Genomic DNA, 144,179 nt, shown 5'->3' with positions numbered 1-144,179 from the left:
GAAGACCATGGCTGCACAGCTTCGGAGCTGGTCTATGGCACAACGCTGCGGGTAACCGGTGAATTTTTGGCACCAGCTACTGCTACCATGCCCGATCCTGACAGCTATGTTCAGCAGCTCCGCTTCCTGTTTGCGCGCTTGCGTCCTTGCCCTAGTAGAGTTGCACCCTCTAGTAATGTTTTTGTCAGCAAAGACATGCCCACAGCTAGCCACATTCTCGCACGGCGTGAAGGCATCCGCCCATCTCTTACTCCTGCCTATGATGGCCCGGACAAAAAGAACTGCTACCATCGACCTCAACGGACGGGAAGAAGACGTGGCGTGGCGGTAGACAGGGTCAAACCAGCATACCTAGCGATCGCGTCATCATTATCCGCTTTCAACGACTTTACAACCGCTGAAACAACGGATCTACCCGATCGACCGGCATCAAAGGCTGTTTCTTGGGCACCGCAGCACCGCAGCACCGCAGCTGTTGTTGTTGTTGTTGTTGTTGCTTCAAAACATAGCTCACTCTTCTTCTAAAAAAGAAAGGGGGGGGGGGGGGGGGGCCCTTTAGCAGCCATCGTCATATTCCTCGGCTGCCTTTTATACATGGCACGCTACGGCGGGTGTGTATCGTGCTTCGTGTGGCGAGATTAGCAAAAATATGAAATGACATGAAATGAAAAAAACATGGAGATGGAGATTTCTCGTGATCGACAGGCGTGTTCTCCGAGATCGTACCGGCGTGCTATGGTTTCAGACTGCAGCATGCAGGGGCCTATAGCGCCAGCCTGAGACAGCACTGGCCCTACCACTGTTTATAATCACTCGACGAATTGCCGTTTATTGTCGACCGCATAAACGTCTCTTGTAAAGCACTATAGTCTAGCGGATATAACTGAAAAGCGGTATTCTTACTCTGGTTAACTTGCACTAGTATTGAAAGTTGGGCGAGGTCGTGTCATTTCATTCTGGGAAATGATCCAACTGATGGAACGTGAAAAAGGAAAGACATCTGTAAACAGAATTTTTGTGGAAGAAATAACGCGTTTTTTGTTGCACCCACATGTCTTGACGAGATTATGACGGTGCGGATTCTTTCCCTAGGACAATTCATCCCCAAAGAAAGCCGAGTTCCAGGCCGGAGGATGCGTGTGCCCATTCGGATAATCGGTGGGCACCCGGCGGCAGAATGATTTCGAACCCACGTTCTCCCGCAGCGGACGCGGACACTGAACGACGAGGCCACGGCTTACACTACAACGAACTTGAGCTACACTATCCTATCCTATCTCATCCTATCATATCCTATCCTATCCTATCCTATCCTATCCTATCCTATCCTATCCTATCCTATCCTATCCTATCCTATCCTATCCTATCCTATCCTACACTACCCTACACTATCCTACACTATCCTACACTATCCTATCCTATCCCTTTATTCTGAACGATACTAATTCCATTACGCTAGACCCAAACAGAAATGGCGTGTTACTCAAGAAGTCGAAAAGGTGCTAGCTACCTGCCCCCTCAGGGCTCAAATTCAATTTGACCAAGAGACCGTTACAGTATTGCAGTACTAGTATCTATACGAGTTTTTTCTTTTCCCGCAACAATTCAACGTTGTTCTTTTCCGATGTTTTCCTTTTGTTATTGTTAACGTGCCTCGGATGTCAGTGATGGTTATTGAGAAAGGCTAAGATTGCATTTACACGCGGATATCCTTTTTTTTTTCTGCATTTACAAATTTACAACGCACACTTTTCTTTCACGTTGAGTGAGCGAGTCCTTGACGAAATCGGCAAAGTAAAAGTGCTAAAATAACAGCGGGAAATAAACGCAGCTTCTTTTAGGAGACAAGTGTCCGCAAGACGTGAATTAAGCAAATGAAAAGTCCCAAGCTCTTATGTTCCCTGAAAAGAAATAATATTTTTCTGTGCTTTCTTTACCACCAGCATTTTCTTTCCTCTGAAACACCCGGCTTCTAATTCAATATTGCGTGCGTCAAGTGGGCGAGCAATATTGCTTGGCAGAGAAACTTCATCACTGGCTTCACGAGAGAGCACAGTAAAGAAAGAGCGAAATGTAAGTGCAGAAAGCGGCCGAGTTTGCCCCCTAAAATGATGCAGACAAACACGTTACTTTTTGATGATCTTGATGACCAGACAGCCCATTAATGTAACGCGAGCTGTAATTGCGTCAAGCGGAAGGTGACTGGCGCAGGCAGGCTATCGAAGCCTTGCGATGTCAAAGATTCGCTGGTCTTGCACCGCCTGCTCTTTATTTCTCGATAAACGAGAGAGGCTAATGGAGAGCTCAAGTGACCACTCTAACATCACTGCAACGCAATTATGATGTACACTGCTTTAATGAGCCCCATATAATTATGTATATAATTTTCCCGAATGATATAAAAGCTACAGCAGATAATTTTCAGCATCGATCGTTGTTTGACAAATTTAAATAATCGTTTTCAGGATCGTTTAAACGAATATTGCTGCAGTGCTCGATAGGATAAAACGAAGTAAATTTGGAGTTTCGTGGGTTATACTTTTGCCTGCTTCCGCGTCTTTTATTTTAGCTCGCGACCAAATGCTAAACGCACGTGGCAAGTTGGACACAATTCATGCTGCATTTTCGCGTTCAGCCTGGCACTGCGGAAGAGTTCAGAATGCTGAATGTCAAGCTTCGGTTAGGCTGTGAACGCCACTTAGAGTTTAGACAGCAGAAGCGTGTTGAAAGCTGACCATTTATGGCTGCCACTCGAGTTGAGGAGCACGCAATGGGATAGAAAGAGAGAGAGAAAAAAAGCTTTATTTCTAAGCGGCCCATGGCCTGACGCTAAGCTGTTGGATAGCGGCTAGGCCTCCTGTCGTAGTGCTGAATATAGTCGTCTGGACCCGTAACGTGTTTTCTGTGGGCCACAGGTGGTGGCCCACCTTTAGCTTACACGAACAATTATTATGTTGGTGTTTCTTTGTACTTCGCTTTAGCGAGCCCATGTTTTGACTTTATCCCTATACTCCATCTCGCAAGTACCTTGCCGCACTGCGGAAGGCACGAGGCGTACACTGGCAATATCCTTGCGCAGTGGAATATAGTTCCGGGCGTAACGCCATGGCCGATTATTGGCTGCACTTTTTCCTCGCTACATGACACGGTACAGCGATACGTGACATGTTGGGACCTCTGCGCACGCACGTCGTATACCGTGAATTACTGCGGCAGTTACTGCCGGTAACCGTGACAGCCACCCTAACCGTGATCACCTAGCAACATGGCAGTGCTCATACAGCGCCGACCACCAGCTTCGATCTTAATTCGCGCTTGTTACTGGCTCTGAGCCCTATCAGCAAGAAACAGGGGGCAAGTTCTGTCATCGCTAAGTCTAATCTCAAGCTGAAATCAAAGCATTAAGTATGTTTTGTCGTAAGAGAGGCTGTTTCTTATGATGCTAGGTCTAGAGACACGGCGCTGAGCCGTAAAACCTGGTTTGATTTGTTTCTATAGTTAGCAGATGGCGGCGCAGCATTAGCACGATGCCGAGCGCTATAAAAGCGTGATGTGAATGAATGAATGAATGAATGAATGAATGAATGAATGAATGAATGAATGAATGAATCACTGCGTCATTTATTTACTACCCCTCTCTAGCATGGTACGTGATGACGGTAGCGAGCAAACGCCAAGTAGAGGCGAAGGAGACACTGTGCCGCAGGTGAACATGTGTAAGGGCATCGCCGTTACTATTTGCTAAGATGGCCAGAAGTTCTAATGAGCTCCAAGTGAAGAGGAGCCTCGCTGTCACATCCATGAAAGAGAGAGAGAGAAGTCATAAGGGAAAGGCAGGGAGGTTAACCAGGCTGAGCCCAGTATACGCTACCCTGCACCGTGGAAGGAGGAAAAGGGACTGAAAGCGGAGACGGAAGAAAGAAGTTCACAGTTTGCACTGTTACACACACAAGCGTTCATCGCTGAGTCACTCACAGGCGGTCATACAGGCTGGTTCATTTCAAGAAACTCAGCCCCTGTGTGGCCTCGCACTTAACAGATTCACGGCGCTACAGACCCAAAATCTTCTCCTCTGTGAAGGGCCTCTCGTCTAAGTGCCCCAACGCTGTCCGAAGGGCACCCCTCTCATCTTCGTATGTGGGAGAGTCACACGGGGGATGCTTGGTCACTTCTTCGACACCACGTGTGCTGCAATTGGGACTGTCCTGCATTCCAATTAGGAAAAAGTAGGCGTTTGCGAAAGGAACTCCTACTCGCAAGCGGCATTGTACCATTTCCTCCCGTTTTTTATAAACCAGGTAGAAGTTGCAATCTCAAATGCAGGTCTATATAGGCGCTGGTTGGTGAACTCCAGCATTTCCATGTAAACACAGCTAATGGCTACGGCGACAAAACATTCTTTGCGTCAATCCACCAACCATGGAGCACGTAGCCACGGTATGACAAGCAGACGCTGAGCAGACTACGTGGTACGTAGTCTGGAGAAACATCTGGAGAAGCGTTCTGCCTTCGTAACGGATAAGAATTCGTGTAGCTTCCAGAGTGCTTCAAGAAACTACTGAGATAGAGCATAGTTTTCGAATATGCCGCGGTAATTCACTTCTATGTCCTCTAAACGGCGGCAAGTAATACAAGTCACTGTACCTTTTGACAATAGAAATCTGGAGTCGTTTTTTAGGCGGGTGGCAAAGAAAAATCGTCTGTCCCTTTTAGATCTGCCTCTCTCCGCTCGCGCGCACGTTTTGGACATCACACGTTCGCGCAGTGAAACACGGCAATGAAGACACAAAGGCTTCTGTTTTGTTCTTTTTATTTCTTCTTTCTTTTTGTGCACCACAGTTATGGTTTCCATCAACACTTCCCGTTTAGCGATAAGAGCTCACGCGTGCTACCTCTCCTGCCATATGCTTTACCATTTCCGTAGAATTTCAATATTATGCTACAGCCTTTGTAGAGTGAAGCACTGGGTGCATGCATATTAGGGGTGGTCCATTAGCGAAATACTACGTATAAGCGTCGCTCTAGGTTTCATGTCGTGTGCGATACATCTTGATTCCAGTAATTCTTCAGTAGAGCACAAATATAGGAAGGCAGAATTCTTTCTTCCGCAATTAAGAAACGAATCAGCTACAACTAAAGGGCAGGAAGGACAAGGAAGTTAAACATTGCATGTGACGGCTGCAACCTATTTATGGTGTGGTGGAGTAACACACACGCACACGCACACGCACACACACACACACACACACACGCACACATAATGAATATGACAAGAAACAACTATACACGGGGGCATGTCCCGGCGCTACGCAGTCAAACGCGCGCGCGCGCGCGCGCGCGCACACACACACACACACACACACACACACACACACACACACACACACACACACACACACACACACACACACACACACACACACACACACACACACACACACACACACACACACACACACACACACACACACACACACACACACACACACACACACACACACACACACACACACACACACACACACACACACACACACACACACACACACACACACACACACACACACACACACACACACACACACACACACACACACACACACACACACACACACACACACACACACACACACACACACACACACACACACACACACACACACACACACACACACACACACACACACACACACACACACACACACACACACACACACACACACACACACACACACACACACACACACACACACACACACACACACACACACACACACACACACACACACACACACACACACACACACACACACACACACACACACACACACACACACACACACACACACACACACACACACACACACACACACACACACACACACACACACACACACACACACACACACACACACACACACACACACACACACACACACACACACACACACACACACACACACACACACACACACACACACACACACACACACACACACACACACACACACACACACACACACACACACACACACACACACACACACACACACACACACACACACACACACACACACACACACACACACACACACACACACACACACACACACACACACACACACACACACACACACACACACACACACACACACACACACACACACACACACACACACACACACACACACACACACACACACACACACACACACACACACACACACACACACACACACACACACACATAATGAATATGACAAGAAACAACTATACATGGGGGCATGTCCCGGCGCTACGCAGTCAAACATATACTGATGAATTGAATTTCTCAGTCTTGGATCTCTCTTTAAATCTGGTAAGTGCATCCCAGCGATTCCAAAGGCCTGGATGCGAGTAATGCGAGTCCAAATGAATTAAAGCGGTTAAAATTTTTCGCCTGCCTCTGCAGCACAGTACACGGCGTTTTCATGCAAATTTAGTCTCATTCTGATAAGTCCTTTCCAGTTCAGGTGTCGAGGGTTGCGAATGCATCTAATGATGCGCTCTCGACTCCACCTTAACTGAACGACCTTTAACTGCTGTAGTACACGGAAAACGTCGCAAAGTGAGAGCATGGTATACGCCGCAAGGGCGCGAGGGCGCACACGTGCGGGCGAAAATTCATTAGTCGCAGGCCTCAGACGCAGTGCAGATATATCACCACAGGCATCAAAGCTTCCACCGCTCGAGCTTATCAGTACTCACGTTGCCATCCACGCTCCCGCGGCTAAATGCTGGACTCTTCGAGAAGAGGCTTATCCTTCCGGCTCTGCATTCGTCGTTGCTGGCAATTTCGGCCGCACTTCAAAGCCTGCCGCCACGCGCGGAACTCCACCGGACGAATAAAAGTTGCGCCATATAGAAACTTCAACGCATCTCTACACGCTTGGAACGCGAGCCACTCAGTTCGCGCTTTCAGTATACTCTCTCTCTCTCTCTTCACACGGCGAATTTGTTACTGAGGTTCTCGCTAAGCAAGGGCGGCACCTCACTTGCCTCGAGCCATTTCGAGCCTGGCTTAAACATTTCGACTGCACTTGAGCATTTCGCCGTTTATCCATGGAGATTCTTCGCGCCAACGGTAAACAGGCCATACTCCCGAACCGGTGCGGTGCGGTAATTAGTGGAGCAGTGAGCTCCTCGCAAACGACAACGCTTGTTCGAGCGTCCTTGCACACGTTCCCTGCCGGCACTCGACGACGAGGAGTGTAACACACGCGCGAATGAACCAACGAGCCAGTTCTTCTTTTACTTGCGAGAAGTCCTGCAATATTTAAGACATATGGAGTGTAAAGGCCATCGTGCAGTAAGGACCCACACACCATGTGATGCGGACGATGACAACGAAGCGGGAGGGTAGGGCAGGGGGCGGAGAGGTTTTAATGCTGAATTGTACACAATATAACGAGATGTCTGACGAGGAGAATGATGCCGTTCCACTCTATCGGTTTTGTCTGCGGAAGATCTTGATACACTGCAAAGATGAGCTGTAGGTCGATGTATGCTATCTGTTTGTTTCTTTGTATGTGGCGCTCTCCTAATGAAGTTAGGCTCAGCAGTTCGAAAGAGAGACTGGCTCCTTTCGCTCCCTTGTATTGCGTGAATTTGGGTTGTTAGACACGCGCCGACATGTATTCCTTGATGTGGAGAGCTATGGATGACTCTCCTTGGTGCTAAAGCAGCTCAACATGGTAGTATAAGCTACGTCAGAACTCCCTCCACCCCCCCCCCCCCCCCCCGGCCCTCCTCCTACTCCCAACAGTCACCCATTCTGTTTAAACTGCTTACTCTCATTTTGTTCGTTACGGACAAATAAGGGCATAAACCGTGAGGAACGTCTTTCACTAGCATTCTCTACAGACGAAAAAAATAGCAGCAGCGGCTTATGCAATAACAGATCTGTTGCTACCCGCGACTTTATTACTCTTCTTTTGGTGTGCATTCGGTTACTCTATAGACAGCTGGTGTTATCTGTTTCATATGCGTTATATAACCTGTACAGGCGCAGCGGTGGCGTAGAGGTAGAACACCCGCCTCGCGTGCAAGAGGTCCGTGGTTCGAATCCCGGTGCCGCGCAATTTTCCACCGGATTAAAAAAAAAAAAAAAAAAAAAAAATCCGCGTGTTGATAAAATTGCATAAACAGGCCTGGAGTGTGGCCTGATGCCGGTGACCAGAACCGGTAACACACTCCCTCACCAGAGCAGGATTGGCCACCCTGGTGCAGTACTTGGCCACAACCTCCTATATGAACACAACAATCAAACCCCGGCCCTCAGTCCCCAGCAGCTGCGAAGCAACTGACCACGGCGGCGGTCAGACCTGCGACGCTGCAGAGGGTGCTAAGAATCCCTGGCTCCGGACAGGCCGCCATTGGAATATGAACCTGGCAACGTTTAACGCAAGAACATTATCTAGTGAGGCGAGTCTAGCAGTGCTATTGGAAGAATTAGAGGGCAGTAAATGGGATATAATAGGGCTCAGTGAAGTTAGGAGGCCAAAAGAAGCATATACAGTGTTAAGGAGCGGGCACGTCCTGTGCTACCGGGGCTTAGCGGAGAGGCGAGAACTAGGAGTCGGATTCCTGATTAATAAGAATATAGCTGGTAACATACAGGAATTCTATAGCATTAACGAGAGGGTGGCATGTCTTGTTGTGAAACTTAATAAGAGGTACAAAATGAAGGTTGTACAGGTCTACGCCCCTACATCCAGTCATGATGACCAGGAAGTCGAAAGCTTCTACGAAGACGTGGAATCGGCGATGGGTAGAGTGAAAACAAAATACACTATACTGATGGGCGATTTCAATGCCAAGGTAGGCAAGAAGCATGCTGGAGACAAGGCAGTGGGGGAATATGGCATAGGCACTAGGAATAGCAGGGGGGAGGTATTAGTAGAGTTTGCAGAACAGAATAATATGAGGATAATGAATACCTTCTTCCGCAAGCGGAATAACCGAAAGTGGACATGGAGGAGCCCGAACGGCGAGACTAGAAATGAAATAGATTTCATACTCTGCGCTAACCCTGGCATCATACAAGATGTGGACGTGCTCGGTAAGGTGCGCTGCAGTGACCACAGGATGGTAAGAACTCGAATTAGCCTAGACCTGAGGAGGGAACGGAGGAAACTGGTACATAAGAAGCCGATCAATGAGTTAGCGCTAAGAGGGAAAATAGAGGAATTCCAGATCAAGCTACAGAACAGGTATTCGGCTTTAAGTCACGAAGAGGACCTTAGTGTTGAAGCAATGAACGACAATCTTGTGGGCATCATTAAGGAGTGTGCAATAGAAGTCGGTGGTAACTCCGTTAGACAGGATACCAGTAAGCTATCGCAGGAGACGAAAGATCTGATCAAGAAACGCCAATGTATGAAAGCCTCTAACCCTACAGCTAGAATAGAACTGGCAGAACTTTCGAAGTTAATCAACAAGCGTAAGACAGCTGACATAAGGAAGTATAACATGGATAGAATTGAACAAGCTCTCAGGAACGGAGGAAGCCTAAAAGCAGTCAAGAAGAAACTAGGAATTGGCAAGAATCAGATGTATGCGCTAAGAGACAAAGCCGGCAATATCATTACTAATATGGATGAGATAGTTCAAGTGGCTGAGGAGTTCTATAGAGATTTATACAGTACGAGTGGCACCCACGATGATAATGGAAGAGAGAATAATCTAGAGGAATTCGATATCCCAGAAGTAACGCCGGAAGAAGTAAAGAAAGCCTTGGGAGCTATACAAAGGGGGAAGGCAGCTGGGGAGGATCAGGTAACAGCAGATTTGCTAAAGGATGGTGGGCAGATTGTTCTAGAGAAACTGGCCACCCTGTATACGCGATGCCTCATAACCTCGAGCGTACCGGAATCTTGGAAGAACGCTAACATAATCCTAATCCATAAGAAAGGCGACGCCAAAGACTTGAAAAATTATAGACCGATCAGCTTACTGTCCGTTGCCTACAAAGTATTTACTAAGGTAATTGCAAATAGAATCCGGAACACCTTAGACTTCCGTCAACCAAAGGACCAGGCAGGATTCCGTAAAGGCTACTCAACAATAGATCATATTCACACTATCAATCAGGTGATAGAGAAATGTGCGGAATATAACCAACCATTATATATAGCTTTCATTGATTACGAGAAAGCGTTTGATTCAGTCGAAACCTCAGCAGTCATGGAGGCATTGCGGAATCAGGGTGTAGACGAGCCGTATGTAAAAATACTGAAAGATATCTATAGCGGCTCCACAGCCACTGTACTCCTCCATAAAGAAAGCAACAAAATCCCAATAAAGAAAGGCGTCAGGCAGGGAGATACGATCTCTCCAATGCTATTCACAGCGTGTTTACAGGAGGTATTCAGAGAGCTGGATTGGGAAGAATTGGGGATAAGAGTAAATGGAGAATACCTTAGTAACTTGCGCTTCGCTGATGATATTGCCTTGCTTAGTAACTCAGGGGACCAACTGCAATGCATGCTCACTGATCTGGAGAGGCAGAGCAGAAGGGTGGGACTAAAAATGAATCTGCAGAAAACTAAAGTAATGTTTAACAGTCTCGGAAGGGAACAGCAGTTTACGATAGGTAGCGAGGCACTGGAAGTGGTAAGGGAATACATCTACTTAGGACAGGTAGTGACTGCTGATCCAGATCATGAGAGTGAAATAATCAGAAGAATAAGAATGGGCTGGGGTGCGTTTGGCAGGCATTCGCAGATCATGAACAGCAGGTTGCCATTATCCCTCAAGAGAAAAGTGTATAACAGCTGTGTCTTACCAGTACTCACGTACGGGGCAGAAACCTGGAGGCTTACGAAAAGGGTTCTACTTAAATTGAGGACGACGCAACGAGCTATGGAAAGAAGAATGATAGGTGTAACGTTAAGGGATAAGAAAAGAGCAGATTGGGTGAGGGAACAAACGCGCGTTAATGACATCTTAGTTGAAATCAAGAAAAAGAAATGGGCATGGGCAGGACATGTAATGAGGAGGGAAGATAACCGATGGTCATTAAGGGTTACGGACTGGATTCCGAGGGAAGGGAAGCGTAGCAGGGGGCGACAGAAAGTTAGGTGGGCAGATGAGATTAGGAAGTTTGGAGGGTCAACATGGCCACAATTAGTACATGACCGGGGTAGTTGGAGAAGTATGGGAGAGGCCTTTGCCCTGCAGTGGGCGTAATCAGGCTGATGATGATGATGATGATGATATAACCTGTCCGACTTTATGTACACAAGCTTCATGTTAACCTCGTCTAGAATATCGGCCACCCGAATTTCTAATGCCTAACTGTCTGTAATCCATAACTGTCCGGTCTCATAAAGTTAAACCTAGCGATTTTCGTTACATCGCTCGCTTTGCGAGTCATACAGAGTAATGAGGTTGGGAAAATAGCAGGCGTAGGATAAAAGTCTACTGAAGCAACAGAACTATAATTTTATATCGCTGAAAGAAGCGTCTGTTCTGCTGTGAACTAATGTGCTGTGAACTGATGACGATGGTAATGTTGTGGTGATTGTGGTTGTGGTCTGATGATGGTGGTGCTCGCTGTACGTAGCAATATATATAGTGTCGCAGCCCATGCTATGCATGCCGTGATGGCTTAGCTCAGCGCAAAGCGTCTAGCACACTTCCACCAGCGCATTGTGCTAGTAGAAGCTTCCAGGGTGAAGGGAGAAAAGAAGACGAAGTGTCTTTCTGGCAGAACGCCGGCTCTTCCAGCTCTACTCATTTTGTGAATTTCTTAGACTTTGCTAGTGGACTGCTATTTCCTCCTTAACTGCGATGGAGATGGAGCCTCACGCGCGTCCGCCGGGCTCGGCAGTGCCCCCGGCGGCAGCCTCCAGGAAGCGCAACGGCACCGAGAGCGACACTGACAGCGACGACACCATGCAGTACTATGTCAGCAGTGAAGATTCTTGCGACGACACCTTCGAGCTGGTGCGGAGTCGCAAAGCAAAGCGAAGATTTCTCAGCGCATCATCGAATTCGAGTGAGTCCACCGTGAGATCTTCGCGGGATACCGAGGAGCTCACCATCCTGTTCTCGCCAGTTCTCGCCAGTGACAACCTGAGACGCCTCAACAGGCAAGCCGTGTCTTCTCATCTAGAGGCGCTGGCTCCAAACGAAATCAAAGACATCAGGGTGAACACCCGTAAGAACGTGCTAGCTATTGACGTAGAACACGCGGCTGCGTTGGATTCCTTGCGCAAGGTCACGGAACTTGGCGGGATGAAAGTCCGCCCTTATATTCCGCTCGGCAAACAAGTCCGTACTGGCGTAATTTACGATGTTGACGAGACCATCGTCGACTCCGATCTGTCAATCTTAATCAAGCCAGCTACGGAAAGCACCATCATCACAAACGCGTTTCGTCTCGGCACGTCACGGTGTGTGAAGATCATATTTAAGGGCGAATCCCTCCCATCGCACGTAAAAGTGGGCCACTTCCGACACGCAGTTCGCCCCTTTATACCAAAACCGCTGCAGTGCTGGAATTGCAAGAAGCTTGGACATGTGAGTAGTGTGTGCAATAACACTACCGTCTGTTCTCGCTGCACTGGGCCCCACACCACAAACACGTGCAAGGCCAGTGTGCTGAAGTGCACAAACTGCAGCGGCCCTCACGATGCATCTTCGAAGGAATGCCCTTTGATTCGAAAGGAAATGCAAATATTGAAGAAAATGGTTAGAGACCACTCGTCTCACCGAGAAGCAGCAGCATCTATTAAGCGACGACGATCACGTCGCCGACGTCGATCAAGAGCCTCCAAAGCCTCTGCAGAACGCCACACACGTATATTACCACCCACTCTTCCACCCAGGTCAAACGCAGTCAGCTCAAAGGACAAGGGTGCACCGAACAGCACGGCTGCTGACGCGTGGCCTGCACTCCCGAAGCTACATGCCCCTACTGAGCGTAATGATACTTCTACAGTAGAGGACACTTCGTCTGTTCCTGATAAATTGGCGGACCAAGATCAACAAATTGTTGTTATGATCAGCTCTCTGGTGCGTGCTATTCGTGTTCTACTGGACAAGCTACAGACACCAACAGCTCGAAGTGCATTGCAAGTGCTGGATGCCATCAGTCCGGTTCTGGCGAGCCTTCAGAAGTCCAGTGCTTGAGAACTTCTACAGCAGAACCACGGCTCATCGACAACAACAAAGATCGTTCCGGGATGATGTGAGAAGTGCCTCCATATTCCAATGGAATGCGAGAGGCCTGAGGTCTCGTATTTCGGATTTCCGACAGTTCGTATTTGCAAACCATTTTCCTATACTGGTAATCTGTGAACCGAACTTATCAGCCTGCATAAGACTATCGGGATATGAACCTTTTCTTTCAAACACGTGTGTCCGTAGTAGTAAGGTTCTGGTTTACATTCGCAAGGACCTTACGTATTTTTCCCAACACGTAGCGCCACACGACGGTAACCAATACGTCTGTGTTACTGTGAAAAAGAAGAAGCTGTCTTTTACTCTTATTGGCGTCTACCTTTCCCCAACAAGTCAGTTTGATAGAAAAAGACTGGAAGATATTATGGCTGATACTCCCGGTCCTTGGATAATAACAGGGGACTTCAACGCTCACCACCATATATGGGGAAGCTCCAGGATAAATTCGAGGGGCAGGTCACTAGTATCCTTTGCATCAGGCCACAACCTGTGTCTTCTAAATGACGGAAGCCCGACATTTCTGCGAGGAACTACATACAGTAGCTGCCTTGACTTGACTTTGGTGTCACGTTGCCTGACTTTGAGCGTGCAGTGGTTCACTGATGTTGAAACCCATGGAAGTGATCACATACCGACCTATGTGAGAATCGATGGACTAGACGCCGCATTACCGGTTGTCTCTCGCCAAATCGACTGGTCAGTCTTTCAAGATCGCGTAGAAGACACATGCAAGACACATATTGCACGCAGATTAGAAGACATAATTGCTGACGCTATGCAAGATTGTACACGCCGCTTCACACATCCATCAAAGCGTACAGAGAATGACATTGAATTGGAAAGGCTTCGTGCACTACGTCGCCGAGCTGAAAGGAGGTACAGGCGCACGAAGTCAATTCTTGACCTCAGAGAAGCTCGGCGCATGCAAAAGAAGATCAAACGCCGAATGGATAAGCTAGCGGGTCGAAGATGGAAATGTTTTTGCGACTCACTAGACCCCCGCAAGCCATTGTCCTGTGTGTGGCGTACCCTACGGGGTTTTTGCTCAAGTCCCCAGCAACGACACCCATTCAACGCCCTTGCTCTCTATCAAAACCGCCGCGAGATAGACGTCGCAGAGGAATTTTGTGCGAACGTCGCTGGCGGCACAGTTTCAGTCCCTGACATGGCTCTAGGCAACATCCCCGGCCCACGAGATGCAAGTATGGACGCTCCATTCTCTATGGAAGAGTTAGAAGCTGCTATGGCGCTATGTAGGTGTTCGTCTTCACCAGGACCCGATGGCATAACATATACTGCTTTGCGCCACCTAGGCAGAGAAGCACGAAGAGAACTCCTCAGCCTTTTTAATACTTCATGGCAAGATGGTGTCGTCCCACAGGAATGGAAACGCAGCCGCCTGGTACCGCTTCTAAAAGCAGGAAAGTCACCGCTCGAATTGGCATCCTATCGGCCTATAGCTCTTGCCAGCTGCGTCGGGAAGCTTATGGAACGTATGATCCTCATGCGTCTCGAATGGTACCTTGAACATCATAAAATTTACCCTGACTCTATGGCGGGATTTCGACGCGGTCGTTCATCGATTGACAGTGTCATCGATCTAGTATCATCTGTGGAACAACAAAAATCTCGGAAGCGATTATCAGTAGCGCTCTTTCTTGACGTGAAAGGCGCTTACGACAACGTTTGCCATCAAACCATTCTAGACGCACTTCTGACAATTGAACTAGGAGGGCGAGTCTATCGATGGGTCAGTAACTACTTGACACAAAGGTCCTTGTTCGTACGAACGGAAGATGGTCCGACTACCGACCACTACACATGCCGAGGCGTTCCCCAAGGCGGTGTTCTAAGCCCTATTCTTTTCAACCTCGCGCTTCTTGGGCTGGCCGAATCCCTACCGGAAACAGTGAGTGTTTCAATCTACGCCGACGACATCTGCATCTGGACATCAGCGGTCACTCGCCTGCAGGTTCGCGCACGGCTACAGAAAGCAGCAACACAGGCATCAGACTACCTTCACACACAAGGCCTTACCATCTCAACAGAAAAATGTGCATTAGTCGCTTTTACGCGAAAAACGATGACTCCTTATCCAGTATGCATCAATGGTCAGCCTATCTCCTACAAGAGAAATCACCGGTTTTTGGGTGTCATTGTAGACCGGGACCTCACTTGGAGCCCTCATGTTGCCCACTTAAAGAAGAAGCTCACATCTATTGTTCACGTCTTCAAGTTCATCGCCGGCAAAACATGGGGATCGTCAGTGGGCTCCATGCTACAGTTATATCGAGCACTGTTCATCGGATTCCTACGCTATAGCTCCCCCGTGCTTGCTAAAACATGCAAGTCAAATCTTCGAGAACTTCAGAGCGTGCAGGCACAGGCACTACGTGTTTGCCTAGGCCTTCCGCGCAGCGCCTCGACAGCTGGAACCATTATAATCGCTCAAGACCATCCGATCACAACTTACATTAGCACCGAAACGCTTAGAGCCCATGTTCGTCATGTTTCACGGATGCAGTCAAGCTTTCTTGCGTGCCTGCCAGAACGACGACCACAGGCGTCCTTCTCCAACAAGGTCAACATCCATCGTGCCTCCTTACCATCGGGTTTCACACCCTCTGCACGTTCAACCTCAGCTTTGTAGTGTTTAAAACAATCTCAAGTGCGTCTTACGATTCCAGGGATAAGAAAGAAGACCGACCTGCCTACCTTGGCCTTGAAGCAAGCAGCTCTGGATTGTTTGCACACTTTCTACTTTGATCGAGTACATATATATACGGATGGCTCTTCCACTCAGACCAGCTCCACCAGCGCAGTGGTTATACCATCCCATTCACTAAGCATCCAATACAAGATTTCGCACTTGACAACATCGACTAGTGCGGAGCTTGTTGCCCTCCGAGGTGCCATTGATTATATTAATAACCAACCGGCTAATAGGTGGGCTATATTCTGCGATTCGAAGGCGGCCTTACAATGTCTTCTGGCATCTCTTCGTCGCGGGTCATGTGAACAACTCGTGTCGGAGATACGAGAAATGCACCATCACATGATCGCGAAAGGACACGACGTCGTGTTTCAGTGGCTGCCTGGTCATTGCGGTATCTCCGGCAACGACCTCGCTGACGAAGCTGCTAGAAAAGCTCACGAGGGAGCAACCCTTGTTTCAATACCTTTATCGCGGACCGACGCAGCCCAACACTTAGGCAAGCTAGCGCACTCTTTGACATTGGAGAAGTGGCGCACACCTGAATTCACTCACCATCGCTTGCATTCCCTCGATCCCTATATGCAACTGCGGCTGTTACCAGGTCTTCCGCGAAATGAGGAAACAGTGCTGTGCCGCTTACGTTTGGGCGTCGCATTCACAAATGCTTATGCATTTCTGATTGGAATGGCTGATAGCGCCGAGTGCAATGCCTGCGGTGTCGAGGAAACCATCGAACACCTACTGTGCTACTGCCCATCTTATGAAAATGAAAGGCAAGACCTCTGCACAGCTCTCCATCAGCTAGATGGAAAGCCGTTCACCTTGAACAAGATCTTGGGATCATGGCCTCGCATATCACAGCTACAAAAGGCCACAAAAGCGCTGCTGCGATATTTGAAAGCGACCGGATTGAGTCAGCGTCTGTGATCCAGACTGAGTGACCGACTGATATCTCCAGTGGACTTTCTCTTTTCCTTTTTTTTTTTAAATCTTTCCGTCCCCCTTTCCCTTTCCCCAGTGTAGGGTAGCCAACCGGGCTCAGTCCTGGTTAACCTCCCTACCTTTCATTTATCATTTTCTCTCTCTCTCTCCAGGGTGAAGGGACACGGGGCACGCAGAAAGGAAATAATGGACTCACCTCCGGGCTTTTCTGCAGCAAAGATATTTTACCGCCCCCTGTTTTAGCAAGACTTAGTACGCGTATCATCCTAGCCTGATCGGCACTACCCATTCCAACACACATTGCAGCGACCAGGGCTACTTGGTGGTGGTCATCGACCTTACTATAGCGAAGGCGTTATCATAACAACAATCTCTCTCATACAACGCTCACGCATCTCGCAAAACAAGGGGCCCATCGATGAATCGGCAGCCGCCGGTGCTTCACGTTTCCGACGCTCCCGGGAGCCGTTACTCCGGAATCGGAAGAACAGACCATTCTTCCAACCTGGCCGCGAGGCAATGCGGTCCTATTGATCTATCCAGCCGCCAGTGAATGAAAAACAGTGCCGACTTGTTTGCTCGAGGCGAATATCAGCCGGCAAACGGAAGATACAGACGAGGCAAGCGGGAACAAACACAAACGAAGGAAGCAAGTAAACAAAGCAAACAAACTGCAGATACTGCAAAGGCGCGCCAGAGGAGCAGCAGCGTGGACGCCGCCGGAATGATTCCATAGAAGAATATTGATCCGGCGGAGGAAACGGGCGCAAGGTCAGGTAAGCGTGAGATAAACAGCAGTGTGCTTTGTCCGATACCGCCTGCCACTGTGAGAAGGCGCACTACCACATAAGATAAGGCAACGTAGTATTATAAAGCTTGCCTTCGGGAAAAGTGTATACACAGCTGTTGTAAGCAACTATGTGGATTCAAGAACATTTCGAGATCAGCACCTGTGATTATACATACACCCTGAAGAAGCTGGTTTCAGATAAAAAGAAGAAAAAATCAATTCACTGTGCTTGATGACGCTTACCTGCCGCTGGATGGGAAACTAAAATACGCACTCGGGAAAGCTTCCCCGCGCGTCTTTTTGTTAGCAACTCTGCAATTGAGAACAGTGAAAAACAAGTACTAGTAGGCGGGATTGTGTTTTTAAAGAAGGCGGTGGCGTGAATGTTAATACCGACACTGATGCTCGCTATCTATTGGTGCGTAAGCAAACAGGAAATAAACGAACAAAGCAATTGAAGGAGGAAATTACTATGTGAACAGGACGGGGATTCTTTAACGTAAAACTATTACAATCTGTTATTATTCTAAACTCCTGACGTCATATTTACGCAACCGCCGACGCGAGCATCGGGCGGTGACCCGCAGTGTTATTTGATCCAACCAATTATACGCTTTGCTCGTTTGCAGAAGGTCATTTTTGGTTGCGTTCAAAACTAATAGCGTTGCCAGCTTGACATGTTTTTCTCATCGAATTGACTGACGAGAGACCAGGAGCACGCAACAGTGGCGAATCTTTCGGTAGGGCTGAGCTATAGAGCACTGAGAGGAGGTAACCGGATTAGGAGGGTGTTGCCGGCGTCTGCGATTGGTCCGCTTCCCTTCTCACAGCTTTCGGTGAATGGTCGAAAAGTCTCGGCGGCGGGCAATGGAAGGCTAAAAATGCCGCTAAAACAAATCCTCAGGGAAGAAGAGATGGCAGAGCAATGTCGCAAACGTGCCGAAATGGCTTGACAACATTATACTGGAACGCAAAAATGTTTAATATAGGCAAATCATTTCGTCGACACCGCCGGCAGCTCCGAGTATTCAGTGTCCGAATGATTGGTTGGCAGACATCTTACATTCTTTTCGGAACGGGGCAGTCTCTGGCTATTCCACCCCCCCCCCCCCCCCCCCCCCGCCCAGCCCCCTAAACAATCTATTTTATTCGGCATACTAATGCATCTCCAATGCGAACAGGTCATGACATGCGTGAGCTAACGCAGTTTTTTTGCCGTCGCATGACGGACAGTCGAAATGGGTGCAGCCCGAAATCTTTTGACCAATAGCGGTGGGCTAATGGCAAAAAAAAGAGAGAAAAATGTCGAATCGGAAACACTTATTTGTCTTTTGTTCGGTCTAATCATGCATAATCAGTGGGTATACGTTGTATCAGACAAGGAGCTTTCGCGGTTTTCGTGAATTCGCGTGACAGACAGGCGAGATGTGGTTGGCCTGAAAAAATTTTGGTCAGTCGTGGAGGGTTGATTGCTGAAATGGAATAGAAACGGTTTGGCATAGCTATAGGTTATAGCGCCCCATGTCTGGCGTTGCCTTGTTCCATCTTTTGTTGCTGTGTCGTGCCCATGTATTTCTGATATACTACATTTCTTCTAATGTTCGTCAAACGACCCCTTTTGTCTACAGGCTGATGATTGAAGGAAGTCAAGTAGACCACTAACGACGCTTACGCGTTACAAGCTGCACAAGCCCTTAGGTGCTTTATGAAAATCCTAGAAGCGCCCTCGTCGTACCGTGCAAAAAAAAAAAAAAAAAAACGAGAAAGAAAGAAAAAGGAAAATCCGTGCCGCTGGTGCTATATTACCTAGCGCTTTAGTAAATATATCGTAATTTTGCTTTTGTCTTTGCGTACGCCACACCGTTCACTTGATTGATTGACTGATGATTACTTGGGACGCACGTACATACACACACGCACCACACACGCACACACATACACGCACACGCACGCACACGAACACGAACAATGACAAGCTAAGCGCGGCAAAGTTCGCAAGAACGTCAATGCGGACGTGACAAATCCGCGAAAAGAGGAGCCCACAAAGCTGGAAGCGGTACTGCTTCGCGACAGCTCATTCCTTCCTACACAGCACCTCCAAGAAAATTTTCAATATGGCTATGTTAGATGGAAGCAAAATCAACTGGGGAGCGCCCGTGCAGCGTTGAACAGGAGCCGGTGTTCAAGTAAGCACTTACGAAGCCAGCGCCGCTACTTCCTTTCCTGACAGCAAGTGGAAAGCATCCGTGACTTATTCGTGTTCGCTCCTACGCCCTGGATTCATAAGCTGGTTTCACTAAGGGGGCGCTGGTGCAAACACTGGGAAGGCGTAATATATGGACAGGCTATAGAGCAACCCTCTCCACTCAGCGTAGCAGCGTTCTTCTTCTTCTTCTTCTTCTTATTTTTTTTTCAGAAGAACGAGCAAGTGAGAGTGAGAGATAGAGAGACAATCACAGTGAAACCCGATGGCTGAGATCCTCTTACACGAAAGGCCGAGAAGGTCGCGTATATCGCTTAAACGGGCGCCGAAATGCAGGCTCAGGTCAATATGACGCAACTTCTTTTATCTCCGGGTCCTGGTTTTTCTGCACTACCGTGCGGCTGCTCACTCGCGCCATTACCTGTCGTCTCGCTACGCAACTCAGGCGCGCCTGTTCGTTTAATTATACAAGTATTGGCTTCGACTGCGAAATCATGTGGGCGTTATATATTACGCTGGAAAGGCATTTCCTCGACGGCAGTGTCCCCTGTAAGACTTCGGTTGTGGGCTGCGTCAAATTTGACGGTCGCGTACGATGCGAGGTGTAACGTTGCACGTGAATGATGCGACAATTTAGGGGACGTGCAAGTCCTGGCCTCGGGAAGGCAGAAGAAATAAAAAATAGGGCCGAAAAACAAAAAGAAACCGCTTTCACGTAGACAGAATAATTTTCTCTGTGACCGGTTTGTCCCAGAGTCGACCCATATGGTGGTGGAAAGATGCGGCAGAAAAGTAAAAGAAAAAAAAAGTCCCATTAGCGATAATGTCGCTTCGCTAGGTCGCGGCTCCGGCAGTAAACATTAAACCATACACCGTCACAGCATGGCAGCTGTATTTTTTTTTATGAATTTAAAGCTTTCGTTTACGGACTCTTCAGTGGTCTCTCGGAAGTTGCCGCAAAAGTGGATGCCATTTAGATCAAACGACCTGGAAACATCCATTAAACTTTAGGACAACGCTGAACAAGCCTCGCTCGAATGTACACAGGCTGCGCGTTGCGAAAACGAGTGGCGTATAAAACGCCTCACTGGCGAACGATGCCGAGCATCCACCGTGTTCTCGCAATATACTGGGTCATTTGAGCCGCGGTTATTGCATGCTCGTGGATATTGAAGCAGGAGAGAGAAGACAGGAAAGGAAGGGAGGTCGACCAGATGCAAGCCCCGGTTTGCTGCCGGACGTTCGACGTTCATGCAAATTTATACGTTGGAAACTAACAAGAAAAAGTGAGGCTGCAAAACAGGACATGTGGGTTTGAAGTAGCTTTCATGCAAGCTCTCTCGTAGCAGCACCTGTTTCGCACACTAGCGAGTATTTCGTCCTTTTTAATGAAATTTAATACGCAGCCACCGATAATGCCAGTCAGAATCACCATCTTGGTTTGATTCACGCGCAGAGTCAGCGTAAATTGGATTTGGTGGTAATAACGAGCACTGTGGTTTAGCAACAACGTTCAGGAATTTTGAACGTTGCCCCCTTTGGCCACCTCTTGAACTTCACCGCAATGCACCAGCATAACTCGATGAGCAGCGTTTTCAAGAAAGTGATATATTTCAAAAGACTGGCTGAATTTCAACAACTTTCCGTTAGTAACGTCGAGAAGGTACTTACTTTAACGACATAGGCACGTGCGGTGCCTAGTCGCAACTTCGTTACCGCGTTGCAGCAGCTAGCGTTTTGCTATGGATTGAAACACTGCTACATCCGTATAAAGCAACAGGGTAGTAACATCCAAGAGCTGCAGTGCGTATGTTATTTGAAGGGAGTACCTTCTCGACGATATTTACTGAAAGCTTTTAAAATTCGGCCGAGCTTTTGAAATATCATTTTGTTATTTCCTGCCAATGGAGTTACGTTGGTGCGTTGCGGTGATCTTCAACAGATGACCGAAAGTGGCTATGTTCAGAATTCCCAGGTATGTCTGTCTGTTGGGCCAGACATGTTCGAACCTGCAATAAACGAAGAGAAAGGAGGGCATAGAAAGAACATTAGTTGCAAGAGTGTTGAAGAAAGAGGGCAGAGGAAAATAAGACGAAGTATGGAGTGTATAACAAACACAAGCGCTCTGTTTATTTCACGTTTCATGGAATGTACCAGCCGGCGTAATGAGCCACGCTTCTGATGTGACACAAGCTTCAAATGATATTGCGCAACAAAAAACGACACGGACGTAAGAGAAGACGACACACCAAGCGCACATTCGCCAGTATTAGATTATCAACTTGCCCGGAATGCTGCTCTCATTAACACGCACGCTTGAACGAGGCTTTTGACACAGAGTACAAAACAGGCGTTCAATATGCCAGGTGCCTGTTCTCCGAATAACTGAAACAAATTGGTTCTAGACAAAGTGATAATTTTGGCCCACCAAGGTTCACAGCAATTCCGCGCACATCACAATTTGCGTGCTGAACTGGAAGTTTCACAATTATTTTTTCCTAGTGATTGACTTTACGAAGCATATTCTTATTGCAGTGTTGATGTCAGCCAGCAGTCAAAGCACAATTGTTAAAAAGGCTGCGCCTTGCACAAATTAAAAAAGAAACAATTAGGATTTTTTTTTAACATGAAGGAGGGCCTGGAGGCTAAGCAAAGAAAGTTTCCGTAAGAAAAGTTACAAGGTATTTAATCGAGGAGCGTGATTTAAATTCTCCCAGATTTATCTCTTTCTTATCATTGCTGGAGTCGACCAAATCAGTGACAGTCTGGTACAAATATCTTAAAAAGACCTCACTTCTTAATTACGCACTATTCAGAGCTTCTGTAAACCACGTGCCGCCCCAAAGTGCTTCAGGTATTTTAGTCAGGTATACGTAGGCCCTGCAAGTTAGTGCGCAAGCTAAAAACTTAGTTTCATCACTTCACATGGGGGAGAAACTACAGCCCGTGCTCTCTAGACGAAGCTTTTCAAACGAAGTAAGAGGCGAGCTTGTTCATTAGCCTGCCACACACTTCGTGCAGAGCTTGAAAAATGCACCGAAGAAATCCAACACGTTATGCTAACGAGGCAGAGCCGAACATTTCTCGCGCTGCAAGTCTGAAGTTGGGCCATTTGTAACCCAGAGGCGCGGGTTCGTCTAGTTAGTTTCGTTTTCGATTTTCCCTTTTTCGAATTGCAGGTGCATATTTTTTGCCCGCGGAATACCGCTCCTGCTCGGAGAAATGGTTACTGCTGAGTCATGCAAGAAAGTATAGTGGAAACCCTTCTTCGGCAACTTGTTTCTTGATATTCGCCAGCAGTGGTACCGGCATGCTCTAAACTGTCTGCTACGCTGAAACTTTCCTTGTGAACCTTCCCGTCCTTTGCTGACTGAAGCTGCTGTCCTGCCCAATAGCTGATAAGAAATAAAGAACAAAAAAAAAGAAATGCAAGGACGAGTTTGCATTTCAACGAAAGCGACGTTTCATGAGGGAAGATTAGTGAGGGGAGGAGCAGGTAGAGAGAACTGTGACACGAAAGCCGGGCGGTAAGGTTGAATGTTATTCCCCCATGCGATTTATGCGTCTTCGGCATGAAGGAAATTAGTACGCGCGCACGTGCTCTCTCTCTCTCTCTCTCTCTCTCGAACACGTGCTACGTAACGTAAAGTATGCGCCAATCAACTCGAAGAGCTACTTGACCTTGGCACGAGAGGAGTATGCGTGTGATTGTGGCCTAATTGCGTGCGATGGTGCCCGACGGGTGGGATCGAACTTCGTCTCCCAGCACGACCGCTGAATGCTTTAACCATTAGGCCGCAATCAGTTCTTTTCTTTTTTTCTTTATTAGGCAACGATCGGACGCATACTTCTCTAGGGCCAGCGCCAAGTAGCCTTTCGAGACGATTGGCACGTGCTTCACGTTTGTTTGCTCGAGGTTTGTCGCATTAAATTGGGGAGCTCAGAATCGGTGGATTACCTGTAGCAGATACTTGTGCGTCTTCGGGAAAGGTTCTCGGGCATCTATTTTAGCGGCTAAACTCCTGCCATTTTGTGTAGATATGTGTTCCACTATTTTGCTTAACTATAATAATTGCAGGAATTTTTTCTTAAGTATTATGTTTTATCTGATATAATGAAATAACCAAGTGAGAAGTTATCGCCATCAGCAGCATACGACAAATACTCGTATATTTATTTTGATATTGCTAAGAAAAGTTGTGTTTGCTTTCAAAACGGACTCCGGAGCTTCGTCAACGCTTTCCACCCATCTCCTGAACGACGGGAACTGTCGTCGAATGGCCTCATTAATTATCATAATTGGAGCGCGCATTCAAGGATTCGCTTGGCACGTACGATAACTAAAAGCCCAAATAGGAGAGCTTGCTGTCTCTAGCTGACAAGTCCTTTGCTAGTGGCTGCTGCTCGTCGCCTGTTTCCGCGATTTAAATTGTGACAGTTCTCAACCATGTTTTGGAAAAGTAAACCTAAGCCTAACTTAAATATTCGTTTAAAAACGCGTTCGTGCATTTTAATGGGTACGTAAAGCGTAGCTCGTCCGCGGACGTGCGCACTTGAATGTTGTTGTCGCTTGCTTAAGGATAGCGTTCTCGTAAGTACCCGTCTAGAGTTTATAAGAAATATGCTAGTGAGGCCCAATAAAAGGCTATATTTTACCTGTGATCTTGCATATTTATAGAAACGAAGAGATTGGCCGGTTTACTTGCGCCTCATCTTAGCTTCTTTCTTCTTCTTTTTTTTTTGCCAGGAAGGCGGTACCCAATTTTCCAGTGCGCAAGCTGAAATTATCGCTGTCTCTAAAGAAGACGGTTTGCAATTCAGTCTGTTGAACAGACCCTCGTAACGAATAATCAATAAATCGTAATGACGATCAAGACGGAGGAAGTGGTTGATGGTATCACCATTTACATTATGTAAATGGCAATACTGCCAGCGCTCCGTCGCTTCTCGATATATTAGAAGATTAGGAGCATAGCTATTTCCGGGCACCGAAGGTGAATTGGTAGAATGCAATGCAATAGATAAAATAAAGGCAATATTAACAGTAATCGAAAAAAAAGGAGAGCTCAAGATAATTCATGGTGTTAAGGTCCGGCAACGACAAGCCGAAAGATTTCTTTTCTGATTTCTTTAAAGCCTCAGCACAATATTTCATCAGCACTACTCATCGAGCTCGAACCTAGCCTAAATGAAGTCAAAGCCATAAATAAACCATATGTAGACACTTTTTTACGTCATTGTTTTTACGGGGCAATGAGGGCGCCATAGGATACTTATGAAGCGCAGTAAATTTACCCGCACACCATGCTACCGTAACAGTAGCACCTACACATATATTTTTAGCAGCGGAGCTGTTGAACCCCACAAAGCCCAACGTCTCATTTTTGATATGCTGGATTTGATGCCTGGAAAATCTCATTTTGTGCTGTAAACCCAATGTACAGCCCATACTAGCCTTCTTGATATTCTGGAGGGAGTGTTCAGTTGTGAATAGTTCAGCAAATGACTTGCTAAATAAGTAATTATCATACTAAGTCGTTTCTACCGAATTATAATTTTGCTTTTTTCTTCATACTAATTACTCTCTGTGACCAGAAATACGTGTGAGCAAGTTCTTTCAGTTTTCTTTGACGTGGAACGGTGTTCGAGCTTTGTGGTGTTACGGTTTTAGTTCCGCCGTGGAGCGTTACCAGAAAACTCAGCCCAGCTGTGCGCCGGCTCGCGTTGCCTAGCAACCACCCGCGAGAGCACCAAGCCACGTCACAGCCGAGTAAAAGCTCGGAACAGCCGCCGCGGCGTCGCGCCTCTCGCCTCTACTCCGTGCGTACGTGCTGCTGCCACGGGAAGACCGAAGAAAGTCCGGACGCCCAAAGAAGAAGCGGCTTAGCAGGAAGCGCTTAGCCGTACTACCAAGCGAGAAGCGATGCGTCGCCGCCAAAATGATTCGGAACACCGCGCCGAAGCTGCGGCTGAGAAGAGACGACGCCGAGTCGAGGATACCGAGTTTCAGTGGAACGCGACAGTCGGCCCTTGAACGCTCGGCGTCGCCGAGAAAGCGATCTTGGCCTGCGACTGCTCGAAAACTTCCAGTGTCAAGCCCGAAGAGACAACTGAGCGAAACCCTACAAACAACTTAGGCAAGCCACGTAAAAGCCAGGTGATCCCAAGCTCCGCTATTGACTCCAGCCTTGTGGTACTAGTGAAAGCTGCGCATGTTTTTCTTATTTCTGAGTATACTTCGATAATATTGCGGCAGCAAACTCAGACACGACTATGTATGCTTTCGTACCATCCCGGGTTCATCGAAGAAACCTAGCCGTTCCCTGAACATGTGTCATTACTGTAGAGACTAAAGAAAATTAAACATATTAGGGGCCACGCAGGCAACGATCTTTCTTGTAGTCTTTTCCTCGATATTAGGTGTGCGCGAATATTCAAAAATGTGAATATGAATCAGAAAAGCTTTCTTTTGTTTCTAATCGAAACATTCGATTTTAGAATTAGCTATCGAATGTGTTCGAATACTCAATTGGAGCTGAGTGTTCGAGCTTACCTACGATCTTTGAATCTTGCCTACCGTAGAAAAAAGATACCCCTTGTTATAGTCCATGGTCTTTCAGGTAAACAGGATTTCCAACAGCATTGCCTTCGAAGAAGAAAACAAATAATGAAACTTAAGCCATCTTTAAATCTCACGTGTTTCTCGATAAGCAGAAAAACATCCGTCTTTTCCTTCAACAATGAAATGGGCATTTTTTTTTTAAATGTTCGCATTAAACTCAGTTCAAAATTTTCGCTATTCGAGCGTCCCTAGGAATCCCTGGCGTGACTTCATCCCACAAAGAAGTTGAGTGTGGAGAAGCCAAGTCTCAACGAACCCTCTTTTAATTTTTTTTTCATGGTAGAAAGACGCGAACACACAGCATGGTATCGAAAGTAAATGGACCACGTATACACAGAACTAGTGTATGTGTGCATTCAGGCGTCGTTGGGCACGTTATACTATACGTGCGCAAACTCTCGAATATAATCCGATTACTTCGAATCATTTCTGGTTACATTCGTTGTTTCCTAATATTTCCGCACGATTTAATTTGATAATTCCGCTATTTAAACACTCATGCATGCTTCAAAGTGTCTTGCGGAAAACTCACAATATGCCACTAAGTCGACAAAAAGAATGGTTTGCCTCACTTTGGCGGTCCAGTTTTGAAACCGCAAATCATTTCAAACGCAAGTGCTCCTTGCCATTGGTCACGACTTTCGAGATAAACTGAACCCAAACCAAAGGAAGAACACATGAACTGTAACGCAATATTATACAAGTAGATAGACGACAAAAGCCTACTTACGTGGGTTCCTTCGTCCCTACAGGTGAAATTTTTCTAGGGCCAAAACTTCCAGCGTCGCGCATCGCATTCTGAGTGGAGCGCACCAGCTCCCGCCATGCATACAAATCGTGCGGACTCCGGGGCATGAATCCTTTACGCAGCAATCAGCAGGCACACGCCTACGCCCGAGCGCATGCACACCGGCAGCCGCGAGAGGATAACGCCGTGCAGTTCCACCCCGAGCCGATAGCATTAACCTGCACGCACATCCCACAACACTATCGCCTTTCACGAAGAACACCGCCACCGCCACCTCATAATGCTCTGTCGCGAGAGGAAGCCGTAATATGGCGCAAACTCTAAACAAACACATATCCCCACTTGAGTCTCTACTGCGCCATACACACTGCGCTGCGTTGCTATAAATACCCGCACTGCGATCAATACGCAACGCTTTACCATGTGGTATGGGCTTGCGCTAGCACACCAGATCTCGCACCCATAACACACCCCACTAGACGGCAATGGGAGGCAGCGCTGTCCAGCTCCGACTCGACGGGCCACCAGCTCAACCTGATCAACCGAGTGAGAAGGGCAACTAAGGCCACGGGATCCCTGGACTGCGGAGACCACCCACTGCAGAGCGGAGGAGCTACATACGCTCGTGTGCTGTTGGGTATAAAGTTTATTCTCTCTCTCTCTCTACAGGTCTCTACAGGCACCGCTGCCGACATATTACAGCCCTTCGTAGAACAACTTTCGCCAGACGAACGACATTTAGCGTATTAATATCGCTTTGCAGTTCATCTGTTCTTCACTTGCTTTGCGTTCGGTTTATCTCGGTGCTACCATGTAGAATGTCCGGCATCACAGTTGGCTGGCAATAGTGATAGCATATTTTTTTTTATTATTACTACGGGATGAGAGTGCGGGGGAGGGGGGGGGGGGGGCAAGTTTCGCAGTCGAGCGACTCCGCTCCGCTATCGTTGCTTCTGTGTCGCACACGGCACGAACACTGTTCGCATCGCCGGTCGCACAGCTGTCATGCAGCCGTGCGCAGGGTCCGAAAAATCTTAAATCACGAGACGTCTTTTGTCGAGTCCGCCTTTCTTGCTTTCTCTTCCAGTGTACATCAGTTGGGAAGCTGCTAACGAAACGCAGCTCGACTGGTCGCTGCCGCCTTCGGCTTAGCTGGGCTTCGCTCCCGGAAAGATAATCGATGACGCGTGTGCGTCTAAGACGGCTGCGCTCGCATGGTCCGCCGGCGTTCATCAAAGTCGTCCCTAATTAGGCGCGCCGACGCGCCTCGTGGGCTTCGGAGGGCTTCGGCCGGCAGCAGCCGTCAACACTGTGCTTGTCCGAACGGGGCCGTCTTTCCGCGTAGTCGTGCACGCCGGTTCCAAGCGAAGTTGTCATCCTTTCCCTGTGTCTGTTTTGTCGCACAATGAAGAAGGACCGGATTATAATTAAAAAGAGAAATGATCAACAAAACTGTAATAAATCGATAGGATGAAAGACAACGACGCTAGAGGAAAGATAAGATGTGCCGCTGTCTCCTGCCATTGTATTAAAAAAAAGAAGTTGATAAATTTTAGCAATAATAGAAGGACGAAAATAGAAAAGAAGCTACCAGAGAGTAATTCTTAATGCGGCGTCGCCGCACTGCAAAAGTCTGCAAATATGCAATTGTCAGAACGAGACACAAAGACGAGCCAACCAGGATACTTTCTGTTTCTCCTTCCTATTTTTCTTCTTCATATACCATTGTGCAAATCCGGTAATTTGAGCACTCTAAAACCTGCCGCCGGCGGCTCTTGGAAAGAAGCATATAGTCTCTCAGCAAAGGGACAATGGTATAACTAAAGGAGAAATGCTAGAAATGCTTTTTTTATATATATTGAAGGTTAAGAAGGGGGCTGACAGATGGAGTACCGCGCTGTAGTATAAATGTTATAAACAAGGATAAGATGCCTCAGAAAGGCTGGCTGACGTTTTGATAGGAGAGCCTATCTTCGTCAAGGGCGGCCTTGTCATCCTCGGCAGGTTAGTTTTAACAGGTTAGATAGAAAGTCTGTTATTAGGGAAAGCCCATGGGTCTCTGACATTCGTGCCTGTCTCGAAAAAAAGAAAAAAATAATTTTGTGGTTCTTATGTCTGTCCGTCGGCGGTTCCTCCAGTGAAAAGAAGTCTTGAAGTGCTCGAAACAGCAGTGTCTTCAAAGCGTTTCAGCAAACACAGAGACAAATGTGTAGCTGGCAGTCACGTCATGAGGGAATGCGTTCTCTTTCTTAGAAGAACAGGTTGACTGAAGTCTTTGAATGGCGGATGCAGTTGTGTGAAACGTTTTCTGAAACATTCAATTGCAACAATTTTTACTCTTGTACTTATTGCTGAGTATTACGGCCTCACCCACTTGCTTGTTTCCTTACGGAATCGAAAATCAGAACTCGACGGCTGTGATGCTTCTAGGCGGGAGAAGACACATTCTAGCACTGCCTGCTTGCTGCCAGCGCCTTATTGCGGTACTACCGGCCTTAGTGTGGTACCACCGGCTTTACTGTGGTACCATCGGGCGAGTCAAGGCAGGTGACGTGGCGCGGCGCGGCCCATGGCGTACAGGGCCGCAGTTCAGGCGCAGCCAGTCCGTAAGCGCAGGAGTGTGTAACCGTCTCGTCTGGAGAAGCCGTTCTCTGGAAGCGGCTTGGGAGCCTCGCCTCTAGCTACTCGGTGGTCCAGGTGGTGTAGCCGACGTTCATCAAAGTCTCGTATATTCCGAGGGCGCTACCGCTCTGGTAACAGGGACTTTATCGTGATGGGCAGCTGCAGCGGAGCTCGCTGCAAAAGGAAGCCGGCACTGCCTGCGGCCGGCGAGGGCTGAAACTGTGCCCGCCGCTGCTGTTGACCAGCTCGGGAGGACCGAACCATCCGTGAACACTAGCAGTTGTCCTTCCATCTGCTCCGAAAGCTGAGAACCCGGAAACCGGGCTCCTATCTCGCGCTTCTTTCGGGACACAGTGTGCCATCTAGTGGCGCTGCCGCGAAGTCCGCGCGTGGTCTCCGTCGATTAAATGAAAGGCCGGCATCGATGAATATCAATCGTCTTGCGGGATACTTTTAATCGATTAATCGTTCATCGATATTGCGAACCCTAACAAGCTTCACAGATCGAGTGGCACATACCCAGTACTCCAAGTAGCTGCGCGAAAGTTATTTTTCGAACAGCGGTGCCTACCCGGTCCCGCATCTTTTAGAGGACCCATGTCGGCGTGAAAGAGGCTCGTTGAAGAGCGCCACGTATGCGCACATTGCCACATACTCGCTGACCGATGTTGGTCGGATTGTTGGTTGTTGGTTTCGAACTCTGCTACCTCAGCATAGCAGCCTGACGCGCTACCGATTCAACCACGGACCACCCAGTGACTCAGATAGCCGGGAAAACGGTTAGGCACAAACATACATAAGTACTGACACAGATAGAAATATTACCCGCGGAGTTTGCGTGAAGTACCCTAAGAATGCCAGCGCATTAAGAATAAATTGTGCGATACTTCCGCCGCCCTATTTATTTATTCATTTATTTATTTATTTGTTTATTTATTTATTTATTTGTTTGCAGGTACAACTGGCCGATTGGGCCGTTACAGGTGTGGGGTACAAATCTGACACAAAACCCATCATAGCTTACATAAAGTAGCAATGCATAGCTAATACATAGAATTAGAAATCACGACGTGCCATTATGCATAACTACAATACGAAATCTGGCATAACAACCGTCATGTCAAACATAAAGCAGCAATGTATAGCCGAAAATTCATCACGACACTACATTCTAAATCTTACGTGAGATTTTGTAACATTAGTTTCAAAATGTTCTACAGTTTGAGAATCACATATAGCACCCGGTAAATTATTCCAGTCTTTTCTGGTTTTGGGGAAAACATGGTATGCACATGTGTTCACACGAGATTGAGGGTCTATAGAAAGTTTCTGCAGTGGTCACTTCGTAGGCTTCGGACTTTTCGCAGAATGAGGTACTGCGCTGCATCAATGTTAAATACATTTTGAGAAAGCAACAACAAAAATTTTAGTCTGGGTATGCGACGGCGTTCCAAAGGGGGGGGGGGGGGGTAAATTTAGTTCTTGCAGCATCTCTGTTACAGATTCAGTACGGGAGCAGCTTGACAGAATAACTCTAGCCGCCCTTCCTTGCACCCGCTCAATGTTATGAATTAATCCTTTTTGGTAAGGGACCCATATGATGCTTGCATATCCCAGTGTAGGCCTTAGTATTGTTAAATACGCTGTCAACTTTACGGGGGCTGGAGCAATTGTTAATTTGCGACGTAAGAACCATAACTTCTTTTCAGTGGTAGAGCAAATATTAGTGATATGTTGCGTCCAGTTGACGTTTTCAGGTATTGTTATTCGTAAGTATTTACGTTTGTTAATGGTAGCTAGTATAGTGGAACTTAGTTGATAATCAAAATTTAGGACATGCTTAACCTTGTTTGTAACACCTGAAACAACAGTCTTTTTCTTTATTTACTCGAATTTTCCAAGTTTCACACCATTTTTCAATAGACGACCGTGCGTCGCTGAACACGTTTCGATTATTGTGGTTACATATTTCTCGATAAATTAAACAGTCGTCGGCGAACAGTCGTACAGTAACGTTTTCGTTTATATCAGAACAAATATAATTAATATAAACGAGAAATAATACCGGTCCAAGGACAGACCCTTGAGTGACGCCTGAAGTTACAAATAAACGATCGGACTGGTAGCCGTTTATGTCCACGTACTGCATCGTATACGTGATGGATATGACCTGACCCATTCCACTATATTCTTAATTATTGCAAGCTGTTACAATTTCATAATTAATTCATTATGAGGAACCCTATCAAAAGCTTTTGAGAAATCAAGGCATATAGCATCACCTTTTTTCGTTAGCTATTTCTTTTGAAAAGTCGTGGATGGTCTCAACGAGCTGCGTGACAGTTGACAGTTTTTGCCGAAAGCCATGTTGGTTCGAATGTAGTGCTTTCGTATTATTTAGGTACTTATCAGTTGCTTTCGGTATCATATGTTTGAAGAGTTCGCAGGAGACACAGGTTAAAGAAATTGGTCAATTATTTTCAATACCCTGCTTGTCTCCGGTTTTGTGTATCGGGGCAACTTTTGAAACAAGCCAGTCGTCTGGGACCCGTTCTTGTTGCAAGGATGCATTAAAGATAATTTCCTAGTATCGAGCAACCCATTCAGCGTATCTTCGCAAAAACACATTTTTGGAATTCCATCCGGACTCACAGATCATTGTTCTTTAATGTTTAGCAGTTGCGATAGTATTCCTTCATAGCTAATTCGTACTTCTGGCATAGCTGAGACGTGTGAAAACGACGTTACTGTAGTTGGAGCAGTACAATTAGATACATTTGAAAAGACATACGGGAAGAACTTATTATGATGAGACGCAAATTTCGAACAGTCGATTATGATTACGTCATTAACAACAATGGTGTATTGGCTTTGAGTGGTTTGCGACAAGTGACGCCAAAACTTTTGCGGAGAAGATACCATGAAGTTCGCAAGTGTTTCCTCGTAATATTTATTTATTTATTTATTTATTTTGCTCGCCTAAGCTTTATTCGCAGCTGTGCAGAAAGGTTAGACATGGTTTCACGATTTTTTACTTTCCTTTGCTTTCCTGGGATAGGATAGGTATAACTTAACCCGTGCCGGTCTACGTGAGAGACCAAAGCTTGTCTATCTCTCACGTAGACCGGCACTTGTACCCGACTGACACGTGGGGATACCATACCCGAGCTTCTGCAGATGAGTTTTGTGTCTTCCTTCTTTTTTCGCCTCAGTGCTCCCTTCAGTTGATAGTTGGCGTTCCGTGTTGTCCACTTCTCTACTCTTGTGTCCTGTCTGCACGCCTCACCTCTTCTTTTTTGCATAATGAACAAATCGCAGTCTTGTATTTCTGGCCGCAGCCACGTTTCGCTAACAATAACTACATGCACATATTCTATATCGCCGACTTTATTCGCGAGGCTTCGACCATTAAGGTTTATGTCTTAAGTCCGTTTCCTGGAAGACGGTATCGGTTCAGTCGTCACTATCTGTCGGTGTAGTCTTTGAGTGGGTCAGTTTGGATTTCGGGAATTCCCGTGTCCGGACACGGCTCTTCTTGGAATAGTCCCGTACTGAGACATTGTTATCTACAGTAAGCCTGTCGCGATACAGGCGCACGCGCGAGCCTTCTTTTTCTTTCAACGCGGACTTACAGAGTAGCCTGCGCTGATTCAGTGTTACTTTTCAATAGTCGTCGCCAGCAGAAATACCACTGCCTTTCAGTTTTGCGCAGTTTTGAAAAAACGTTTTCTTTTCCCCTATAATTATAATGCTTCAGTATTACTGGACGAGGCCTCAAGGTTTTTTTCCGCGGATTTGTTTTTATGCGGCTTTCCGATTCTGTGCATCCGCTCTATTATTTTCGAGACCAAGCTTTTTCCTCAAAATTTCTACAACTACATTTTTTTTTCAAGTTCTGAGGTTTCATTGTCACTCTCCCATATTCCAAGCACAATTAGATTGTTTCGCCGCATTCTATCATCTAGATCGACAAGCTTTTCCAGATGTTTTTCCAAAGCTGAATTCAGCCTCTCGGTTGTCTCTTTAGTTCAGCAAGACTTGCCGCTTGCTCGCTGCAAAGCTGTACAATGTCTTCCAAGGCCTTAAGTCTCTCGCGTAGGCCGCTTAGGTTAGCCTGAATTGCCGTTTCGCCTTCACCCAACCTTTGCACAAGAACTTTTAAATCGGGTCCAGAATTCGTCTCAACGTCCCCCGACAACAGCAGACACAGTGATGCAAGAGCAGAAAACAACACATGTAGTCACGGCAGCACTACGACAAAGCGATTGTCACTGTTATAGCACAAGTACGAACTAACCTGTTGAAATAGCAGAAACTTGTTTGAGCACACCGCCCATGAGTTGCTGCCGTGCCCACTGGATGCTGCCTGCGAGGGTGCTTGCTTTTTATACGGTCTTCCCACGGCGATGTTCCACCATGGTTCCTGGTGTCGAGGTTGTCGATGATCCACGGGCGAGGTTCCAATTCGGCAGAATCAGCAGCAGCAGCGGGATCGGTGAGGCGCATGCTCCGTGCGCTCCCGCGGAAGGAAACGCAGATGAGAAGCGCCCGTTCAAAAAGCAGAAACTTGTTTGTGCACATCGCCTATGCGTTGCCGCCGTGCTGTGCCAGCTAGAAACGCGAAATGACAAAGCACTTGCTTCGAGCAAGCTTACTGAAATAAGTTCGCGAAGCAGGCGGAAACGTTGCTGGTAGCAAAGGTTCTGAAAAAAACAAACTCACTGTGATATAAAAACAATGCTGTCAGTTTCTGCTGTTCCAAGTTTGCTGCTGCTTGTCGGAAGGGTCTCAAGGTAAATAATCGTTAATACAATTTCTGTGCATATCCGACAATGCGGGTGGTGAGAGCAAGCTTTAAAAGAATGCGTGTTAACCTCCCTTCTCCCGACAGGAGGTAATGTGTCCCAAATATTTTTGCAAATTTTAAAGCTCACAGGTTGGCAGGTTGGATATAGGTTCTTGATGACAATGGCTTCGGTTGGTTGTCGAAATTATGCTCAACGGAAACGTGGAAGATCGTCACTTTAGTAATTACGGTGTATAAAAAGGAAAAATAGCAACAAGAACTGAGGTGAACGAGGGAAAGTGAAGAGGGGTAAAGATCAGTTGCTCGAAAGGTTCATTCTTCGTCGAAACGTATGCGCATTCGGAAAAAAAAATGCGATTAACAGCAAATGTCTTGTCATTCCTTGCGCCTGCAGGCAATGTGTCAGGTCGGGATGCAAGCGCAAATCGGCGACAATAATTCTTTGTCGTTGTCACAATTATCACCATCAGCGTTGTTGGATTTAAACCTATCGCATAGGACGAATTCGCCCCGCTCCAATAACCTCTGTCCTACGTCAGCTCAACCAACACTGCGCCTACATATTTCATGAGCTTATCACTCAGCTAAATTATTTTAATTAAGCAATTATTACAAATAACACATTATTTAATTTTTTTTCCTCGCCAGATATATATTCTTGGTTATAAGTTGCGCTAAGTCACATTCTACTTGAAGTTCTTCCTGCTGTGCATTGTTGTTTGTTAAATTTTTATTTTTCTGGTACAGTAGTCCCAATTGTCTTGCATTTTCACTTTTGTTTTATCAGAGTTATTTAATATTCTTGTTTTCGTTATATCGGTCTTACTTTGCACTATTCAACAATTGCTGTGTATTAATGTTTCTCAAATACTTTTTCTTTTTCTGCCGTGCTGCATAACAATGTTATTTGTTTTGACTGCTTTATTTTTCTACTAACTGGCAGCAAATACTATTAGAACATTGTTCTCTTGCTCCTTGAGCTCATTCTGCACCTTCATCTTATAATACGCTTTCGCAACTCGATAAAAAAGTTATCTGATTCTGAATAAAAAAAAAAAAATGTCAGCTGCCTCTTTCACCTCCCTCCCCCACGTTGCCCTTTCCTTGCTACTCTATTATTCCACCGGTTATGTCTCCTACGCACTACATAATCTGCCGAACTTCCACTTTTCTCCTAATCATAAACTAAAACATATCCTTCCGGCGAGAAACGGAGAGGGGGAAAGCGAGCGAAAGACAAAGCTCCCCAATAAAAGGCAGATGTTTCTGTTGTCGTGTGCATAGACCGGAATCTGCTGCTCTTCCTCGTCCGGTTAGATTTCGCGCACAAATCTCTACCCCAGTCACCAGCATTCTGCGCAGTCCGTTTTGGGCCACCAATTTAATGACGGGACAGCTGACGACAAAGCCACGGCGATCGGGCACTGGCGGCAAGCCCACTGTAAAATAATGTACATCCTTAATAGTAAAAAAAAAGGTGTAAATTGGTCTATAACTCACGCCCTTGCACTAAAAGGGTTTAAGCACAGAGTTTATCATTACATTATCTAGAGGTAAATCTGGCGCCACCGTCTATGGGAGTTTTATAACGAGCGATGTGCCGTCACGAGAGTGATGGTGGCTGTGATCCAACAATACTCGCCGTAGACGGCAAAATAGACAGTTAAGCAGGGGCCGTCTTAAGCCTCGCTTCAATTCTCACGAAGACGTCAAAGCAGAGAGCTTCGCGAAGACAGAATCAAAGTAAAAAACGATGCAGGCTACTTTCCTGTTCAAACAAGATGGCGGCTGAGCAGGACATTGGAAAGCCGAAAGGAAGGTCGTCTGCGCACAAGAAAACGTAGACACGCTTTTCTACGCCCTTAATGTAAGTCACATCATGTTTTTTTTTTTACAATTTTGCAGGCGCAACGACTTCAAATACAGAAATAATGTGTGTGTGTGTGTGTGTGTGTGTGTGTGTGTGTGTGTGTGTGTGTGTGTGTGTGTGTGTGTGTGTGTGTGTGTGTGTGTGTGTGTGTGTGTGTGTGTGTGTGTGTGTGTGTGTGTGTGTGTGTGTGTGTGTGTTGTGTGTGTGTGTGTGTGTGTGTGTGTGTGTGTGTTTGTGTGTGTGTGTGTGTGTGTTTTGTTTTTCAACTTTCTCGTGTCGCCCCGACGTGGCGTCCACGTCGTAGTAGCGTGGACGCTGCTAAGAGCTTGGTGACGCAACCCGCCGCCCCGTTCCAAAGGGGACGCTAATAATATCCATCCATACATCCATCCATTCATCGTGATAAAACCACAAATGAGGCAGTGCAGGGTGAGATGGGTTAAGCCTCTTTTGAAGTCAGAGAAGCAAAGAGCAAAACTAGTTTTGAAGAAATACATAGGAACGTGGATGAAAATAAATGGGCGGCTAAAGTGCACAAGTACCTCTACTTGAACAGCGTGGATGAAGAATGGAGGAAGAGGTCAAGAACGTTTGCAACCATGTACAAGGTAATTGAAACTCTAAATAGACAACCAGGAGTCATCAGAAAGAAAGTGAGAAAAACAGAGACAGTTAATTGGATGCAAAGAATGGAAACAAGAAGGGTCATGGGGATTTAGAAGAATGAGAAGAAAGAAAATAGAAAGGGAACTCTGTACGATGACACAAAGGGCAATGCTTTGCTATTTGAAGCTCGAGCCAGTTGCCTAAGGACAAAAACATACCGGAGCAAATATTCCGAAACGTATGAAGCATGTGTATGCTGCAGCAAAAATTCGGAGACCACTCGGCACATCATCATGGAATACGAAGGGATTCACTCAGTGAGAACTGTAGTTAACGTACACCTTCCAGAAGTGCTTGGGTTTAAAGTGGACGGAAGCGTCAACCGGTCAGCAGTCGAGATAAGCAAGAGACGTTTAGAGCATTGGTGAAAAAAAAAAATAGGGAAGAGATTGATGTGACTGGGTCTTTTGCGGTCATGGCTAGCGGTACAATGTAGATTTTAAAGGGAAAAACGATTAAGGAGATGTACATGAAAATTCTAGAAGGAAACATGTATAGCATACCTGATTAAATCAAGCAGGCTAGGTGGCTATCTTTCACCGCCCCTTTCCGAAGGGAATGCCATAAAATCATCATCATCGTCTTCTTCGTCCACATGTTTTCGAGATGGTTCGAAACGCGTCCCATTACATGACTTCAATGTTGTCTCGGCTGTCCCCTTAGCTACCTTAGCTGTCTACGTAGACTGTCTCCTACGCTGGCCAGAACTGGAACAAACCCGGTATATGGGTGTACGAGGCTTGTGTTGGCTGGTGTTGTATGATGCTCCGTCTAAACGTGGAAATGGTTGCACAGATAATGTGTTGCTAAAATAAAATCTTTAGACAAGGTTTTGATTCACCCATATTACATCTTTCAATGAAGTTTACTCAGCTGCAATGCAGAATCAAGCGAAGAAAAGCAAGAACAGACGACAAACTGTTCCAAAGCGATTGCGAACCTTGTCGTCTGTCCTCCAACTTTAGCGGCCCACAGATACTTTTTGCTTTTTACGTTTCATTTAATTCGTCATCCAATCACAAGTCCTCATAGTTGAACAAAACATGTTCATGTGTTATAATGAAGCTAAAACAACTCCTTACGTGCTGTTCTAGTAGAAAATGAATCATTGTGACAGACGGAAAGGTGCTAGCCAGGCGCGTGTTCAAGGTGTCCTGGCACTCCGAGGACGATGCCAATCCGAAATCACCATATACCGGCATTCCCACGCATACAACAGCGAAGTAGCGCCGCATTACGCTCTAGATAATAGAGCGAGAAACTCTATGTGTGTAAGGAGGTGATTTACAGACAGATTTACATCCTTATTCACTTTTAATGGCGTAAGTTATTTTACAGTGGCAACAAGAACAGGCTGAGCGTTGTCGCGCTTGCTCTTTCATTCTTCCCCGCAGTTCCTGTGGTCCCCGGGGAGAAATGGCCGCACCCAAGATGCGCTGCGAATTCTGGTCCATAGTCGCCTACACGCTACTTTGCGTGAGAGAGGGGATGACGGACTGAAAGGCCCTAAAAGAAACGGACGGCGCAAGAAAAATAAAATTCGAAAGAGACGGACTTTGCATTTACGCGTAAAATGGTGTTGGATGCGTTGCATTAAAAATGAAGGCAGTGTGAGTATTAAGTTCTATCTTCAAACATGCATATACTATATAGCATTTGCTGGGGAAAGCGAAGCAAGCTAATATCCCAAAGACAAGCAAACAAGGTTGAAGCGTGCCGTTTACAAGAAGGACAAGGCATTGGACGTAATGTGTTTCTCAGCATCAGTGTTTCCAGATTAATTTGACATTCTAAGAGAGTTCCTGCGCTTGCTTTTTTAAACTGTATACTCTAGCTTGCCTCGCTCTTATAGCAATGGCTATCAATGTTTATTTCATCGCTCGTCGTTAGGTTTCGAGGCTTCTTCTCAAGTTTATTTGTTATCCTTGAAGGCTGGGTCTCGGAAAGACGGTGAGCAAACACGACAATGATATTACGCAATCTTTATCCATCCCTATGCCATGGTACTCCAAACTAGGGCAGGGCAATGGAATGCGTGTCAGCAAAAGTATTCGGTGCGCATTCTTCCCGCAATTCCTTCTACGAGGTTTCCTCGTTTCAGTTCGGTATCCTCGCTTTCGCGGTAACTGCTCGAAGTGTACGAGCCGAAGAATTGCGGGGGCCGGCGTTACAGTATGGTTCAATTGGCTGCGTCGCAGTTTAGACTAAACCAGGGCAGTACGTGCTTCAGTCGCAATGCACTGCACTTTTCTTGTCTTTCCCCTTTATGTTTATACTTATCTTTCTTTCTTTTTTTCTTCGGGCGCACCCTTCAAGAAGCACACACGTCATACGACTACAGTTCAGGAAAAGCATGCGCATAGTTTTTTTATCGCTGATTTGTGTCTAGTTTTATGTGTCGCGAATGTTCTTACTTTGGTGCTTTATGGTTTGACCTGCAGTAAGCAAGATGTGGCGCTGCTTCTTTAAAAGATATCAGTCGGAAGGTCGTACTCCTGCTGAGCATTATCTTTCTTCTGCACCTTCCTTTTTTATTCTTCTTTTAACGAGTCCACAACCTCGTTACGTTTAACGATGGTTACGTCTCTCTTTGTTCTCTTGCTTGAACGTACGTTGCTATCGCACGGTCAGTTTATGCTACAGATCCTCCTCCTTGGTAAGGTTGAGCTAAATGCACTTTGCGCAAGACTTGTTGTATTGACTCGTTTAATAAACGCGTCATTTTTTTTCCCTCTTGCTCTCGAGGTTTTGCACGAAGTATCGGCTATTGTCACTGAACCATTGGCTGATTAATTGGTATATTGCCTGGTCGATCAAAGGGACGGACGCACGAATGAATGATGAATTCATTGAAACAGGAACGACTGCTTGGTGCTTCTTGGAGTGAAATAAAAGAAATACATAAAATTTTGGACTTCGTTTTCTCTTTTTTGTAATAAAACTCCTGTTGGGAAATTAACACAAATAATTCTGAAAAGAATATTTCATCTGCATAAACTTATTAAGTGTTTCTCTTTAGTGTCCATTTATTGCTCACGAATACAGAATGGCATAGAGGCAGCGGAAATGGGGGGGGGAGGGAAGAGGAAGGCAGATATTTAAAAAATCAGGCAGGTCTAACGCACTTGTCGAAATCTATGTGCCACGACGCTTTATTGCGGTGGAAGGTTAATTGCTACACAGCTAACGGCAGGCACAATGGGAAGTGTAATCGCTCGCGATGATTATGTTTACCCACCACGAAGGTCCCAGTGACCAATCGTACGCAATTTTTCTTTTGTGCGCTCCTCCGCTCACAAGCTATGCAGAAATTCGAACGTCACATTAGGCGGATGCACGATGTGAGACGTCTATGCGGCTATTTCTCGAGAATGAAAGCGACGTGTGGTGTTTGCCGAGGAAAGAATGGTGATGACTGGTGTACGCACGGAAAAGTACTACACCTATCTAGCTGTACGTTTAAGTATTCGATAGTTCTTGTTCCACCGTGGCATGTGCTCATTCTGGAGGATTTGCCAAGAATAGGCGCAAACGCTGTGGCATATACCGAATACCTAAGTAGAAAATGATATCAGTAAACAAACGGATCCGTTGAACAAAATGCGCTATTACAATAAGAGGTCGGTGTGCTTTAGGCATACCTAAAGCCGACATTATCTGTTAAACTATTAGGTGTGATTTTTTTTACCACGCAGCACAGAGGTGCGCTTATCTGGCTTATCTTATCGGTCAGCATAAAGGCGTTATCAGCACACATATATCATCATCATCATCATCATCATCATCATCATCATCATCGTCGTCGTCGTCGTCGTCGTCGTCATCATCATCATCATCATCATCCTAGTTACGCCCACTGCAGGGCAAAGGCCTCTCCCATACTTCTCTAGCTACCTCGGTCATGTACTAATTGTGGCTATGTTGTCCCTGCAAACTTCTTAATCTCATCCGCCCACCTAACTTTCTGCCTCCCCCTACTACGCTTCCCTTGCCTTGGAATCCAGTCCGTAACCCTTAATGACCATCGGTTATCTTCCCTCCTCATTACATGTCCGGCCCATGCCCATTTCTTTTTCTTGATTTCAACTAAGATGTCATTTACCCGCGTTTGTTCCCTCACCCAATCTGCTCTTTTCTTATCCCTTAACGTTACACCTATCATTCTTCTTTCCATAGCTCGTTGCGTCGTCCTCAATTTCAGCAGAACCCTTTTCGTAAGCCTCCAGGTTTCTGCCCCGTAGGTGAGTAATGGTAAGACACAGCTGTTATACACTTTCCTCTTGAGGGATAGTGGCAACTTGCTGTTCATAATTTGAGAATGCCTGCTAAACGCACCCCAGCCCATTCTTATTCTTCTGGTTATTTCAGTCTCACGATCCGGGTCCGTGGTCACTACCTGCCCTAAGTAGCACCTATATCACTCGTATACAAGTCCACAAATACATCCGCCGAGATTCTGACCGACCCGGCAGCGGACAAAAGCCATATCAAATCCGGCAGAGTGGGCAAGAAAGGCGTCGCCTTTAAATCCAGCCTGATCTCACGGTATCAGCCACAAGCTTGTCTCTCATGATCGATCACGGTTGGATTTCACTTTGTATTATCGGAACTTGTGGAGAAAAAGACAGCTCGTTCAAGTCCTTTTCAGTGTCATTTTGGGAAAATAGACCGCTCGACAGACGAAGAAAAAATAACTGCAAGGGTGAAGAAGTTTCTGGCACTGACAGCAACATGCGGTCTCCTAGCCATCGCACAAAAAGAAGGAAAATCATGACCATTGCAGCCTGTGAAGGTGCATGACCAGCGAAGCTGTTTGCCACATGACACAGAGGGGACACAGAATTTCGTAATCATTTACGAACTCATTTACCGAACTCAGAATAAGGAACTCATTTACCGCGATCTTTACATACATTCGCCTGGACGACGGGACCGCCAGCAAGGGAGAGCGGAAGGAAATAAAAGTAGATACGCAAGCGCTTGAAACGCCGACAAACAGAGAGCAATGGGAACGTAGACATGGCCGACGCGGGTCAAAGTGTAGTATCTGTTCTTATCAGCTTAATATCTGATACGGGTTGTATTTGTACCCAAGATATTAAACTTATTTTTACAAGTGGGCGGAGTGCTTGAAGCCTGCTTCACCTCCGCCGCGGGTCGGCCCGGTATTGCACTATCTTCGGGATCGGGTCACGGTTTTTGCACACACGCACGAAAAATGACCGCAAGCCTGTAGCCATAAACAGCTTCATTGTAAAATATCGCAATCCCGAAGTCAGCGCCGTTTGCCACACGTCTTTCTCGTTCGAGTCTATGTCCTCGTCTCTCCTCCGTGGTAACTTCTCGAACACCTCATGCGGAGTCGAGGTATAGGAGAGGAAGAGGTTCGAAATACGGCAACTCGGTGGCGCTATAGGCGGGTCTCGGGGGCTGGCACTGCAGGTGGCGAAGTCCGCTGCTTGTTGGCCGATTACTTTGGCGCGCAGCGGGGAGAGAAGTGAGATGGCCAGCGGGAAGTGGAGCCTTTGTTTCAGCAGCACTTGAGGAGACGCGGGGCAATGTATCTCAAGTACTGCCGACAAAATGCAGATGGCCGGACGAGACAAATACACGTAGCTGAATGACGTCTGCAGTGCCATGGCTGAATACATCAACCATGACGAGATTTACAAAATGGGTTCTCAATTTTTTTTCGCTGCAATCACTCAGTCAACTCCGATAAGGTATTTTCGTATTATTTATTGCGGTTCGCTCCCTCACTGAGAAGGAAAAAAACTTAATTATGTGGAAGGACCGGGGGCTCATTCTTTTATCTGACAGCGGTAGCAGTAGGGAAGCGCTTCTATAATACAGAAATCTTGTTCATTGAACCGCGAAGAAAACGTTTCCGAGCACAGAAACAGCCCAGAAAAACGATTGCTTTTCATCCTTTATTATATTTTTTTCTAAAGGAAGCTTGCGGCAGAGCGCACGTTAATGGGGTCTTTCGCCACGATCGCCACGGGCGTTTTGACTTAGGAAAGAAAAGCGGCTTCAATTTTTAATTAATTTCCTCCGTGCCCATCTGTCGCGGTAACACCTACGTGCCCCGCGTTACTGAATTCGTGCAGCGCTGTACAGGAACAAGAGCCAACCAGATAAACAAGTGTGTCAGCGTGCTGTGACAGCATGTGTAGATGTATGCACAATAGATGCATTGGCGCCCTGTTGTCTGCTGCTGGTAACAGTAAAAGGACGACAGGCCGAACTGTGACCTGCCGTTAGGGAGTGTCCATGTTCACTTATTTCGCAAGTACTGACATCAGTGACAACCGCGTATGACAAATCAGGCCATTTACAGATCTCCCAAATAACATACTCAAAGTGATATGCTATCCCAAAACAAACTCCAGGCGCTGGGCGCGAGTATAACTTGGCGAAAGTCGGGATTCTACACGGATTGGAACTTGGAAAGGCTGCACATGAAGCATTTGCTCATTCGAGCTACAACGAACATATTGAGTAGTCAGGTGTACGCTGGACCATTCGCCAATCACCGTAGATTGTGCAAAGACGGGCTGCTTTTTCTGGCTGTTCCCAACAATGAGGTCCATGCAGATCGCAAAACTGCATTTTAAGCATGTCACGTTGATCGGTGACCTGCTTCTCGTTCACGATGACATGTCACTGTTCCTCTGAACACTTGACTGGGTCGGTTTTGCGAGTTCGGTGTCCTTATTTAAATCGACCCCAGGTATAGCTTAGACGAAGCTGCAATGTCCTTGCGCCTACCGAGTGAAAGCAGTTCATTTAAACTCAAGTTTCGGTTTGCTCTGTATTTTCTTTTTCTCATCTGTTCTTGCAGAATAAATTATCAACAGACACCGTATCCATGTTACCTGGGTGGAGTAGCAGACGGCAGGTGAGTTTCTCAGGCCCAATTCCGTCCCTCCCTCATTAAACGACTAGGTCTCGTCGTCTTCGCGTCTTCTGCGAGAGCAAATTGAATTTCTTACTCGAGTAGAAAAAGGGGAATTCCTGCACACGATCTCTAATTGGAAAAGCTAGGAGGGCAGGTGCTTCCTAATCCACTATTTTTAGTTCGTATTTCTCTTTCGGAAAAAAACTAATTACCTCTTGGAAGTAAGAAGAGTGCATCACGTCAAGCCTTAGATTGTGCGCAAAAGTCTTAAGAACGCTTGCTCGATTTTTAACATAAAAGACAAAGTAAAAAAATGAAGAAGATCCATTGCACTCTGTAAAGGTGGATGACCAACGAAGCTGTAGTACTTCACACAAGGTTAGACTAATGTGCATGTATTTATCTTCCTCATATGGTAATGCTAGTGATGATAGCTTTGTGATTAATGTGATATACATTGATTGGTTCGGCTACAACCTTAGAGGGAATCTTGGCCAGGGTTCAATATATACACGACCGTTGTTGAGTAGCTGAGTGACTTGGATTGTTATGGCACTTCAAACCAAACTCTTCTAGCACAAACTGAGTGAGCCATTTCGTGCCTGATTTTAAAATGTCCACATTAAAGCCTCCAACGATGATCACAGGAATCGTGTCATCACGGCTAACCCATGCAAAGTGCATGGTCATGAACTTCTCAATTAAACATATATATACAAGAGGAAGAGAGAGAGACGGGGGATTAGACAGTTCGTAGTTTGCCGCCCTCTCCCCCCACTCGACAAACAGTTGGAACGCCTCTGCCGTTCTCAAACTATGCCGAAATGAAAACAAAACTTCATATCCGACGAATGGGCAGTGTGAGGCGTCTACGCACTGATGTCAGGAGAACGAAGGCGATGTATTGCACTTGTGTTTTCTTTTCTCTTAGCTGACCGGCCACTAGCCACTTCCGGCTATAGGTCCAAATATATTTGTATAAATTTTTAGTTTTCTTGAAAACAAAGTTCCATTTACTAAACAATTTATTTACTTATTTATTTATTTATTGTTTATTTATTTATTTATTTATTTATTTATTTATTGGTAGTCGAAAAAACAATGCTGATGAATGGTGCATACATAAAAATGCGACTTGTGTGTAGCTACATTTAATGATTCTGTACCTCTTGCGCCAGAGTCACGCCTTCAAGCGCATCATTTCGTTAATAAAGGTGATAGCTTCCTGGAAGCGTTTGGTTATTCGTTGTTGTCATTTGTCGCCAATGGTTTCTGACCACTATCCTCATTTTTTTTTGCAATTACTCCAGCATACGTCTGCTCTCTAATAAAAATAGTTTTGAATTCGTAAGCGTTTCTATGCCTACCCCACGAGAAAACCCGTCCGTCCCTCACGTAAGACGATCGCTTTCGAGAGAGGGCCCTCAGCTGAGAGCGAATTAGCCTTCGCTCTCCTTCGCTCACCTAAGCGGCGAGAACACAACGCGCACGAAGCTATCATCACTCGGCGCGCTTTGTCCCCATCGCAGATCACTTTCAAGATAGGGGCTCGCGCGGCCGTGCCAGAAGCAGCCATCGCCGTAATACGGTTCATTCATTCATTCACAAAACTTTATTAGTGTCCTGAAGCCCGGTCTTTTCAGACCGAGGCGGGCCGCGTCCACGTCGGCACCGCCAGGCCGAGCCTTATGGCGTCATCGTGGACCCTCTGGACAGCCCGTAGCTGATCTTTATATGAAGAGCTTGATAACAACTTGTGCCAGTAAAGCCATTTTTCTTCGGGGTCGGCGAGAGTCGCGGGACAGCCCGCCAGCATGTGTCTGATGTCAATGATGCCATCGCACACGTTACATTCTTTCCTAATTTCTCTTTCCGGGTGAATTTTATTTATGAAATACGGAGTGGGGTACGTCCCGGTTTGCAGTAAACGTAGCGTGACTGCCTGAGCCCTGTTCAATTTTACGTGTGGCAGAGGGAATTGCCTACGGCCCAAGTAGTAATATTTAGTGATGTCGTTGTAAGTTAATAAGTGATCTTTATGCTCCCCGGAATGGTAGTGGGCGTCGGTTCGGCTCTGACCGGCACGGCAAGCAAGTCCTCGTGCCAGGGCGTTCGTCACGTCATTGAGGTTGGGCCGAGTCTCGTCCACTTGTCCCATATGTGCAGGAAACCATCGGATTTCAGTTTTGATAGTTTCGACCTTGTCGATAATTTTAGCCGCAGTCCCAGCTACATAACCTTTGTCAAAGCTCTTAATTGCTGCTTTGGAATCACTATAGATGAAAGACCATTTACGGTTCCTGATGGCTAGAGCAATTGCGGCTTGCTCCGCCACCGTGGAATCCTTAGTGAAGATGGTGACGGCGTCCCGTACCTCGCCCCGGCTGTCGACCGCCACAGCGGTGTAGGCCTCTTTGCCTTTGACCCAAGCAGCGTCTACAAGGGCCGCCTGTTGTCCTAGCTGTTCAATTTCTTTCAACAAAGCTTTCGCTCTCGCTTTTCTCCTGCTAACATTGTGTTCCGGGTGCATATTTCTCGGAAGAGGGGTGGTTCTGATCGCGTCTCTAAGTTTCGCGCTCAATTCTACCTCGGATTCCTTCGGGTTCATCGATCTATTTGGGTCTGTCCCTATCGCTTTGAGTATAAGCCTGCCCGCTCGCGTTTTCGTCAGTCTTTCCTGCTGCGCCATCTGTTGCGCTTCCACCATCTCTTCTATCGTATTGTGCACGCCTAGGTTCATGAGCTTCACGTTCGAGGTGCTGATGGGTATGCCTAGGGTAGCCTTCACTAACTTTCTGATCATAGTGTTTAGCTTGTTCAGCTCGGCCTGCGACCATTTAAATAGACCTGCCACGTAGGTGAAGTGACAGAGAGCGAAGGCATGCACTAGCCTTAGAGCGCTGTCCTCACCCAGGCCTCTGTGTCTGTTGCTGATTCTCCTTACTAACCTGATGACTTGGTCCGTTTTGTTTGAAATGTGTTGAATGGCATTCTGGTTGGTACCTCCCGCTGCTATATGGAAGCCTAAAACTTTAATCTTTTCCACCTGCTTGATCGCGGATCCGTCGTGACAGCGTAACATAATCTTGGGTTCCTCCCCGGGGACGTAGCCCCTGGGTCTTCGACCCCTGCGCCGATGTTTTAGGACCAAAAGCTCCGACTTTGCCGCCGAACAGTTGAGTCCCATCTCGCCTAGTGTGCTTTCCACGGCGTGTATGCTCTCCTGCAGTCTGGTCTCCGTTTGGCCTACGTTACCGTTGGCGCTCCATATGGTTATGTCATCGGCGTATATTGTAAAGTGTACACCTTCTATACTCTCCAGTTTTCTCGCGACTCTGGTCATTGCTAGATTAAATAGCATGGGCGAAAGTACGGCCCCTTGCGGGGTGCCCCTGTTTCCCAGGTTCATCACCTTCGATTTTAGTTCCCCTAGCGTGAGGCTCGCTTGCCTACCGCCCAGAAACGCCTTGACTACACTGTATAGCCTCTCGCCCAACCCCAGCTCGGACAGGACCTCGAGGATGGCCTTGTGCTCTATTCGATCAAAAGCTTTTTCGACGTCTAGTCCCAGAATCGCTCTCGCGTGCACCGGGCTAACGTGTATGAGCTGGTGTTTGATCAGGAGCATGGCGTCTTGAGTCGATAGTCCGGGGCGGAAACCGATCACGTTATACGGGAGTATGTCATTTTGCTCGACGTATCTAGTGAGTCTGTTAAGAATAACATGTTCCATAGCTTTACCTATGCACGATGTAAGCGAGATTGGACGTAGGTTATCCAGATGGAGTGGTTTGCCCGGTTTTGGTATGAGGATGGTGTTAGCTATCTTCCATTCCTCCGGATAGTCTCCCTTTCTCCACAATTCGGTGAAATGATCCGTCAGGAAAGTGATCGACTCATCGTCTAGATTCAATAAGAGTTTATTGGTAATACCGTCGGGTCCGGCTGCCGATCTACTAGAGAGACCATGGAGGGCGGCCCGTACCTCACCCTCGGTGAAATCGCGGTCCATTTCCTCGCACGGTCCTCCCATGTACTCCACGCGTTCGTCGCCATCGCCCGGTTGTTTGAGCGGGAGATATTTGTCCGCGAGCTGTCTCATGACTACCTCCTGAGTCGTGTACTGGCTGACTTGATGTACCAGTTTTGTAATTGCCGTTCTCTTGTTTGACTTAGTGTCGCTCTCGTTCAATAGATGTTTGAGGATGTTCCAACTGCCTCCATGTTTAATTCTGCCGTCTGCCAAGTGGCAAACTTCGTCCCACTGCTGTTTCACGAGCGTTCTCGAATGCTCCTCGATCTGTCTGTTTAGCAACGCTATCTTTTTCCTGAGCTTTCGGTTCAGTCTTTGCGTTTTCCATCTTTGCAGAATGGATTGTTTGGCCTCGATCAGATGCGCGAGCCTACTGTCTATGCTCTCTATGTTTTCTTCGGTCTTAATTTCTTTAGTGGCCTCCCTGAGGTCCTCTTCGAGCTGGTTGATCCAGGTCTGGAAGGACTGTCTGCCCGCTTCTATCGGTTCCGATTCTAGTCTCTTCGCTCTAACTTTCCTAAAAAGGTCCCAGTCCATGCACCGAAAGGTTTTAGTCTCTTGTTTCGGCATACCTATACCTATGTGTATGATATAGTGGTCGCTGCCTAGATCGGTGCCCGAGTTTTCCCAACTAACTTGTTTCGAGTTGTTGACAAAAGTTAGGTCGGGCGTAGAGTCCCTGCACGTGGACGTGCCACAGCGGGTGGGGAAAGCCGGATCGGTGATCAGGCACAGTCCCAGGTCCGTGGCAAGGTTCCATAGCCCCTCACCTTTCTTTGTATTCCAAGCGTATCCCCACGCTTGGTAGGGGGCATTAAAGTCCCCTCCGATGATGAGCGGGGAGCTCTTTGCGACTGCGAGTGCCTTGTTGAAAAGTGCCCTAAAGCTTTGTTTCTTGTAGGTGGGACTGCTATAAATGTTTAGGCAGAAGATACTCTGCGCCCTGCCCTTGTGCCTTTTGAGTACGACTTCTGCTAGGATATACTCGATTTTACTCAATCCGAGATGGATATCGTGTTCAATAAAGGGTAGCTTTTTGTGAACGAGGGTGGCCAATCCCCTCCCGGAATCTTTTTCTCTACATACCGATTTGTACCCGGTTAGCTTTACTTCGTCCGCTAAAGTTTCCTGCAGCATAATTACTTTTGGTTTGACCCCCATCGATCTAATTAACTGGCGCAGCGATGCCTTTTTGTTGTGGAATCCGCGACAATTCCACTGCCACACACTAAAGCTGTGAGCGCTATCCATGATTATTGAATGGGTTAATTTTGCTGTTACCCGCGATCGATCTCTTTGGAGCGCCCCCTGACGTTCCAGAGAGCGATTTTACGCTTTCTGATTCTGACGGCAAGAATACGTCATCGTCGCATTTCGTTTCGAGTTTCTTGAATCGCTGTTCGGCCGTTAACCTCCATTTCCATAGTTTATCCACTTTAAAGTTAGTCCTTTCCGTCGTCTCTCTAATTTCTTTGATTACCTCTTTCAGCTCGATGAGGACTGAGAAAACCGAGTCAGTTTCGGGGCTTACTGCTCTTTTTTTCGGGGCGGGGGAGTTATCTCCCTCGCTTGGTTCGTTGCTTTGACCTACTGGTCTGGCTACTGCTACGTTGGCAGGGCTCGGCTGTCCCTTCTTTTTCAGTTCTGCTACCTGTTTGGTCAGCTCTTCATTAGCTTTACGCAAAGAGTTTACCTCCCTAATCAACTGTTCTATTCTGGCATCATTGCTTTCAGTCACCGCCGGCGTAGTGGCGCCACCAACGATTCTCACCGTACCTTTGACTTTATCCGCCCAGGCGGTCCCAACTGTCGGCTTGGCACCAGGTGTTCCATCTTCTAAGCGCGCCTGCGCTCCTCCCGACTTGAAGCGGCTTCTCTCCCTCGCGGCCGATCGCGACCGGGCGCGTTCCCTTTGCACCTGCGCTCCTCCCGACTTGGAGCGGCTTCCCTCCCTCGTGGCCGATCGTGACCGGGCGCGTTCCCTTCGGCGAGCTCGTACCACATAGGGTGTTTGAAATCTCTGCTTGCACGCCTTGTCTCCGGTGGGATGGTCTCCTCCACAGAACTTGCACTTGGGCTTGCAAACGTGGTCCGCTCGTGGGTTGGGGGCTCCACACCCTCTACACTGAACAGAGTCCGGCGTGGGGCACACGTCCGAGCGGTGTCCTACCCTACCACAAGTAAAGCACACATCAAATTGTTTCCTGTAGAGATAACATCTCAACAAGGTCGGCCCGTAGCGCACAAAGTTTGGCACTCTCAGTCCATCGAAGAGGACGATGACTGAGCCCGACGTCTTGATGCGCTTGGCGGCCAAAGCGAGCGGGTTGCGCTCATGCACGATATTCCTTGTGATAGTAGACTGGGAGTCCCTGATGTCGACTTGTCTAATAACCCCTTTGCACGTGGCGTGCGGGGCCGTCTCGTACGCATTGACCTCGTACTCCGTTTCCACGATTTTGAAGGACTTGATTCTCACGTACCTTGCCGCATGGTCTGGTTCAGGCGTGCTCACCACCACAATATATTGTGTGAAGTTGGGGCACACCATGTCTTCACTTGCTTGCTCTGCCGTTAGGCCTGAAGCCTCGATCACTGCAGTTCCAATAGCGGTGGTACTTACTTTGCTCAAATTTAGTCCTCCTCGTGGCCTGATTATAATTTTCCGATGCTCCTCGGGCAGTTGGGGCATCCTTGAGGCCTTGACTATACGATACTTGATCGAGCCGGTGTTGGTGGCGGGTCCCTTGCTGCCGCCGGTAGCGGCGTCTCCGCCGGACGCTTGCGAGGTACTTGGCGTCGCGTTCGCCGCGTTGCTGCTCTTCTTTCCAGCACGGTATCGTCGTCCGGTAGCCACTTGCCAACCGAAATCTTCCTCGTTGTTGTCCGCTTCCTCTTCCATACGGGATTCTGCCATGTCCCCCTGGCACGTAGGCCGGCAAGGCCTAATGGGCCCTGCTCCTCGCTAGGGTTAGCTCCGCACGTAGTGGGATGAACAGAGAAAGTCCAAGAAAATTGTCAAAAATTGGTTCCCACCTCGAAACTTCGTATCAGTCGAGTCTGGGCAACTTCACGAATCTGATGATGTGCTTGAAATCGTCGTACCTCGAGAAATTGGCCAGCGGAACATCGAAAAAGACGGAGCCGATGTGAGAGACGTGTCTGCTCCGTGCTCTTCTTCTTCCTCACTCCCCCGTAATACGGTTGATCACGGCTGATATATGTATATATAACATCTTTATTGAAAAGTCCCTGCTGGATTCGAAAGGGGAACGGAGAGGAGGGTATTTATAGAGAATATTTTTATAGTATTCGAGGATTTCTCCGTAAGTAGTCATTTGTCCGTATTGAAGGTGCTCCTCATGTCCGGCGGAATATCTCTCTTTTCTTCAATTCGCGTCTGGTATCGTACTGCCAGCTTGTTTAGTATTGTCCGTCCAGTCTTCGTGTGTGTTAGGCATTCACAGTGTGATGTTCTCTGTGCTTCTATAATTTCGTCCAGTCTATTGCGCAATCTTTGGGCCAATAGCTTTTCGTTTGCTGTGCTTGGAGGAAGGTGTAATGCTTGTTTTAATACTTGCCTTATCATTATGTCAATCGTGTGTTTCTCAGTATCCGTGAAATTTAAGAATGGCGCACTATACGCTATAGAGGAGATGATAAAGGCTTGTACCAGTCGAATGACATTGTTCTCTTTCATGCCGGTGTGTTAGCGATTCTCAAAATGAGCCGGCCACCAAGGCCGTGTATGTCTTTAAGCGGTGGATTCTTGTGGGTTTCTTTTTTTGTCATTCCTTGGTTCCTGTGCATTCGTGTAGCAGCTTCTGTAAGTTTTGTTGCTACGTTGTCTTCGTGGTGCTTTCATTTAAGAGGTACCTTAAAATGTTGCAGGTTTTGGATACATTTGGCTGTATCTGTATTTCTTTTACAAATAATATGGCATTGTTGATTAGTTAGTTGCGATGCATATTATTCTATCTCTTGGTTTAGTAGCGCTATTCTTTTGCGAAGCATGTGGTTGAGCTTCTGTCTTTTGTATCTTTCGTGAAGCCTATCCAATGCTTCGAGCATATCTAGAAGTTTATTATCTACTTGTAGCAGCTTCTTTAGGCCCATCTGTCGTTGCTTCTTGTGCATCGTTCAATACCTATTTTGACCGATAATGCGTCGCATAGAGAGGAGGCAGTGTCATGGACCACATCTGTGCACGAGGTCTACCAAATCTGAGACTGTTGAATTACGTCACGTACTGCAGTAGACATCGGCCAGTGCTCATCTTCCACGAAGCAGCGGCATCATCTAAACGCATCATCATATAACATAAGTTAACATCAGTAACACACGCCTTTTCTTCATGGTCTCATGCGGGTCTCAAATAACATAGCGTTGTTGCAACCACGCTTCTCTGTTTCACGATTCTTTCGCAATGTTTCTCGCAATTATAGCAAACACAGCAGCATAGGACGACGAATCGGCACGTTATTAGTAGCGAATCCTTAGGTATAATTTAAATAGTTCCCACAGGAGATTCTGCCCGTCATTCTTTTATGTGTGCTTCGATATTTGGCCGTTTTTTCGCGTGTATTGCAGGGCCTTAACCATTTATAACTGGTGTAGAGCATCTTCAGTTAAAGCTGCAAACTGGCACAAACAAATCACCGCCCAAGCATTCCACACACACGGTTAACCAGCGAAATTGAAACGCGCGGCCCCGGTGTTTATCACTGTGTTAATCCCGACGGTTCATTGAACGAAGGCTTGGTAGGCTGCCGGATCCTCGATACGCAGTTGCTGCTTGCGTTCGGCTACCCGAGCCTGTTCTTGTGCCCGGGCTGCAGCCTCGGCACGTCGTAGACGAGCTCGTACCCGGTTCTGCTCGCGGCGTTGCTGATCGAAAGCTGCCTTCTCCTCAGGAGTACGTATGACGCGTGGCCTACCCATTTCGGAACCGGAGAGAAACTGCTGCGCGCGCGTTTGGCTGCGACGGTGAGAAACGACGTCACTACTAGCGCAGCCAATCGCGCGCCTCTCTTTCTGCTTGTCGCGTACAGGTGACGGACGGACGGACAAATCAGATAGCCATATACAGCTTAGCTGTAAAATTGCTTGAGATTTGGTAAGTTGGCGTGGTTTCAAGAGTTGGAGTTGGAGGTAAAATCAGCTTCAAACAGATATGTAGTAGAGAAAAATATCACCATCGCATTCTTTAATAAAAAAATACTCGCTGTCTTGCCATAAAATTAAGACAGAAATCTGGAACAACTCTACCAGTGAACAGTGGCGGCATGAGGGTCAGTGGCAGCCAGGGGTGTGACCCGCCGCGATTGTTGCGCCCCCCCCACCCCATCCCATTTCACTTCAAACAATGAAGCACAATCTTATTGTCATTGCTGGCTTCATCATGGAGTTTACTGTAGCTAAGGACTAATTATTCTTTTTTTCTCTTTGAAATCTCTAAAGTGGACGAGTACAACCCACAAATCTCAATCCAGCACGACATCCCATTGAAAGCACATTTTTACGTGTTTATTTTGTGTTAACCCGCAGAAAAACAGTAGTGCGCAATATTTTTTATTTCGGAAAGAACACTTCAAAAAAGAAAGAAGGCTTCGAAAAAGATAAACAGAGCAAATAGTCTTAATCAGATGCATGTCCAGATTAACATTATAAAAATGAGCGTGCACATAAAGCACAAGCGGATACAAAATTTCAACATGTAGAAAGACGTGTAGCGATATGAGTATGAATGAGCACGCACAGTGTGTGCATAGCCACATGTGGTGCATATTGCATACGTAGCCGCGCCGGTATATACGTATAAAAATAGATTATTCGCATTGTTTAAGTGGAGTTGAAAGAAGCACCTCGGAAGGAAGGAACTTGAAAGGAGAAGAAAATAAATACGAGCCAGAAATATTAGTCGAATAGGCAAACAATACAGACTCAGTACAACACGTGGTATTATAAAGGAGCTTTCGTAGGGAATTTAAAGCACAAATTTGTGCTAATGTCGCGCTATCCGCTAGCGCACCCGATCCCGGTGGAGAAGTATATCTGCAGTAGTTCGAGCGCTAAGCCGGTATTTTATGCACGTCTCATGTATATTTAAATTTAACTCAACTTTCTAAAGCATTCCAAGTCATTAGGCTTTGCTAAAGCTACCCTCCCATAAATATGCATTCTTCTTTGTATTTTGTAACCAATCCATAGTGTCACTTTCCCCCTCAGAGGAGGGCGCCTGGCGCCTTTTCACTTCTTGGAAGAATATATTCTATGCCATTTCACACCCCCACTCCCCTCTCCCTCCATCACTTGTCCAGCTTGGTCCCTCTGAGCACATCACCCGAGGCGGCATAAAAGCAGGGAGACCACGAACAACGGAGGTGACCAAAATGTTCTCAATAGTGGTTCAGAAATTTTGATGCTGAGAATTCTTTTATTTCACTTTTTTTAATATAGGTAGAACATTAGGCAAAATATTAACAGGATCATGGTGGCGCAACCCGCCTCTCCGTTTCAAAGGGCTTAAGAAGGAGGGTGTAGAAAGAAACTGAGCAAGCGCTCTGTTCATATACTTTCTCCTTCCTAAAGATTTCGTTTCTCGTATTGCTAGCATGTATTTTTTTTTAATATTCGACCAACTCTCCTGGCAATTTTTTTTTTTAAAGTTATATCAGTATAAATTATTTTGATGTTTCTCTTTAGTATTCGTTTAGCAGGTCCTGGTATGCATATTTGCGTTCCATCGCGCGGAATACCATTTCACAGTGCAATACCTATAGGCGAAATCAATTGCTTTGTTGACGTAGTGGCTTGTGGCTAAGTAAGCTTAAATTTTACGACGGCGTGAAAACGCGTCTCATGCGAAGGACAATGTACCTTTCTTCCAATTCAGCTATGCGCATGCGTATACCCTCGCCCTAGCTGCAGCCAAGCTGCGCCGTCATTGCCGCAGGGCCGGATTTGCGAAGTGAGTGCGTGATCTCTTGCATGATCCGCGGCGATTTTCGGAGCTTGAGGGACTGAACAACAATTTCGCGTGCGTTCTGGGCGATAATATTGGTTAAAGAAACACTTCAGCGATTCGCCAGAGCAGTTTGTTAAGCAGTTTTGTTAACGAAAATGCCTCCGTGAACTAGCGATCGAGTGACAGGCTCAGTGCTTGCTACGATCGTCGTGCCGGACACTTGCTGTGCTGCCGATTGCACAAAGCGAAGTGGAATGTTGAACGAATTGTACTGGCCTGGCACCGCACGGTCAAATTACGAAAAAGTACGCCGTGTTACCATTGAACTATCACGTGATCCTTGCCGAGTGAGGCAAGCACGACGCCAGCGCTGTAAACCTTGCAATCTCACTTGCCACTCTACATTTAATTCAGCAGTCTCAGTATGTTTTAACCCACCGGTATGTATATCGCGGCGTGTTTGCAATTGTCTGACGAACGCGTTACCGCACGTAAGCGGAAATAGCTGCACGGTTACGTGAGGCCAAATGAAAAAAGGAATGTCGACACACAGCCCATCGGAATTAATTGTACGATGCCTAAGTGAAACACTCGTTGTTGTCGCATTATACTAAAATCACGGGTTCCCCCCCTTTTTTTTTGCTTTTGCTTGCAGGCAACTGAAGCATTACACGGCTGAAAAAAACAACGTAAGAATAGCAACTTGGGCTTGTTGGTTTTCTATCCTGGTGTTAACAGCGCAAAACGTAGACGTGACACGAGACGAGAAAACAACACCGCAAGTGCTGTTTTTTTTTTTTTTTTAATATACAGAAAGGAGTTCCAGGAACCCACCAGCCGAAACCCCGCAGGCATTTTGAAGTGACAGCACCGTGTGCATATGTACAGATTTTTCCGCGCAATCCAGAATCTCATCTTGGGGAATCGAATAATATAAATCTTTAACGTCTACAGAGGATGCTGCAAAACCAGAGGTAGAATCGTCCATTTGTTTAAAAAGCTTATTGCTTCGTCTGAGGATTTCACCTGGGAAGGATCGTCAGCAGCAAGTAGTTTTAGTTTTTCCTGCAAGAACAGTGCAATCGTTTTCTGCCATGTGCCCTTCTCGGATACCGTAACCCGCAGGGGCCACTCAACTTCATGCGTTTTTACAGTGAAAAACATGTCAAGGGATGATTACTTGCTAGTTTCGGTGCTACGCACTAGGCGGTCGAGCTTGAGGTTTCCGCATACAGTCTTTGCAGCTGACTTTGCTTTTCGCAGAACCGACTTTTCATGACTGTTAAAAACGGAACTGGTGGCATCTAACGCCTTATATTGGAAGACGTCTTTTGGAATCAGATTCCGGTGCTTTACACGCCAAAATCGGTATCTGATTCACGAGGCACGCCATAGTGGGCGGCGCCTAATTTTTTACCACACTGGGTAGCCCAACGTATCATTTTTGATACGCTGAATTTGAGACTAGAGAAATCTGATTTGGGGCTCTAAATCCGACGTACAGCCTACTAGCATTTCTTATGTTTTGGAGGGAGTGCTCAGTTGTATAAAGTTCAGCAAATGAATTACTAATTGCGTAATTACGATACTTATTTGTACTCAATTATAATTTCGCTCTTTTACCAACGCGCTCTCCGCGGCGTGATATACGTATGAGCAAGCTGTTTTTTCTTCGAGGTAGAATGATGTTCGAGCTTGGTGGGGTTAACGTGCACTCAATTCGCGGTACACTAGCGTACTTTTCGGGGTTTTTTTTTTTTTGCGTCGAACTCTCAACAAAGAGCGCAGCAGCGCAACACGCCACAGGCCTATCATCTGTAGCGGCGCTGTCAGCAAGATTAACCAACTCGCCGAGATCAAGGTACTGTCGGAAAAAATAAGTTTGCTTATATACGCGTAGAAACATCTCGTTGTCTAGGATAGTTTAAGTGCATTTACGATGAGGACAAGCAAATGCACACTCACTCATTCACTCACGATCCTGAGCATGCCTTAGGAACGAGGCCGAACGTCAACGCTTGTCAATGTCATTGCCGAAGCGCGGCTGAAACATTTTTTGCCGCACGCGTGTAGTACATGTAAAATGAACAAGCATGAGACCGTAACAGTGGTCTTTATTATTCTAAAAAAATGTGCACAGATATACGAGAATAACGAGAACACAATTTTGGTCACAAGCATTCAGTTTTAATCGATTTCAACTGGTGCAGGCGATTACTGTTTCTGCAGAACCGTAAGCGAGTCTCGCAAGCGAGACCCTCAGGGACGTCACACAGCCGCAAAGTGCACCTTCGCTGTCACACTGCACGTATATCAAATGGAAGCGACTTGTGGTTATTAGAGAAATGTGCACACTCGTGTGTCAATATTTGACATATGAAAATGTGTAGTTAGTACAGCCCACTGGCACAGCTGCACATCCGTGGTCGATCAGTCCTGCCTGTTTCTGTCCCGAGCACAGTAGCAGCTGCGCCGTTTCAACACGCCTATATAGGAGAAAGGCATAGGCACGCACTTTTCTGAAAACTGAGAAGCAACGCCGAAGCACAAAGACGCAAGCTAATTAACAATAAATGGCAAGCAAGAGCACTGCGCGAAACGTGATCAAGCAATTAATTGACGAAGTCAATAGTCTGGCGCAATGTCGTCCGATCAGGAATGATGATGATCGTGATTCAAGGTCAGGAAGTTTTTCCAAAAGAATTTCTTAACCTTAATCAGCGTCTGTCTGACCAGTGAGATGCAGATCTGGCTAGCTCAGACCCACCGACTAGCTCCAGCTGCCAAGGCGGGCACGGCTGGTTGTTGGTGCGGCAGTACTTCGGTACTAACCACCCTAACCACCGGCTAGTGAAGCTTGACCAGCATCAATGCTCGTTCTCTGTTCAGATTAAATAAATGCTTTGTGCTGCACTATTACTCACTGTGGCAAATGCGTCAATGCTCCCCTCCGGCATTGTGCAGCTTGGAATTTGTTGCTGCAGCAGCGCTATACTAAGCCGTTTCGCAAGCGTCCCGTCGATTCCACGTTTCTTTGCCATTATTAGAGAAATTCATATGCGATGTACTCATAAATTTTGTATGAATGTTGCGAAAACACACGAAGAACGCATGCACTATTAGGCTGCAGATGATGAATTTTCAGTATAGGATGACTTATTGCCTCAAATTCAAAAGTCCGCGCTCGGTCGCGTCTTAACGCTTTCTTCTTTTGCTTTTTTTCGTCGTTGTGCTTTAGCACAATAGTTCCGGTTTCACTCGTGAAACAACCCACTACACAGTTATTCCGCGTACATCCTGCTTTGTACACCGTCACCTAAGCGACACAGGACGGTCACCATAAGTCTTCTTCGAAGCACCTTCTTGCAGACAACTCAACTGCAGTTCGCAAAGCACGTGCCATGCACAATGCATGTAGAGTATACATCTAGGTGTCTCGCACAGTAGTTCCAGCGACGTCGTGAAGTTCCAGCCAAAGCCACACAGCCTTCTGCGAGCCAGACTCATCGCGACGACGGTAGAATCGCAGATTGCGACTTGGCTCGGCACTTTCCTCACTTCTACGGAATCGCCACCGCAAAACTTGCGCGCTGCACACCTCCGTTCCTACTTCCTTTTTTTCGCGCAGAGAACTATAGCGCTCACTTTTTGAGCTTCTCCGGTGCCAAAATGGATTTCACCTTGTTCGTGACCCTCTCGAGCACGGAGGGTTTCTTGACCAACTTGCCGTCGGGGCCGACTGCATGGTGGTGCAGGAAGAGGTAGTCGAGGAGGTCCTGAAACACCAGGGGGAAGCACAGAAACACGACCACGAGAAGCCAGCGGACGAAGCCGTCGCAGCGGTACATCTGCCTCGGGTGGCGGGCGCACACCGCCTTCTCGAGGGTGTCCACGACTTCGTCGACGTTGTCGCGCGCGAAGAACGCCATCGTGTTGACCGAGATGTCGGCCATCTCGGAGACGTAGTCGTCGCCGTAGGCCTCTTTGACCTCCTGGGGCAGATTGCTCTCCTTGTACTTTTTGACGATGTTCTCCGGCTTCGGGAGTATAGCAGTTCTGGTGAGGGGGAAGGAATAAAGGCGATGGTCATCGACACGTTACACACGTAGTCATATTTTGCGATGTGGCTTTAGGCCCAATTTGGTACCAAGAACTCGGAGGTGAACGCAGACTAAGAACAAGAAACGTTTGACGAGGTTCGCAACACCCGTTTTACTTGACAAGCAGGATATATACTATAGCATGGCGTATTGCACATAAAGAAGTACCATAGGCGCGCGCGTGAAATATAACAAATGCATAAAACTACCGGCCCAATGAGGACCAATGTACGCCAACTGTCAAAGGATACAGATAAAATATTTTAGCTACAAATTTTCTTATCGCCATTCGATGTTTTAACCTGTAGTCAGTTAATGTTGCATGCAATTGCTGGATAGCATTTTGTCTGCCGCTTGCATGCAACAGTCGTCTTGTAAAAGCCGGCTATACTCGTGGACAACTTTCTGTGGTTATGGAAGCAAACCTATGGAGGCAAAGCGCGCACAAGTGAGAGCGCTTCTGAAAGGAAGCCTCGTGTTTTCATCCACGTTAGTGTAAGCTGGGGAAGAGGAACACTTTACTAGCAAAACATTTAGATAAGACAAAACACACCACCGAAGCAAAAGTTTCCTTATTTTGCGCCTTTTCCCTTCCGCGCAAAACGCGAAACCGTCGTACGTGGAAGTTGTGTCGATTCAGCCTCTGTTCTGAGCAGCAACCAAAAACGCTGTCAAACGCTGGCGCACTATACTTGGCGCCGTAACAGGTGCGAAGAAGCCACGCGCCCGTAGCTTGCCCGTCATAGCCACAGAAAGTAATCCGGGAGTATAGAAACGTACTTTACGCTAGAGTGATCCTAGACACGTAATGATAGTTCAATTCACAAAAGTAGAGCATAGGAATCAAGCAGTCAGAAACAACAACTGCTTTGCATAAGAGCAAGCTTTGGCTCGGGAGCTACTCTATAAATATACATGGGAATGAAGTAATCGCTTTTCGCAGCTACCGATGCACCGATTATTAAAAAAAAGTGAGTATTAAAAAAAAAACGAGAACCTAGTCACTGTAGGAAGCGACTTTTTTTATTTAAGCGGGTAGTTAAAAAAGTATATGAAAACTGACAAAACAAAACAGGAAAAAAAACGTGCATCAGGATTATAAATCTAACAGAAATAAAAGACGATATTGAAATTCTATAAGCTGCACCTAATAATACATATAAAGAGGTAAAAACTGATATATAATAAATACCGTATTGAAATGTGCCATTAAATTGTGAGTAGGACTTTTGCGAAACCTTTGTAAAAATTATACGAACTTCATGGAAACTGTAAATTCATAAATCGAATTTGTCCGCTTGAGATGCTGTAACGGATGAAGAATGAAAAATGAACTGCGATATCCGTTTTTGATACACAGTTACGGGGTTTGTAAGCTTTGTGCTTTGTATTTTCTAAAAGTTACCAATTTTCAAGCATTGCTAAGAAAAGCAAAATCGGAGCTCGAAATTAAAATCCTGCTTTTTACAGTCGCCGTTATTTAATTCCCTCTCTCGCACGCAAAAAAAAAAAAAAAAGACATCATTCAACTCGGTCCAGCGGTTTTTTTCCTAAAAACATTTGCGCGTGTTACATCACCTGATTTTACATCAGCATATGCTTTTTCCTCACAGCTGAAGCGTCCTCTTCACAACCAACGGGAACCTATATTATATTGCTCTAAATGCAAGGCAAAGAAATATAAGCTAGTACGCAATAGAATTTATATGCAGTAGCACACGCCTGGGGCCTCCCGGCTATTCGTGGTCGGCAACCACGTCAGCTTACTTGTAGTAGGTGGGCTCCACGAGGATGACCGAGATGCCCCACTTCATCAACTCTCGCCGCAGTCCATCACCCAAGGAAATCACAGCATGCTTGGTCATGCTGTATACGTTGTTCCACGAGGCCGTGGCTCTACCTGCAATGACGCCAGACTTCACTCGAGACCTTTTTTTTGTTGTGGCGAAAAATATTTACTCAAACAATACGATACACAAGCGTTCGCTATTTCACAATTTTTTTTTTTTTTGCAACTTAATATGGTCGTTTCTACGCGTCTCTGCATATGAAAATGTACAATAAGAACAACATTTTACGGGTTGCAGGGTCTAAGAAAAAAGCAAAAGGTTTCCTGCGCGCGGGTACGCAGCCCGGATTTCAAATGCATTGCCATTATAGCGTTGTACTGTTTTAATGATTGAAAGTTAGAACTAGGTTTATATTCGGCTGTTGCGGAGCCTGCATCTTATAAAAGTGCCGACTCTGTTTTCCTTCGTTAAAATGTAGTACGACCCTGGCTGTGCTACTGAAGGTCAGAAAAATTGTCTTTAGGTGGACCTCTGGCATCAACCTCCAATGTACCCATCGCTATCGAGCCATCGAAGCGTCGTTTCAATTTATCAGCCAACACCTGGTGAACCTGCTGCCGGCCCCCTCGACTCATTTGTCATTTAGATTAAAATTAGTAATTGCAATGGGTGCCAGCAAATGTTCACGTTCCTTGAAAAGGAGGCCAAACATATCAAGTAATTTGATGTAAAGCTGCATATTATTCATCCCTAAAAATACTGCTCGTGTGCATAATCGAAAAAAAAAAATGATTGTATATATGATCCGTGTACAGATAGAAATATATATGCGCTTAACAACCCAAAACATGTATCCATCGGAAAAGTCATAGACGGCACTAAGCGAAGAAGGATTGAGTAGCAGCTCTCCCCGTCTAACAAGGCCGCTTAAAAACACTTCCAGGAGATGGAGAGAGGAAAACATATTATAGCAGAACATCTCGGAGGTAGCACTTCGAAGAGAGATGCGCCAACCTACATGCCTGCTGCGTTCAGGTGATCGAGGCGTAACTTCCGGACGCCGATTGTAGGATGGAAGTACGCCGCGTGGGTATTTCCATCCCTACGACGCCGTAGTTAGCTTCAAATTTAAATTCTTAACGCTGCATCTCCTGTTAAAGCTTGTTTCGCCAAAAAAAAAAAAAGTAACTGGTTACGTGTAATTGTTTACTGGAGAAAAAGTGATTGAATTACAGGGAGAGTTACAGAGTAAAGAAAAAAAAGTAATCCATCAATTACCAAATTGCCAAAAACGTAATTGATTACGAGTAATGAATTACATGCAATAGGTTACGTACAAGTCTGCTCCGATTTTAATTTTGACCCCCTGAGGTCTCTAGCGCCACGCCAGAAGCTCGGTACAGGAGCGTTTCTACTTTTCACCCTCATTGGAACGCCGGCTACTGCAGCCGCGATTCGAACCCGTGACCTCGCGTTCACCAACAGAACACCGTATATCCACCGAGCCATCGCGGTGGGCAGGCTACGTCTCTCACGCCTCGTCTGGAATAACACGCCAAGCTTGTAGCGACACTGCGATCTACGTATGTACTACGCATCTCCCTATGCCAACCGCAGAGTACTGAATGAATCTCGTTCACTTAGGTAAAACTCCTGGGTTGACTCGGATACAATGAAGTTACTGATACAGGAGGCGGTAACACTGCCAAATTCGGGAACTATAGTGACCATCCAAAAATAAATACAGTACAGTGTCAGAAAGTTAGCGCGGGTCTCCAGAACACATTGCACAGAACGAGCGTGTCCATGCTGCGACCCACCAGCGTAGCTCGCGGTGAGTACAATCCGCCCCTTAGACTGGCGCAGCAGCGGCAGGAAGGCCTGAACGGTGCGCACGCAACCAAACACGTTGATGTCGAAGTGCTGCTGCATCTCGGTGATGCTCCACCATTCAAGCTCCATGGCACCGAACACGCCGGCGTTGGCCACTACCGCCCATAGACCTGCATGAGGGGTAAACAGAAGCAAATTCATGTATGGGGTGGGAAGGGGGGGGGGGGGGGGGGGCGTAACTAAAGTAAGCGATACGATAACCCACCTCCATCGAAGAGGTACAACACAAGCTTAACATATTCGGAAAACGACGGCCCGGTTTAAGGGCTGTCGTGCAACATTTTTCTGCACCGTAAAGGTAAGACGCCACCATCTAAGAGATCCGGAGAGGCCACGGAAACGAACGCGAAGGATAATGATTAATAGTGAACCTAACGGCCGTTCCAAAGGGGGTGGCAAGCGTGGAAACAAAAAAAATATATGCGGATGCAACGTAGATGCTGGAAGCGTAGCTTCTTGAGAGGTGATTAAATGTCATACGGCAAAATAGGAGTGCATTTTATTCACGTGTCTGGGTTCGCGGCACCGCGCATCTTTAGTTAGTAAGCGAATGCGTACTGTAGTTAATACAGCCCAAGAAACTACGAGCCTTAGTTCGTGTATTATAATACTTTGCTCTCACGGCCAATGTCTCCCTGTACGGCCAAAACCTCGACATTTTTTTTTACCCGTGTGTGAATTTGACCCACTGGAACAATGATCCCTTCAAGCTGCCTCTAGGGGTTCTCAATAGTAAGCACCACGGTTTTCAGATCGTCATGTCTGAACCATGTGAGGGTGTGTATTCTATCAGTCAAAGCAGCGAAGACGGTACACATTGGAGGGGGCGGGGGGGGGGGGGGCCGAAAGATCGGGAGGTTTATGATCTGTCAGCTCAACAACTAGACAAAGACGTAATATAAAAGGCGAAATAGATTGTTGCAATCTCATGTTGCATATATTGGCCACGTGTGTGCATTAACGCTTCAGTTGATAGACAGCGCCCGTGATCGTCTCTTCGTTTAGTTGTTGCGCTGACAGATGATGAACATACTCGAACGCTCCTCTCTAATTGCGCGCGGAGGTTTACTCGACTTTGTCCATTTGGCTGCCCCACACGTGCACGGATTGATCACGTGCACTGTTTAATCACGGGCGCTAGGCAAGACGCAGCATGTCCGTAGTCGGATATTCAAGTCCTTTTCCCTGAGATAATGCGGAAGCGCGCTCGTGTGGCCTCTGTTGAGGAAAAGAGGCCGCTAGCTCATTTGTCTCAAAGCGCACCAGGTAACGGAGCGTGGTTTGTCGAAGCGGGAACGTGAACGAAAGAACTCGCTTTTCGCGCAGATGGACGGGAGGATATTTCAGAAAAGCCTGCTTAGTCTGTCTTTAAGTGAGCAGGTGGGAGTACTACGACCGAGGATGGGTGGCGATCGCTACAAGTATTGCCGCCAAAAGTCAGAGAGTTTAATCATGGAACCGCGGAGGAGTCAACCTGAAGAACACACTTTTGAACTGCTACTCCACGCAGAGGTTAGCGCATTAAACGGGAACGATAGGGACTGAAGCGGTAGGCGGTGGTAAGGAGATAGAGATGGTACCAGTGAAACAATCATTTCACAGTAATGCATCATTTCATTCGGCAGCAATGCCTCTGGCTAACTGAAGTCAGCCGTCAACATTGTAATGGAGTTCCCGTCGACCCTTCCTCAACCGCTGGGCTCTGCCGTTAACTTCGGTGCTCGAAGCGAACAACAAACACTGAACGGTGTCGAGTGCATAACGCACGCTATGAAGACGATGCGACACGGCGAATGCAGATGCACGTATCGAAACAATAAAGTCGTGCTAAAAGCCTGGGAGGAGTGCGACTGCGAAATCTATGCGTTGTAGCCGGAAGTTGACGAGGCTTTCACAGCAAAATTTACGTCTGGAGCACCGCAATACTTGTACGGGAGGAGGAAGGGGGGGGGGGGGGGGGACGTTGTGCATAAAACACCGCTAAGAAAAGTTTGACATTGAAACAATTGATTAAATACTGTACACAATATTTCGATACGCAGTGGAATGGGCTGTAATCGCCGTTAAAGAGTTGCCGCTTCAGGAACTTGCTTTTCACTTAGCAATCTATTCTTTAAATAGCAATATCGGTACGCTAGCCCGCCACGTCGTCCTTTCTTTAGGATAATTTCCTTTTTTTTTTCGCGATTCCGTTCAGCGAGAGGAAAAACGACGGTGAGAACCCCATGCAGCACACACAGTCGAGAAACCGTGCGAACAGGGAAAACGAGCTTTCAATTCCAAGTTGGAATGAAAAACTTCAAGAATAACAGTAAACAAGCTTACACAGCAAGGGTGCCGCAAGTGATCCTTCATTCGTTTTTAATGCGAACCAAACAGCCTCGCAAGCAAGTCGGAGGGCCCGGTTTTATGTATACCCGAATTACGTTTGCTTCCACCTCAACAACGTTATGGCGAGCACGTTTGCGAAGACTGACGCTCTGCGCGCTCGAAACGACCGTAACTCAGGTCATGTGTCAAAGATGGCATCATTAGCGACCAAAAATAAATTCTTTCAGACGAGGTACTTCAAGGTCCATCAGCCGTTTCGTGTTTTCGATGAGTTGTACTCCAGGAACGATTTATCTAAGCAAACACAGCCATGCACACCACGTACAAGTTGGTGCATTTATGCGAGCGCATGAACTTTTATTCGTTTTGCTACTTTTCACTTTGTTTCCCTGATTTTGTTTTTTTTTTTTTTTTCTTCACACTATGGGTTTGTAACTGCCAACACAAGAGTGGGCTAGACATTAGGCAACCCTTTCTTTTTTCCGTGTCTTGATCATTTAATGAACACGAAATAGGTAGATTTCTTAAAAGAGAAAAAAACACGTAGATTTCTCATTTCGAATACTGACCTGGACATACGCCTAGCCTGGCAAACGCGCTCAACAACGATTGTTTCTCAAAGCATGTGTTTAGCAGGTTTCCAGACACGAGACCACAAGGGAGAGAACGACGATTACAGAAACTTACAGACAATCATCAGCTCTAAATCATTTTCCTGAGCCGCGCCTGCTCAGAAAGAGCGAATAAATTGTGAGAACAGGAATTCTGTGGCTGAGTGTCCGAGCCCATGTGTGCCTGAAATTTCGGTCATTTTTTCACTTACGAGAGGATAAAGTTTCTACGCTTATCGCCAAAAAAAAATACTTTACGGGTAGCGTATGTTACAATTTCCTTCAACTTAAAGGGTTGCCTTCAATCCCAGAAATTCGATCAAACGTTTCATGGAAGCGCTATCTCTTACATTTCAGTCTGTGCCACCGACCGGCCCGTCCACAAGTTTGCGACGGTTATGAAATGTCTGGAACGACTGGCAGGAAGGAGAATGAAATTACTGGGCAAAGCAGGCAAAGGTGCGCAAACTTGTGCGGCAGTACTCACCTTTGCAAGATATTAAATGCGCTTACTTCCACCGTGAGTAAGCTCGGCCCCTGCATGGTAGTCTGCTCAGCCTGACCCGGCTCTTTTTTTGTTACTGACATAGACAGCGGGCATATTTACAGGGCAAGGTTCGCCTATGTAGAGATGAGGATTAGCGTTTTATCGCGTAATAAAAACAGGCGACGATGTGACTTGCTTATCACCGTTTCCAGTACTTTCTTTTCTATGAAGCACGTCATACGTACTTGAAACCAGGGGCGCGCGAATAGTGATTTTTGAGACAAACGAATACGAATCGGATAGTAGCAGAAGCCAATCAAATCGAATAATTTTGCCAATAGTTTCCGAATAATGAACAGCCGTTATCAGTATTAATATAAAATGATATTCACATCCCAGTACACTTAAAGTTAGCAAGTTTCTGCAAATCTGTGTCATTACATAGTGCGTTATAAAGCGTTGTTTATGAAAAGCACGAATGAAGCATTAGAAGCAAGCAAGTAGTTTCTTTGCATGCACAGGGCTCTTCAGAGAGTGCGAACGGTCGCTGTACAGCCTGTAAAAACTGGCTACCTAAGTCAGTTAGCCTGCTCCACTACGCAAGCTCTCATGTTTTATTTCTATACTATGCTCGCGGGGTTGAAAATTTACCGTACTTTTTCTCCAATTTTAAGTTTATTTGGGCGCAGTTCACGTGTTGAAATAAACGAAAAATATTCGCGTTTACCAGTAGTGACTAATCGATACGAATAGAACAGGACATTATTCGATACGCTATTCTAATGCTTCGATTATTCACAAGCCCCTACTTGAAACTAAGACAACAAAATTGACAATAATAATAATACTTTAATAATACTTTACTTTATTGACACAGAATTCCGCTAACACTAATACATAATAGGCCTGCCAAAGCCGCATTGGGCTTGAAGGGCAGAGCCGACAGACAGCGTTTAACACGATGTAATATCGCGGATAACGCAAGATATGCAGAAGCATTGTTAACAGGCACGGACACAAGGGATATACACAAACAGCAATGAGGAGGCAAAAAATTGCAAACAAACCACGTGTCCTGCGATGAAAAGTAACATAACCCACAATTCTTAAACAGAGCAAGAAAACATACATCAGGCATTTGTATGTCACTTAAAATCCGTCAATTATCCTATTGACAACAGCCAAGTTTGAGTTTACTGGTATTTGAGCGAACATTAGTAGCTGGAGCGCTAAGTACACAATAAAGAAAAAAGGTGGGAGTAGAGGCGACGTACAAAGGCGCAATAATGTGTTGTCATGTTTTCTAGTATTCTTTATAGCTATAGTTCTATTGTTAAGCTGACAAAGTGATGCTTTAAGAGTAGTTTCCAATAGTGAGCTAAACAGAAATAGTCTAAAGTTAATCTAAACAAACATCAAACTTTTGCATTAGAGCGGGATAACGAGATTTATTTGCAAGAAAATAGTGCAAAGCATGCTTTACGATTGTGAAACATGACAGACGGTGGTGCAACTAATGTTCCAGATAAACAATTTGTAAGTGAAAAAAAGAAGATCTCTTTTGTCAAGAAAGGTTTATATATGCAGCACCAACTGCTGACCAGAATTAGGAGCGCAATCTAAAATTTGCATTCGTCTACAATGCTGTTTATTAGACGCGAATTCTTGCGAATGAACCCTGCGATCGTGTTCCGTTCCCAAAACTGCGTAGGCAATTTTTTACTCGCTCGATTTGATGTTTTATGACTGATTCACGAGATTGTGTGTCTAACCGCGACGTCTGTAGTGATATAATTAAAAAAGAAGCGGAAATTAGATACCGGTGTTTTAAGTGCCAAAACCGTAATACGGTTATGAGACGCGCCGTGGTGGATGACTTCAGATTAATTTTGTTGAATTTGGGTTCTTTAAGGTGCATCTAAATGTAAGTGCACGAGAGTTTTTTTGGTTTTGCCCTCATTGAAATGCGGCCACCATGGCCAGAATTGTACCGGCCGCTTTGACCTCGTCAGAGAAACGCCACAGCAACTGGGGTACAAGGTCGGAAAGTTATATGGAAAACAAATTAAATGCACAACGTTCGTTTTCCTTCCAATGCTGGTATTTATAGAACTAACAATCGCAAAAAGTGCAGGTACTAATTGGAGAGCGCGCTGCTACGCGAGCATGCAGTTGCCAGTGCGAGCAAACCAACAAAAGTGCAGCTATTCTAGCCGGAGCGTAGCAGACGAAAAAGGGCGGGTCCCCCTGCTGACGTCACCGGAGCGTAACCGAAGTGCTGCTCGCCGCGCCGCCATCGGTGGTGGCGCACAAAGTCAGTAAAGTTCGGCAAAAAAAAAAAAAAAAAAACACGGTTTTGCCGTTGTGTGCTCATTCGGAGTTAAGGCTATGTAGGTGAATGACGCCCACCGTTTCCGTCGAGGTTTTGCCGTACGTAATCCACGGCCTGGCGGAAGTCTTCGTCCTTCGTAACGTTCAGCGGCACAACGTGAAGCTTGCTGGATGCCTTCAGCTGGAGACTCTTGGCACCTTCGCCGTGTGGAAAGAGGCAGCCCGCGAACACCTGCACAGTGAACAGAGGCCGTCACTGATCTGCACAAAACGGGAGCGCCCTCAATGCCCGTCCGTCTACGCTCTTTCTTATATGTATATATTTATTCTCTCTCTCTCTCTCTCTCTCTCTCTCTCTCTCTATCTATCTATTTTGCTTGTTAAACGAAAAAGGCACTTTTAAGTAGCGTGCCGCTATGAGAACAGTACGATAATGTGAACTTTGCCATAGCGTCAAAGTTCGAGACGTTTAGAACCAGAACTAGAATAATAATTACATATTCAATGGACAGCTTATTTTTACACAATTTTGTTTTATGAGTAAATCCTTCCTCTGCAATAGCCAAGCGGCCGGTCCTAACGTGACAGAAGACTTTGTAAGTAAGGAAAGACGCAAAAACTAATATAACTGGTGGCGAAATTGTCTTGAAATTTTCGCACGCTGTGACTTTGCATTTTTACAGCGTATACTCGAGTTTATCCTCGGTCCTTCGGCAAAGGAAGATATATTTAGGAAATTTTATCTCCAGAGTTAGTTGGTCCTCTCTTCTCAGTATACAGAGGTAATCGAGGTCTCTTTGATAGGTTTTTAATTGTCCTGCAGTGGACCTGAACAAGTTGAATTACGGTGACTATTTCAGGCGTTTTAGGCTTATCATTGCTTAGTTTTATTTGTATACAGTTAGCAATGTTTCATAGTGCATTCATAGTTGCGTCTATAAATGGTATAGAACATCCTTTCGTTTATCATACTAGTCTAGTGACATCTTATACAAGTCGAAAAACTGTTTCTGTGATGTCGCAGGATAACTGGAGGCAAGAGATGATCTGAAAAGTCTGCAACACTGACACGACGCAATTTCTGAAATTGAACGGCGAGCTAAATATCGCGACATCGATAGCCCATTTAGTTCCTTTTTCTTTGTAAGCCTGCTATTAAAGTCATTTCTGGTTTATAAAAATAAGAGTTTTTTCTTCATTGCAACGGTCATACCGTGGATACAATGCACTCATCTGCAATTCGTTGCTGTTCGGTGGACAAAAAAGCTGTAACCTAAAATCAGACAGAAATGGAGAAGAGAGGCAAAACGAAAAAGAAGCAGGGTGAATTACTTTCTCTTCATTGATAGCGCTGAAATTAAACACTTCCTAACGCCTTCTATGGCATGGAAAAGTTTGCTTTGCAGTGCAATGTCAAAAAAATTGCGGTCCTTCTGCTTTGATTATCTTATCGCTTGTAGTTTTATGTGGTAGTACACCCTTGCAGTGTTTTATTATCGCGCGAGCGTCGACCGCACGGCGTGCCAGTTGACTTATAGCAGCGAGGGGCCTTCCTAATGCTAACAGCCCAGTAAAATACATTAGAAGTGGAAATCCCTTTGCACGTCCGCGGAATTCTGTCGCCGATCCAGCCACCCCTAGGCGCTACAAGACCACTGACACACCGTGCGGTCGATGTTCGCGCTATATTAATGAAACATTGCAAATGGTGTACACGCCTCTTAAAATGAGCGATATAGGAGTGAGGCATAACAGCGAGTCGGCCTAGTTGGAAGAGATTCATCTTAAAACTTTTTGTGTTTAAACAGGGACAAAGAATAGGGGCAACACAAGGACGAGCGCTTTATTTTAAAACTTTTTGTGCGCAAACAAACAGGGACAAAGAATAGGGGAACACAAGGACGAGCGCTTTCTAAGAAAGCGCTCGTCCTTGTGTTGCCCCTATGCTTTGTCCCTGTTTGTTGGCGCACAAAAAGTTTTAAGATGAATAGGAGTGAGATATCCGATGCGGAAGAAACAAGTCCTAGGTCACGTGCCGCTTTCGCCGCAAGAAGGAAGGGAACAAGATGGCCGCAGCTGTGCTCTGTGTCTCAATAACATTGCCAATTGTGCGTCATCGCTTTTCAGCCCTTGCAATTTAGCTCCGTCGTGCAAGGGCCGAAGAAGTTCTTCGCCTCCCTCTCTCCCAATGCCTCAGCGGTGCCGTGGGTGTCCGTTCGTATTCACCTTAGGACTAGCCATACCGACAAAACACCTAACAAGCTACCGACGTGCTCCAGCAGTCCAAGGTATACCATCTTTCCAACGCGTTGTCCAACGGATCGGATGGCCGTGACGTTTCGTGTGTGTTTACTGGTCATAACTTATTCGCTCATGCGGCTCTGCGGACAGTTCACTGCAGCGAGGATCACACGCGGGTTCGTACAGCGAGTCGTCTACATACTTAAACCGCGAAGAGGCGGGGGCGACGTACTTGAAAGCCCAGCCTATCGAGGCGAATGGCAAGCCGGTGGCCGAAGCCGGTGTCGCAGCCCGTGATGAGCACAGACTTTCCCGTAGCCGACACGCCGGAGTCCGGCAGCAGACTGTACAGGAAGTACCCGAGCGTGAAGACGCACACCACGGGCAGTCCGATGGCGCAGGAGGCGTACACCAGCGGCGTCCATAGCGCCGGCACCAGCCGCAGCGCCAAGTAGGTCAACGTCGGCGTCAGCAGGTACACCGCGAGCTCGCGGTAAAAGTCCTCCTGCAAGCGCAAGCGTCAACCGGAGTTAGCGTCAGGAACACAGCGACCATCATCGTCGTCATTATTCGGCTTTGGTTTACTCAGAAATCACACGGGTGAAACGCTGAGCGAGCTGGCATTTCACACTGAAGGGAAGCAAAGCGACACACAATAGCACGGAGGAGGGTGTGCTGCAGCAACATGGCTTGCGGCCGTCCCACTTTCTTCTGTCTCGTTCTTCAGCTTGCCGCGAAAGCTTACAGGTACTATCGTCTGGGAAGCTTTCCGTCACCGCAACGAGCTCACTTCACGCCCGTTTTCACTGATTTCTAATCAGTCCTGCCGTTTCACGCGTCCCACTTCAATCCCTCACCGGTACTAGCTGGCAGCGTTTATGAACTGTTCGCCTATCGGCAGATCTAAGACTAGCCGGTGTTACGTCACTCCGCGCGACTGCGGCGACACCGACGTTGTCTGTCCGGTTATATGAAGGCGTCGCCCATAAAATGAACAGAATTTGCGTTGAGTGGGTTTTAAAGCGTCATGGCTTCAGTTACCGTTTCTTCTGAATTGACTTGAATTCTGGAGTTTGACGTGCCAGAACCAAGATTTATTATGAGGCATGCCATATAGTGGAGGACTCCAGATTGATATTGTCCACCAGCGGATCTTGCCCCCAAAGGCAGTTTCTTCTGCCTCCTTTCACAGCAGCGATAAGTCAAAGTACGTATCAGTCAAGAAATACCCTTATACCCTTATACTAATAAGGTTCCGGCGATCGAAGAGCGCCTCACAGCATAAGAATCATGTGATAAGAACACTAGCAATGTTTCTCACCTAGGTATAGTTCACGCACTCGACTGAACGCAAAAATGACGATCTATAATACCGTCCCCGGCGGAACAATATTGTGGTATATGGTATGCCCGAGAACTGAGCACCTCTTGTCAACGGTAACACAACTAATAACAGCAAAAGTGGGCGGCGTCAAATGCGAAGACATCGAACGTTGCCACAGACTTCGATTGTGCAAAGAGGGAAGGTACAGGCCCGTCATTCGGAAGCTCCTCGATTTCCGGAACAAACCATAAACGCCGACTAATGCACGGAACCTGAAGGAAACAGAAGTATGTCTACGAAAATTTTTCTGCTCGCGTGCGCTGGGAGCTGTGGCAGAACTCCGATGAGTTTAGATAAAGCGTCTAGAAAGCACGGTTACAATACGGTCAACCATTAATCAACGGAGTCCGTTATGTGTGGCATAATGACCGAAGTTTGCTTGTGAGAGGCCCAGACAGACACCCTATTAGTAATGTTAACCGACTTGTCAACTGTTCTGGAAACCCTCGATTAGCCCTGCTAAATGTTAATGCTTGACGTTTGGCTAATATAATTGTTGATTTCAATTGGCCTTATGAAATCCTACCGCTCGCTCTTAGATGAACATGTCGACAAATATCAGACTCAATTTCTGCCACCACGCTTTTGCATTTTACGAAGCTACGGACGTACCGGTCGTGGTGGTGGCGTAGCTTTATCTATGAAAGAAAACATAAGTTTTGAATTCCTTCCCAAGTTGCCTGAATCCGAGTCTATGTGGTGCAAAACCTAATATTGCTGGATCCAGTACTTTATATCGCCCCTCCGAACTCGGATAATTCACCTTCTGCTGTTCAAGGTTTTATAGCAGCCCACAAGTTGCACGAATTCAAGATGGTTTTATGTGGCTATTTTAATTTACCTTACATCGACTGATGCTCGCTTATGTCACTCGGTCGCGACAAGGCACTATGCGAGTTGCTTATTGACATTGCATTTTAATTTGATTTTACTCAAGTAGTTCCTTGAAAACGCTTAAAACGCTATTCTGGACACCGTTTTTCTTTTCATTTTGAACATTGTTTTTAAAGAACAAAAAAACACAGCCCGAGGACAAAGTGGGAAGCGAATTCGGTCGTACCCATCATGACTCACTATTTATTGTACTGGAAACAAGTTTCAATTATGTTTTAATTGGCAGTGCACTGTGGTGTTATCAAGCCAGTAGATACGGTTAGCGATATTCTGCGCTAATGGAAATAAAACTTCGTACACCCTCCGCCCTCCCAAAAAAGTGCGTTAGAAGAAATCTTAAGCATGGCTGGTAAAGCACGGAAATCATCCAGTTTTCCCGACGTATAAAAAAGGTTTGCCGACAGCAAATTCCAGGAAGTAAGGATACAGCGTGAAGATTACTGAAATCGGCTCTGAGACTACAAAATTCACTCTGCCAGATAATCTTAATATGAAAGCACTCTTGCCACATTTATGAGTGATAATCCAAGCAAACCTTTTGGAAGTGAATTCTTTCATACGGTCATAGACAATCGTCCTTCGTTATTAATCAACAGCCTGTTTCTGACGCTTCAGTCATTTCAGAGGAACTTAACAAGTATTTAATATCGGTGTTCGAATGCGATGACGGCATAACACTTGCGACGGTCTCGAGCAGCAACATTCGATACGACAGCCGCCGAAACTCGTCCCCGCAGCTGTTCCACTGCTTAATCATGGACAACTGATCCGCAATAGTGTCGTCGATTTTGCGTGCCGAGGCAGCTGCTCTTATCGCGGTGGGCACTTTTGATAACTGCCACTTTAAAGAGACCGATCGCTGCCGGAATCCACACTGCGAGTTTTAACTGGACTGCGACACTTTTCTTTTAAGAACAACGCAACTGTCCGACAAGTGGTAATTGTGTGTTACGCAATACTTCAAACGTATGTGTATACGTTAGTGCCCCTATCTCCAACATCCCTTCTCTCTCTCTTTCTGCTCCTTAATCATACAACCCTTACTTCACTGTTTATGTGAGACTCCTTGTATAAATATAAAAATAAAGATAATAAGTGAAAGAGAGTGACTTGAGAGCAGAAGACTGTACACCTGCAAACAGGGCCAGTTTGATGCCCATTGATGCCATGTTACGTTCAAGCCAAAGCTATCAAACATCAAGTTAAAATTTAAAAAAAAGCAATGGTAGGTTTTACGTGCCAAAAGCGCGATCTGATTATAACGCACACCGTAGTTGGGGACATAAGATTAATTTTTGACCAGCTTGCGTTTTTTTAAAGCGGAAACAAGTCGAAGTGTGTCGCAAAATAAGTAAATCTCGTCGTTCTGGTCCTGGCATACAGGAAGAAAGCAAATTTCGCACAAAACCAATAGTGTCGGGTTGCGAACGGGCGTTGACGGCACCACCGAAGGAGAAGACAAGAAAGTTGGGAAAGTATAGCAATGCTCGGCGCTGCCCCAACGCGTCCTGCATTATTGGTCAAACCCAAACGATTCTCAAAATTCTGGCCTTAATCCACATTGGCGGCCGCGCCGTTGAAGCAAGCGTCACCATTTTCAAAGGTTCACCGATGTCGACTGCACAAAAAGAGGAGAAAGAGAAAGAAGAGAGAGAGAAGGCGTGCGCGTACGCACAGGGATACATTTTCCTGCTTTGCATATCGATTCATCGCATCTAAGGCAAGTGTTGTTGGTTGCTGTCCCGTGTTTCAAAGCGGCTTATTGTTGTCCTCGTTTCTCTTCCGTGAGCCGCCTTCCACCCAAACCAATTTCGCGTGCCTTATCTCCCAGTTAAGGCCTCATGCGCGCATAACTGCGTTGATTTTTTCTTAGCTCAGCAAGAACACTGGGCAACTCCTCTCATTGGTGCTGCTGACACGTATATCCTGCGTGCACCATGCAGGGTTGTGTCCCACAGGTGCATGCATGCCGAAGCGCGCGCACAAGCGAACAGTGACTGCGTATGCGCGATGCCCGTAAACTCATTACAAAGAGCAGGCTTCATCTTCGGGGTGATATAATTTCGACCGGTTGCGGTGGGCCTTCACCTCAAGAATCAGGAAACGACGACGAAGCCTGGCATCGTGATGATGAAAAAAAAAAGTTGAAAAGATTGTATTCACTGCATTGGTACATGGATGTGACTCTCATTTGAGTATCGAGCGGTTCTTATTAACACGTGGGCCAGCACGGCCTTAAATAACCTCTGGCGGTCCTGTCGTCGTCGCAGTCTTCCTCCTGAGCCTGCCTTTCCCTTTTGCTCATCCTTGGTGTCAGCTCGGGTAAAAGCGGGACGTCGTCTTGTCGTTCGGTTTTTTCTTCTATCCTTTTGTGTCAGCTCGTGGAGAACGAGGTGGCGTCGATTCGGAGGAGAGGGCAATTATGTTGAGGTGGGGGGGGGGGGAAGCCCGTTTGAACACTTCTCACACCTGACAGCCGGCTAAGGGGTGCAGACGCAGAGCCTTGTAGTTTATGCTGTAGTTGACGTTGTGTGGGGAAGAGAGTCAGTGCCGTCAGCAGGAGTTCAGCTTTATTGTCTGCCTCCTGCGCTTGCTGCGTAGCTCGCACGCTCCTCCCTGGCCACTTCGTGGAGCAGGCGGCGATGCTTGCAGCAAGCATTTAAGCACGCCCTTTTTTGTACCGAAACACAATGTGGCAGTGCAGTCGTTCTACAACGTCTGCGATAGCCGTTCTCTACAAAGTCTGTGATAGCCGTTCTTCAGACGAAACTGCCAACCCCTTTGCTTTATGGCGTTCGTTCGCACAACGTCCGTATATGGCGAAGTGCTACGCGCGTATACGTTGCTCGTTCGCTTCCGCGGTTATTTTTTTCCGGGCTCTACTAGAAAAAAAAGTGCGGCCGCGCTGGCAACGTCATGTCCGAAACAGCCGTAATTTACGACCCATCACCTTTCACGGCATCGGGGGCACCGCGAGAACGTTCCTCCGGGCGATTAATTGAACTGCGGACGCGAAATCGACTGTGCGGTCGCGAACAAAGGCCCTTCCTCGCACGGATGGCTTCGACATTGCCGCGGGGCTGCGGCTGCAGGGGGTCGCGCAATCTGGGGGAACTCGATCGAGGAACGCCGCTATCGTATACGCAAGTTCGGGGAGAGGTCACCCTGCGAGATCGGCTGGCCTCGTATACGGTCTCGGCGAAGTTCTTTATTGACGTTCGCGCCAGCCGCGAGGCATTCTCCTCTCTCGAACGAGCCGCGTGAACGCCCGCGTGTATATATATATATATATATATATATATATAGCACGCAGCGGACACCGCGTATGCAACGCTTGTAACCGAATTGCTAATATCGTTTCACGGGGCCGCGATGCGGCGAGATACGAACCGTTAAGCTACCGCTTCAATGTCGCAAGTCGACAGATGTCCCTCGATACGCACCGGGTCCTCCGCTAGCGAAGGCAAGTGCTTGTTAATCGAATGCCACAACACCGCTGGTTAACTTATGTCGATTCATCTGGCGTATGCGACCGCCCGTGACTAAACTAGGAGCCCCGTGACAACGACTATGAGTTTTATAAATGGCCATCCTGGCGACTATGAGCGACGGCTAATAGGCAACATATTTCACAGGTCATTCCAGCAGTGCCTACATGAAGCAAACAAACAATGAGGCCGGTTGGTGGCACTGCCTAGCATTCTCAGTGCTAACCTTGTTCTCATATGCGCAAATACGAAGAAAGTTGATGGGAGGATGGTTAAAGTTTAACGTTAATGCATTGCAGGTGCAATGGCGGAAGGTGTGGGTTCGGCTCCCACTTGTGGCAAGTTGTCGTTTCGTCCACTTTCATTTCCCTTTCTTTATTATTTCTGCACTACAGTGGAAGATAACCCTTAATTTCCCCTTTGCTTTCTGTGACTTAAATGTCAGTTTACTTTATATGGCAGTAAGTTGAAACACAAATAAAATTGAGCCCTGTCGGTTACCTCTATTCTCGCCTCTCTGGCTGTGTTAAAACATTGTAAAAAAATTACAGTAGAAGCCATCTCACGGTAGCTGTCGACGTTAATGCGATTAGCGTTGAAGGAATGTGGCCACACTCACGCCTGAGTCCACTGCCATTCGCCGATCGCAGTCACGTGGAACTCTAAATTGCTGCAAAGAAGCTGACCCTACGTGCTTTGTGTTGCATGTCAAACTGCATTTCCAATCCTCATCGTGCTCATGTCAAATTGCACATGCATGCACTGCAATCTCCGGCTGTACGAAATTAATTGCAAGCACTACTTTCTCTTCCAGCTGCCGTCGAATTTCGCCGATTATTCACGCCACCAGACCGGGAAAGGCAAGGATCGCTCGTGACACAACGCCGTGAAAATGTCTTGTGCACGCGCGCGCGCGTGTGTGTGCGTGTGCGTGTGTGCGTGTGTGTGCGTGTGCGTGTGTGTGTGTGTGTGTGTGTGTGTGTGCGGGTGCGTGTGCGTGTGTGTGTGTGTGTGTGCGTGTGCGTGTGCGTGTGTGTGTGTGTGTGTTGTAGAAATACTATGAAAACACGGGACGCCCGTGCTCAACCGAAGAAGCGGCCGCTCGCGCCAAGCCATTGGACGATTCGGCCAAGCAGACGACTTGCCCTGCCTATACCTCGGCGTTCGATACGAAACTCGCGCAAGGTGCCGCACCACCATCTTCGGGCCCACCGGAACTTCTTTTGGCTCCACTTTCGTTCCGCCACACGTGTAATTCCGCGTAACACACCTTAATTAAATTCAATGTAGTTTCTTGATTCTGCTGTGTAGCAACCCTTGCGAAAATTTTAAAAAAGAACGAGGATACCTAAGCACTTCCTATGAGAGAAGAATGCGAAAGCATTAATGTCCCATTGAACGCCGCCGAAAGGTCCTTCGAGTTTTGCATTGCGAGTATTGCTTTCGAGTTTGGCTGCGTAGTATGTTACCAAGTTACCCGCCGTGGTTGCTCTGTGGCTATGGTGTTGGGCTGCTGAGCACCAGGTCGCGGAATCGAATCCCGGTCACGGCGACCGCATTTCGATGAGGGCGAAATGCGAAAACACCCGTGTATTTAGATTTAGGTGCACGTTAAAGAACCCCAGGTGGTCGAAATTTCCGGAGTCCTCCTCTATGGCGTGCCTCATAATAAGGAAGTGGTTCTGGCACGTAAAACCCCATAATTTAATTTTAATGTTACCGAGTTTTGAGATTAAATGGGTGCGGGTTATTTATTTATTTACTTGTTGAGTGGTAGATTTATTTGGTTTAACGTCTCAAACAAACGTTGTTGTAAGCGGCGCTGTACGGAGCGCTCCACGTTATTTCGACTACACCTGGGTTTCTTACATGTTCACCGAAATCCAAGTGATACGAACGTTTCTTGCATCCCGCGCCCGTCGATATGTGGCCCCCGTGGCCTGGAATCTAACCCTCAACGTCGCGCTCAGCAGCAGAATGCTACAACCAGCAGGCCTTACCAAAGAAGGTAACAATCGAAGCTCGCTGTAGCGTATAGCGAAGATTGAAACGTCACCTGAAGACAGACACGCATTTTTCCCACGGACAACAATGCACTGAAGTATAAAGGCACAAAAATGGCTCATTTCGGGAGTGAGTGATTATTTTCAGTGATTTACCGCAACAGAACATCAGTTCCAAGGACAACGAGCCCCTGCCACAAACACATGCCCCTCCCCCCCCCCCCCCCCCCCCGCGCTCTTTTCGCCGTTAAGTACGTTGAGAGAAGATATACAAACAAACTAGCCGTGGACAGGTGGACTCATAAAGGAAGAAAAAATGTAGGAAAGAGCATCGCGCAACGCTACTGAAGCCGAGTGTGTCGTCTCAACACGTGACCTGAGGTACAGGCAGAATGTGACCAGAGATACAGCCAGAGCAGCCGAGCAGCTGCAGGCCGAGAGCGTATCGATTAAAAAACTACCCAGAGAATAAAGAACCAACTATCGGCCACCAAACGTCTCGGCAAATCTCGATTCTCGCTCCGTGATCTCGACGCAAGAGGTCACGTGTTGGGCCGACACTGAGCGATTTACTGAGCAAAGGGACTGGCGTCACGGAGCGTTCGCTTGCCGAGGCGTGCTGCGTGACGTAATGCTCTCTCCTATCTTTTTTTCCTTCCTGGATGGGTGAGACAACGAAAGGTCACAAATGGTGCGCTTTCTACGTTGCCTTAATCGCAGACGCACGTCTCGTTAGAATTTTGTCTTTTTTCGTAGACACTGCGATTACTGCCCCTCTACGACTGTCTCAGCCCACCCAGACAACCTCGCGCAGCTAAAATGTGCGCTTATCCGTTCGAGGTAATCCCTCCAGTGTGGTTTACGTCGAGGGCGGAAAAAAATACCGGCGGCGGGATGTTGGCGTATACCAAGCTTCTCTACAGATACACTTCCGCTCCACTTTCGCTGATCTCTAAGATACCCACAGGGTGTCGTTCGCATCGCTCGTAGCCGAGGCGTATCGCGTGTGCGGATATTAAAACAGAAGAGAGAGCAACTTCCTTCCCTTGTTGCTTCCTTTCTTTTTGACGAACTCAATACATTTCCCGTAATCCTCGCGCAATCCTCTTGATCGCCCACAAAGACCGTCCCGCTTGTCTGACCTTATATATTATGTCTGACATTTCGCATCAGAGGGCAAAGCACTGCATACGGCGACGCACTGACGTAAAACCATGTGCACGCACAACGCTACTGCACCGCGCGTGAACAGCCGCACGAGGCGTGCGCGGCGTCGTTTCTCTCGTACGTCCGCGTTGCCCACACTGGAACTATTTCCGCTGGCCAGAAATATCTTGTTTTCTGATCAAGTAAACAGAAATAATGCTTTCGATGGTGTTCATGGTTACATGTAGCATTTCTAGCATAGCCTGCAATATACTTTCTTAGTCACAATTAAAACTGCGACCAACTCGGGAGAAGCAGTAGTAACAGCTAGCTGGAGGGTCCTACATGGGCTGACCGTTACTAACAAGATATCTCGCACCATACCACCGAGCTGGCCAGAGCGAGAGCCGAAACGTCACAATGTCCTGCTCCCACGCTGTGTGATGACGTCACGACACATGCACCTCATTGGAGATGAAAGAGTAACTGGCTCGTAAAAGAGCTATTGTAATAAATTATTTAGGGCTTCCTGATGCTTGGCAGTATTTTTTTTTCTGGTGTTTTGAGGTCGAGGACCTTTATTTAAAGCAAAAAATGAACAGTGGAAAATACCCTGTCAATATACTGCTTTAAGAACATTTATCCACATTAATAGCACACATTTCTTTTTTCTCTTGTGGTCCCACTATGAAAGTGCCTGTTCCCTTTGAACTACTTTCTCTTTTATACATATAGGTATTTACAAGCAAGTCAGCTGGAATATGAAGTCATTCCATGTCGTTTCGGCGGCGAACCCTGGCCGATTCCGAGCTAGGAAGCAACGAAGCATGTTAGGTCTCATGGCTTCTCCTATAAAGCAACGTCGCGTTTACTGAAATTTCTTGTCTCGTTTCTTTGGGATATTTGCTTGACCGACAAGCTCTAGCATATCTACATCCACGTAGTTCCCTTTATTTCACTTGTGCGTACCATGTACAACTATATTGAGAGCCTCTAATTCCTCCGACCCTCCTCATCCTCTCCATCCTCCCCCTCTGCAGGCCTCTGTGTCCCCAGTTTCATTTCCTATGTGGATTAGCGTGTATAGGCGGTCATGCAGTAGCATATACAGTGCTCAGCGACGAAAACTCGGTACTCGGACTGCATGGCGCCGGCGCTATTTGCGCCACCGGTGGGCGTTGGGAACATCGAGCTGATGCATTGTGGTATATACGACTAGAGTGAAGGGCATTTGTGACGCATTGTGAGGGCAGTCAGCATCCCAACGATCACACGGTGTTCGTTGGAAGCGCAAAAAAGCGTCGGCCGCCACCCCTGTGCGAAAGATGTTGGTATGCTTTGCACCTGATAATCTTTTTTTATATATATCTATATAACTCGAAAATAACTGTTGCGACAAAAATTGCTGCGGTGGAGTTGCGTTGTACACATGAAATGAACATGCGCTCTGTAGCAATGCCCTGTTTATGAGAAATCGCAGGAAGCTGTCTTGTGTATGTAGGAAGTAGTACGGAATGCGCCCATTTGTGCTGAATAATGAGATACTCAGCTCTACATTGTTGTGTTGTGTATTGATGGCCTTGCTGTGCGAGAGGTTGCTAATAAAAGCGGTGCACAAGACACATTTTTTTTTCCTACTCGTGTTTTGCTGAAACGAAATAGCCTCGCGCCATGGCCTGCAGGCTCGCGCATCTTGAACAGAAAAAAAAAAAAGATAAAATTTAACGCAGATGTTCTGCGCACACGCTGTGAGTACAAGAAAAGTAGAAGTTGAAAAATGTTGAAAACAAGATGCGCAAGAACAAATCACTTTTAAAAAATGGGAGCAGTGTTGGTCGCACGACAGAGAAAGTCTTGCGCTCGTCGAGGGCATATATAGCAGACGACAAGGCGGATGGAGTTTCCCCTTCGCGCTTAAACAAAACCGCTGCCATAGCAGCATGCTTGCTTTTTTCTTTGTATTTTGTCCCGGTAGTTTGGCCTACCAAGCCCAATCGGAGAATTAGCGCTCGCGGCTCATTTCCCGTTTACCTGGGGGGTATACCAGCAGTCATAGCCATGTCTGCACCGCTTGTGTCACGAATCACCCGAGGAGCACAGCGAAAATCGATATTTTCCGTACAGCGCCCACTAAATAGCAATTTCTGAATTTCGCTGTGAGAACAAAATGAAAAGAAAGAATAAAGAAGCAGCTGTTATGCGGTCTCACGGAAGTATGCAATTATCTCAGGCCTCGGGAGGGGCGGAGACCACATTTAAATCGCAGCTACTAACTCATACCGTGTTTATTCACGTGTTAGAATGCAGCGAACGTATTTCAGCCGGACACCTGAGGATTTCAATTATATTTATTATAAGAAATTGAACATTGGTTGGTTCCACACGTGTCAACGTGCGTGAAGATAAGAGCGTTCAATAACGCCTGTTGCAACCTTAATTTGCACTGGAAAACTTATGCGTAGTTGAACGCTTCGTGAGGTGAATAAGAAATGGCTGTGCGGCTCGCGGATGTGTCTGTGGTAGATAAGGAAAAGGGCTACGAGGAAGAGAGAAAGAGCAAGGAGAGTAAAGACAGGGATGTGAGCCAGATGAGCACCCCGTTAGCCACCAGCGCTAATATAGCGACAGTAACTGCAGACCGCCTTACGCATAGCGGCGTTCACTTCGGAACCATATTTGGCGGCATAGTGTGGTAGTCTTCAGAAACAGCATCAGCGCTCCGTTAGGTTTCTGCGCGCTGGTCCTACAAATGTTTGTGTGCAGGATATGTCGTCAACAGTTATACACCTGGCGCCTCCTGCCACTTCAATAAGTTGAGGATTCGCATGGCCGTTCACATTTTAGGAAAGCAATAACGTCGTCATCGGCCGAGGAAGTGCAGCTACGGCATTTCTTCTATTTTCCGGGATAGTGTGACCGACGTCGTTCTTTCCTCGGGCATTGCTCAGGTGGGGCGGTAATCTTCATATTAGGAAAACGACGGTGTTCATTCAACTGCGCTTTTTCTTCCTCTACTGGACGCTTCTTTGCACGAATCGCAACAGTCTCACCAAGTTACACGACAGTGGAGCTAAATTTTATTACAAAACGATGCTGGGAAGCGAGAACGGTGGTAGCGGCACCGTGTGACGCGTACCTTAACCAGCGAGCACACAAAACTAATACTACAGTGATCCATAATATTTAACGTAACTGTTTGTGTAAGGCGTTGCTAGCAACATTGCCTGTAACGTGCAGTTCCTTTACGATTGTCTTCCAAAGGGAACACTCACGCAACACAAAGACGTCTCAAAGGCGTTGCAGTTAGAGGAATAGTCACAGAAGGTGGCCACGAGCTTTCCTCTAGCTGTCCACAGATCCGAGAATCCGGCAAAATGTAAACGGCAGTACGTTCGCGGCACTTAAAGCTCCCTTAAGAGGACGCTTCAGTTTGGCAGCTCCTATCCAAATACACAGAAACTGATAAATCGTTTTTCTCGTCAACCCACTGTACCAAATTTCGTGAGGTTTGCTGCATTTCAAATGAAATGAAATAAAATCTAGTCACTGTAGAAAGTGAATTAGTATACAAGCTGTCAATTCAAGAAATCAAAGTTGAAATTTGCAAATCTGAAAGAGAAAACACCAATGCATAAAGTTTACAACACTAAATAAGCAATAAAAATTACTGCCATAAAAGCACTCCGTATAGATGGTTAACCAGCGAAGCTGAAACGTTCGGCCCCGGTGTTAATCACTGGGTTAATCCCGATGATTCATTAAACGACGGCTTGGTAGGCTGCCGTATCCTCGGTACGCAGTTGCTGCTTGTCCTCAGCTGCACGAGGCTGTTCTTGTGCGCAGGCTGCAGCATCGGTACGGCGTAGGCGAGCTCGTTTCCGGTTCTGCTCGCGGCGTTGCTGATCGAAAGCTGCCTGCTCCTCAGGAGTACGTATGATGCGTGGCCTACCCATTTCGGAGCCGGAGATAAACTGCTGCGCGCACACTCGGCTGCGACGGAGAGCAACGACGTCACTACTGGAGGAGCCAATCGTGCGCCTCTCTTCCTCCTTTTTTTTTTCGCGCATGCACATGGGGTCGTGACGGAGGAGTTTTCGGCGTACAGGCGACAGACGGACAGACGGATGGATGAATCGGCTAGCCAAATACAGCTTCGTGTAAAACTATGTCCCGATTTCGGAATTAAATGGCACCTAATGATACATCTAAGGCGAACAAAACTGATGTATTATACACCCCTCCGACCCGCCGTGGTTGTTCAGTGGCTATGGTGTTAGGCTGCTGAGCACGAGGTCGCGAGATCGAATCCCGGCCACGGCGGCCGCATTTCGATGGGGGCGAAATGCGAAAACACCCGTGTACTTAGATTTAGGTGCACGTTAAAGAACCCCAGGTGGTCGAAATTTCCGGAGTCCTCCACTACGGCGTGCCTCATAATCAGAAAGTGGTTTTGGCACGCCTCCGAAAATTATTTGGCACGCCTCCGAAAAATTATACACCCCTCCTAAATATGCTTTAGTTTGTGATTAGGACTTTTGAAAAGTCCACGTAAAGAGTGTACCAACCTCGGATAAGCTGTAAATACATTTATCAAATAAATCTACTTTAAGTGCTCTAATACATGCAGCTTACAGAACTGCGATATCCGCTTTTGGTAGAGTTATGGATTTTAACCTTCGCTCTTGTATTATTTGGGAGCTTGCCAAAATTTGGCAACTTTCGTAAAACATTTGATCCCGAAATCCAAAACTGGACTACCTAGAGACAGTAGATTTTAGCTTCCTTTCTCAAATGCGACAAACTTAATCTAAATTTGTCGAGCGGTTCTTTTATAAAAGCATTCCTGCGCGTTGCAGCTATTCGCATAGGGAAATCGGAGCTCAGGCTTCCTCTTAAGGCGAAAACATATAGCATACATGCGTGTCGCTGTTGCCCAGCCACGATCGGCTCCTCCAGCATGCATTCGTCCTCGCCCGTATAGTTCTGGCCAATATATTCCGGAAGGTCGACCGCTACATTCGAACGAATGCGGTAAGACTCTGGACAGGCAGCCAGCCAGCCGTTCGCAGTAACGTCGGGAGCGTACGAAGCTTCGACGAAGCGGTGAGCCGAGGCACGAAAAGGAAGCAGACGAGGAAATCGAGGCAGGAGCGCAGCAAGCTGCAGCACCGGGCGCGGTCGCCATTCTTCGTTCGGGTTCAGCTCGGTTGCGTGCCCACTGACGGTCTCGGTCGCTCGCGCACGCTGCCCGGCGCGCACGCGCCGCAGCCTCGACGATTGCGCATCGGTCACGCGATCCTCCCCAGGAAATTAACGGCCCCGCTGCGCCGCTCTTTTCCCTATTCGTTCTCGGAAGCCCTTTTCCGTCCCGTCGCAGAGAGGCTCAATTCCGGCGAAAGCCGATGCGCGTCTACACGCCGCATGGCTGCTGTGTTCGTAGGGAACGGGAACAGTGCGCCGTGTTGTAGAGAGACAAACACGATAAAAGCAAAATTGAAAGACAGGCGGGAAACAGATCACAGAGGGACACGCAGGTTGGGCATTTCTTTTTATGTGTCTGGTTACAGTTACCGAATAAAAAATGTTACGTTATATTGAGGTTAAACTGTTATGAAAGGTTTGTTTTGAAAGGTAAGCTGAATTATGGGGTCTTACGTGCGAAAACCACGATCTAATTATAAGTTACAGATTAATAGAAATACTATACCGTAAATACTACCGTAATATAACTTACGGATTAATATATAATACGGATTAATTTTGACTACCTGCGGTTTTTCAATGTACACTCAATCTGAATGCACGAGTGCTTTCTTTTTTTTTGAGCGTGTGTTTCTCCCCAATCGAAATTCGGTCGCCGTGGCTGGGGTCGAACCCGCTACAACGAGCTCAGCAGCGCAACGCCATAGACACAAGAGACACTAACGCAAAACACTAAATCACCCTAGGCGCATAAACCGTTCTTTGAGAAACTGTTGTCTTCAACTTCTAAATTATAAGTTGATTATTAGAAGAGAAAATGAAGGTCAAAGCTTCAGTTTCTTGTTAATTTCGCGCCGAATCCTCACCGCCGGGACGCCCTTGTGACGTCATCAATTTCAAAGTTTTTTGGTTAAAACTGACTTATGGCTTAGAATCCCAGGACGAGAATTAAGAAGGATACGCGACATATATGGGATGCCCTTTTTGGCTCCTCCAGCCATGAAAACAACCTTGCCCCGAATCTTATTCCTCACAGCCTAGTTGGCAGTAGACGAGTTTTGTCTCCTATAGACTTGGATTGCTATGTCCGCGACTCTGAACTTCTCCAGATGCAGTTCCGTTCTATTTAAACGAAAGTTACAAGACGCGAGCCGTACATACTGAGTACATACTGAGTACTACCTGAGCACTGAGTACATACTGAGTACATACTGAAATACATACTGAGAAGCACAACCCGAAATGGACGAAGAGTGTTTGGTTGACAACGAAAGCGCTTGTATTGTCAACCGGATGCTCTTGAACTGCACCTTAATATCAACCGCTCCAAAGCGAGAGAGAAACAAGGTTTAATAATGGAGATGTTTGCCTGGCAACCGCTGCAGAAGAATACTGTAGTTTTAGCGCGCCAGCCTCAAGGGCATCGTGTTGCAGAAAATCCGGCGTCGGCGGCGATGTCCGTGTGCGAAAAATCATCCCGAACTACGCTTCCCGATCCACGCAGGCACTCCGCGTAGCACATAGGGTGTTACACAAATAATTGAATTTCTCAAAGTAAAATGCGTCAGAAAACTCGTAAAGTACGACTTACGCACAATCTACAGACATGATAGCGTCGCCTTTTGTTTGAACATAAGAGAATTTTATTACGCGGAAACTCAAACACAAATCCATTTTCCAGCTGCCGTTGGACATGTCTTAGTAGGAGCGGCGCGCGCCGCTCTGGTCCTTGCAACACCATTAAGATGGCACTCGCCTCCGCGGCAGCGGCAGCTGCCGCCGTGGAGGGGGCGAGGACAAGAAAACTTGGAGAACGCTTAAGGTTCGCATTTAAAAACCGTGTACGCAGATTTAGGTGCACGTAAAAACCCCTGGTGGTCCGAATTATTCCGGAGTCAACCACTACGGCGTGCCTCATATACAAATGATGGTTTTGGCACGCAAAACCCCGTAATTTAAACATCGGATATTCTGCTACACGGCGCCCGATAGAAAACAATGGTGGACCGATCCCGGCGGCAATACAGGGCAGTGCAATGGCTCATACTTTCGTAAGGCAGATGCTACAAGCAGTGGCTCATCAATGGCTCATATCCCCATAAGCAAGGAAAAAAGGGATTTGTGTTTGTGTTTCCGCGTAACAAAATTATCTTTTCTTGTATATTCAAATTACTTTCTTGTATATTCAAATTACAATCCGATGCTATCATATCTGTAGGGTGTGTGTAACTCGAACTTTACAAATTTTCTGACGAATTTTACTTTGAAAAATTAAATTAGTCCAGCAACGCATCTGCGCCACGCGGATGATCTGCGTGGTTCTGGTTAGGGATATTACTTCTTTTGGCGCCACCGACGCCGGACACCGACGCCGGATTTTCTTCGACACGGAGCTCTCAACGCTGGCCAGACCATCAGAAGTATTCATTTAATGCACATAGAATGCAGGTGCCCGTGATTTCTGTGTGTGTGTCCTCTCGTATACATGATCATTTTTGTATATACACATCTCATGCACATCACTTCAAAATTGTGTAAAGTGTTCTATCACATCATCATTGTACATAACCATGTGTACACTGTACATAGTGAAAATCATTTTGTACATGTGGCATTTAGTTTATGTGTAACTGTGCCTTTCCGTGGGTATATGTGTTTATATGTTGGTGCGTGAGGACTCGGACATTACTCACGTTGAAAACGTGCTGTGTTTCGTTTCTTACATGTTATCGTCCCGGTGGAATTGTGCCGTGATTATGACTCAGTGTTCGTATCGTCTCTTGTTGAAATAAACTTTTTCTAAACACACATCTTGTAAAGAACGCACCAGAAAAAACGCCTTCGTGCACAGCGTTTGCCGCCAGCGTTTCGAGGGAAACATTTCGGTTACAAAAGCTGCCGTTGTCGGGAAGCGTGAGAAGCAGCCAAGGAATTTTTTGAATACCATCGCGTTCCACTCTTAAAGGCGAAGCTTAAGCATCCTCCAAATTTTTCGTATAGTACGCGAAGTCTCGCCGGAGTAACCGTCATCGCGTCAACGCAGCAAGCAAGTCGTCGACGTGCAAATAAGAATGCTGACGCTACGCGCGCCATTCCTGTCGTCCCATCCGTCTCCATCGGCTCCCCTAATCAACGCCCACTTGGAAGTTGTTCACTAGAAAATTGACGGATTTATAGAATGCAGCGCTCGTTCCGATAATCAAGAAAGCGGTGTCGTAATTTCACCACTTCACGTCACGTCGCGCACACCTTTCACGCGAGGTGGCAAGGCGGGATAGCTGGTTCTAGGGAGCCTTCACGTTGTGTGCTTGCATAAAGGCTCCCTATAGTTATATTGAAATTGATCATGCGTATCCTTAAGATGCGTACGTTTTCTTTTCATTTTTTTTCTTTCATTAAGCACTTTGGGTCATGTGTTGAGCGCTTCTTCAGAGGTTCCCCTCCCAAGTACTGACCTAGCCCAATGCTGCTTAGCTCTTTTTCAGAGGTTGTCTGCTGCGTAATTCAACCACCTGTGGCAACTTTAAAGTATACCCCACGAGCTGTTGAGCAACTTTTCTTTTCCTTTCTGCGTTGTCTGCGCGCAATGCATTGTCTGGCACGACAGTCATTAAGACGGGTATGTCGACAGCGCTTTTTTTCTTTTTTGCCTTGATTTTATCAACTGCTGTTCGCGGTGCTGATCCAACACAAAAGCCATATTCAAGGCGGGCACATAGAAATGTACTCAAGTTGGTGATCTGCGAGAAAAATGAAGCGGAGCTCTTTGTTTTGTTCTTTTCTTGACTGAGAGAACGCCTCCTTTCATGGAGTCAATCTCGCACGAAAAGCTTTTTTTATTTATTTATTGAAGGGGTGCTCTAAATAAGACCGAACAAAAGATACGACGCAGGAAACTTTTCCATTATGCCACGGTAATAGGTTCCTTCTTGGGGTCAACACACTAGAGCACATAAAAACGGTTTTCATTAGAAAGCACCCTGACTGCGCAGGCATTAAAACATTCTTAGCCAAATATACTGCTTTTAGAGTGATATGTAGTAAGGCTGTGGCAACGAAGAACGAATTCTTCGGTGCAGTAGACAATTTGACAAAATTGACGTTTAAAATATGAGCCAACATCACTGATTATAGTGCACGGCAGTGACAATAGAATAAAGCAATGCATAAAATTCTGGACTTTTTTTTTTTTTTTTCTGCACCAGAACGGTGCTTTCGGGCTATGTTTTATAATCTGACGTTTTCTAATGTTTTTCAGTGCACACGCCTGCATGTATAGGTTTTTTCAACGCCCATTTCAGGTTATGCACAAATACGTATAGTTGCACTGATAAATTTATTTCATCGGGTATTACACACTGTGCACCTCTTGAAGCTTTCAGCCGGGCGCGAATACTGAAATGTGGGACGTACTACTCGAAAATATCGTCGATTATGCGACAGAGACAAGCGCACGACAAGATGTTTTTCTCTTTCCCACACCTAGTACATGCATGGAAAGACCACTCGAGTTTGTTTGCATGCGTGCAAAAAACACCGCAGACATGTCATTAGCCCCCAAAGGAAAAAAAAGTTCAGCGGAAATTACACTTCCAAAACACCGCACGAAGTGTTCAGTCATCCGCCATTGAGGACTTGATGAGAGACAAGGAGAAGCCTGAGGGGCAGTGACATGGCGATTTCCGCATCAGCTTTCAGGGATGGTCGATTAATTTTGTTTTATTCGATTAACGATGAATCATTCATCATTTTAGCCTTTAATTGATAATTCGCTTTCGATGCAAGGTATTTCATCGATTAATTGATTAGCCGAAATTTTTTTTTCGGGGGGGGAACTTATAAACAGGTTGAAACACAGGTATCTACTCTTGTTGGACCATGTTTCAATGTTTGAGAGGTGGAATCAAGTTTGAAACAAAAGTTTATTTGCGTTTCATAAAGGATAAAATTCAACTTGTTAAAGACTAAATATAGTTGGCAGTAGTGACTTCGGAGAATATAAACTATATATGTTATAATATAAACGAGAAGAAAGGGGGTTAACCGAGGGGCCCGATTTTTATCAGTCATATCACAAGAAGCCAACAAATACTGACACCAAGGACAACATAGGGGAAATTACTTATGCTTAATAAATGAAATAAACAAACGATAAATTAATGGAAATTAAAGTGGATGAAAAAAACAACTTGCCGCAGGTGGCTAACGATCCCCACCTGCGGCAAGTTGTTTTTTTCATCCACTTTAATTTCCATTAATTTATCGTTTGTTTATTTCATTTATTAAGCACAAGTAATTTCCCCTATATTGTCCTTGGTGTCAGTGTTTGTTGGCTTCTTGTGATGTGTTATAATATGACACTTAGTGCAGAACTAAATAAGATACGTGGCACGAGTGTATTCCTTTATAGTACCTACAGTTAAACAAGAAATAACGAAAAATGGCAAAAGCGAAAGCTGACGTCCAACAAGAAAATGCAAGAAATTTCAATATGCCCAAGAGAAGAGGAGATTACCGGTTTAGGATTTTAAACCATATGTTCTTTTCTACAGGGAAAGAATGTCAATTATGGCTGGGATGTTTGGGTGAAACCGACGCCTTCTTTAAATGGCAACAGAACCAGCATGCGAGAAGAGACGCTAGGGCGCCACATATTTGCTGGAATCGACGTGAACGCAATCGCCACGTCAAATGTCAAGCGCATGCTGTGCCACGTCTTTAGTGGACTGAGAATGGCACAACGATCCAAAGAAGACTGGTTTGCTATAGTATGCCTTGAATTGCGAGGGCCTTTCAACGCCCTCGGGCGGCGTGTGCGGCGTGGAAGAAGAGAGGGGAAGCGCTCCACTGGGCATCACTCGGGACTCGAAAAAAACTAAAAAAATAAAACAGTCGACAGTCGCCACGCCACAGCCGCACAGTCACTGCTCGTGCGCGGTCATTCCAGTACGACAGTACTCCTGTCAAGCGCGCGAAAACGATTAATCGAAAAGGTGTAATCAATCAAGCCGATCAAATGAAAGGTGGACATCGACGAAGATCAATCCTATTGTGGGATACATTTAATCGATCGCTCATTCATCGCTATTACCAACCGCACAGCTTTCGGTAACGTCACGGATTTTTGACAGCGTCTGCAGGAACTAGTCAGCCGTCTCTTACACAGCGACTACATTGCGTCTGGCAGTAGGCAAGGACTCCACTTTGCAACCTTCGGTGATATCGTATGGCTAAAGATGACCCAAATACATAAAAGTGCAGGAAATTACTTGTACTGATGCCATTGCTGTCGACGTTCGCGCGCGCAATGTTCATCCCACCTCCCCTCACTTCTCCTGCGAAAAAAAAAAAAGTGTGTGTCCTTCCTTTCATTTGCACCGCTAGCAATAAACTTGTTTTTTAATCTCTAAATAAATGCTAATAGGTAGGACTATGCGAAGAATATTTTGACAGCATAAACTGATGGAGTGTCTGTCTTTGCTAAACCCTCTGTCTATATATATATATATATATATATATATATATATATATATATATATATATATATATATATATTCCTAGTTCCTTAGCATAATTCACTCTTTGGTAACATTTCTACTTCCATATATAGAGCGCCCGGCTGAGGTATTGTCCTCATTTCCGTCCACGAAACGACGCAGCGAGTGCGTCAGAGGAAGGCGTACAGGCTGCAGGGCTATCGACCTCTCCGTCGCCTACGCGAGCCGCTTCGTACAGAGGCTGCGGGATGGACGTGGGTGATGCCCAATCCGTTGACGTCGTTGCTCGTCTGCCGGACGTGTTCACACTGCGCTCCCTTGCAACTTAATTAGCGCTCCATTGATTCCGCGTCTCCACAGCGTGTTCGCGAAGTTTGACGCGATTTACGCCTCATTTACTGCGCACGGAGAAAAAAAAGGGAGGCACGCCCACGAATCATTCAGTTGCCCTGAAAAAAAAAAATACGCACACACAAAGGGCCATTGATGCCTGTGAGTCAAACAGCTTCGCCGATTACTATGGGTAAGTAATGGAGCAGTATAATGGCAGCAAGAGGGCGTGGGTGTACAAGTAATAGTTAGACGCAGGCTCCCCTTTCTCGTAATATAACCACGCAAAGGTCAGCTGCATTTTCTTGCCGCTGCGCTGGCTAGCTGAGACGTGATGGAAAACCGCTGTTCCCTTACGCGGAAATTAGCAAAAAACGTATGCGGGGGAAAAAAAGGGCAGCTTGCTCGCGAACAATTTCCGGAATAGCGGGTCAGGGAGAAGTTGGACGAAAGGGGCTGACGCGGCGGAAAAGGTGACCTTTCGTGCCCTACTTCTCGTGCGGCATCCTCCGGCTAATTATCGCATCTGACGTTCAGCGTCCGACACATTCGTTGCCCAATCGAGAACATGCATGTTTCTACTCACTGTCGCTGACAGCTGACACTATAGCGCGTCATTTATTCCCTAAGGGGCTGTGTCCCAGAAGCTGTGTGTATCTAAGAAAGGTTAGTGGTCTGTTCGTCGCTTGGGTAGGGGGATGTCAACTCTTATGCGGCGGAAAATGAGGCTAGTGAGAGTGTCGAGTTCACGTGAAGACTAAATCTTTATGGGAGAAATACGTATAACTTGACTGACGCAAGCAAAAAAAGTAACTCTGAAGGCTTCCTACAGTACAAATTGATAGGAACTGCGATGCTTCAGAGAGTTGCGCCCCGAAACTAAAATTTGTTTAGATTGTTTTAATGATTTGTATTTAACAACTCGTAGTGCAAAACAAAGCTTGAGACGGCACTTGATCGAGACGTCAATTTTCTCTGCTTTGTACTGCCTCGCTATGGTAGGGTGTGGAAAGAACTGTAAATGTAAGAAGAGTAACAATTTATTCTCAAAGATTATTCCCTAATTCTGAAGCAAGAAACTTTCATTTGAGCATCGCGTATACATACATACATACATACATACATACATACATACATACATACATACATACATACATACATACATACATACATACATACACACACACACACACACACACACACACACATACATACATACATACATACATACATACATACATACATACATACATACATACATACATACATACATACATACATACATACATACATACATACATACATACAAATTTCAGCAGCTCACACGAGCTACACGCCTGTTAATAAAGTACGGGGCCGCCGGAAAATGCAATCACCTGCTGTCAGTCAATGCTGTTCCGCCTTTCAAGTTGCACTTAAAGGCGCAAATCGCTATTTACTAACGTGTGTCCTCGTCAGACTCCATTGATTTCTCAGTTGACACGACTGACAAGGCGCTAGTAGTTCCCAAGCTGTAACTGTCGATCACGTTCGATCCACGAAGAGACGGACGCCTTGGGGTGCGCGGGCGTTGTTATTGTTACATTTGATGGCCTTTCGTTAACACCACTTCTCTCAAGACAGTAAAAGCCGTCCTTCACTTCGCCAGGGAAGACCATTAGCACGGCGATACCTCAGAATTCTGGCCTAGGTGCAGTATATGAATGATAGAACTACTATTCTATAAGCAAGCTCCAAGTGTGTAAATAAATGGACGTGACAGCGCACATCGTAGGAAAAAGAGCAGAGACGTGCATTGCCACTTGGCTTTCTTTTTTTCTGCTGGTCACTTTTCAAATGTAAACAACTTTTCAAAGCTTGTCCTAAAGTACTAATCTTGTCGTTCGAAAAACCTCACGCCTGTCGGGATGGTGCTGCGCAATCGCTTTTTGATATGCTGACACCTTAGTGGCGTCACGAGACAGACATTAGTGGAGGATCAAGTCTGGCACAAGTTGGCCGACATCTCAATCGAAGTAGTAACTTAGCGCGATAAAAACCACAGAGACAAGAAAGGTGGACCAAGGAGGCTGGTCTTAGTCCACCTTTCTTGTCTCTGTGCTTTTCATCGCGCTTAGCTACTACTTCAATTATGGAAAACCAGCTAGCCGAACAATCAACTCTCCTATAGAATACATTGCCGACATCTGAACATATGCTCTGGGAGTGTGGGTCGCTCGGCCCTGGCATTTCCCGGAATCGGATTTTAGGAATGATAAGATCTCCAGATCATATCCCTCAAGTCCTGGCTGTCCAGTACGCCCGTGATAGGGCTAGGAGGCTTGACCTCCCGGTCCCAACATGGGACTAGCCAGGCGGGTGGCAACACCTTGTACAGGACAAGAATAAAGTTTTTTCCTCCTCCTCCTCCTCCTCCTCCTCCTCCTCCTCCTCCTCCTCCTCCTCCTCCTCTGTCCCAACAAACTTGACGTCGTGCTGGCCGCGTGGCGTCAAACTGAACGACACTGCGCGCTATTACAGCGTGCTAGGCGTATTGTCAGGCAAATATCTCTAGCGTCCATTAAAGAATGCTTCTATCTCTCTCTATCTCTCCCCTTCTAAAGTTTCGAACTCAAATCAACTCTGAGTGCACATGACTCATGAACTTAGTTCAACTTGGAAGTCACGACGGACGAAAATTATTTCTTGGACACACTTGATGCAACCTCGCGGTATCCGACTGAAACAAAGATGGTGTACATGCGAAGCACGAATAGCGTCCTTCGCCCCCTCCCCCTCCCTTTATTGTTTCGCCTCTGAGATACAGCTGCAGGGTATAACCACCCCCTGACACTGTCTTTAGCTGCTTGATAGATTTATTGTTGCTGCAGCAAAAGTTAGTTGGCGAATGCCTTTTTCTTTTCTTTTTTAAAATCTTTTTTTTTGCTAGCGGTAACCTCGGGCAAGCTCGCACGTCACCGCGTAAACATACGCCTCCCAGCGCTTAATTTATGCGATAGGTGAACTCTACGAGAAAGCTCACGCGTGAAAATGAGGTGATAAGGATCCGATTACAGAGCGAGAAAAGGGCCTCGCCACGACAGCAGAATACGTTATTTTCTGCCTATCGCGCCCGCGTTCCTCAGGACTCCACGTGCTTATGCAACGAAGGCCACGGGAGGAACCGTGCGGGTCGAGTAAACGCCGGAAATTAGCTCGCAAGGATAGGCCGGCCTCCGACAGCAGTCGCATAGCAAGCAAGTGCGCGTACGAAATTACGTCACGTGATGTTCGCTGACGATAACATACAGAGACGGAAGAATGAACTGGCTATGTGCAGTGCTTCGGTATTAGTGTGCAGTTGAGTGAAAGGATGAAGGCAATAAAGCTCTTGACAAGACGTAAGAAAATACCGTAGGGGACGGAGTGTCAAAAAGAAAATACGTACACCTAAAGGAGGACGGTGATCGGTTCGCTGACGACATTCGAAAGCAAAGCGAAATATACCAAGACGTTTCACGTAACTTGAGCCAAGCTTTAAAGAAATATGCAAATGCCACGTAGCTGGACCGAACCAAAGTAATTTTGTTTCCGTCGCTTGGAGTTACTCAGATTACTCTTTGCATTCCGCCTAATTAGAGATTCAGTCTTAAGTAATTGTTCAACTGCTCACTTGTTATAGTTAGATTAAAAGTGTCAATGAGAAAATTGTAGGGCGACATGAAAAAGCTCCCGGTACAGCTTTCTGCTGCTGAATACGTGTTGCATAGAAGTGTTTTTCCGAGCGTGAAAGCATCCCGCCAATACGCGCAAAATTGCCGCTTGACTGGCCACTCGAGGCACTTTGCGTGTATTCGCGGGCTACTTTCACACTTGGAAAAACACTTTTATGTAGCACTTGTTCAGCAACAGAAAGCTGCATCGGGAGTTTTTTTATGTCGCCCTACAATTTTCTCCTCGACATTTTTCATCTAATTACAATAATTGAGAACTTCGATAATCAATTAACAATAATTATCTAATTAGGTGGAATGCAAGAATTAATCTGAGTATCTCCAAATGACCGCAAACAGCGTTACCTTGGTTTGGTCCATATACGTGGCATTTCCATATTTTGTAAATTTTGGCTCGAGCTAAGTGAAACACCCTGTATACTTAGAACATTGTGGGGCAAATTGAACAAGCAGAGCGCAAGCTTTATCGTGAAAATGACGAACACTGGGGGCGGTTCTCCACGTATCCCGCAAATAATTTTTTTCTGTTTGCTGCCTCCTCACGCAAGCGTATGCTCACACGTATATTTAGCCATCATCGCGACTCAACCTGTACTTGGGTGCCCCTGTCAGGACGAATGACTCTCACAGAAATCTTTGTTGCCAATTTTTTTAATGTCAGACGTACAAACGCTGTGCCTGCAAGTTTCCCAATCTCAACACTCCATCTAATCCTTCATTTCCTTCTCGTTGGCAGTCGTCCCTTCGCTCTAACGGACCACCATTCATCAGTTTACCGTACGCATTGCACGGCCTATACAACCCCGCTGATCCCTCCTAATCTAGACTAGAATATCATCCGGCCACGATGTGTTGATTCTGTCGACATTTTGTCTCTCAACGTTACCCCGTATTTTTCTTTTTTTTTTTTTTTTTGTCGTTCGCTGACATACATATCATTTGGTCTCTGGATATTTACAATACGGCAAAAGATAGCACCTATAGAGAAGCCAATGCAAGGAACTCACCATTTATATGAGCTCCAGAAGCAGCGAGCCTGGTGTTCCTTACTGCAGGTTACACCCAATAATTGAGGTCTAGTGCTATGTGGAGCCAGAACAATATAACGTGAAGTCGTTCGGATGTTTACCAAGCCATGGCGGCACAAGCGCGCTTCCCAAGGTAACACTGCAGTATCCTGCCTAAAATATATATATATATATATATATATAGGCCGTAGAGGTATGAAAGGCGAAGTCGAATGTATATACATACAGTAGAAAAAAAAGTGACCTGCCACACGCAAATGGGACACAGCTGTTTGCGAAAGGCTCACTATCACAAGGCACACACTATTAAAGAAAATGTCAGAAACAGAGTCGAAGTACAAAGTACACGCCGTGAAAGAAAATCGACCTGCCACAAAAACGCTCAGACAGAGCTATTTGCAGAAGGTTCGCTGTCACAGGGTTCTCTCTCTCTCTCTCTCTCTCTCACACACAAACACACACACACACACACACACACACACACACACACACACACACACACACACACACACACACACACACACACACACACACACACTCACACACTCACTCACTCACTCACTCACTCACTCACTCACTCACTCACTCACTCACTCACTAACTCACTCACTCACTCACTCACTCACTCACTCACTCACACACACACGCACATACACAAAGAAGAACAATAATGGCAGATTCAGTACTGTCAGACTCTTGCTACCTGAGTATTCTCACATTTATGCGAGGGACTGGGCTGATCGACTCATAGTGAAACATTGTGTGCAAAACAGAGGCTCAGGTGGAGAACTTGCCGCCTACGTCTGGCGGGTTAATCCCGCTTGGAGTAACATCATCACCACCGACATCACCAGTCTGCTTCACGTAGTTGAATTCATCAAAATTCACGGCGTCACTTTCGGAGTGCCGCGTTAGAAGCGCGAACATGGAGCAATTTTATTCGCGAGGGAAAACCCCGCCGAGTTAGTATGTGCACGGGGTACTAAACGTGACATTTCATCACTACTGACCATAGACAAAAAAAAAAAACAAAAACAAATGAAGACTGTATGTTCAAAGTTGCGTTCGTTATTATTGGGTTGTTGTCACGTAATAGTGACGGTGAATAATACTGCGGCAAAACTGTGACTGACGAAACTAACTTTTTCTTGGGTGAACTTGTGCTCACAAAAGCAAGTTAGACTCAAAGCACAGCGATAGCTGCTAACACGGTTGGCGATCGTCAAAATATGATCTGCCGGTCAAGCGCGTCGGCTTTTGTACACGAGTCATCGAAGGTTCCAGAGTAATCGATGGTGCCCGTGTGTCATCCAGAAAGTTCTACACACTTCGCGTCGTACATGCAATACGATTACACACGCGTCGGTGACAAACATAACCATCAATAACATTCCAGAAACTTTCGATACATGCGGGCGCGTCCCGTGCTGAGCGATAACATTTGCTAGGCGGGGAAAATTGCTCAACCGAAAAAAGATAAATAAGTCCGCGTGTCCATATTTTAGTCGGAGCGACATCAAATGAAAGAAAAAGAATGTTTTTCGAACAAGGAAACGCGAAGTATTTGAAAGTCTAAACTTACAATTTGATTCCCAAACATAGCTTTACAAGAAAAACTACGCCAGAAGTCAGCGCCGCTGACTCTCTGAGTCATTCTAAACTATATAAGACGACTCTGACGTCTCGACAGCAGCACGCACGTGCGCATACGTACAAGCTCGCAAGCACTCATTCATCAAAGTGACGTTTCTGTACCGCTTATCTCTTACAAATTTGCCATTTCGAGTCCATTGTGAGGCGCTCGCGTAAGCTAAACACCACCTGGAGTTTCCTGTTAGACAGCTCAAAAAAGTGATGAAGTCCGCCTAGAATGATATAAATAAATGAGTGACTACATCACGGGAAGGCGATAATATTGCCGAAAGAGATAATCTGAGAATACGTACCCGTGCCGTAACCATATGCAATACCAGGCCACGATCGCACGTACGATTCTCTCGGGCCGAAATTGCTATTTGAGACGTCTGGAACGTGCCAGTTTCTCGCAATTTTGACCACCTGAGGAAACCTCATTGACCACGCACATCGTATCAAACGATGGCACTGCCGGGCAGCACCGCGATCTTACCTCTTCGTAGGGCTTGTATCACAAATTGAGTGCGGGCGACCTTTCTGCCGACACTTCCATCTTTGGTATGCAAACTTCGCGTTGCCACGCACGCTTATAGTACCATCCTTACCACCATTGGGACATAGGAAAGCCATCAGTTTCGTACCGTGTGCAACCTCTTTCAGAAGCAATATAACCATCGCTGTGATTCGAACCAGGAATGTCTACAGAAACTTTGTTCCATGACATTGACCGAACGTTCAGTCTTTCGGTTCCTCCACATACGAAACGGAGAAGCCGAATAGTTGTTCTGGCAGCGTCCTTGATGGAGTAAACGACCTTTCCAGTGAAGGACGGATTGCTCCCATATCTTTGTAAACAGGTTCGCCATATAGCGACATTCGGGACGATACTGTCGCAACTGCGATTGCGCGAAGCGGTGCCTGGTCGCACTCGTTATAGTGCAGCGACCGACGGTGCTTTCAACAGCCTCCGGTTAAACCTGAAACACCTCCGGATCGGGGTCTTCTGTTTTTCTGTCGAGTAGCCCTTAAGGATTCTCGTCGCTGTATGAAGAAAATACCGAGGCGCCCTTTGGCATGAAGCGAGTGAAGGTCAACACTCGTCGCACAACATGTGAAATAAAGTGAGGCATTTGCACTTCAGTTAGAGGTTCATTCCACTATCGAGAAGAAAACTGAACCGAGCGAAACCTCGCGAGAGAAGACGAACAGCGCGAAAATAACAGCGAAAGGAACTTTCTTTTTTCAGGCCGCGAAGCCGTATCGGTGTACGGCGCCCCAACTAGGCTGTGTTTGCTCAGACGACGATACGGCTGCGCACAAACCCTGGGTCGTAAGCCTAGAAAAAGCTTTCAAGAGTGCTCTCCGAACGCAGTAAAACAAGTTAGTAGTACGTCCGCCCATATCATGTTAAATTTATTTCTAATAAATGTTATTTTCTTCATTTCTGACAGCAACGCGTCATGACAAAACCGCACAATTAAGCGGCGATGGTGGTGGGTTCCAGGAGGTATCAGCCAGTCCATCAAAAGCATTCTCATGTTCCCGTGCCACTGTGCCATTGTCGACGATATGCCCCAGAAAGACAAGAACTTGCCAAAGCTCTCCAAAAACTGGACAATCGGCCACTTTCTGTGCAGGTGCTGCTGGAACACCGCCCCCATCGCTCATCGGCCCATAAAGCGGTGAAGGCGATTTTGTGCTTCTTGAGGACGACGGGCTTGTGCGAACATCTGTGACTGTTAATGCAATTTCTACAAGACCACACGCGTCAGCGAACTCACCGCTAATTTCCTTTTTTCCTCCCCTCCTCTCTCTCCCTGTCATCTTTGTTTTCCCCTTTCCCATTACCCCGGTGTAGGCTAGCCAACCGGACGTTATTCTGGTTAACCTCCCTGCCTTCTGTTTTTCCCTTTTCCTTCTCATGTTCTCGTCACATCGCCTTTTTTACATTTCTGTGTTGGGGCGATGTTTTCTTCTAGGGTCTGCCATGTATGCACAGAAAGCTACTGAGCGAAGTCTTCAACTTTTGCAAAAACGATTTCTTTTGCTCATTCGTGAAACTCTCGACAAACGCTAAACGGGTGGTGCTGGGGGTAAGTTGTAACAACCGGCGTGTTTAGCCTGGCGATCAAGGCCGGCAGTTGCTCCTCCCGAGCGTCTCTTATAGGACCCCTGTGGTGTTTCACCACATGTTCATCAGACCAGTCTCTCTTAAGAATGCGATAAGGATTCGTGATATTTCTTTCTTGCGGGCTATAACTGATCCTTCTGGGGACACAAGCTGTTGCAGGCCCGCATGCAGAAAATTCTTTTCTTGAAGAATTTTTAAGAGAGCGTCCCTTTCATCTCGGAATTGCGAGCATTACCAAGCGATTGCTGATTGATGATATTTACGTCACTAACGGGCGCAGTAGTGAAGGTACCGGATTATTTTGGATCATACGGCATTCTGCAACAAGTACATGATCATTCTGCCCCTGTGCACTAAGTGGCCCTTGTGCACGAAGAATCGAAGCGGTACCTTTGTGCTTATCAACAGTATTTACAATGCCATAGCAACTAAACCACTGCGTCACGCGCGGCTGAGATCACTAACAACCAAAGCAGTGTTGCCAAAGGCCATAAAAATATATTGGTAGATTCTATTTTTGGAAAATTGGTAGGGATCAGTGTATTTTTCTTTTTTATGCTGGTGAAAGAGGTATTTGTAACCAAATTTGTTTATGCCAGCACGGATCCAGTTGTTATTGTTAATCCTACGATGCGCAATCGGCGAAGCATGCAGTAACGCAATACAATGACCTCCGAAATTCTTGTCCCCGGTCTGTCGCTTGAAATACCGCACTTCGCACAGCTATAGTCTTGAATACCAATGCCGTCTTGTTTTAGTGTTCCCACCAGCTTTTGATAGGTGTCAGGTGACACCTGGTACCTGAAGTCTTAAATGTTGAGTGTGTTTTCGACTATGCTTAAGCTGAAAAATAAAAAAAATAAAAGGCACATATCACTCGTCGCTGCTGCGCAGTAAAGGTTGATCGCACTACTGGAACTGCTTTTCCAGTAGTTATCTACTGGAAGAGTAGTAGTAGAAAGGAGCAGGAAAAAACAAAATTTTCAAGAAATAGATTTCACTATAATTTTTTTCTGGAAGGCGCCGAAAATCAGTATATTTCGAGGCGTTACTACTGAATCACTGAGCATTTCCCAACATCAGCAGATCTACTGACGAAGCAGTAGCTGTGGCAACACTGAACCAAAGTCCCGAGGAATAACCGCGAAATTCTGTGATCTCGCACCATTCCCGCGCGAGTATCGAGAGTGTCACTCCCAACTGACACATTCACGCAAGAGCAGCTCGTGGACAAGGCTGTCACAAACTCGGCATTGTACTTTTGGGGGGCAATAGTCCCGATTCCAGCACGCAGCTTCGACAACATTGACTACGAAATTGTGGTCTCTGATCGACACACATAAACCGTTACACTTGTGGATGTAGTCGTCTCATAAGCGACAGATCAGAACACAAAGCACTGCCACAGCAGTATGCGACAACAGCGTGGGAACTGCTATTGCCCTAGGCAGTGCCGAAAACATGAGACAAAAAGACATCGAAAGCGCGTGAAAGTATTCAGATCTGTCCATCTAATGCAAAAGTGTGAATAAATCTCTCTTTCCTCAATAAATTTAACTTTCCTCATTGTCTCACTCCTTTGACTCATGCAGGAGTCACTCTTCGAGTCCGTATAAACCGCCTACCTGACAGCGAGATCAGCAAAGCAGGCGGAAGAGCCCCAGCTTCAAAATTTTAGCCTTGCAGCGTGATGCTTGCGTTGTACGCGCTTTTTGATAGGCCTCGTCTTATGTGTAGGATGCAGATCGCATTCTCATCCAAAGAAGCAACAAGAAAACCAAGAAAGAGTTATTTTGGCTATAACCAGGCCTCGTAGACGAATTTGAATACGACGCACCTCTCCTCGTGAGTCTTGGTCGACAAAAAAATTTGTGCTTTGAAGTGGTTTAACATGAAAGGACACGACATAACCACCGATCAGCTGACGAGTTAACCTTATGTCACGTCGCAAGGCGTTTCCCGGAACACCTGAACAGCCAGCAAGCAGGAGTTGTAACCATTATGGTGCCCCCTTTCCCTTCTGTGCCTGTTTCGCGTTCTATACAATGATAACGATGATACTGATGATAATAATAATACAGAGTTGAAATGGAGTCACTGGACTGTTTTGTTTTTCACCTGTTTGTCCCAGTACAGAAAGTTATGCAGCCACAAACTCAGCTACACTATGGACTAATCTCTTTCGGAGCACGGAGAAAGCAACGATTTCTCATGCGCTGACAATCGGCTCTCGTTTTTTTTTCAAATTGCTCTTTTTTCTCTTATAGCTCTTATCATGATAGCTTTCTGATATTTCTAAGTGAATGAAACTGACGTGATAGGTTTTTATGAACATGATAAGAATAGATGTTGGCATTGAAATACGGCACGAGCTAATTTCCTTTTCTGCTGAAAAGGTGGTACAGTAACGCACGTAGTTTTGTACACCGAAATGCACATAGTATGCGTAGAAGGAGTAGAGGGAAGGTTAGTGCACACACAGCGTCATTAAAACATTATATGTACACAATCAAAACAAAGCAGCATCGTCACAAAGACACGCTTCAAGCAACAATGCGAACTTTCATCTTTACCCGATTTTGTGATCTCAACTTCATCCTCAATATTCTACCCGATCAGACGAAGTTTTGTTAAACCCTAACGTACTGCCATGAATTAGCGCGTAGCTATTCCTCTGCGGTGCGATCTCTATCGCAACAGCAGTGAGCAATTCAGGAAGCCACCGAGCAGGCTTTGTCTGCTCGAGTGCCTGTAGGGTCGCCAGCACGAGAGTTGCATAATGCTTCTCGGTGTTGGAGAGGCGTGACTCAACCGGCACGTTTGCTCCATCGCGCTGACCTGGCTCCATTGCAGACAATGGTGCTGACCTGTTTAAGCCATGCGAAAGTTTTGAAACTGTTCACGTTGCGTCTGGTGTTTCCCGTACGCTCTTTGTGAAGTGAGAGGACGCCGATCTCGTCGTGCATCTTTGACGGCTGTTTGTTTTTCTGCGGGACTCGGTCGATAGCTATCGGAAAAAGATCGAGAGCCGGTTGTCCACGCATGAGAAACCATTGCGTTCTCCGTGCTCCGAAAGGGGTTAATCCATAGTGTAGCTGAATTTATGGCCGCGCAATTTTCTGTATTGGTAAAGACACGCGGAAATAAAGCAGTCTAGTGACTCCATTTCACATTTATTATCATTATGCGCATAACTGTTACCATTATGCAGAATAGGAAACAGAAACAGAGGGGAAAAAGGGCACCGGTAGGGTCACAACGCCTGCCTGCTTTCTGTTCAGGTATTCGGAGAAACTCCCTGCGGCGTGACATAAGGCGAACTCGTCTGCTGATTAGTCGACATCTCATGTCATGTGAAACTACTTCAGGGCATTAATTTTCCTCGTCGACCAAGACTCACGAGTATGCGTCATATTTGCTATTGAAGTTCGTCTAGGAATCCGGATTATACTCAAGATAGCGCTTTCTTGATTTTCTTGTTTCTCTTTTGGAAGATAATTGGAACTGCAACCTATGCACATGAGACGAAGTCTACGAAAAAGCCCGGGCAATGTCAGCATCCCACTGCAAGACTAAAATTTGAAGCTGGGGGTCTTCCTCCGGCTTTGGTCCCCTCGCTGTCAGGTAAGCGGTTATAATCACCAACTCTTGTAAGAGCGACTGCTGCAGGAGTTGTAGGGTGAGGCATTGAGGAAAGTTAAAAGGAGAGATTTATGCACATTTTTGCATTATATGAGTAGATTTGAATGTTTTCACACGTTATCGATAGCTTTTGTCTCATGATTTCGCCACCGCCCGGGACAAGAATAGTTCCCGCGCTGTTCTCGCAAACTGCTTCGGCAATGCCTTTTGGCTTCGTCCGTAAGTCTAGCGGTTTTAGTGGGTTGGTACAGCATGACGTATACGTAGTGCACGATAGACAAGGACCAAAAAAAAAAAAAAGGAGAGGTACCGGGACACATGTAGTACAACATACAGTGCTACGTGTGTCCCCTTCTCCCTCTCTCTCTTTCTTGTTCATGATACGTTACGTTATACTTTGAAGTCAGGCTGGACCCGGCACCCGGAGGCCATCGCCCACGATACTGCGATACCGCAGTGCAGTCTTGTTGGTAGGCACACAGGGTATATTGTATACATCCTCTAACAGAGGAACTTATTTCAGAATGCCGAAATCACAAACCATCGCAGCGGAGGGCGACGTGGGCACTGTTGCATTTTTTAAGGGCAACAGAATTGGACAAGCGGCTGCAGCCTGAACAGACGTTTATAGTGCTGAAAATGCTACTGTGCTGTGTGGTGACGGTATACGGTGACAGTATCTGACTGTGATTGTATGTCTACGCTCCTTTCTTTATTTATCTCTACCTTGCTATCACTCTACCTCCCCTTCCCCTCTCTCCCCAGCGTGGGTAACAAACCGGACCTACCCGTCTGGTTAGCTTCCCTGCCTTTCCCCGTTCTTTTGTCTCTCTTTCTAGTATACATGGTAAGTTGGTATAATGCTGGTATGTTTGTACAGGACACACAGGGGGACGTGTTTGTTTGAGGCATCGTTGTGCGCCTTTCTTCATAATCTCTGGGAGGGTTGAGCGATTTCATTGCCTCACATGGCACATTGCATCGTGGTACAGTGTTAAACTTTATTTAAAGTATGGAGCTGTACCTGCCCAAAACCACGGTCGGAATATGAGGCGCGCCATATAGTGGCCGACTCCGGAATAATTTTGACACACTGGTTTCTTGTAACGTGCACCTAAATCTAAGTTCATTAGCGTTTTTGTATTTCGCTCCCATCGAAATGCGGCTGCCACTGTCGGGATTGAACCCACGACGTCGCGCAATGCCTTAGCCGTCAAGCTACCGTGGCGGACACAGAAGTGTTGATTTGACGTGTGACTGATTCCGTAGTATCGCCAGACCCTACGGTGTTTTAGTGTGGCTTTGAGTCTGCACGCCTTGCGTCAGTTGTCCGTCAGTTGTCCGCTTCATAAATTTGCATGGTGTTTATTTTTCAGAAAGAGCAGAGGCGTATCGTACCTTCAGTTGGCCGGCAACCGCTTTTTCCTTGCCTTCTCCCGTCACCTTTTCCTTCTCCCACCCTCTTCCCCAGTATGGGAACTACGAGAGTGACAAGGCTGTTATTCACTCGTTTCGCGACTGGGTCGGTTTTATACTATTCTCTGCCTCCTCTCCCCCTTCTCTCTACAGTTCTATCCACGTCTCCTCTGGACGTGCATGTTTGTAGAAAGGTAAGCTCTGTAGTTTCGGCAATGCTTTTGAGGGGGGTCACGGATAATTACAACTGCAAAGAGGCTAATGCGGCGACGCCCAGGGAGCTCGACAGGGCATTGTGCTCATGCGATGAAATAGAAAGGTCCAAACAAGTTTCTCGCGTCGACTCTCCTCTCTGCCACGCTACTCCCATGTATGCACCTTCTGAACCCCCTTCCCGATGCGGCATGCGAGGAAGGCAACAGCAGCAACGCAAGAGTCGAAGGAAGAGGGAAAGAAAGCTTCTCTTTAAAATGTGACAAGCGAATGACCAGTCACAAAACAAGTAAGCAATGTAACCACCAAGGTTAGCGACGCCGCAGCCAAGGGCACCGAGGCACGACACGGCAGACACAAGTCCACTCTGAAGGTCGCCGGTTAGGAACCGCCGAGCGCTCCGGGAAATGGCTCGCCATGAGCAATTATTTAACCCAGAGAGGCAGGAAACGAATTGTTTCCTCATTGTTCTTTCTCGGCACATCGCAACGTTGGGCACCTCTTATGGTAAACAGTCGAAAGGAAAAAAAAATGCAACTGTATATCACTGGCCCTGTAAACAAAAGAAAAAGAAGTGATTCCCGTCAGTCGCCGCAACAGGCGCAGGCTGCATAGCGGTCCTTTGTTTCCAAATGCAGTTCATAAGTGCATGAAACTGTCTTAGCCGGCGCCAGCGAAGAGGCTGCCGAGGAATCTTTTTCTACAGCTTCGCGAAGTACCTTCCTGTTATTGTTGTGTTCCAGCTCGGGCAGTGTAAAAACGAGTTACAGCTTGATTTACTTAAACAAAACATTCGCAGGGTGGCAGGGAACTCCGGCACGTTTACCTGACTGATACAGCTTTTGGACGGCTCAGACGAGTACCGGTGGTTCGCAAGTTTGGCTCTGCGTATATACATATATTGTGTTCAATCAAAGCGCAGAGGATAAACAAGCTTTTCTGCCTTTCCTTTATTTTTTTCTCTGCGATGAAGCTTTTTTTTTTCTTTTGTCGTCGTCCCCATTAAATCGGGCGAAACCCGCTCCCCGAGATATTCTAAGGTGTCTGGGCGAGTGCAAAAGCAACCCTCTGCGCAAACTTGTTGACCATTGCCTTCGGGCAAGTATTCATGTTGGCAGAGTAGCTTGGCATGGCACGAGAGAACGTGTCAAAAAATTTTAAAAATTAAGAACAGTGAATGAATGCGTTGGAAGAAAGAATCAGTTCTTGGCGCTTGCGCCTATATGAACACTAGGAAGAGTACGCGTACAAGTAAGCAGAACAGAACGTAGGATATACGAGCGCTCTAACGCGAAATGTACGCGCGAACGTTCAACCACAAGGCATGCACACGAAGGTGTCCTCGCAAGAATGCGTGAAGGAAAGCTTTGGAGAGGATGGCGCAACCTCCAATAGGTACGATTGGGCGGTGCTTCCCTCGCTACAATATTCGAGACTTAGTGCGCCTGCCAACACTATGTTATTACCGTATGTACGAGTAGCTACAGCGTCGGCACAGGACGTGGAGTAATTTGGCCGAGTCGGTCATTGGCTAAAACACTCTAAGCCTGATGAAAAGGTCACGTGTCTGGTCTTTACATCCTTTTCTTCTCTTTTATTATTATTATTATTATTATTATTATTGTTATTATTATTATTATTATTTGTGAGTCGTTTATCGCTCTATTAGGGCGTTTCAGTAGGCCCAACTACCAACTTTTCGGGAAAGGCCATTCCCGCCCACCCGCTAATTTCACTCCCCATAATGTGTGATTGCCGACATATTCAGAACAGTGAAGACGCCTACAATTACTGACGGCCCACAACTATACACAGCAAGGAGACGTCCGGCTTCTACGCACGAAGTTTGGCAGCTCCCGTCTGTACAGCTACGTGTACGTGAAACCGACATACTAGGGTCGCGCTGGTTTGTCGGGTTGAAAAGCGGTCGTCGGATTCATGTGAACGCAAGCGAGTCAGGTCGAGCGATCGGGCGGGCGAGTTTGGTAAATTCGCCCGCAACGTATGGGCTGACTCGCCCAACGCGCTTAGCAGGGTGCACGAGCTTATGACGGTCTGTACGTGAGAAAACACCGCTCCACACTACTACTACTACTACTACTACTACTACTACTACTACTACTACTACTACTACTACTACTACTACTACTACGACTACTACTACCGCGGTACTACCTCACCTACATATACCGTGGCGAGGAAAGCATACGTCGCCTTGAAGAAGACAAATCCACTTGCCGAAACGTTGGCTCCTGCTTTCACCTTGATCTCGTTTTGCTCATCTACTACCACCACTGTCATTTAAGTTACCACCAACCCATCCTCCTACTCTTCCACCGCTTTTCCAACCGACGGAAGCGGAAGTGCCGCCATGATGTTTCTGCCGGTCTTTCCGCCGCCGCATTTTCCGCGACTGTACCGACGGTTGCACGCGCATATATATATAAGATGAAGAGCGGTTGTGATTTTGCTTCGATGAAGCTTTGTCGTGCTCTGAGGGCTTGAAAGTGCGTTGTGTCAGGTAGAGAGAGAGAGAGAGAGCAAGGAAAGGCAGGAGGTCAACCAGACGAGCACCGTGTTTGCTACCCTACACTGGGGGTGGGGGAAATAGAAATAAGAAGAGGAAATGAGAGAGAGAGAGAGAGAGAGAGAGAGAGAGAGAGAGAGAGAGAGAGAGAGAGAGAACACTGGGTTGTGTCAGGTAAATTTACACTACGTGCAGGGGATGAATGGACACTGCGGCAAAAGTGAAGATGGTTAGCAGTACGTGCGCGGCATGCAGAAGCATCGAGCGAATAATTTATTTGCCCCTTTTGGGGCTCAGCGACAGCCTCGAATGTACTCACGCTCGGGAAACACTGATGCGCGCGGATTGCTTGAGCCTGCGTGTTATCGGTGTGTTGCCGGCGAACACAAAAACCACATGGAAGGCCACGATCGATTGAACAAAGCAGCGCAGAAATTTCCTACCGGAAATGACGGAACCCGAACTAGGTGGCGGTGGCGGCTCCTCAAGGATTGGCGCTACTTAAAAAAGGAGCTTAAGCTGATGAAGGGGCTTTACGCGGAGCTTTAGGGCAGCCGGTGTCCCTTTCTTTGGAGAATCCATGCTTTCAGATGCTGGTTCCACTGAAGGGCCTAGCCGGGGCCATGTCATTGTAAAATTGCGCTTCGGATTTATGGTTCAGTAGTAGTAGCAGTAATTGGTTGCTTATTTGTATATATAAGACAATTAAACACTAACCTCTTTAAGAGACTACCGACTTCGTTCCTTAGAGCGCCATATTGTGGCGCATAGGGTCGTTTTCACCAGGCGCTGATTAGTTGACAGGGCACGGTCCGAGATTTGGACGACGGGGTGGCTCTCGTAACCACTTCGTGAACTTTCACTAAACAGCGTGTTAAAAGGGTTCATTCAACTTCCGCAACCAGCCCAAGCCCGCATGAAAAATAGAGCCCTTTAGGTGCCTGTGCCGCCGGAGGTGGCTTTCATCCGGTCATCCCACTAAACGGGCCACGTTGTTAGAGCTCGGAGGTGCCCTCCACTTCTCGAGAACCTGATGTGTCGTCGACCTCTTCCCCTCGCATTACGGGGACAATGAACGTTTTTGTGTCCCCGCTCCCCGTTCTCAACTTTGTGCATAGGGAAGGCGCACATACCGTTTCAAGCTGCCGAGTTTTTCTCCTCGAAGGCGGCGACAGCGATAGCATCATTGCTTTGGCGGGCTGAGAAAATATTTGACTGTATGTTTTATGTTCTAACAAAGAAAGAAGAAAGAGAGAAAGAAAGAAAGAAGAAGAAATGCGTGAGTGCGGAGTCCTACGACAGTTACGGACCGGCCACCTGATTGGCCGTTCGAGATATCACAGAGATCCCTAGTCTAGGGGCGCAGAGAAACCAACGGTTTAGATAGAGGAAATCTCGTGTGTTCCGAGTGTTCGCCCTCTTTTTTTATTGTTATCGGTATTTAGGTGATGTTGTATCCTTTAATTGGCGCCGGCTACTCCTTTTCACGTAGGGATTTGAGAAAAGAATAAGTCATAATAAAGGTAATGAAATCATAACAACATAAATTCCAGTCACATAAGTGCACTAATGTCACACTATAAATGAAAGTCAACTCCAAATCATAAAAACACAAACTCCAGTCACATAAGTACACCAATGCTACATTAAAACTGAAAGTCAACTCAGATATACAGCAACACAAAGCTCAGTCACTATCTCGTTCTCTTGCATGCCAGATCCCACTTTTACGAGCAAGAACGTCGGGAATTAAATTTTCTTGAAAAGGTTCGGACTACTGAAACGGTAGTTTGCCTTCGCGGCCAAAAATCACTGCCTTTCGTCACTTGAACTGTTCATAACAGGACTGGAGTTCGCGTTTGAGCAAACGACAGCTACACGTCTGGGCCAGAGCTTGGGTTAAGTCCTGGCCACCGTGGCGACAAGATATCCTTTTGTCTGCGTCGCAGACGTAAGTAAGGCATAATCTCTCGCGAGTTTTAAACAATGGACTGCATTTTTTATCTTTCTTCCTGTGTTTCACGAAGTCGTGGATTTCCGTGATATGACGCTTAGTGCGCACTTTAAACAGGCTGTCAGCATGTCCCATTTGAGCGCGTTTTATCGTGTCAGAAGCCTGTGCCGCGAAATAACTCGGCTGCTTAGCACAACTCACATCTCAGGCAAAAAAAAAAATGACAGACAAATTAAGCAGGAGTAGCGGGTATTGTTTTTCTGCAGCTCAGTTCTTAACAACAGACGTTCTACAGCCTTGAAATGCTCGGCAGGTCACCTCAGACTAGATAACGAGGAATCATCATCAAATTAGGTGCGCAAGGATGCATACAATGGGCAGTGTTCATTTAGAAAGTCTTTAGTTTTGCTTTTCAAGTTAGATCTGTCGCATCTCGACTGCCTTCTTTATAAGCAAAATGACAACCAGCATGCAATACCGCTGTCATTCTGACATAGTTTTCCTGCTCCTGCCAGCTACCTCGGATTTCTTCCGTCCCCCTTTCGCCGGGCAAGGCAGCCAAACCAGGGTTCATTTGTATATTGTATCTCCCTTTCTCTACTTATCCCTCTCGCTCTCTCCCTTTAAGATACGCAGAAATAAATAAATGGTGTTTACGTGACTGTGAAGTGACGAGATTGTCTTTTTTTTTCTGTTTGTCTCTTACACAGGCGCCGGCATTTGTGTTTTTCTCCGTAGCACCCCACACTATCCATTGTTTTCTCTCAAGGCGCATGTACATGTAGTGAAACTGCGTCAACCTTGCTCGCGGGGTTGCCCCCGAACGCGAGACTTAACCAGCAATGCTACTGACTATAGCGAGGGATTTCTGGTTAATTAACATGGGCATAATACGGATTGTATGGACTAATAAATTCTACTTGCTGTCCTCGTACGAGAGGGGGGATTTCCTGCTCCATTTATTTATTTATTTATTTATTTATTTATTTATTTATTTATTTATTTATATTGATGCGAAAGCATCAAGTGGCCCATTAAGCGAAAAAGCCAGCGTCTACAGTAGCGAAACGGCATCTAAATTCCCAATGGCTGCGACGCCACGCCGCGAACGCGCTTCAACGGAGCAGAGTGGGCGAGAAGGTGTTGCGTGAGGGGAGAGAGAGCATCGCCGCGACGCCACGTCACCAGCGCACCTTCTCGGAGCAGATACGGCGACTGGACGCCGCGCTGCGAGACGGGTTGTCGTCGGCGAGGCAGCCGCATGACGCGCACGTGCGGGTATCGCCGAGTTGTTCTCGGAAGCCGGCGCGTGGTTCGTAACCCTCTCTCTCTCGCCCTCACTGTGCTTAGCTGCTGAACGCGCCTGCCCGCCTTGGTGGCCGCTGCTGCTTCCTCGGTCTCACGCCGTGCAGGACGTCGGTGGCATGCGGCGTCGGCACCGCAGACTGTTGCTGCTTGCTGGCCCGGGCAGCGCGCACCGCTATGGTACATTACCCACAGCTCAAAAATCGAAGGACCGCTCAGCGGCGTTCAATTTAACGTTAATTATTTCGCATTCACGACTAATAAGAAGTGCTTAGGTGTCCTCGGATTTCTTTTTATTTCGACTGCTGTAATATTTTACTATTTATTCCGCTACTTCGTTAAGGTTCTGTTTAGGGGGGAGGGAAGAGAAAAGTAGAAGGCAGGGAGGTTGGGAGGTTAACCAGAATAATGTCCGGTTGGCTACCCTACACCGGGGGAATGGGAAAGGGGAAAACAAAGATCACAGGGAGAGAGAGGAGGGAAGGAAAGAAGGAAATTGCGGCGAGTTCACTGACGCGTGTGGTCTTACAGAAAATGTATTAAAAGTCACAGATGGTCGCACAAACCCGTCGTCCTTAAGAAACACAAAAGCGCCTTTACCGCTTTATGGGCCGACGGGCGATGGGGGCGGTGTTCCAGCAGCACTTGCACAGAAAGCGGCCGATTGTCCAGTTTTTGAAAAGCTTTCGCAAGTTCTTGTCTCTCAGGGGTGTATCGTGGACAATGGCACAGCAGGTGGTCGATGTTTTCTTCCGTGCTACAGACCTCGCATGCTCCACTGTCAGTCACTCCAATTAATGTAGAGTATGCCTTTGTGAAGGCAACTCCTAACCAAAGGCGACAGAGAAGCGTAGCTTCACGTCGAGGAAGTCCGAGTGGAGGTCGGAGTTGCAGGGAGGGGTTTAGTCGATGCAGTCGCGTAAGTCGTAAGTTTGGCGAGTTCCAATCGGTCAGTGTGAGACTGCGTGCCAGGTGTCGAAGCTGCCTTGCAGCGTCAGTCCTCGAAAGCGGAATTGGAACGCTGTGCTCTTCTTGATGTGCTGTGCGAGCAGCGTTATCGGCGGAATCATTGCCACTGATTCCACAGTGGCCAGATACCCATTGAAAAACGACCTCGTGGCCTTTTTGTTGGACATCATGGTAAAGTTTCGCGACTTCGTATGTCAATTGGTCATGCCATCCGTGTCGGAGAACTGACTGCGTGCGCTGTAATGCCGGTTTTGAATCACAGAACACAGCCCATTTTCTAGGTCTTTCAGAATCAATGAATTCCAGTGCTCGACGCAGGGCCGTTAGTTCTGCCGCCGTTGAGCTCGTGACATGCGATGTCTTGAACCGCAGTGTCATTCCTCGCGTTGGTATAACCACGGCACCAGAAGAACTGCACGACGTAGTCGATCCATCGGTATAGATGTGCACGTGGTTGCTGTACTTTTCATGCAGAAGAAGTAAGCTCAGCTGTTTTAGAGCAGGGGCCGGTAGATCTGTCTTCTTCTGTAGTCCCGGGATCATGATACGTACTTGTGGACGCGGACGCAGTTCCTACCCAAGCAGATTACTAGCTTAGCTTTAACCCCCTCGAGCAGACTACACAAAATCGTTCTTGCGTATGACTGAAGATGTTTAGCCTGTGGGTGACAAATCACAGCCAGGTTGCTGTTAATTCACTTTCTTATTGCGCTTGATCGTGTGCTTGTTGTGCGTGTGAGAGAGGGAGAGAGGGAGATATCCTAAGTGACGTGATAAACATTACATATACACTCGATGATATAGTATCAATTCCGCGACTGCCAAAGAAGCGATGGTGCGACCTGCGGCTTCCTCGAAAAGGCATTCACCGCCGATAAAGCAAATGCCCTCTCTGTGAGATGCGGGCGGACGACCTTGCGGACGCACACGCCGCTGTGGTGCTGAAGTAATGAAGATAGCCCATCGATGCGCATTGCATGAGAAGTGGGGTGGAATGTCGGAAGACGATAACGCCGTTCCGTGGCATACGTATGCAGTTCGCGTGGCATTGAAATGAAGAGTCCCGTTTAGAATGCATACCTAGCGTTTGCTTAGGTTCGAGGCTACTATGTCACCAAATATTACTTAATGCGACACCAGCGGATAAAACCATTTCGACACCCGTTCCCCATTACCATCCCACAAGTTCTCTGAAATGAAGGCAGAAGGTAAGCCTAAATTCCCCGTTCACGTAGCCGCTTTTTTTTTTTTGGAAACCGTCCCTCTCAGGATATGGTCGCCACGCCACGAATGTACACGGGTACCTTTTTTCTCAACAGCGGGACTTCGTGTCATGTCAGCTGTACTAAGGCGGGTAAATTAGCGGGGACCAATACGAACGCACCAAATCAATATCGAAGCATCGATATCCGCGGAATCACAAGTTCAAATGTCACTTGTTGATACTTACGGCGAGTTGAAGAATCTGCCCGACAGCATGCTTTCACCGTGTAGGCGTGGAACCAAAGAAATGTTTTATAGTTTTTTTTATCTCGGTGTTGCACCCATCCTGTAATGAGCCGAGAAGGGCTAATAATAAATAAATAAATAAATAAATAAATAAATAAATATGGAGTGGCATATTGAATGCAGATTGAGCGTTATCTTTCACATAGCACCCCAAGACCGGTACATGCCAGAGAAACAGACCACTAGCAAGGTTTCATTAACGAACACGGGCAATAAATATTCCGGTAATATCGAAAATTAAGATTAAATAGCGAAAACTGCTTTGGAGGCTACGTATCAATTTTGAGCGCATGACGTTTTTTTTTTTTTTTCTTTAAGCCTGTACCTAAACATGCGTATACACGAGGCGTTTTGCGGATACCGCGCCCGTAGGATTAAATCCACAGCTGCCAGGAATCAAGGAGCCCGCGACCTTCTGATCAGCTGTACAAAGTCTTAAACACACATCCAGCGCGACAGGTGACTAAAACAAGGACGAGCACCTCGTAGCCTTCGCATTATAGTACGCCCAGATAGCAGTCGGTGATTGGGAAGTTGTCAATCGCGCGCATTCTCCTACAAACCGTCAACTCCGGCCTTGCTTGGATCAAGGGCACCCAGCACGGCCGAAGGCATGAGATGCGTGCTCGCTCATTTTATTTTCTTTCTCGACCAGCCTAGTCCCCTCCCCCGTTACTGTTGCACGAATGCGCGGAGGTGGCTGCATTAATCTTGCATATCTGCACTGTTCCTCCACCACAACGTTTAGTTCACTGTATGGTATCGGTGAACCCTTGTGTAATCGCGTCTCGTCTGGGCGAGCAGAGCAACCTACCTCTGATCCGAGGTCAACTCGGAAGGCGCTCGAAGGACCTCGACTTTGGGCAAGGGACGTGCCCGAAGATTTGATAATCGCTCGAGGCCAAGTCGGTTTCTTAACGGGAGCTATTGGCAAGCAGCGCTTTGGAGTTTTACCCTGCAAAAGCTTTTCGAACCAGTGCACGGCGAATGGGCGGCCTTTTAGGCGTTTTTACCCCGGCTTCCTGTCTTTGACGAGATTCTTAAACTTTAGAGAAACCTTGAGCAACTGATTATTCCTTTAATCGAGATAAGTTTAGTCACTAAATCGTTTTAATTTAATTTATACGAGAGAGCGTGCAGACCCAGAGGTTCAAACTTGGAACTGCTGTTCGCTCCTACTCTGGGAATTAGCGTTCATCTTGAATGGTCGTGTTCTAAAACAGTAAGGCAATAATTGGGTCTATAGTGGCGTCGACCAGTCATGGGAAGCTTTTTTAAAAAAGAAATGTTTCAACAAACACTGATACGAAATTTGCTGCGAGGCACCGTGACGACAAAAGTATTCCATCAAAACTATACCATACCAACAATGCACACATGTATGCATGGCTGGCGCTACAGTCCACAAGTGATACGGATAAGTCTGTTTAACGCATGAAGACAACGAAGCCGTATAACGGGGTTCGCACACCTTCCGGGAGCTCTAAGGGTGTGCTGCGACTGCCAGAAATATAGCCAAGGCTTTGTAAACACCCCCCCTATATCAGGTGCAATTTATTCGCCATACCCGAGTCTACTCGTTGGGTGGCATATTGAATGCTAATCGAGTGTTGCCTTTCACACAGCACCCCAACATCGGTACATGCCATGGGGAAAGAGACCGCTAGCAAGGCTTCGTAAATGAACACAGAAAATAAATATATCGATAATATTGCGAATTCAGAATACATAGCGAGAACTGCGTTTGAGGCTATGAAACAATGTCTGTCCAAATGTCTATCCTTTTTTCTTCATACTCAATCTGAGTTGCGCTAAAGCAAGATAAGTACGCAATCACTGTAGCACAAGTGCTAATGACTGCCCGTATTCAAGAACGAAACTTAAGTTGAAGCCCATGCTTGACCTAACTTAAATGACGCCTGTCGTGAACGCGCCGAAGGAAACGCAATGAGTGTCATGGGCACTTTCACTTCAGGTGGTGGTGGCGGTAAGCAATTATTAATTGAGCCTTTTTACAACATTACTTGTGAGGGGGCTCAGGAGCGCGTAGGGTGTCCGGGAGTTTGTGGCCCTCGGCGACCCCCAGAGCCCAGTCCACCAGCCGTGTTTGGTCGGCTGGGTTGGAGCTAGACACCGCGTTCTCCCATCCCTCGACGTCGGTGAGTTGCCACTCAGAGGGTGGCTGGAGCTCAGGGCATAAGAACATTATATGATGGAAGTTGGCTCTAGGCGCGCCGCAGAGCGTACATTCCTGTCGATATAGGCCTGGATGAACCAGGGCGAGAAAAGCGGGAGAGAGGAATGTTTGTGCCTGAAGCTGGCGCCAGGTAGTTTGCTGGAATTCCGTTAAGCATTTATGTGGGGGAGGATATCTCAACCGCATTTCGAGGTAGTGGAGGGTGATCTCATGATATTCTACCAATCAGTCTCTGGCGTTATCCAAGTCATCGGACGGCGTGGCTCGGTTAACGGCTACTCGAGCGATAGAATCGGCCATCTCACTGCCTGGATGGCCTGCGTGCGCGGGCACCCAGATGAGCTTAATTGGTCTGAGGGAAGTCTGATGATTGAGAATTTTCCGTGCCAGTTCATGAACTCGGCCTTTGGAGTAGTTGCGGATTGCAGCTTTGGAGTCGCTAAGGATGACCTCGGCAGTGGTATTTGAGATGGCCTGGGCTATGGCAGCCTCATCCGCCTCTATGAACGTGCGCGCCTGTATTGTGGCAGCTGTGGCGTAACCAAGTTGATGTGACACTACACTTACGGCATAGGCCGGTTTCTGTGGGTAGCTAGCGGCGTCGACACACACAGTGAGGTGGTCGTGCTGGTGTTGTTTGTAGAGGGCTTTTGCCCTGGTCTGCCAGGCGTCACTCAGATCAAGTCAAGCATGGGCTTCAACTTAAGTTGCGTTCTTGAATAAATAGGTGCAGGAACTCGGTTTCCCTTTACACTTTGACAGTTAACATATGCGCAGTTCTAACGATGCATTAATAAATATTTAAAATCAGACGTTACCCGTCGCTGGTGTTAGTATAACAAAACTTGACCATAGGATTGGCACCAATGTCTTTATCAGCCGACGACGCCATAAAGTGACTAATAAAAGAAGCCGCCGAATGCTTGCAATGCAGACGCCTAAGATTTCTCGCTGCGCCGATGACCTTTATATAAACTTCTATTTCTAATAGTCAATCACAACGTACTTGTTTTCCTTTATGCTCAACATAAAATTCTTCTGAGAAATGTATTACTCAAAGTCGGTTGCAAGAATGCCAACTTTGAATTGGCTCCACGTTCGCATCCGCACGCAGTGTTTACCACGCTACAACACACCAAGGACTTTCTCAACGTATAGTGTCTCGAATATTCCCGACGTGTTGGTCAAACATCTTTGCTGCCAACAACAGCAATGTGTCGACTGGTGTGACAGATTTCGGCAACAAAAAAAGCACTCGAACACGTACTGCGCCTACGTCAACACTGCACTATGCTATTTTGTCTTTCTCATTTCGTTTTACTGAGCAGCTCGCGCCTCGCTTCGGCAGTGAACAAATGGGGAAAAGTGGCACGCTACACTTTTATGCAAAAAATCGTCTGCAATCAGGAACGATACAGCAGGCGCACGGCGGCATCCTCCTTTGCCATATGGCCTCAGGAAAGAAAAATTATGGGGTTTTACGTGCTAGAACCACTTTCTGATTATGAGGCACGTAGTAGTGGAGGACTCCGGAAATTTCGACCACCTGGGGTTCTAAACGTGCACCTAAATCTAAGTACACGGGTGTTTGTGCATTTCGCCCCCATCGGAATGCGGCTGCCGTGGCCGGGATTCGATCTCGCGACCTCGTGCTCAGCAGCGGCCTCCGGGAACGAACGGCGTGCAGAAGAACTTGCAGGGTATGTTTTGCGCTGTTATCATGCGGTATACGCTACCACCACGAGCGCTGCGTCTGATTTTCATCGACGAAACCGCCTCTACACCGCGCATTATTTACACGTTATCGTTCGTAATAAGCACCGATAATTTGTCTGTCACGTATCCCCGCCAGCGTGCCCCCCTGACGTGTGCATTAGAGCTTAACAGCTTTATAGGACTCGTCGCATAACATTCTGCGGCGAGTCCCATCGTCCCATCACAGAAATCCTGTGCTGGAGCCGAATCAAGATAAAATTAAGCATACCTGTGGTGCCATTTATGCTTAGCAACCATAAGGCGATTTGGAGAAGACAGTAAAGCTACAGAAAAGCGATTGGTTTCCGACTAACGTGGCAACTGCATTACGTAAAGCAATTGCTGCTTTTGTTTCTTCTTCACGAATACATGTTAAGAGCAGTGCACAAAGTCCTTGACAGAGACCGGAGTTTTCAACCAGCGACGTGAGCACGTTTTTTCCGCACTGAAGACGGTGGCGTTTGAACGATGATTCTTCCTGCACCGCAACTTGCCGCAGGTGGGAACCGAACCCACAACCTTCGCGGTAGCTCATTTGGTAGAGCATCGCACGCGATATGCGAAGGTTGTGGGTTCGGTTCCCAGCTGCGGCAAGTTGTTTTTTCATCCACTTTAATTTCCAGTAATTTATCGTTTCCTTATTTCATATATTAAGCACAAGTAATTTCCCCTATGTTGTCCTTGGTGTCAGTGTTTGTTGGCTTCTTATGATATGACTAATAAAAATCGGGCCCCTCGGTTAACCCCGTTGCTTATCGTTGATATATATATATATATATATATATATATATATATATATATATATATATATATATATATATACTACTGCGTAGCATCATACAGTCTAGGAAAAGGGCGCGTGCGCTTGAATGTCACGTAACTTCAAGCTTAAGCTCAAAACATGCTTAATGTGAATGTGCGTCGTATACCATTTTACTTACAAATAGCGCCACCCAAATTTCGATAGGCCCAGAAATGAACGTTTTCGATCAAACAAGCAGAAAGCAGCCGTGTAAACATCGATTTCAATCTCGGCAAGAAATCGCCAAGCCGTTGAACTTATTTGGATTCGTGCCCTGCGATCGCTCTGCATCCGGACACAATATCACACAGACGAAATTCGCGCGAGGACGTAAGAGCAAACATCCCAAACAAACATTTACGAGATGAAAAAAAAAAGATAAGAAGAGAAAGGACACTATGGCATAGTGATCGTCCGGGATACGAGGCAAATAAAGTACGAATCGTGAAGCTTACCATATAGAGCATCGCACTGAACTCGTGCACTGGTTACACACCGATATCTCTTTTTCGAATTTCCAGTTTGAAAATGTGCGCGTAACAATTACATCTTCGGGCCCACTTCTCCCGTAAAACGTTTGAGGAATTCGGAATCCACTTTGCTTTTGCAAACGTCTGTTTTTTGTTGTTGTTGTTGTTTTACTAAAGGGAGGTTAGAGTTTGAAGAAGAAAGGCGCCCTGCTTGTAAGCCAGTGGCAAACTACATAATTCCGCCGGCACCATCTGACGCCGCAAGCGGCCTCAAACAAACAACCATACAAACAAACAAAGAGGTAGTTATACGCTGCGCGTTGTGTCCCTTATGATAAACATAGTAGTCTAATTGCTCTCGCATAAGCTGCATGTATGTAACGCACACATATATTATGTGTACTCACGATGTAGATCGGAGTGCTGTACATCGTCATCATGCATTTGCATACGATACACTCGCCTCACAGAATGTGTGTGCAGTTGGAATAAATTGAAACGTGAACATAACAAAAAGAACATAAGAAAAGATTGCCCGTTACGCGCGATGATTTCCAAATGAGATGTTCAAGCACATCTCAGGCGCTTTTTAAAGAAAACGTAAACATACTGTCGCACCAAACCTGTGCGCTGAATTCCTAATCACGCCCAAGTCACAATCGCTTGAAAGTGGGAAAAAGGACAATAGACATTATTGTGGACTTGTCATTTTAATTTATGCTGATGATAAATGCCGGCGAGGCTTGCTATATAGGGGCCGCGAAGACTGAGCAAGCTCATGTCAGATTCTAATCCCTTCAGTCAATTTTGCGCGGTACCACCGGAATCTCCTGGTATGCCGTCAACTTCGAGTGCGTGAACTAAGCCACAATTCACGCAATGCTACAGAGTTCCGCGTTAGAATATGGTTTGCAATCAGTGACAAGCCAAGCGCGTTATTGATGCTTCAGAACTCTCATAGGCCGCTAGTTCACAATGAACCAGCTTGTCTTTCTTCTTGTTTTTTTTTTTTTAAAGTAAAGCTGAAGCCTGAAACAATTCTCAACTACGTCGATGAGCTCGATTTCGCATCTTTGACCAACATGCCACCTTACAACGGAAATCGTCGAATTGCTGAACACGTCATCACGTCACTCACCCATCCGCTTCTTTTGGAGACTCGCATCCTGATGGGAGGGCAGCAGTCGTCAAGTCTTTGCGCACACCAGCGACAAGAAAAGGAAAGAAATTGACGTTTGTCGCACGAGATGACCGCGTGCTCCGGCGCACACCAGGCAAAACGCAGACTCGTAGGTATAAAGCACGTTCTTTCAGGTCCCCTGTGTGTTGAAGCGCGGGGCGGGGAGGCGATTTGTGTAGAGCGTACGCTCGCGCGCACGTTTTCCTTTCTCCTTTTTCGCGCTCTTTTTCACCCGAGACTCGCGGTCACGAACGACGCAGAGGTTCACGAGCTGGCCGGTGGGTCGGTCCTTCCGGGCACTCCGCACACCTAGCCGACTATCCCTTGACGGGCGTTCAGCGTGCGCTTCTTGTGCAGTTTTTTGCCCTAATCGCGATTCCTTTCACCCCCCTTCGTCCTTCTCTCCCTCTTTTCGACCGGCCTTTGAGACACTTGTTACTCTCACGCCCTAGCCTCCTCCCCCCCTCGGGTGCCCACCCTCTCTCTATCTCGTGGCCCTTCCCTCTCTCTCCTCTGCTCTCCCTCCCTTTCCAGTGAGCCCCGTTCGAGTGGACGGCCTTGACTGCCAGAGTCATTGGAAGCGCATGTCCTCTCCGCACGGTCGCCTACCTTCGGCGACGTCGGAAGGACCGAACTTGGATTCATTGAGATAGCCGGTGATGCGTATCAGGAAAAGAGGGAGATTGGTGTTTTATTTTCGGACTTACGGGCGCGTTTACGCTGCCGCCGACTTGCCTCGACCACCGCGGAGCGAGCGGGGTGCCCGATATCTCAATGGCATCGGGGCTACGCGGTGCCAATTGATATTATTTTTCCGACGCGCCGAAAAGATAGAAGGAGGTATCACCTTGGGGTGCTGAGCGTGCTTACGCGTTCGCGCACGCCCGTGTCCTTGTTGTGGGAGACCAAGAGAGTGGTACCGCCTTCTTCCTGCAACGTGACACAGTGGGGAAATGAGCTCGCGCTCTCGCGTTATTTGCGTGGCGAACCGTTAGGCAATCGGTTACGCAGTTGTCACCGAGCGTACACACTCTGCGCGTAATGTCATCCGCTCGGCCGCGTTTCGGCGGCTTCGACCGTCGCTGCACCGCCAGGCGTGGCGTAATAGCGTCTAGACGTGCATTCAGTGTAAGCAAAGCCTGTGTACCAGTGCGTGAAGTTGTGAGCGCCATGCACGGTTTGACGTCGAGAGGAGAAACGTCAGAAAACATGGGACAACAAAAAAAGAAAAAAAGAAGTGAAATCGTAAGGCATGGTATTAGAGCCAGAGTCTCTCTAACTAGCTTTTATAGCCACGTTTGAGTAGGTAGCTATGGAAAAGAAAGAAAAAACGACCACTATATCATACGCAAGACGATGCGGTGATCCTTGTCGACAATAATAATGCCCACGCCATTCGGCAACTTCAGTTCTCGCCGAGTTCCTTCAGTTAATCTCGCTGTCACGGCACCAACGAATATTTGAATTCTGTCATCAACTTTCTGTACTTCTTCCTGCCTTCCTTACTGGAAATTATAAAGCCACGTATTCAATACATTTACCGAAAATCACGTACGAAACATATTTTTCCATGCTATGGAAATAGCAAGAGGTTAAAGTGCGGGGACCCATGTAAACACGCGCAGAGAAAGGAAATGAATAAAACGCCTCATTCACACAACGCGCCCACAGCTAGACCCACTCAAAGCTACTCACAGCGTCTCTAACGTGGGAAGCTCGGGCGCCGCCGCCCAATTCTTTATTGGAGACACGCGCTTCTAAAACGACATGTCATCCGGTATGACAAGTCGTTTGTAGAACCCGACTATAAGCGCCTCGCGCTAATGCTTTCCACAGCGACAGCAGCTCCAGAGCACACAGCCAAGTGGGCGGTGGAAGCGAAATGGGAGTGGTGCGATGTACAGAGTGGTCCATGGCTAAAAAGAACGCTTGCGTACACAGCAGATTTTCCTCTCTCGCAGTAGTATAATCGGCTAGGTTTGCAGCATATTACTTGTGGCTCGTAGCTCTGACTCCTTTGGACACACCTGTGAAGTGCAAAGGCATTGCTTCCGTAGCCACTTGTAGCTGTAGGGCGCCAGCATAGTGAGCGGCACACATTTCAGTGTTCCCTTTAATAGTAGAGCGCACGGTACATTGGTCTCGTCGTGACGCTTTTTATCACTATAGTCACTATTCAAGAGTATCCGAGGTCTCAGGATCTCGAAGTGCGTACTCTGCGCTTTGACTTGGCATGTTTGCGATAGAGATCGCAGGCTGAACATTTCTGAGGCTTTCAATTCGACGAAGCTCTGTGCGTAACAAACAGCCTTATAGGTCGTTGCCGTTTGAAATGGCCTTTCATTTTCTTTGCGTCTTTAGCGGCCGCTGTCGGCGATGCTGGGATGATAAACTAAATAATCGTATAGCGCCTTCTGGCCGATGCAAGGTTACTGTACATTGGACCTGCAATATATACCGCATAATCTAGATATCAAAGACATCGAAGCAAGGACGTCTCTGAAATACTAAACTCTACCTTCTTTTCAGTGTTTACTGAGGAGCCCGTAGGCGATCTCCCAGATTATCCCCACACTGATCACCATGAGACACCTTGCTTAACATTTGAAGCTAACGGAATATTAAAATAATCGAGTGCATCAATGCAAAGATCTTAAAAAATACAAAATACATTTCCGACGCTCTTTTATAGCACGTTTTCCAGCAATCCCTCGTGACCGGCATTGTACCTCATGACTGGAAGGTTGGCGAAATAATTCTTATGCACAAAAACGGCCCCAAACCATCGCGACAAAAGTATCGCCCCATATCGATTACAAGTGTCCCTTCAAAAATAATGGCGCACATAATTTATTCCCACATTATGAAATTTCTAATATCTGTAAATTTTTTTCATCCCTGCCAGCATGGATTTCTAAAAGATCACTCATGCTCTACCCGACTAGCCCTGTTCATTAACGATATCAGCTCCGGCCTAGACGTTAACGTGCCCGCCGACGCACTCTTTTTAGATTTTGAGTAAGCTTTTGATAAAGTTGCTCACCAACGCCTTCTACTTAAACTCGCACATTTAAACCTTAACTTCCTTGTCCTAAACTGGGTGCGTGACTTCCTTACTAATCGTCGACAGTTTGTGTGGGCTAACAACCGTGCGTATCGTAACGCACCAGTTGTCTCGGGCGTGCCCCAGCGCACGGTTCTTGGTCCCTTGCTTTTCCTAATTTATATAATCTAACAAGCTCCAAAATAATCTGCGCCATGTCGAAAAATAGCTTAACATGCGGTTGATGTCCCTCAACACAAACAAAACTGCACTGATTCCCTTCCACCGTCGGTCGTCGTATTTCACAAGATGTTGCACAATTTACGGTTCCCAAATATCTTCCCTACACTCGCATAAATGTCTTGGCATCTGCCTATCTCGTGATCTTACGTGGTCGTCTCACATAATTAACATCACAAATGATGCTAACCACACCCTCGTTTATTTACGTCGGAACTTGCATCGCACCCCGTCCTCTGCGAAAATTCTTTCTTACCAAACGCTGGTACGACCTAAACTCTAGTACGCCAGCGCAGTCTGGGACCCCCATCAGGTTAACCTTTCAAACATGTTGGAATCGGTCCAAAATCGCGCAGCAAGGTCCATCTATTCAGATTACTCTGATCTAACTAGCGTCACAGCGCTAAAACCGTTCATTCCTCACATGCTCATGCTACTGAGTATATGAGTTCAGTTTTCGCCCAAACGGCAAAAGATTGGAACAAGTTACCCGTAAATGCTGCAAACAATACCAACTCTGATAAATTTAAAGCGGTTCTGGCTGACATTATTAAATAGTGTTATGCATTGTTCGCTCTCGCCAGATTGTAAGGCGCTGCATTGAAATGTTTATATGTATACATCAAGGGAACTAACATTTTTTTAATGCGCTAGATATTACATATGTGTACTTTTATTTATTTTACTGCTAGATGGGTTGTATTTACTACTTGTTTGTGTTTGTTATTCATAGTTATTTTTCATTCTTGTATTTAGTGTTTTTTGCCTGTTATTGAATTGTTTCTATGTACAGTTACCCATTCCTCATGTAAAACCCCGCAATTGGGGTATCTTGAGGTAAATAAATAAATAAATAAATAAATAAATAAATAAATAAACAAGTGGATTATGCAGTATATGAGATACCTTGACATGGTATCATTATTGTATGAGAAAAACGTCGACTCTCCTTCTCTTCATCAAGTCGGCTCTCTCTCTCCTTCCTACTGCCGTCGTCCCAGTGTTAAGCTGAAAACGTAGGCGTGCTCGTTCCTTTGGCCGCACTCGCTTGTGGCGCGATATTTCATTCCCTACTTCTCACAGACCTCGGATGCCATACATGGGGCTGAGTGAGATCTACAAGGGAAGCCCATATAGCATGGTTCGTTGAAAAATAACTGCAGAGCAAAGGTTTCCTCTGTTGTGAGGTTAAGGTAGGGAGTCATCAGCGCATCTTCGAGGCTCAGACGCAACTATAATTTAGTGTCGTTCTTATCAGTGGCCTTCTTTATGACACAGGCATTTAAACAGCCATATATAAGATGTGCTGGAAAATTCTTTAGTAATAACTTTCTGCTGGTGCCACATGGTTGGGTGGTAAGTGAGGTTCGCATCGATTTTGTGGACACCACCCATTGTGCTGGTGTAGTCCACAACCACCTGTGCATGCTACAAGAACTTGTCACTCTCAAAACTAGGTGTACTTGTCAATATACATGTATTTTTTTTTGTGACGTCATCTGTCGCGCAGCGTCGAAAAACGCATGCGGTGAAGCCATACTTGTGTTGGCAAGTTTTAATGTGGACGAGCCCGGCTTGACCTCGGTCGGAGCGGTACAAATTTCGGCGAATGGCCTGGCTCGTCCTTGATAGGGAAATTGCTAGTGCTGACGAAACTATTTATTAACTGAACTTCACAAACCGGCACTGCGTGGCCTAACAAAGAAGTCCAACACTACTCAACGAACTTATCTGCGCTTCCTGCAATCGTCACTAAGCACCGATTGATCAACCTTCCCCCCACCACGCACGTACACTTGGCGCGATGGCCCTATGCAATCCATCGCTGACTAATTAAGATTTGGCCAAAACTGTTTCCAGATGCGCAGATTATCACCTGACTCTTCAGCTACAGCCATCGATGCAACACAGTCATGCGGCGTCGGCTACCGACCCATTCTTACAATCGGCAATCGACGGTGTCTTACTGATCCCGATAGGTTCTGGTGTTACAGGCGACATCTCTTATCTAACGTTCCAAGACTGTCCTAAATAGAATACAAGCACGATCTTACTTTTCCGTCTTCGCTCATTTGATTGTTAGAAGTGTTAGGTTAACCGATCAATCTAAATGTATTAATTTTAACTGTTTTTTTAATTTTTCAGTTTCTTTGTCTTTTTGGTTAGATATAAGCAGGTAACGAATAATTGTTTTTTTTTCTACACATAGGGTTACTTTTGTACCACGCCTTCTTCGTACACGATGACGTTCGGTACTGGGAGGAACCCATGCGTGCGTTGTACTGAGTGCGAGAGTTACTACACGTTGGAAAAAAACACGGTTTGAGTCAGTAGGCGAAGAAAGCGGGGTAGTTTTTATCTGTAGGATGTGTGCGCTAGGGTCGCGACTAGACCGCCAAGAGCAGGAGAAGGATTAGCTAGCTAAGCGGGTTGGAAAGCTAGAAAAGGAACTAAAGAGCAAACAGAAGCAGAGGATAGGCGTAGAGGTAAGCCAGTCAACGTAGATATGAAGCTGAGGGCCGTCATTCCGCAAAGCAGTGGTCAACGCTCCTATGTGAGCACGGCAACAGGGCAGGAGAACCGAAGCATGAGCAGGTAAGGAAGCTGAAACCACCGCGCCAGAGAACAGTGGCGGACTCGCCAGTGATGGTCACAAAGAGGTTACCACTGAAGTGCCGGCCGCGGAAGACAACAAAGCGAAAGACGAGGACGAGACAGGGGTGGGGGCGGGGGGAGGGGGAGGCATCGAGGTTCCAGGTGCAGATTTCGGTGGCGAGGAGTAGGAAAAGCGTCGAGTTGGTCCTTGTTAGGGATTCAAACAAGCGAGAAATAGAGCCGGTGACAATACAGAGGGTAGGTGCCAACGAGTGACTCCAGATGAGCGCGCTTCCGGGGAAACGGATAAAGGTGCCCCTCACCAAGTCTGACCGTTTTGAGCGTGCTATACAAACAGGCACAAAGGATGCTAGAGCAGAATTCTTTTCGCCGTGTCACTTCACAGTACATGCACTTTGAGACCGGCCGCTGCCGAAAGTGACAGGCGTTACGACCAGAAGAGACGCAAACAGTATTCCTCGTGTACTCTTCCTCGCAAACTGTGGTGCGAAACTGGGAGAACGACTTTGCAAACTGAATTCGAGGGTCTGAACAGGCACCCTTTATGCTTAAGTGATATATTCGGGCTGTTGGAGACAGCCAAGTGACAATAAAAAAAAGATACCTGTTATGATGTCTAAAGGCTTCTCGGAGTAACATTGAGGAACGTAAAGTGTTTTAGCGTATTTGGGCCGTCGTGGTTTGTCAAAAGTACAAATTTCGCTACCTTGCGTTCTTGGTTTCCTTAGAATGTGACGTACTCCTGATTTATTGATACACAATGACTATAGTTCCGAGCGAACGCCATCTAAACTCATGTCACCACTAGGTACTAAAGTCCGGAAACTTCGCCGTCCGGTGGTTTCTTTTTGTTTCTTTTTAGATATTTCTTATTCGTGGTGAAGTTTATAGGAGTGGAGTTGTCCAGACAGGGTACGCTCAATGCCTCTACCTTTTCTTGGGTAGGCGATTTCTAACAAAACAGACACAAGTATATTCACTCGCCTTTGCAATCCGTCGAGTCAGAGCAGCAGCTACCGTCGGTGGAGCGCTTGTCGTACGTACTTGTAAGTTAGTACGCTTGTCAGTTGAATTGTGGTGGACGGCAGAGAAATAAGATGCAGCGAAGTTACCGTCGCACCCAATACCGGACGTTCCGGACGGTGTTGTACGAATCCGTGACTCGTATTTGCAGCTGAAGAGTTCCTGTGTTTCGCCCAATTGATGTTTCCCTAAACGAAAAACGAGAAATATTCGAGCCGGGATGTCTTGACGAAACAACCCGGATGAGCCTCTCGAGAAGTCGCTGCACGTTTATATATCCAAATGCTGCGATCTCGTTCTTGCGGCTAGATCGCCGTTGTCTAAATAAAAAAATTTTGTTGGTATGCGTCGTTTGTTTACTAAACACGAGAATAAAACCTGAAGGTAAAGGGCCAGCGCCTCAGGCGGCCGCGAGCTAGAATCAAGATTGGTTGCTACGGCAAAATGCAAACTTTCCCGAATATGTAATCATACACACATACTAAGTGGTTGCACTTAAGAAAATATACTGTCTTAGCCGGTGCGTCAGGCATGCTCTTAAGTAATTTAAAGAAGCAGCGCATGCGTTGCTTCTTTTTAGAAAGACGCTGTTTTGCGCATCGAAGCCCTAAAGTAACAGAAACTGAAGCTTTGCGTCGGGCGCTTTGATAATTAATATCTCGAAACTCCAGAGAATTCATCTCAATTGGATACGCCGTGCGATTTCACCGAATGTAATTCGTAGATTTAGATCTGTCCCGTAAAATAAATAAATAAAAAGTTAAAGTAACTATGTTAATTATTTAATTAGGCATTATGAATTATCATAGACACAATGGACGTTTCATCGAGTAATTTAGATTAACGGCTGGTATTGTGCTACCTGCCACAGGCAATTTTTTTTTTGTTAACCTTCTAAAATGAAAAACAAACACCCGGTATACCATAAACATGGATTTCATCGCCCTTAAAGAACGTGCCTCGTAAGTGCACGAAAATTTGTCCAAGAAAAAAAAAATTGTCACAATATTTTGCACGGAAGTGCGACTTACCTTTCGCGCAAAGCGATGCCACTCTGCTCGGTGGTCGAGCAGTCTGTGTTAATGCAGATCGTCCTGCGATCACAAACAAGCATTCGCTCATTTGATTCCAGCAGCTGCGTCGGGTTGTTTTGCTGCCGGGACGCTGTGCAGCAGCTGAGAGCCTTGTCACGCGCAGTGAAGAACGTCACTGTTAATACTGCGTCATCATCATGCTTTCACATTTTGTTCCCTCAGCTTAAGAGGGAACGGCAGAGCTAAACCGTCAAAAACTTACATTCCGGTTCTAGCGTTAAAAAAAAAAAAGTCTACGCAGCCTGAGGAACAAGGCGGTGCAACCGCGAACCTGGACAACCACTCCATGACATTTACCAACGGCGCAAAGCCCACGGCCTGGTATACAAAAACACTTCTTTTTTTTTTGCACGTCGTTTCAACTGTTTACCTTGGTTTATCAGCATTTTTTTTATATTGCAACTTCATATGCAAAATACATTCAGTTCATGACGTGTTTAAAAGTTGTCACTGCAAATTTTTGTAGTCACTGTATCGCTTCAGGCGCACGCCGTGACGTCGCTCTACTAACAGTATTTCACAAGTGTGTACACTCCAACAGATCATGTTCCTTTCATATCGATGGCTCATCCCGCGCGTCCAAAAGATTTGCGCAATCATTTGAGTCTTACACGGATCTATGGCGACGCTTAAGCTTTTAATTCATCACCACTTCGACGAGCCATCCGATTATGGAATTATCTACCAGACAGGATCGCATCTCTGTCTAATCCTGATACATTCCATCACCAACTTATTACGCATTTCACTGAAGCCGTCGTTTAGCATGTTTCATATTCATGTTTCAGCTCATGTTTATTCATGCTTCAAATTCATGTCCCAGTTCATATCTTGAAGTTAAGCATTTCGCTTCCCCCTTTTTCTCTTTTCTTTTTCTTTTTTACATTTGCTATAACACGCTTGATGAACTGCGCACTTATTCATGCGCCATGTGTTCTTTATGATATCGTGCGCTTTTAAACTACGTACGATATTTCTTCTAGTTATTTCCGCACTGCTTAGTCCCCTCTTCCTTACTGCTATTATGTGCACAAATTTTATTTACCTTGTATTGTACTTTTCTTTGTTTTTCATCTGGTTGTGTATGCACTGTTGGGATTTTTCGCCCCCCCCCCCCCCCCCCGCCTCACACAATGCCCTACGGGCCTGTAAGGTACCACAAATAAATAAATAGTGTGCAAGCGTCCACGTGACAATTTGCTTGATGCTTGCCCAATTTTACCCGTTTATTTCTCGACGTCGCTGTGCCCCTACATGACCAAAAGCGCGTGGAAACTGGACAGTGAGGCAAATGCAGCACGAACTGCTCTACTGAGTGCGCTTGGCATCAAAGCCCGTGTATTCTGTGACACCTCTCGCTGGCCTTGGTAAGGAGAGCGTTGGCAAAGCAGTTTTCTGCAGCTTCACGGGAAGCAACAAATCACGAAGAAAGTAAAAAAAAACAAGAATAGCGTGCATTCTGCTGGAGAATTCTTAACGCTTGTGGTAAACGTGGAAACATAAGTGCTTTTCTGAAAATGCGATTTTTGCGTACGTTTTTAAATCTTTCATGTACCTCTCCTAGAATATGCCGCGCCAGATCACATGAAAGTTTTATATGTCATAGTGATTTATCTTGCGAACAAGTTGAATTTGAAATATTAAAATATTGTTTACGTTATATTGGACGAAGCAAATTAGAACATTGACCTTCTCGTCTTATAGGGAACGACAAGTGTCACCAATATTTTCTTTTTATTTCCTAGATGACGCATGTACAAACCGAATTTCATTGGGTTCCGTTTGAAGATAGTAATATGTGCAATAGAGCTGCCTGTTTAAATAGTCATTCTGCCAATAATTTGTTGGAAAGAATACATTAAAATGCGAAACTGTATCTATAGTTTGATAGATAATTACAAAAGATATGAGATATTATGCGCCAAAGAAGATTAGTTAAAGGTCTTTCCCGATTCAGCTCCTAAAATTTCATATTAACACATGCAGCAGTGTCTAGAACGGAACGTTAAGAGTTACCATTAAAAGTTACGTTAATGCAACTGCAGCCTACCATCACCTCTTAAACATAGCGATAGTCGCAGAGAGGAAACCAGGGCAGGCTTACATGACCAGAACCTTTGTATTTGTGCGTATCTTTGTATATGCGATCTTCAATGGCCGCAACTCCAACTAACCGGACGCCTGACTTCCTAACTATAGCTGAAAGAACTCATCCCAGTGAGTTTAGCCGAGGCGACGTTACAGATAGACGTGGTAATGTAATGGCAAGTAAGCTGGATTTGCTCCTGCGACGTATAGCGTGCGAGAGATTGATTGAGCGAATCACCCTACTTTTTTTCAGACGCGCTGTCAAGTGGCAATGATTCAAGGCATGCGGTTCAGAACTTTTATCGTTCTTTTCGTTAGGGATGCTGTTTTTACTTAGGCGCGCGGACAAAAACTAAGCTCCTTTGCGCTTGGCATTCCGCATGAATAAAACTTAAAGCGCCTAATTACCGCTTCTTTACCCGCATTCGCGCGTTTCGCTTGTAGCTACTCAATCTTGCGCAATCGTTTTCTTCATTCTTAATTTTTGTAGCCTGTTTGCATTTAGGAAGAATTCTCAGTGTATGCCCTCTATTCTTGAACGGCCTCGCTTGTGCGCTCGTTTCGTCTCCATGGATTTCAGCTCGCCAATTTTGCTATCAACTAGATTCGATAACATATTCTAAACGCGGGGGCTTTCTGTAAATTTCTGATAGCGCTTCCAGTTTGGTCCAGTCGCATCGCTGCCTTAAGATATTCACAGGCCACTGACTTCTCGACGGATCTTTGTTTTGTTGCTGTTGTTACGCCTTCTTCTTGGCAAGTTTCCTGCGACAATCTCGAGTCCTTGTCATCGAAGTTTTTCAGTGAAAGGCATACAGAAGCAGTTAAATTCACAAAATGACCAATCTCAAACACAAACGGGACCTTTGTTAACGGGATTCGTTATCCAGTGTTGCCACGGCACAAGGACAAGGAACAAGAAACTTTGTTCTCCAAATATATTCTGGCAAATGGCTGTACACACACACACACACACACACACACACACACACACACACACACACACACACACACACACACGCGCGCGCACAACAAAAAAGCATGATAAAACGCCTGTTGGCCCCGTGCCAGCAAACACGGTATTCTTTGCGATCCACTTGTGGGCTACGGTTACCACAACCGGAAGTATATTTCTTTAATAAAAGGGAAGATAAATGAGGATACGGTGGTGACAGCTGCTCATTTTACAAGAAGCAGAGAGTCTTCATTTCGGCTTATAGTCTACAGACCGAGGAAGAGAAGCACAAGGCGGTACAACGCCTGATTTTCAGTTATGAATGAATGAATGAATGAATGAATGAATGTGTTGCGACTAATGACCACGTAGACCGGTAATGTCTCGGGCTCTCGCAGGAGAGGAAAAACCGACACTCCTTCTCTTAGCCTAGCATTCTTTTTTATCTTCTTTTCGGAACGCTAGCCCGCGGCGGAGTGCGCCAGCCGCTCGTGCCTCGTGTGGACGCGAGCGTCTACGTAATTGTAATGCGACGCCGATGCTGCTGCCGCTACAAATGAATGAATGAACGAACGAACGAACGAATGAATGAATGAATGAATGAATGAATGAATGAATGAATGAATGAATGAATGAATTTTCACTTAGGAATGTGAAAAATGTGATTATTACGATAGCAAGGAAGCGTATAATGCTCCATGAATGATGCGCCACGTTCCATAAGCTCAGAGGCATTACCAGAGTTCCAACCTGCCGCGGTCAGAAATGAAGAGGTCGAAACAACTAAGGAAGGGGGCCTCAACATGTGCGCACAAGGATTCAGACACGATGAAGCTGCTGAATATTCTCAGTATTTCACGCGGCAATAAAACTTTCTAAAAAAATTCACTGCAGAAATTCTCCAGTGGGACTTGTCAGATAGCGCGTAAGAACTTTTTTTTCCAGTCGCTTATCTTGCACACGTATACGTTTTTGAAGTATCCGAACGCGTCTGGTCATAGGATGGCGACGGTTGCTCGGTTTCCTTTTGTTTTTAATTATTCTTAATTCAATAATTAAGGTAATCAATAGTAATTATACTGAAGTCACCTTAACTACCCCTAATTAATCCTGATTGAGATTGATTAACTTAATGGTAATCAACTGAAATTGGGTTTATTAATCTTAATCACCTGTAATTTATTTTGATTAGTTTTAAATATTGATCTGTCTAATTAGGCTAAATTAAGCTTGAGGACAAGTTAAGGACCGCGCAAGGAGCGATGGAACGAAGAATGCTAGGCATAACATTAAGAGACAGAAAGAGAGCGGTTTGGATCAGAGAGCAAACGGGTTTAGCCGATATTCTAATTGACATTAGGAGAAAAAAAAATGGGGCTGGGCAGGTCATGTAATGCGCAGGTTAGATAACCGTTGGAGCATTAGGATTACAGAATGGGTACCAAGAGAAGGGAAACACAGTCGAGGACGGCAGAAGACTAGGTGGAGCGATGAAATGAGGAAATTCGCGGGCGCTAGTTGGAATCAGTTGGTGCAGGACAGGGGTAACTGGAGATCGCAGGGAGAGGCCTTCGTCCTGCAGTGGACATAAAATAGGCTGATGATGATTCTGCTGCTGCTGCTGATAATGATGATGAATTACTTGTTGCACCAACCGTAGTGTTATGCTTTCTTTCTGCGCCGACTTTATGGTATACCTATTTGTTGTGGCAACTGTACTTTCTGCTTTCTTTTTGCGCTGACTGTTGCAGGTTTTGCGCAACTGTACTGTATGCTTTCCTAAGTAAAACCAAATAAACTATTTTATTATGCTGTCTTACATAGGCGTTTTTCTTTCGGAGACACGGTAGAGCTGTAAGGGTCGACTTTCTTTCTATGCCTAGTCTAACTATAGGTGTTCTATAGTCATGGATACCATTAGTCATACATAGTCGCAAAGCATTGTCGTATATACTCACAGGATCGCATCTATATCGATGGAGGGCGTCGTGTCACGCGTCACAGACGCACAGATTTCGAAGGGAGTAGCCCTAGGATGCGTCCGCATTATAAAGGAGGCGCGAAAATTCTCGGCACACACCATGCAAGCTTTTCTTGTCAGCACAGCCCTTACTACATAGTTGGTGGTATAAAATGAATTCAGCTATTCCCTTTACCAAAAAGACGAAGCTGATTTCACGCAACCTTACTCGACCCCGACCACCAATTCGGCCATCGTACCGTCATTCGCCATTGAACGGCTGCTCATCATTCACCAACCGCAGCGTCACTAGAGTGCTCACCAGTCACTAATTGCTGCTGCTGCTGCTGCTGACCACGAAGTCTTGGGTAAAAGAAATTAATTCAGCATGACATTCCAAACTTGCTGCCGAGGTCATCAAGTTCAGTATGTCCAGTATGTTCCATCTTGAGCAGACGCTCACGAGTTACTGAAATTGAATTGAATTGACTTACTGTCGACAAAAAAAAAAAAAGAAAACTGTCCCACGAATGCGATACTTCCTAATGCGAAATGTGAGCGCTGCTTTATACGTGTTTTTATTTCGCGATACGTTGAGGCAGAGAATTTCAGACAGACCAAAATCACCGCACCGACTGGCAGTGGCTCGGTGCCGTCAGCGCCTTCGCAGAGGGAGGGGCAGTATGGCAGCGCTGGCATGATGAGCGGCATCGCGGCCAGCTGCGGAAGAAGAGGACGACAAACGCGCGAGCAGTGGCTATGCGCCGACGCCGACTCCGACGCTCAACCCTGGAACGGGCGCCTAAGAGCTGCGCTCTAAAAAAGGATTACGGCAGAAATAATATCACTGTGACTGTAGACGGTACTGCGAATAGCACTCGAACAACGAAGCGGCAGAGCGTATTACTAGGCGATGTTTATGTCACACGTGTAGTGGTTATTCTGAGACTTTCATTGCTTCGGCTATATGCCACGTACTCTGATATCATCCCACTCGGCAATGGCACGCGCTTGCCAAGACTACCCATGAGCATGGAGACATGACGCCGACAGTATGACACCGACGCAGGAATGATATGATGGGGCAACAAAGACGGTATAACGACGATGACACGATGACAATGAGATGTTTATTCTGAAATTATGAGAATGCAGTAAGGACACAACGTGACGACGGCGACATGAGGAGAATGAGATCACGACGACTGGGTGACGACGATGGCATGACGATGATGGTATGACGACCACCGGATGAAGAAGACGAAGACGCAATGACGGCGATGACATGGCGACAGCGGGATAATCACAATTGAAAGACGGCAGCATGATTACCATAGGCTGACGAACAGATGCTGCTTTCGGAGACTGGCTTCCCAATCTTTGGGTCTGCCTCCCTTCTCTTTTCTGTAAAGCAGAAGCTCCGACTTGGTGGGGCAGCATCGAAGTCTAATGGGGCGGAGATACTCCTCGATCACGTCGATCGCCTCCTGCATGGCTTCTTCGACTGTGCCCTCGCAGCCGCGGGAGCACTAGATGGTGATGTCGTCGGCGTAGATGATGTGCTTGACGTCCTCGACGCGTGCCAGCCTCTCGGAAATACCAATCATGCATATGTTAAACAGTGTGGGGGAGATGACGGCGCCCTGAGGAGTGCCCCGTCCTCCGAGAGGCACATATCCGGAGTGGAAGTCCAAAAGGCTAAAGTTTGCAAAAGATGCTATTCGCAAAAAAAGAAAGAAAAATGATTGCGGGTGTAATGATGATGGCGAGTAATAGTAGTGGAAGTAGTTGCAGGTGGTTGTGGAAGTAGTAGTAGTAGTAGTAGTAGTAGTAGTAGTAGTAGTAGTAGTAGTAGTAGTAGTAGTAGTAGTAGTAGTACAAAGAGGAGGAGGATGAGGAAGAGGAGAAGTTTTGTATGTTGCAGGTAATGCAAAAGTTGCTGCCAATGGCCGCCTTCTCGCAGGAGCATTTCGAAAATGTGTACAAGAATGGGCAGCGCGTTCGCGTTCATTCTGGCACTCACATTTTCACTCAAGGATGTGCACTATAACACCCGAATACGACTTATGCGGCAGGGTCGGAAGCCGGTCACATGACATCTGGTAACACAAGGAAGCACTAGTGCAGACAATGGATTTGAACTGAAGCACAACAGGCGGCGCGCAATCCATGCGACGACGACCCACACGGCTCACAACTCCCACTTACAGTTCTGTATCACGAAGGAACTTTAGGAGGAGCCGAAACACCTCTCTCCTAAATATCTAGTGTTCTCTCGGGAACAAATGTCCCTTGCGCTTGAATGTGGCGTAATCTTGCACTTCAGCCCACCTATTACCGCTTTGCGTTCTGCATCAAATTCAGCACACTCTAACGAATAATGGTCGACTTCAGTAAAACTGAACAGTGCAAACACGATGATGGCGCGATAAGTGCTCTCTTGCAACGTCACGCTGGACTTTGCGCTGACCCTGTGTGGATTTTATAGACAAGAGCAGCTTCAGTTCTGTGTAGCCAGAGACGATTGGCGTGGCGGAGACCCCAACGAAGGGAAGGGGCTTAAGAAATCTTGCTTCATCCCTCTGAATCACGTGCACCTTTCATTTTGCAGGCCTTATCATGCCGTGATGTTGGTAGGGGAGAGGCAGGCAAATTATTAAATTCAAGAAAATGTGATAGTTATCGCGCGGAGTGGCTTCGATGTTTAGTTTCTTTTGCAGCACGTGAAAATGGCGACGCCCAAAGTAGGAGGTCTTAAATAATTTCCGACGCGAGGATGCACAAATATGTAAAAGCTGTACACCTTCAATCAACGCTATCGCGACGGGATCACATGCGGTGTTCTGCACGGAAACGACTCTTGTGTCGAAGCCTTCTTGAGGGAGTATTTCTAACGTATATACATGAACGGGAAGCGCGTTCGCGTTCATGCTGACACTGACATGTCACTCATTACTGTAGACTACAACGCGCATGCCACAAAAAATGTGATTTTATGTAGTTAAGGTTAGTCTGCAAGACGTTTATTCAAGAGAGAGAGAGAGAGAGAGAAGAAGGGTTCAGCAGGAGGGATAAAATAGTTTATAGTGCGAGCAGAAAGCAAGCACACAATGCGAAGCGCATAATCCTGTTGTCTACGTCGCTCCTTATGATAAGAAACTGGGTCACAAGAATCTCCTAAATCCTTGGATATCACCCACGCAGCTCCATCACGATGACGGTTTGCTTTCGTGTGCTGGAATGGGGGCTTCGGAAAGAGTAAATAAAACGTATATGCCAGGTCCTGGTCTTCTGTTGTGATAAAAAAGCAAACAAAGCAAATAAAGCATATAAGGGTTACCGTTTTTTCTGCACAGTGACCACTTACGTACTTCGCCAACCCCATAAGAAGGAAATATGGGAGAGGGCTTATTCCCAATCACGCCGCGCGCATTTACCCTGCGGAAAAAAATAAGACAGCTTGACGCCAAAGCACATTTCTCGGATATCTAAGCTAGCCGAATTTCCGCGCCTACGTTGCTATATGAGAAAGCCGGAAACGTACCACTATAATAGTATGGCTATGTTGAAGGTCCGTAATGTTGAGCGGAACGTGGAGGTCGTCACAAACATTGGATTCTCCTCTTACTCTGGATCTCCGTTTCAAGGAGAATTTTTTTCGCTGCTTCTTCCTTGCATAAATTTAAGATGGTGCAGCATTAACCTTTTTAGTTTCGCTTTCCATACCCACGGCTCCGCTAGATGTAATGCCACAATCAATCAATCAATCTGAATCAAGTTTATTAACGTAAAGGTGTGTTATATTAACATACAGGCGGAAGTTCCAGCGTTAATGACTGTAGTGTCATCTCCTGAGAATGTGTACGTAAGCATCTGAAGATAACTTGTGACATGTAATGTGAAAAAAAAAGTAAATTATAAGCAGACGTACTATCAGTTGAGGACCATATTATTGTAAGCAATATGAGCTTAAGACAAATGCCATATCAATGACATCGATTAATTATTAATATGTACAAAAGGGGAGAAAACGCACTACCATACGTTAAAGGAAAAGAAATGATTACGTTCAATTGATTACCATAAATTGAAGTTATAGCATATGCATATTTAAATGTTCAATGAATTATGAAGCACAATAACAAAGTTTACCACAACAACACAACCAACAAAGCACAACCCAACGGGATCACTTCGAATTCTCCTTATGTAGGCCACCGTCTGGATCTTATGCCATAACACCACTGCGTTTATGCTTAAGAACGCAATGAACCCATTTATCTTGCTCTATGTAAGCAATGCGGGGCAGCGCGATGCATTGCCAAAGAAGTGCGATCCGAGTGTGGGAGAAGAGCTAAATAAAGCCTTGGACGGTACACTTCACGAATGCGGTGATCGGTCCTTATCTTGACTATAACTGCGCCAGACCAGTTGGGAGCGGCGTAGCCGCACGCGCAGTTGCATCGAAGGAACGATGCGTACTCGCCGGCGTGTTCGCTGGAATACTTAAGGGCTTTTTTTTCCCGGAAGGTGTGGGTCGATGCATTTCACGGAGTGAAGAGTACAAGAAAGAAAACGACAGTTAAAAGGAGACTAACGCGATAGTTGAGTCGAGCTGTATTACTAAATTATCCTTCTACAATAGCAAAAGAAAAGCCTCTCTTTTTTAGGAGGCACGTGGCAAGACACAAAAAAAAGCAAAAAAGAAAGACGGAGGGTGACGCGTCACCTTGAATTTCCAGGAGTGCTCACCGTGGCGTCACAGGTTTTAAGAGCGTCTACGCGGGCCTAACGGAATTCATCAGCGTTTTACCATCAGAGCTGCTCGATGTATACTGCTCTCATTGCCACAGATGCATGCATGGAACGAGGAAAAGAAAATATTCCTGCCGCATTCCTTGCTGCACTTCTTGCTACGTGCTAGCTATCGCGCTTTAAGACGGTTGGCGCGTGTGTTGTATTGCACATCAACTGCATATTGACGCGTGTATTCTCTGCAGACGACAGCGACGATGGGGGCACTAACGGGCTCCGTCTAGTGGGTCAGTGAGATTGGCGAGGACGAAAAGACGTGTCTCTGTTCTGTCTGTTTTTGAACAGGTTGTTCTGTTGCTCTTGAAGAACATCTCCCTGTCTTCTGTTCGCGTTGTATTGCGACAATGTGATTTGATGGTGCCGTAGCATGTGCCACTTTCACCCATCCTTCGCTCGTTGAACCCAGCGCCTTGAGACATTATGTGCTATTGCACTGCGCGCGGGATCGACCCAGTGCAGCCGTTTTACTATACCTCGGAGATCAGCCGACGGCTCGTAACAAAACATGCCGTAGCGTTTCATGGCCGGCGTTGAAATGATTCAGTCGCCGTGCCAAAGTGTCTATGAACTTTGGCCGTGCCATCATCGTCGCCTAGCTCGTGTTGTCACACGCACGCTCGGACTACACGCTATTGCTCACCCCACGAGGACATGTTGCGCCGTATAGCACTTTGCAGGACCACAAATGACGCTAGATACCCAGCAACCTGCAAAATGCTTCACATTACGTTGATTCCCGCAACGTCTGAGATTTGAAAATTTGTTTTTAATAAGGTTTTTTTTTTTCGCTCACTTCACGTGAGTTTGGCGTATCTGGAAGCTGAATATCTTGTAATCATATAAAGGAATTAAAAAAAGGGTGTCGAGGATAAACAAGACAAGGTCGACGTAATTGCCCGTGAAATATGATACAAGCAAGATGAGAAATGAGTGAATTATGAACATGAAGAGACAGAATAGAGATATAATCAACGCTTGTCTTTGTCCACCTTTCTTTTGCATGTGCTTTTTATTGCGCTAAGTTACTTGTTCAGATATAATCAACGATTCATTAGAATCATTTGAACCACCATTTATACGTCTACGTTGTCTTCTTCGGCATTGACACTCGGTTAAATCCTTTTTGTATTTTAGTACTGAACGCATGGCGTCGCTTGGCGCAAACAGCTAGCAAAGATAGAAAACAGAAAAGAGCACGTTTCAAATGCGCCAAGAAGAAAGAAGGCGAACAGTCTACAATGATGTTGATGATTATACACTTTATTAAAGAAGAGATAAAAGTAGGACTTGTGGAGCGGGTTCCTCAGTCAAGGGTCCCACCGGACATCGAGCGCGGTTTGTCGCTGGCACATAGATTCACCGCGCCAAATGCATTCTGAGACAAACCAAGTGGCAGCTGCTGTGACATTCGGGGTATCACGTGGAACCCATCGTGGCGGTTACCGCCCCCATTTGCAAACGTCCCTCATTTAAAGCTTCCCTGTCGGGACTGCCTTGCCAAATTCGCCCCGCTTGGTGCTGGCTCCCTACCTGTCCTTCCCTAATCTCCCGCCCTTGAGGAATAAGGTAGCGGACTAGAGGCTTAAAAAAAAAAACTTAATTTATCTCTCCTTTCTCACGGCGTTCGAAACATTGACCATCGGAGTATGCCTGGAAATATTAGACAGTTTTATAATATCGTTTTCAAGCAAACGTGGGCGCCTTACGTATGCAAAGAATTAGTGTTAATTCTTGTCATAGCGCGTACTTCGTACATTATTGTGTTTCTACGGCTTAGGTACAGTGAGCTAGAGCTTAGGTATGCTATGTTAGCAGACAACATTCTTGACATCAGGAGTCAGAATTCGAATAACTTTTTCTTTCTTGAATAAGCATGCCTTAGTTAGCTTATTCAACTATTTAACGTGCAGAAAATGGTTGATTTTATTTTCTGGCTGGTAATTTTTCTCATAAATTGTGGTAGAAGTGCTAGTCACGCCAGCAGGGACCAGTAAATAATGAATTGCTGAATTGAGTAAAGCTTTGGAATTTATATAGCTACCTGTGCAATGAACTAAGATAGATGCGGTGGGTTATATATAAAGGAAGTAATGTTCCAAAAACTAAGCAAAATGAGAAATGCTGCCAACTATGACCAAATTTATTTGCAAAATAAGTGCAGAAATATTCCATAAATTTCCTTTGTCCTAGCTCGTTGCACACATCTCTATGTAAGGAATGAGTGCGCAAAATTGCACATCAATATATTAATAAAAAAGTTATCGAAGTCTGCGTGTAACATGAGGTGGAGCAAAAGCTTCTTATGAGAAAAAAATGTAACAAATCTTCAAACCACGTGAAATATGTCGAAACTACACAGACGCCTGAAATGCAGTAACTTCACAGCTGGAGCCCCCATGATATGCACTTGTGGCTGCTCGGCGACAATATGAAATGAAAAAAAAATATATTTTGAATACTATTTATACAAAAAAATGATACTGATGTTTGGTTTGGCATACGAGGGTACGGGTTGGAAAACTCACTGTAACTCCCAAACTAATGGTGATAGGAAGATCATTTCGTTTCCAACATGTTGCTGAATGTTTGAGCATACATAAAATGTAAGACACGATAAATCAACATTGCGAAAAAAAAGTGACTTTTGAATGTGGCCTACGACCTTAACGCTCGTAATTTTTACGTACGCTATGCAGTAACGTTTTGAAACATGACGACAGCCCCGCTTCCCACTGAAGTGCGAATTGCCCCGATGGCTGCGCTCTCGTTATCATTGATTATCAATAAATAGTTAACTTTCATTTTCATTTCATTTATTTATTCCACCTAAAAATAGAGGAGGTTAAGAAAGAATGCCGCAGAAACCGCTTGAACGTTCCTAACCCCCTTAAGTACAAATAGGCTCTCGATGCCTCTGAGCCAACCTGAAACACTAGTTAATAGCGCCTACCACGTCAAGATCTTGAAATCCGGGGGCGATTCTGGTGTCTGTAGGCCTTACAAGACGCAGCAGCATATATAAACGACAGGAAGATTGGTCATGGACTGTCCTGGAACGAATGAATCCTGGGGGTTTTTTGCGTGTCAAAACCACGATTTGGTTACGAGGCACGGCGTAGTGGAGGACTCCGGATTGATTTTCACCCTCAGGTGATCGTCAAACACTCTGACTGGTGACATCCGCTTTCAGTTCTGTCCCGGTCGCTCGTTGGTTTGAAACCCGTGCAACAAACACGCGGATCAAGTTGTTAGCAGCTCGATGGCCGTGAGCGAACGCGCGGAGCGTTCCGACGCGTTTGCCTCATCGTTCGCACTTTGGGAAGCGATGCGTAAGGGTAATGTCGTAAATTCTGTCCGCTTTCTCTGCTGTCTTGTGAACGTGAGCCGTGAAGTGATCCGATTTACTTCGTATGTTACGTGCCTGATTTTTCCGCGACCAGGCACGTCGTGTAATACTCATTCGTGCCGGACGGCGCGGCCTCCTGGTACCCGTATACTGTACACACAGAAAAATGAATGACGTGGCAGTCTTCGCCCGATTCCGCGCTCGAGTCTTCTGACTACGTGGAGCTTGATGTACGTCACTGCATGTGTCGGTTTTGAGCCTAACCTAGAGAACGCGCAGGTACGTGAATACGAATAAGTCTAGGAGTTACGCCTGTTGCGCTCTAGGCTATCTTGCGCAACCGCGTCTGTAACTCAGGCATTCCCCCGAGTAATTCATCAAATATCTCTTCGGAAGTTCCCGAAAACGCACTTTGATTTGGCATTTGTGAATGATTACTGCGTTGGCGTTGGCTCTTTGAGCTATTTTATAAATGCACAATGCCTTGAGCTCAAAATATGTAATCTTGTCCTTATTTTTCTTTGTTCAACGTGATAAATTATTATGCGCTGTTACGCTTCCTCAGACGTCGTCGAGGACTTTTCACTTGCGCACGTAGTGCGTGAAAGAACCTTTTCAGTCGTGGTGAAAAATCGTTTCGAGACCTCGTGTTTGGCGTGGTCCGCGGCTTCATCAGGCTATTCGCGTGCGATTCAACGAGCGCGGCGCGCTGTGGTTTGGATGTCGAAGAAACAATGGCCCAGCCAGTGAGCTGTCTAGTCTGGTGCTTCAGTGGGGATTGCGGCACGGGAAAGCAACACTCCTAACGCGTGTAGCAATAGCAAAAAAAAAAAAAAAGAATAACAAACTAAGCTCGCAGCAATCGCATAGTGGTACGCTTTCGCGGTGAGAATGAGCGTCGTGGAGCGGCAAAGTCTTCGACGAGACGCCCTCGTAATTTACGCACTCTTCTACTTTCTTTTATGTGCTAGAAAAGATAGGTCCGGCATTGTCGCAATTTGGCGCGCCTGGGGCTGCTTCTAGACACAATGGTCTCCCTCCGCGCTCGCGGGGGTGCGCACAGTGTGAAGTCATTGCGGCGAAGCCGAAGAAAAGATTTCATTCATTTCCTGGAGCTTGAGAAACCCGGCGGCGAAGCGCTAAATTCGCTCGCGACGACTGGAGACGTACGGTGATGCTCCGCTGCTCACGTTCGTTACCCTACTGTGTTGTTGCCACATATTTTAGATTTATCTCTTTCTATTCTCGCGCGATATTTTTCCCCCAAACAACTTTTCATTTCCCGCAGGAGCATCTTTTTTTTTTTTCTTGAAATGTTCAGTCTGCGTTGCGTGATTCGATCAGTACTCGGCGCTCACGATACGGGTCGGGATATGACTGCTTCGTTGCTCCTTAAGTTTACGTGGAGAAGCCTCGATCGTCTCGTGCCACCTAACGAGACGATCAAAACACACAACGCACAACGCACAACACAAACACAACACAAACACAACACAAACACAACACAAACACAAAACGCACAACGTGCGTTTTGATCGCACGTTGTGCGTTATACGTTGCACGTTGATGCGTTGTGCGTTGTACGTTGATCGCGCGTTGTGCGTTGTGCGATCGCACGTTGCACGTTGTGCGTTCGTTACACGGCCAGCAGATCAAAGCGCACAACGTGCGTTTTGATCTACTGGCCGTGTAACGAAGCCCACTCCGCATCATTCTTTTTGCTTACTTTTTTTCACCCAGGAACTTTTGGTGTTCTTACGTTCTTTTTTTTTTTTTTGCGCATTGTGAAGGAGACCTCGATTTATGAGCTTGATGCCGTAGCATTCCGAGCCATTGCCTGTCCACTAGATATCTCCCAGCTACCTTTTGGTGAAGTAATTTCAATCTCTTCAAGTACACCAAAATACTGTCCCTCTATTTTCCGGTTCTTTACCTTCTTTCTCTTTCTCTCTCTTTCTTTCCTCTCTTTCTTTTTCTTTAAGTGCCAGATTCCTAAAGTGCTCGGAGAAATCTCTACCCCCTCCCTTTTTTCTCTGCAACATATCAGTCTTCTAAAGTACACAGAGATATCGGGAACACGCTTTTCTGTGCAAGAACTAATTCTGCTAAAGTACGCAAATATTGCACAGCATCTTTATCTCTGCAAGATCTTATTCTACTAAAGTACGCAGGGATTTCGCCCCCGCCCATCATTTCTTGTGCAGAATAATCTCATAAAGTACAGTGGGTGGCCACCAAGATTTTTCTTTTTTCTGTAAGACGATAATCTCCGAATGGTCATAAGCTGAAACCCCTTTCTACGTGTTCATTTTTTGTTTACCTATTTCAATTTGTTTGGTAAATATCAGTCTTGTAAAGTGCGCCTGGAGACAGCGATTACCCACGCCCCCCCCCCCCCCTTTTTTTTTCTGCAAAATATTGTTCTTGCAAAGCACAGTGGTAAATCACTCACTCTCATTTTTCTGCATGAAATAAATCACGTAAGGCACATCGATGGTTAAACCCCCCGCCCCCATTTTTTTTAGAAAATATTATTCTCATGAAGTACACTGCAATGTTGCGTACTCGCCTTTTTCTGTTCATCACCAATCTGAGTACACGGGGCAGCTTACTAGCTCCCGCATCATTCCTAAAGAAAAAAAACAATATCACGCGGCCCGCCCCTTCAAGAAAGAAGAAACATGCACTTCTGCCCGCTGGAAATACGTTTA

At 46.4% G+C, this 144,179-nt stretch overlaps 1 protein-coding gene and 1 pseudogene across 2 annotated transcripts; one reads left to right on the top strand and one right to left on the bottom strand.

The window, feature by feature from the left end:
- The first annotated feature begins 42,232 nt into the window (after positions 1 to 42,232).
- LOC126537241 (U2 spliceosomal RNA) lies at positions 42,233 to 42,412 on the top strand (annotated as a pseudogene).
- Positions 42,413 to 57,212: 14,800 nt separating this feature from the next.
- LOC126537006 (retinol dehydrogenase 5-like) lies at positions 57,213 to 120,590 on the bottom strand. 2 transcript variants are annotated; one of them, XM_050184102.3, is made up of 6 exons: positions 120,247 to 120,590; positions 71,131 to 71,403; positions 68,736 to 68,889; positions 62,825 to 63,007; positions 60,982 to 61,114; positions 57,213 to 59,170 (listed from the first exon to the last, which is right to left on the bottom strand). In XM_050184102.3, the coding sequence occupies exons 1-6, from the start codon at positions 120,271 to 120,273 to the stop codon at positions 58,756 to 58,758; spliced, it is 1,185 nt and encodes a 394-aa protein (XP_050040059.2). In that variant the 5' UTR covers positions 120,274 to 120,590; the 3' UTR covers positions 57,213 to 58,755. The 2 variants fall into 2 exon arrangements, with proteins under 2 accessions (XP_050040059.2, XP_050040058.2); XM_050184101.3 differs by lacking the exon at positions 120,247 to 120,590 and adding an exon at positions 71,553 to 71,761.
- Between the last annotated feature and the right edge of the window lie 23,589 nt (positions 120,591 to 144,179).

The sequence above is a fragment of the Dermacentor andersoni genome, chromosome 4, assembly GCF_023375885.2.
Source record: "Dermacentor andersoni chromosome 4, qqDerAnde1_hic_scaffold, whole genome shotgun sequence".
Classification (NCBI taxonomy): Eukaryota; Metazoa; Arthropoda; class Arachnida; order Ixodida; family Ixodidae; genus Dermacentor; species Dermacentor andersoni.
Note: the sequence above shows the minus strand (reverse complement) of the source record. Positions and strands in the feature narration are given on the sequence as shown.

Coding starts and splice junctions, on each gene's coding strand:
- LOC126537006 (XM_050184101.3), bottom strand. CDS start 71,585: ATGTTGCTGCAGCACACCCTCCTCCGTGCTATT. Junction 63,008..68,735: donor GCAAAACCTCGACGGAAACG/GTGGGCGTCATT, acceptor CCCCTCATGCAG/GTCTATGGGCGGTAGTGGCC. Junction 61,115..62,824: donor ACTCACCGCGAGCTACGCTG/GTGGGTCGCAGC, acceptor GCGTCATTGCAG/GTAGAGCCACGGCCTCGTGG.